Source organism: Nannospalax galili, unplaced genomic scaffold (genome assembly GCF_000622305.1).
Source record: "Nannospalax galili isolate Female #2095 unplaced genomic scaffold, S.galili_v1.0 scaffold679, whole genome shotgun sequence".
Taxonomy (NCBI): Eukaryota; Metazoa; Chordata; class Mammalia; order Rodentia; family Spalacidae; genus Nannospalax; species Nannospalax galili.
The window spans coordinates 450,255-592,178 of record NW_008343462.1 but is presented as its reverse complement, the minus strand read 5'-3'; the positions used below and the strand labels follow the sequence as shown (position 1 = coordinate 592,178).

General features: G+C 48.4%; 5 protein-coding genes across 10 annotated transcripts in view; 3 read left to right on the top strand and 2 right to left on the bottom strand.

Annotated features, from left to right (window-relative positions):
- Nucleotides 1-22,555, top strand: part of Foxk2 (forkhead box K2) — a 62,308-nt gene extending 39,753 nt beyond the window's left edge. Inside the window, exons 4-9 of one of the 3 annotated variants that reach the window (XM_008839656.3) lie at nt 3,077-3,223; nt 9,159-9,352; nt 10,020-10,195; nt 11,679-11,975; nt 12,522-12,731; nt 19,540-22,555. In XM_008839656.3, the coding sequence (XP_008837878.1) occupies nt 3,077-3,223; nt 9,159-9,352; nt 10,020-10,195; nt 11,679-11,975; nt 12,522-12,731; nt 19,540-19,736 (1,221 nt within the window). In that variant the 3' untranslated portion in view covers nt 19,737-22,555. Of the gene's footprint in view, nt 1-3,076; nt 3,224-9,158; nt 9,353-10,019; nt 10,196-11,675; nt 11,976-12,521; nt 12,732-19,539 lie in introns of all 3 variants that reach the window. The other 2 variants (XM_017799788.2, XM_017799787.2) reach the window with 2 other exon arrangements.
- Nucleotides 22,556-35,416: 12,861 nt separating this feature from the next.
- Wdr45b (WD repeat domain 45B) lies at nt 35,417-61,914 on the bottom strand. Of its 2 annotated transcripts, none has more exons than XM_017799789.2 (10): nt 61,732-61,914; nt 56,777-56,851; nt 48,119-48,220; nt 45,636-45,723; nt 44,172-44,266; nt 42,200-42,390; nt 38,533-38,618; nt 37,611-37,712; nt 36,993-37,114; nt 35,417-35,616 (listed from the first exon to the last, which is right to left on the bottom strand). In XM_017799789.2, the coding sequence occupies exons 1-10, from the start codon at nt 61,796-61,798 to the stop codon at nt 35,603-35,605; spliced, it is 942 nt and encodes a 313-aa protein (XP_017655278.1). In that variant the 5' UTR covers nt 61,799-61,914; the 3' UTR covers nt 35,417-35,602. The 2 variants fall into 2 exon arrangements, with proteins under 2 accessions (XP_017655278.1, XP_008837877.1); XM_008839655.3 differs by having other exon boundaries at nt 35,419-36,675.
- A 4,024-nt stretch (nt 61,915-65,938) lies between these two features.
- Nucleotides 65,939-103,539, bottom strand: Rab40b (RAB40B, member RAS oncogene family). 2 transcript variants are annotated; one of them, XM_008839654.3, is made up of 6 exons: nt 103,303-103,539; nt 72,149-72,209; nt 69,641-69,701; nt 69,003-69,080; nt 67,846-68,068; nt 65,939-66,118 (listed from the first exon to the last, which is right to left on the bottom strand). In XM_008839654.3, the coding sequence occupies exons 1-6, from the start codon at nt 103,442-103,444 to the stop codon at nt 66,000-66,002; spliced, it is 684 nt and encodes a 227-aa protein (XP_008837876.1). In that variant the 5' UTR covers nt 103,445-103,539; the 3' UTR covers nt 65,939-65,999. The 2 variants fall into 2 exon arrangements, with proteins under 2 accessions (XP_008837876.1, XP_008837875.1); XM_008839653.3 differs by having other exon boundaries at nt 66,001-67,189; nt 103,303-103,535.
- A 23,844-nt stretch (nt 103,540-127,383) lies between these two features.
- Fn3krp (fructosamine 3 kinase related protein) lies at nt 127,384-137,675 on the top strand. Its single transcript, XM_008839652.3, has 6 exons — nt 127,384-127,595; nt 130,972-131,123; nt 131,958-132,049; nt 133,287-133,369; nt 136,147-136,269; nt 136,502-137,675. Exons 1-6 carry the CDS (start codon nt 127,455-127,457, stop codon nt 136,838-136,840), a joined length of 930 nt encoding a protein of 309 aa, XP_008837874.1. The 5' UTR covers nt 127,384-127,454; the 3' UTR covers nt 136,841-137,675.
- A 3,208-nt stretch (nt 137,676-140,883) lies between these two features.
- Fn3k (fructosamine 3 kinase) overlaps nt 140,884-141,924 on the top strand; it is a 10,343-nt gene continuing 9,302 nt past the window's right edge. The window contains exon 1 of one of the 2 annotated variants that reach the window (XM_008839650.2): nt 140,884-141,243. In XM_008839650.2, coding sequence (XP_008837872.1) covers nt 141,103-141,243 — 141 coding nt within the window. In that variant the 5' untranslated portion in view covers nt 140,884-141,102. The remainder of the gene's footprint in view (nt 141,244-141,924) is intronic. The other variant, XM_008839651.1, reaches the window with a different exon arrangement.

The following is a 141,924-nucleotide window of genomic DNA, read 5'->3' as shown; positions in this document are numbered from 1 at the left end:
GTCCCAGTGCTGAGAGCTGAGCAGGCAGCAGGAGACAGAGAAGACGTTGGTCTTTGTGGAGCTTTTCCGAAACATGCGTTTGTGTTCCAGGAAAGTGATGTGGGAAGTTCACTCACTATCCCAAAGTCTGAAAGTTACTTATACACAAACCTTGGAGGGGGCCCTGTCCTTCTTTGGGCAGTGGTGACACTGTGATCCTGGGTGTTCTTTCCTGGGACCTTGTGTGAAGTAATGGACAAAAGTTCATAGAAGACACAAAATTGAAAGCAGCGGTGATTGATTATGGTGGCCGGCAAGGAAATAGATGAAATACTTGCTGTTGATGTAGGTGCCATGAAAGAAAGATCGATAAGAAAATCTGTACATATTTTTTCAGTTGGGTATCTGTAGATGTAACATTCACAGAGAACACAACAGAGCCGTGTGAATGAGTGAATCACAGCTACATACCTTGTGCACAGGATGCTTCTTAGGTGCTGGCATGGAGCAGGTCACAGCAGAAGGACATAGTTACAGAGCTGGGACTGATGGTGGCCTCTGCCAGGCAGAAGCTGTGGCCTGCAGAGGCGGTGCAGGTGCTGACCTGCTGGGTGCTGGCTGTTTTTCTCTCCACCTAGTGTTGGCTGTACTGATGTTCACTTTGCAAAACTACATTCTGAGCCTTTTCTGGGTTAAATTTTTTTCAATAAAAACATTTTATGTGGGGCTAGAGAGGTGGCTTAGTCGTTAAGAGCACTGATTGTTCTTCCAGAGGACCTAGGTTTGATTCCCAGCACCCACATAGTTGCTAACAACCGCCCATAACTCCAGTTCCAGGGGAGCCAATGCTCTTTTCTCACTGCCAGAAGTACTGTACGCATGACATGCATGCACTTACATGTATGCAGGCAGTACATTCATACACACAAAATTTAAAAATAATAAATATACTTTTTTTTTAGCCAGATGTGGTGGCACACGCCTTTAGTCCCAGCACTCGGGAGACAGAGGCTGGCAGATCTTTGTGAGTTCAAGGCCACCATGCCTGGCTTTAAAAATATCTATTTTTAAAAGCATTTTATGCCCAGCATGGTAACATGCCTTTAATTCCAGCACTCAGGAGACAGAGACAGGTGGATCTTGGTGCCAGCCTGGTCTATCCAGTGAGTTCCAAGCTATCCAGGGCTGCACAGTGAGACCAAAACAAACAAACCCCACATTTTTAGGTTTAGGGTCGGCAAGATAGTTCAGTGGGTAAAGGCACTTGCCTGCCAAACTTGATGACCTTAGTTTGATCCCTGGCATGCACATGGTGAAAGGAGAGAACCAACTCTCCCAGAGTAAACAAAATGTCTTTAGAAACATGCAAGAAAAAAGCCATAGAAACACAGTGGCCATCTGAGCAGGGGTAGAGGCTTTGCCCTCCAAGCAGCCGTGGGGTAAAGGACTGTAGCTCAGCCACATCTCAGGCTCAGGTATTCACTATTTTGGTTCTTTGAGACTGTTGTGGCCTAAATGCTGGAAAAAGTTAGTCATTTAAAGAGGGTCATGGTGGTCTTGTGGATGTTGGTGTTAGAGATGGTTGAGTTTTTCTGCATAGAATGACCATGATCCCTGGACCATCAGCTTCTAGGACAAAGCCAAGGCCGTCTCAGTCCTCATCAGCCTTGTTCCTGCCTGTAGCTTCATCCCTCTGATTTTGCATCTGTCCCTTAAGTGTGTCTGTAGTGGAGTGCTATTCTTTTCTTGTTTTGTTCTGTTCTGTTTTGTTTTGTTTGAGACAGAGTTTTCCTGTAGCCTCAGCTGTCCTAGAACTCCATATGTAGACTAGGCTGGCCTGGATCTCACAGAGATCCACCTGCGTCTGCCTCCTGAAGACTGGGATTAAAGGCGTGTGCCATCATGCGTGTGTATTATAATTTTTATGTGTATGTTTTGCCTGCATGATGTAAGTATACTTATATTGTGCAATGCCCTCAGAGGCCAGAAAAGGGCGCCAGATTCCCTGGAACTAGAGTTACTGATGGTCGTCAGTCCCTATGTGGGTGTTGGGAGCTAAACCTGAGTCCTCTGCAAGATCAGCCAGTGCTCCTAACCACTGAGCCAACTCTCCAGCCCCTAGAGCATTGTTCTTACTCGTTTGTTTTTTGCGATAGGGTGGTCTCTGTAGTTAACTTGAAACTATGTAGCACAGTAATAGTTTATTTATTTTTTTTAGAGAACTTTTAAAATTTATGTGTATGAGTGCTTTGCCTACTTGTAAGTGTCTCCCTACATCTCAGATGCCCACAAGAGGCCAGAAGAGAGCATTGGATCCCCAGGAACTAGAGTCACAGGTGATAATGAAGTGGGTGCTGGGAATCGAATTTAGGTTCTCTACAGAGTATTAATTGCTCTTAACTGGTGAGCTACTTCTCAAGCTCCTAATGTTTTTTTAAAAAACTTTATTATAAACGGCACCTATCTCCTTACAGTGCTGACAGCCAAACCACGGTCTTGTGATTTCTCTGTTCCGAATGCCCTCCACCTCCACCCCGGCCCTTGAGTGTGATTGATCAGCTCAGGTGTCTTTTGCAGGCTTCTCCATTCATGTTGTTTAGCTGTTTACCGGTGCTGCTGTACATTTTCTAGAAGTTCATACAAGAACTGGGAGCTCTGTCCAGAGGCTAGAGCTGGTGTATGTGGGATTTTGAGATGTCTCAAACTGAGAGCTCCCAGTGCTGCAACAAGTAGTCAGGCTGTATCTGGCTCCTTTACAGTCACAGCTGTAGACATGGCATGTGCGGAACCTGCGGTGGGCGGGCATTTGGACAGTTTTGCTCCACTCCTTTCCACACCTGGACATGATGGTTCCCCCTCACAGGCTGGCTGTGTAGTGCCCTGGACTCCACTGAGGTCTGTGGCCTTGTTCAGTTCCACTGTTTTGTTCTTGGCATTTAGATTTTCCCGTGTGACTTTTTAATCTTTTTCTATGTTATTCTACATTTTTCCCATGTATTTGTCTAACTTTTCAAGATCATACTACTTTCACAATGTAAAACATTGGTAAAACACTTATAAACATTGTAAATTTTCATTCACTTTTTTCCTAACACAGGACGATTCAAAGCCACCTTACTCCTATGCACAGTTGATAGTACAAGCAATTACAATGGCTCCTGACAAACAGCTCACCCTCAATGGAATCTATACACATATCACGAAAAATTACCCGTACTACAGGACTGCAGACAAGGGCTGGCAGGTAAGTCCATCTCGGCTTGCCGTCGAGTGTTGAGGTGGTCAGAGGAAGTGTGCTGCTCTTCCGGACAGAAGAGAGCAGCGGCAGTTCTCTAGAAAATTGAAACCTGGGCTTTCACTCTCTGAGAAAACAGATGGTTCTCTCTGGGTTGCATAAAGCCCGTGTTGCTGGAGTTGTTCTCTTGGACCAGGGTAGTTCATTTTTTCTGTGTCTGATGTAGAATTTCAAAGTGAAACCCATTCTTTTCTCTGGCATTTTCCTACATCCTCATCCACTTCTGCATCATGGGGTACAGAAGCTTTGAGCTTCATACAGAAACAATTTTCAGAAGACAATTTTCCAGTTGGTCCATATATAACACAGATGAGCAGAGCATACCCAGTTTAATTTGGGGAGCCCACCATCTCATGTTCTTGTACCTCTAGCCACTTCCTAGACAACACTTGGAGTCAGTGCACAGAGCTGCGAGACTGTGGCTTGTGGACCAGTGAGTTTTAACTGTGCATTGCACATGTCTCACACTGTTCTGTGAGGCCATTTACTGGACATGTAGGAAACTTCCCAAATCGAGGTATTTGGGAAAGGCTAAGTTTAGAATGCAGAATATTAAAAGATATACAGAAGTGTTCCCATGGCTTTTAGTTCATGAAATAAGTGGCTGCAACATTGCTTTGATGCTTTGGTTTGATGAGTAAAGATCCTTTTAAAAGATGTTGCTGTCAGCCAGGCATGTGGGCACACACCTTTAGTTCCTGCACTAGCACAGGCGGGGAGATCTCTGTGAGTTGAAGGCCAGCCTGGTCTACATAGTGAGTTCCAGGCCAGCAGGGGCTACAGGGAGACCCTGTCTCAAAAAAATGTTGCTGTTGAACCATGTGACATAGTAATGTGGTTGGGGAAGAGGTAACTTTTCTGTTGATGGAAAGGAAAACATCTTTTTAAGTGAAGATGCTAAATGTTATAATAAAAAAAAACAAAACCTTCCAAATAAATTCCCGGGTATTCCCGCTTAAGAGACTCAGGATCTTTAATCATGGAAGGTGAAAGTGATACTCCATCTCCTCTGGTGCTGAGCTCTTCCTGGGGCATGTAAGCCTGTGCTTCTTCATTGACAGGAAGACACTGGATTTAGAGAATTGCTATATTCTGCTACTGTCAGAGCCCTTAACATAATGTATAATAAATTCCAGTTTGCTACACTTAAACCTGCAAGAGCACAGCTGTGGACATTTGTGCAGCTCAGTGGTAGAGAATTGCCTGCCATGTCCTAGATCTCAGTGCACCACCACTCCCTCCAAAAAAGTTTTTGCTTTAAGCAAACAATATGGTAATTAAACCCCAAAGAAAAATATAGCAGTAGACTTCATGCACCATGCTCCGTGACCATGACAGAAGCTCCCTGGAGTACAGTCACAGTGTGAACATGATGGGGTGGGTTGGATCCAAGCATTTTTTACATTCAAAACTTTTGATAATGTAAAGTACTGGTTCCCTGAGCTTCTGGAGTGGTATCTCTGAAAGCTCAAGTAGACTGTGCTGTGGTTGGTCATGTCAGTGTTTCTAGCATGTACTGCTTTGAGAAACCCTGAGTACCACAAAGTTTTCTTGCTAAAAAGAGTGGAAAGGTAAGGCCAGTTTGAATGTTTAGGGTAGGCTGCTCCTGCCACAGGTGTCGGGACATGACCCTAGAGCAGCGCACCAATTCCCACTGGCTCCTGGGAGTGACTTCATAATGCACTGAGGGTAGGGAAGCACCATGTGATGCAGGCTGCACACGCTGCACTGTTGAATTGCCGTTAACTCTTGATTTTACTCAGACATGTTCTTTTCTGTCTAGATCAAGGCTCGTAAGGATGACTGCGTCTCTCCCCTGAGTGAGGCTGCTCCTGGGATGTTTCATGCCTCCTGGCTCCAGATGACTTAGTGGGAGAGGGACTGCCTGCTCCAGAGCCCGTTTGATGCATGGGCATATACGTTAACCCAATTTCTGTCCTCAGTTGTGTCATTGGCTTTGAATTACTGACTTTTGTGTGCTCTTTTATAGTTCAGAGCTCAGCTGCTCTTCCAAAAAGTTAAGATCACTTCGAACCTATGTCAGCCTTATTCTAACTTCTTGTGAGAGAAAAAAGCTCAACAAGCAGCCCATCTAAGAAACTTGGGTTTCAGGGACTGGGAAATAGCTCAGTAAAGTACGTGCTATGCAAGCATGAGGACCCGAGTTCTGTCTTCTCAACCCGTGTAGAAAAGCTGAGTGCTGGGCTCGTCAAACCCTAGCTCAGAAAGCAAGGTGTTTGGCCTCTGAGGAACGGTACTTGATTATTCTCTGGAGATCGTGTGCACACACACACACACACACACACAGGCACGCACGCATACATGCAAGTTCACACACACACACGTGTGCGCATATTTTCAGCTTGAGTCTTGTTCTCTAGCAGCATGGTGCTTTTTTCCAGCCTTGACATGTGAGTGCTGCTCTACCCACTGCAAACTCCCATGTCCACCACGCCTCTTAGTCTTGCCCTTAGGAGTCTATGGGTTTTTGTGGTGGTGGTGGTGGTTTTTTTGGTCTTTTTGAGACAGGGTCTCCCCTGTAGCCCTAGCTGGCCTGGAACTCACTGTGTAGACCTGGCCGAACTTGAAATCACAGAGATCCGCCCACCTCTGCCTCCCGAGTGTTGGGATTGCAGGCATGCACCACCATACCCGCAATTCTACAGTATTTACCCTTGGAACAACTTCTTTGATAATCTGCCTAGGAAACTCCAGCGTAGAATGAGATAGAATGATTGTATAGAAAACATCTTTCTTTCTTTCAGTTACATTTTTCTGCCACGGTCTCTCCCCAGCACATACACACACACACACACACGCACGCACGCACGCACGCACGCACACGCACCAGCCCCTCCCCACCTACCCAGCCTCTCTGTGTTGCCTCAGCTGGCCTCAAACTTGTGATATTCCTCCCCCAGTCTTCCCGACAGCTGGGATTACAAATGCAGTTCACTATACCTGCTTCAAAATGATTTCTTAGAGAACTGGGCATGGTAGTACACACACCTGTAATCCCAGCAGAGGCGGGTGGATCTCTGAGTTTGAGGCCAGCCTGGTCTGCATAGTGAGTTCTGGGCCAGCTGGGGCTGCAGGGAGACCCGTCCCAAAAAGAAATCCCCCACAAAAAAAATATTACTAGAATTTTATAACTTTTCCCAGCCCAGAATAAAGCTGTTTGTTGTAACTTCAAAAAAATGTATGAAAAGACTGGACTACTGGTCTATGAAGGGACCAATGCTAGTAGAGCCTTCAGCCCTGGAATTCTGGAAGCACACTTATACTACAGTGCTCAGTACTAGGTAGAACTGAACAGGGACAAACTCCATTCAAGAGGTGTAGGGCTGCCGGGCATGGCGGTGCACACCTTTAATCCCAGTACTTGGGAGGAAGAGGCAGGTGGATCTCTTTGAGATTGAGGCCAGCCTGGTCTACATAGTGAGTGCCAGGCCAGCTGGGGCTTCAGGGAGACCTTGTCTCAAAAAGACCAAAATAGGTAAATATTTTTTTTAAAGGGGGAGGGCTGGAGAAATGGCCCAGCAGTTAAGAGCACTGGCTGTTCCCACAGAGGATCCGGGTTCAATTACCCCTACGTGGTGGCTGACAGGTGTCTGTAACTCCAGTACCAGGGGAATCTGACGCTCTCTTCTGACCTCCATGGGTGCACTTACACACATGCAGGCAATATACTCATATACATAAAACAATAATAAAATTTTTCTAAAAATCAACTCTCCCTCACCCCGCAGTGATCAGCTGCCAATAGTTCTTCAACTAAGGTTGGGGCCTGCTGCCCATTTCCCCAGTTCTGTGCTGGGTTTTTGTCTGGTTGAGTTTGCGTGGATCTTGTGCCTGCTGACACCATTGCTATAAGATCCTATGAAGAAGTTCATACCCACAGGCCTAGAAGACTCTTGTTTCCTTATGGTCATGCACCAACCCTGGCTCTTATAATCTTTCCGCCCCTTCTTCTGCAGTGGTTCCTGAGCCCCTAGGTGGGTGGGGTTCAATATAGGGGTCCTGTCCCAGGACACACTCTGCACTCTTATTCTCTACAGTTGTGGTCTTCTGTGTGCATTGCCCTTGGTTTTATGAGGACGCATCACTGGTGAGAATTGAAAACTATTAGTATTCTCTACCCTGTTCAGGGTTGGGTCTTAGACAGCAGCCCATTAGTAATGGCTCTGGGCTGACAGTTGCTTGGTGGTTCAGGTCGTCTCTCCATATTTAACATTGATGGATTAGTACTCATTCTTTCTCTGAGTCCAGTAGTTGCTGTTTTCATACATGTAAGACTAGAATGAAGAACTCATCTGGGCTTGACCACCTTATATAGGCCATAAATTACATTGAAAATGGGTACCTTGCTGCTTGTGCCTAAACTAAATAAATGTTTGGTCACTTCCTCCTATTTCTAGTGTGTTGATTGCAAAACCGCAGGTGACTATGAATCTGACCTTGTATTGTCTGCAAGTCAGTAGAAGGGGTGGTCAGGGAGAAGCTGGCCTCTTGTGACTTAGGCTGTTACATCTTCAGAACTGAAAGTAGCAGCTCCCTATTGTGAGCATCTCTGAGTCTCAGAAGCACTAGTGACCGCAGAGCGGCAGCCTTCCCGCCCGTGGTCCTGTTCTGGGTCTCGTCCCATGGGTAGAAAGCCTGGCTCCTGCTTCTGCATTCTCTGCTAGTCACATACCATCTAAGTGGCTTCACGTGGGCCAGTGTAGCTGGGCTGTGGAGCATCTCACACTGTGACTTTGTGCTATGAGTGTGGGGCTGGAGTCCTGAGCGCCGCCGAGGGCAGTGTAGCAAAGGGACCTGCAGGCAGCTGTGAAGACTGCCCTTTGCAGGTAGTGTCTTTTTTGGGTTGACAACTCCCTATCTGTTTCAGAGTTCACATTGAACAAAGATTAGTTATTAGCAACACATATATTTGGTCATTAAGATATTCTAAATCTCAGTGAGCCAGGTGCAGCCAGGCCTCTTCACGCTGCCCATGATATAACTCAGGTCCACAGAGCAGTCAGAGGCCTTGCTTGCTACCTGCAACTAGTTGATTGTAAAGTAATACTGAGCATGTGTTTGATTTCTTAGCCGCCAGTGACAGTTCAGAGCTTTAGACCATGACTAGTTCTGAGCGGTCAATGGTGAATTTAGAAAATTGGGGCTTTTTGGATAGCCTCAGATTTCATTTTGAGATACTACCATTTTGAAACTTTGATTTTAAAAATACTCAGTAATGTAAGGCGGTGAGATGTAGCTATTCATCCTGCTTGTGCCTCAGTAGTGATCACACTCAGACTCTAAAAATCCTGTAGTTGTGGTTTTGGAAGTAGAGAGAATGGTGGAGTTTCTTTTCTCTGCTTACCCAGTGGGATGATTCTTGAGCTTCAGGTAATAAGCATGTGGTGGTACTTTGTGAATATAGAAGCCACGTGTGTGAGAGGAAGGCGGTGTTAGTTGTAATTCCTGGTCTTTGTGGACTTGAAAAATACTTAATTTTCTTTAAATGGCATGGCAGATTCTGTCAGCTAATCCTGTGCAAGACGTAAGTTTTAAAGGAGTGGCTCATGTCAGCTGTTGGCGGTTAGTCAAGGACGGCCTCTTTCCTACCTTGAAAGGAGAAATGGTGGTCCTTACCTGTTCTCCTGCCCAGGTTCCCTGCACCACCAGGGTTCCCTGGGCTGTGACCACCGAGGGCTCTGACCCAGAGCCACTCACCAAGGAGAGATGAACTGTTCCCTCCCCACAGCACTGCCTTGAAACCTCAAGTCAGGTCTGCAGTTGAGCATTAGGTTTCTGCTTCACAAGACACTAAGGTTTGGGCACATTTTTATTTCTCAGGAAAGAATTATATGAATTCTGCATATTTTTTTATGTTTCATAGAATTCAATTCGCCACAATCTGTCTCTGAATCGTTATTTCATCAAAGTGCCGCGTTCCCAGGAAGAACCAGGCAAAGGCTCCTTCTGGAGGATAGATCCTGCCTCCGAGAGCAAGCTGGTAGAGCAGGCTTTTAGGAAGAGACGGCCTAGGGGCGTGCCTTGCTTTAGAACCCCCCTGGGACCGCTCTCCTCTAGGTAAGGACCCAGGAACCGCAAACCACACCCATGGTTGGTAATGTCGTCTGTGCTGGCAGAGCTTCCTTTTAGTAATGAAAGCCTGCGATGCCTTTGGTGTTGGGTTGGGGAGCTGGTAAAGGTATCAGTTGTGTTTTTGTTTCATATTGTAACGTGTAACTTAATCCACCTTGAACTGCTTGCTGCCTCCTTGAACTTGATGCACTTGTTGAGTCATTAGACTCAAGTTGGCACGGTCATGAGGCCAGTTTTCCTTTCTGTTGGCGTATAAACAGTTCTTTAAAGCTCCATCATCTAAAGATTGTTCATTTGCCTCATTTAAATTCAGACCCTTTTTCTTCATTGATTCTGTTTTTAATCAAAAAAGAGATGAACTTAGCAGAACCCTTAAGCAAGCCGCCAGTCTGCCCACTGCTGGCTCCTGCTCTGTGGCTACACAGGAGCTGCTCGGAGAAGGCACTGGCCCTTCCACACAGCTGAGCACCCTCTGGCCACTTGAGCCCCGCTGAGTGTCCAGCTCAGCCCACAAACCAACACAGAGAAAAGTTAGACTCAGAACTGCAGTCTGTGGCAGGAGGCAGAGGACTCCCTTTTGCAAAGTGAGATTGAAACAAGTTCTTTCCAGCGCATCACTGTGAAAATCCACTGTCTTCTTTTGGTGACCCAGGAGTGCCCCGGCTTCTCCCAACCATGCAGGAGTGCTGTCTGCTCACTCCAGTGGCGCCCAGACCCCTGAGAGTCTGTCAAGGGAAGGTTCCCCGGCCCCCTTGGAGCCTGAGCCTGGCGCCTCACAGCCCAAACTTGCCGTCATCCAGGAGGCACGGTTTGCCCAGAGTGCACCAGGTGAGATAACAGCAGGAGAAGGTCAGGCACGGGCTGGGTGTAGATGTGTTCGGTTGGCAGAGAAGTGGTGGCTGAAGCTTTAAGAAGCCCTCATGCCTTCCACCTGGTGCTTTGGTGGGCTTGGGAAAACTAGTGTTCAAAAAAAAAAAAAATCAGCTGCTGGGCATGGTGGGATACGCCTTTAATTCCAGCAAAGGCAGGCAGATCTCTGTGAGTTCAAGGACAGACTGGTCTACATAGTAAGTGCCAGGCTAGCTGGGGCTACAGGGAGACCTTTTCTCAAAAACACCCCCCCCCCAAAAAGAAAATCAGCTGGACATGGTAGCACATGCCTTTAATCCCAGCACTCTGGAGGCAGAAGCAGGCAGATCTCTTGTGAGATCAAGGCCAACTTGCTCTACATAGTGAGTTCCAGGATAGTTGGGGCTGGAGGGAGACCCTCTCAAAAAGATCCCCCTCCCCCCCCAAAAAAATCAGCGGCCAGGTATTGATGATGCAAGGCTGTAATTCCAGCACCCAGGAGGTTGAGGCAAGATCACTGTGAGTTCAAGGCCAAACTGGGATACATAGTGAAGCCCTGTTTCTAAAAACAAAACGAAAAAATAATTCAGAATTAATCTCTCAGTTGTGTAATTAAAAACAAAAAGTTTCCTGAAAAAGATGGCCCTTTCTCCAGCAGAATAAATTAGACAAACTAAACATCGATTAGAGCAAAGTGACAGAAGCACGTTTGTGTTCACTTGCAAAGCCACGATACAGAATTAAAAAATGTGTGTCCTGAGGGATTTTTTTAAATGTTGTGTGAAAATGTGTCCAAACTAGTACTCAGGTGGTTGGGAAAATGTGCATGTGACCACTGAACACACTGGCCCAGAGAGGCCCTGCCGGCAGCTGGTCTTCAGCTGCTGACGTCTGAGTCTGCCTCTCACTGAGAACCGAAAGGACAGAGGCTCTGACAGCCCAGGTCTGCTCTTGAGTGCCGTGCTTCTGCCTACCAAGATGAAGGTATTGCTCCTGAGTGAGAACGGCCCTGTCTTTAGGTCCTCAAGCGTGGTTTCTTCCTGTATGTCACAGTGGCATTTTCAGGAAGGAGGAAAACTTGGAAGGGGTGTTACCCGGAATCAAGACAAAGCGGAGATTGCATTTGTTAGTAATGAGAGGTGGGACTCATCGTCTCTGTTAAGACAGCACATGTCTCTCATTGTTAGTACCATCCTGGATTTTTTTATTTTATTTTATTTTTTTGGTCTTCTTGAGACAGGGTCTCCCTACAGCCCCAGCTTACCTGGCACCTTGGCACTTGCTATGTAGCTCAGGCTGGCCTTGATCTCACAGAGATCTGCCTGCCTCTGCCTCCCAAGTGCTGGGACTAAAGGCGTGCGCCATTAAGCATTAAAGTGTAACATTCGTGTCGGTGCTCTATGGGGACTGTAGAGCCAGCGGCATGCGAGCCTCAGAACTGCTCATGTCTTCTTCCCAGCAGGGTCACCTCTCTCTAGTCAGCCCGTCTTAATCACTGTCCAGCGGCAGCTACCCCCAGCGATTAAGCCTGTCACCTACACTGTTGCAGCCCCAGTGACCACCTCCACCTCTCAGCCACCCGTCGTGCAGACGGTACATGTTGTCCACCAGATACCAGCAGTATCAGTCACCAGTGTGGCTGGACTGGCCCCAGCAAACACATACACAGTTGCTGGACAAGCTGTGGTCGCTCAGGCTGCGGTGCTGGCCCCACCTAAGGCAGAACCCCAAGAGAATGGTGACCACAAAGAAGTCAAAGGTGAGCAGGAAAGATGTGTCCGTCAGCTTTTCTGTTTTTTTTTTTTTTTAAGAGAGCTACAAGGTCATTTGTCCGACAAGTTTAATGCATACTTTGGATTTTGTTTCTTCATAGTGCCTTTGAGGGGTTGGGGATAGCAGGGCTAAATGTTGAGGCCAGGACCTGGTACCTCTTAGAAAAGCCTTTATCACTAGGCTGTGTCCTCAACCCACTGTTACTTGGTTTTAGGCATTGAGATCAAACCCAAAGCCTGTGTATGTTGGGCAAGCACTCTCCTACTAAGCTATGTTCCAGCCTTTATTTATTTTTTTAATTTTACTCTTTGAGACACAGATTTAAGTTGCCCAGACTAATCGTGAACTTACTCTCTAACCCGGACTGGCCCTAAACCTGAAACTCTCCTGCCCAGTCTTTGACAGTGGTTGCAGTGATAGGCCTCTGCCACCCATTTTGGAATGACAGACCTGCACCCGTGCGTGACTTGGTTTTTACACCGATGAGGTTAGTCTTAGTTGTGTCACCTCTTTTCCTTTTCTTTGATTTCAGTGAAAGTAGAGCCTGTTCCTGCAATTAGCCAAGCCACACTAGGCGCTGCCAGCCGAATCATCCAGACATCACAGGGCACCCCTGTCCAGACAGTCACCATAGTACAGCAGGCGCCTCTAGGTCAACACCAGCTTCCTATAAAAACTGTAACACAAAATGGGACTCACGTGGTGCCAGTTCCCACAGCGGTGCACAGCCAGGTGAACAATGGTAAGAAGCCCTCATCCATCCCATCCGCGTCCTGCACTGGCTGACCAGGAGCTGCGAACAGGAGCAGAGGTCCTTGATACATGGAAGGAGGCGTTCAGTGTTTGGTTCTGTCTTGACTTGGGTGTTTTGTGTGCAGTGCAGTGATGCTACAGGAGAGTGGGGGCTGATGAGGGAGCTGGCCATCCAGGGCTTCCGGTAGAGTGGGCTTCAGCTTTCCATTGCCACCCCCTCACCCCATACATTTTCATAGCACCCCAGGAGTACAGAGACACAAATCAAATAGGTGTGCAGATTATTAGTCAAAATTATTAGTCACTCTTGTTGCTGTGGCACACCTGAGAAGAAGCTACTTGAGGAGGGAGGAGGATGTATCTTGATGCACAGGTTGAAGGTCCAGTCCATCACGGTGGCAGGAGCTTGCGGTGGCAGGAGCGGGTGGCCATTCACATTACATCAGTGGTCAGAAGGCAGACAGTCTTGGATGCTGGGGCTCAGCCCACTTGCTCCTTTTCCTTCTGAGGGCAGTTAGAATGGATCTTCCCAACCCAGTGAGCCTAGTCCAGAAAGTCCCTTACAGACATGCCCAGGGGTTTGTTTCCAGAGTGACTAAGGCACCAGTTGACCATCAAGTAATCACAACACTTAAGATTCTTTAGTGTACATACAATCGTGCTAGGTTTTTGCTGTTGTTATTTTGGGTTTTTTGTGTGTGTGGTATGTTTGATTTTTGTTGTTTTTTTGTTTGTTTGTTTGTTTGTTTTGTTTGAGGCAGAATCTCTGTAGCCCCAGTGGACTTGGAGCTTGCCTTGTAGACCAGGCTGGCCTCAGTCTCACAGAGATCCGCCTGCCTGTACTGAGAGTAAAAGGCATGTGCCACCATGCCCGGCAGGTTTTTAAATTTTATTATTACTGCGTTTATGTTTGTGTGTGTACTGTGGCACACACGTGGAGTTCAGGGGACACCTTTGTGGAGTTGTTTTTTTTTTTCCACCTTTAAGTGAATTCTGGGAATTGAGCTCAGGTCATCAGGCTTGCATGGCAAGCACTTAACCCACTAAGCCATTTCACTGCCCCAGTTTTGCTGTTTATTAAAATCAAAATCAGGGGCTGGAGAGATGGCTCAGCGGTTAAGACCACTGATTGCTCTTGCAGAGGACCCGGGTTCGATTCCCAGCACCCACATGGTGGCTAACAACTGTCCATAACTTTAGTTCCAGGGGATCCAACACCCTCTTCTGACCACAGGCATTGCACCACATAAGTGCACTTAAACACACATGCAGGGAATATACTCACACACATAAAATAAAAATAATAAATAAAATATATTTAAAAAGACAAAATCAACTTTGTATACTAATGAGATGTATGTGCTTGTTTATTTTTCATAAAGAATTAAATCTGGCTTAATATTTGGTACATGGAAGCCTTAAAACATTTTCACATTTTTCAGAGTTGATCTGTACTTGGGTTTTTATTTTATTTATTTATTTTTAATTTTTTGGTCTTTCTTTTTTTGAGACAGCGTCTCCCAGTAGCCCCAGCTCACTCTGTAGACCAGGCTGGCCTTGAACTCACAGAGATCTGCCTGCCTCTGCCTCCCTAGTGCTGGGATTAAAGGCGTGCACCACCACGCCTGGCTGTACTTAATTATTGTAGTCAGGCTCCTGTCTGGAGTCCAGCTCTTATCTGGATCCAGGTTCTGGCCAGGGGCCTGACTTTATAAGAGTACTTCAAATGCAAGAAATGAACAAATAAAAAGTTTGGCTCATTAAAGAAAGAAAGAAATTGTTGTGGGTGTATGCATGATACGTGGGTGGGTGCTTATACTTCAGCATGAGGAGGTCAGGACAACTTTGTGGAGTCCATTCTGTCTTGCCCCCTTTACATGGGCTTTTATCGGCAGGTGGCAAGCACCTTTACTTGCTGGGTCATCAGCACCTCCCATGTACATAGAACAGAACAGGTCATTTCAGAAACTTGGACATGCTGCCTTAATGCCAATCCAAGATTCATTAAATGATTTTTAAATACTTATTTTTAGGCCAGGTGTGGTGGCACATGCTTTTAATTCTGGCATTTGGAAGCAGAGGCAGGTGGATCTCTATGAGATTGAGGCCAGTCTGGGGCTACATATTTTTTAAAAAATTAACAGTACAATCGAAAGATACATTAATTTGATTTCTGAATGTTGAGAAATGATAATGGTAGGGAAGTATGTGTGTTTTCCATAATTAAACCACTTTGTTACTATAATGGCATAAAAGGATGTAGGTGTAGTAAAAACACTACATATCATAACATACAAGAGTCATGAGTCTGAGCTGGGGTATCCGGCAGCTTTTGTTGGCATTGGCTGGTGGGGAAGGGGTGAGCTCCGCAGAGTGCTCGTGTGTCCTCAGAACAGAGGCTGCAGCGAGGCTGTGAGGTTACAGCATAGGCATGAGCAGCTGGAGACACCTCAGTCAGTGATTTTTGGGTCACTACATATTGACAACATACATGTTGAGTGTTGTGACCCACAGTTTAAGAAGCCATGTATTAGAGATGCATCACACAGAGAAGAGCTTCTCACCCCTTAGGATGAACATACCTTACTTTGTACAGATGGCCAGGGAAAGCCTCAGAGCAGCCCAAAGGTTGGCTGGTGGAGCACCCCCTCTTAAGCACCCTGGGATGGCGTTTCTCCCATGGAGATATTGAAGACATGAAGAAAGGGAGCAGCTGTCTCATAGAGACGAGGGGGATCAGAATGTCTTTAATTTTATTATTTTTATTTCCCGTATATGAGTGCCTACATGTATGTAAGTGCACCCATGTGTAATGACCACAGAGGTCAGAAGAATGTCATATGCCCCTGGAACTGGACAGTTGTTAGCTGCCATGTGGGTGCTGTAACTCGAACCCAGGTTCTCTGAAAGAGTGATCAGTGCTCTTAACTGCTGAGCCATCTCTGCTCCCCCCACACACGCTTTTTTAAGACTTTTTTTTTGCCTTGTGTATATGTGCCTGTGTGCCATGCCACATGTGTGCGAGTGCTTTTGGAGACCAGAAGAGGGTGTCTGATCCCTTGAAACTGGAGTCACAAGCAGTTGTGAGCTGCTGGAAATGGGTGCTAGGAACCAAATCCATGTCCTCTGGAAGAGCAGCAGCTGCTCTCACCGCTGAGCTATCCCCAGACCCCCACCTGCCCCAGCAGAGCTCTTAAGGAGTCTAGTTGTGCCTCATTCTTTGTTCAGTGAGGACTGCAGAATCATTGGGGCTAGTGCTTTAAAAGCACTGGGGTGTGGTTCTGTGACTGATTTCGTGTCTGTCATGTTCTAGTCCTTGGGTCTTAATCTTGGTCTCCTAGGCAACTGGGACTTTCATGCCTGGCTACTATCCTATTTGGATGCTTCAAGCCAAGTGAGAACCCTTGCCTCAAAATGAAGAGATGAGGACATCCATCACTGGCCTGTACACACTCAAAAATTCAAGTTCTTGTATCAGAAAGTTTGGTATGACCCCTGGTTCCTGAACCAGGGCAGAGTCATGTCTTCCTGAGTAGCTGGGGCAGTGTTAACACTCATAACACCCGAGAGGTGGGACAGGGCTTGTGTAGCTGGCGCCTGGGACTTCCTGTGCTTGGGAGACAGTCGAGCTTTTAGGGATGACCTGGCCATCTTCTCATGGGGCTCAAGGGTTATTTCTGCCCAGTCCCTCAGGGTCCTCTTTGCAAATTAGAGCCTTATGCATTTTTTGTTTTTCTAGTAGTACTGAGGATTGGGCCATCAAGATGGTTCAGCAGATAAAGGCACTTGGTGCCAAACCCAAGGACTTGAGTTCAATCCCAGGAACCCACATGGTAGAAGGAGAGAACTGACTCCTGCAAATTCCGACTTCCACACAGCAAACTGGCACATGCACCCACACAGTAAAGGTGTTGTTTTTTTTTTTAAAGTACATGGGGCCTGAAGATATGACTCCGTACTTGAAAAGCAGCACCTGCTGGTCTTGCAGAGCACCTGAGTTCAGCTCCCAGCATCACGACTGCCTGGAGCTCCGTTTCCTCACTGTCCCAATGGGTCACCCCACAGCAGGCTAGCACTGGGTCGATGTCTGACATGCTAGAGCTCAGCCCTCAATAGCTCTGACTACCTGCTCTAGCCTGTGTGCTCAGTGCCCATGTCCTCCAGCCTGCACACGTGCACTCTGCTGCCCTCTGTGGCTAGGTGGAGTAATGCACGTAGGGTTCGTGGCTGGCTGATTCCCTCAGTTTTTCTCAGCCTCTCATTTCAGTCTCCAAATTGACAGTTGCACTACCCTAAATTCTTGGAGGTCAAGTTTCACCATTAGGTCTCTGTTTTATTTATGCTACTGTGACCATATCCAGTACTAGATTCATAATGAACAGAAATTTACTGGTTGAGGGTTAGAGGCCAGGGAGACCACTATAAGGCACTGGCTGTGTCATGTGACAGGAGGTATGGGTGCCGTGTGAGTTCTTTTATAATGACCCCCTCCCCCACTTGTAATGGGCCTAGTCCCATGAGAACAGCTTTTCTGCCAGGATTCCACCCCCACCCAAACAGTGGCAGTGTGTTGAAGCCATGGTGGTGACGTGTCCCACGCTGGTGCTCAGATGCTCTCAGGTGTGTGCATCTTCCTCTGGGTGAGCCTCCTGCGGTCTTTCTGCTGTCTGCGAACCTTCAGGGGGTTGAGGACCAGCACAGCAGCTTCCCTTGACATCCCAGTCTCATGGCCCTGCTAGGTAGGGATTTAGTTGAGGCTTCTTTCTTAGCCCTGGGCTCATGTGTGAGCTCATCCCCTGCCTGCCCTCCCATAGCTCAGTGGTGGCAGTGCAGGACCTCTGTGGAGGCATCAGTTGTAGGCCAAGTGCATAGGCTGGGGCTGTGGGAAAGCACCTCTCACATGAGGCAGGGGAATTGAATCTTAAGTTCCATGGGAGAACTAGATTGATGGCTTGCGCCTTCAGCCTTATTCCCAGCATCTCAGCCCTTCTGTCCTGAGAACCCATTCTAGGGACAACCAGGTACTCAGCCAAACTCAGCATCTTCCACATCAGGAAGACCTAAGGTGAGTGGCTGTGGCTTTGTCCAGATGGACCCAGTAACACCACTGCCACCAGTGACAGGACATGTCCCTCCCAGACTTGAGTGAGTTTTCCCAGTCCCCAGGGCAGCTCACAGTACATGTCCATGGGGTAGGAGTGTAGCTCAGTGAGAGAGTACCTGGCTAGCATGCAAAAGACCCTTGACCCCTCCAGCACTGCAAAAAGAGAAGCTGCATGTGGACGGGAGCAGGGTTTTGACTGCCTCTGCAAGCAATATTCATGTTTAACTGGTGCCAAGAGGGTGTGTGGGCTCCATCTGTAGCTTGGCTAGAGGACAGAGTTTTTTTCCTTCCCTAGGCAGTGACCTGATCCATGGGCTGTGAACAAGGTCTGTGAGGGTCTGGGGTTAGGCTCTCAGTGGTCATTGTGCTCTCTGGGGGATATTCAGCTTACGTCTCACTGCCCCTTGACAGCTTACATGTCTCAAGCTCAATAAGGGCAGTGGCAGCCTCCTGTTCACACTGTGCATTGGGGCTTTCCAGAGAAACAGAGCCAGCCAGGGTTTCATAGTCACAAGTGTGTGCTTACGTATGAGAAGAGTGACTGGGGCGGGGGTAGTGGCACGTACTGATATGGTAAGCTGAAGGGGCTAAGGCAGGAAGATCACCAGTTTTAAAAGAGACCCTGGCCCGGCATGGTAGCACACGCCTTTAATCCCAGCACATGGAGGTAGAGGCAGGCGGATCTCTGTGAGTTCAAGGCCAGCCTGGTCTACATAGTGAGTTCCAGGACAGCTGGGGCTACAGGGAGACCCTGTCTCAAAAAGACCAAAAAAAAAAGAGAGACCCTGCTGGGCAGGCCATAACTAGAAAAGATTTAGCGTTGCTGCAGAGGGAGCTGGGTGAGGCGGCACTCTCCCTCCACCGGGTCTTTGAGGTAGTGAGGCCCATCTCTGGGCAGGAAGTGTACTTTGCGCAGCATTTATCTCATCTGTTACAGTAGCATCATAGACACCCCGAGGATCGTTCTGCTCTGCCTCAGGCAGGTAGCCTGCAAGATGGCCCCATGTCTCAGCTGGAGGCTCAGCTCTAAAGTCCTAAGTGTCTTTTTTGGGGGGGGTCTCCTTGTAGCCCCAGCTGTCCTGAACTCACTGTGTAGACCAGCATGGCCTTGAACTTAACAGAGCTCCGCCTGCCTCTGCCTCAGTGCTGGGATTAAAGGCGTGCACCACCGCGCCAGCAGGCATCTTTTTTTAAAGACATTTTTTATTATGTGAGGCGGGGCGGGGGGGGGTGTCAGAGGACAACTTGTGGGAGTCAGTTCTCTCCTTCCATAGTGTATGTTCTGGGTATCCAACTCAAGTCCTCAGACCTGGTGACAAGTTCCTCTACCCACTGAGTCAAGGGTGTTGTCTTTCTAGAGAAATGCTTTTTGGACTGATGGAATGAACAGATGAGAGAGGGCTCTTTAGAGCCAGAACAACCCTGTTCTCTCTTCATAGGGAATGCGCTAGGTCGGCAGAGGCCTCCCTGTCTGTCTTGACAATACTGATCTCTTGAGTACTGCATGCTTTCTAGGAACGCCTTGGCCTGTTGTAGATTTCCAGGTCCCCTTTGCCTAGGACATTCTGCCTTTGGGCCTATGGGCCATCCCTGAGGTTCTCTGTAAGGCCCCGTGGGTCTAGAGTGTTGGGATGGCCCTTGGGATCAAGGGTTTGTGCAAGAGTCATGGATCTGATTCACTGTCTCTCTTCAGCAGTGGCGAGTCCTCTCCATATGTTGGCAACCCATGCATCAGCATCAGCGTCCCTACCCACAAAGCGCCAGAATGGTGACCAAGCAGAGCAGCCAGAGCTCAAGCGGATCAAAGGGGAGGAGAGAGAGAGCATTGTCATCGCCCTGAGCGTAGATGCGCCACCAGCAGTCGTGAGAGAGAAGGGCATCCAGAACTAGCTGCCAGGAGATCTTTTCTTATGTCAGACATCAATTTCGTGGTGCCAAAAGGAGACGCTGCCTCTCACCCAGGCGGGAGCGCATCCTCTCAGTGGGTCAAGGGCCCTGCGGTTGGACTTCCCTTCTCAGCACTGAAACATGAACCCAGGTGGCCTTAGAACTCCTTAAAGACAGAAGCTACACTTGAACAGACCCACAGAGCGCTGGTTCCAGAGGTGGCGTCTCCCACAGAGCGCTGGCTGGGCTCATCTTTTATTACACGCAAGAACTCCAGGCCCTGAAGGACCACCAAGCCTCCTGAAGATGCAGCACATGCTGCAGGCAGATCTTACTGGGCTGGCTCTTCTCTAGGGGACAGCCAGAGCCACCCGCTGCCCTCCCAGGACCCACTGGCTGCGGCTGAGAGACAGGACAGTATTTTGTTGTCACACGTGGAATTAGAATACTTTGAGGTGTACTTCCTTTACAAAATAATGGGGTCTTTGACATTTCACATCACTCCATTTCTACTCTGGAAATGTTAGATTCATTTGGGGGGAAGAGCGTCATTCTGTTTGTTTCTGTGGTTTGTTTTCAGCCCATGGAATGGTTGCTCTTGACTGTCCTGCCGGCGTGGAGGTGGCACTCCTTTAGGACCTCTGCCCATTGCTGTTTAGAGCAGTTACCTGATGAATTTGACCCACCCTGTGCCAGTATGTAGGCTGCACGGACCTGCTCTTACTCGGGGCCTTTGTCTGTTTCTTTCTGTTAACTTTGTCCCTGGCATAACTTCCCACTCTAGTAAAACCAGTCTCCTATGTATTGTGTATGCTTGAAGTGACAGAGCCAGGCTTTCGTTACATACCCTTCCAGACCAAGGTCATAGATCTCTCCTGGGGTCTATTATGTCCTAGGAGTCTTAGGGGTCGGCACTGGCTTCTAGTGTCTTGACCTGCTGTCTGCATAGCATACCCGTGGCCAGAGCTGTGGGGGAGAAGTTGCCAGTTAACTGGAGGGTCTTGGAAGTGTCAGAAGCCTCCAGGCCATTTTCTGATTCTCAGTAGGTGTTTCTGGCCTTCCAGAATGAAGCCCCAAGGCTGACTTCTGTCCTATAGTAAAGAAAACTGAGAGGGACGGGTGAGGAGAGGTGGGAGGCGGGCAACCCCTCCACTCAGCAGTACCACCCACTTTTCCAGAGTGTTGTGGGATTAGAGCTGAGCAGCAGACAGAGCACATTAGCCTCATTGTGAGTTTTTTAATGTCATCATCATAACGTTATTTATTTAAATGTAGTTATTTTGGTATTTAATTTTTTTTTAAAGAGAGGGGAAAACCCTGTATTTTTCCTGGTAGAATGAAATGGCTCAGAATGGTATGGCTCAGAATGGTATATTTAGGCAATTTAAGAAACATTTATTATTTACATAAAGACCAAATATGATAAGTCTGTTCTAAGTATTGCGTGTCACCCACAGTATGGAGCTGTCACAATGTTACTGCAGATGATGCGTGTTGAAATTATGGAGTTACCGCACACTAGCTGGATTTATAACTCAGCCACTTACAATAAAGGTGAGACGTCACGTGAGTGAGACAATGTGTGTGCCCGGAGCAGGGTCTGATTTTGGACTGTAGTCTGGGGACGACAGCCTGGTGGGGCCAGAGCCCCTCCGAACGGCAGGCTGCCTCCTCCCTCGCTTTGCAGGTACCGTGAATGTGTATTTCTTATTGTAGAGGTTTGCAATTTGCAAAGTACTTTAGGTTGTGCTGTGCCCTGCACATGGGTCCTGACTCTGGGCCTCTGCTAACATGCGCTGGAGGGGGACCACCCTGGCGGGGAACTGGGCTGAGGCTGTACCAGCTGGACATGCTATGCTGTGCATCTAGAGACTTGAATGTGTAGCATGCTTGCCCAGGACTTGGGGCAGATGTTCCCCGTGTGAGGGGAGCCAGCAGACTGATCGCCTCTGAGCTCCAGACAGACCATATGGGTCTGGAAGGGTTTCTTTGGGACCGTAGATAATAGCCAACTCTCCAGTCTTGAGGATGGAGGGCATCCTTGTCTCTGAAGGCTGCATTTGTGGTCTCAGTGAAGTATGTCCTTGCGGCCACAGGCACACGCTCGGCCTCTGGCTGTCTGGTGGGCTCGCTGCTGTGTTGCTACATAGGAGTAGAAAGTGTGGAGGGGAGGCCTGAAGCTACGCAGGTGATGGCACACTGCAGGTTTGCTTCCCAGTCTGCATTGTTGCTGTGTGCAGCTGAGTCCCTGGGAGTCTCCATGCACCAGACTGCTGGACTTTTGTGCTGCTGCCCACAGGGCCGTTGTGGAGACATCCAGCCCTGACACCACAGGTAGCATACAGCCGCGCCCACTGCACTGTGGCCCCTCAGTGTTGAAATGCTCAAGGAGTCTCAGTTTAACCTTTACCAAACTTCTAAGCTCCCTCAGGGACTAGACAACTTGAGCAGCTTTACCCTGAACCAGTGAACACAAGGGGAAACCCAGCCTGTGTCCCCGCTCCAGTGCATTCCAGGACATGTGCTGTGACTGGACAGGTCATCCCCACACTACAGAATGTGTGCTCACAGACAGCTGGCCTTGGTAGACACCCCACCCCACTTCTCATCCTCTGCTGGAGTCACAGAATAGCCGTAGTAGCTCAGAAGGGGTTGGGGAACGTCAGGACTTGGAATTTTCTACACTTCTCGACACAAGGAGAGAAGTGACAATCTCGAGGTCCAAGTGTCTGCTGTTGTAGAGAAACAGGTGATCTGTGTGCAAAGATTTGGAATTTTTAAAAGTACCAAGTTCCTGAAATTCAATAAAATATTTTTATTCATTTTACTTGAAAAGAGTATCGTTCTTTTGATAAGCAGATATGTCTATCTTAATTTTTAGCCTGTGCTAAAAAGAGGTTTGATGTGCTAGGAAGTCTTCACCAGAGCATAGATGGGCAGCAGCAGAGGTGAGGGCTGGCCACGGCTCATCAGGCATGGTCAGGGCTGACCCAGGGTACAGAAGGAAGGAGTCCCGGAGACTGTATGGAGCACTGTTGAGCTAAGCAATCCCTGGGAATCGGTGTCTGTGGCTAGAGCCCCAGCATCGAGTTCGTCCCTCCTGCACCAATCCTGGCCTCAAGACTGCCCGTGTTAGTGTAGAACAGTCAGCTGTCCCTTGTCTCTCTTTTACCCAAGAAAGCCACTGTCAGTAATTTTCCGGGTGTGTTGTCTGCTTGGAATAGTCAGTGCTTTCAGAGCTTTGTGCTCCACGCTTTCCTCCTTGGCAGGTTTTTCAGTGAGTTCCTAGGTTCAGTGTTGAAGTTAAACTTGCCAAAGGAGGAAGTGGCCATCTTGGCTCTGACCCAGACACGCTAAAGAGGCACCTCCTGTTAGGACAGTGCAGCAGCTCTGAGCAGATTCCCTGGGCAGCCAGAGTACTGTTGCTTATCTGCACTTGCACGTGTGTCTACCAGGTCATGAACCAGCAGACAGTTACCACAGTAAGTCCAGACCTCACTGCTGCTCGCTCAGCAGGACTCATGGTTTTCTGTAGACGTGTTAGAGCCGCAGAGAGCTGTGGCTGCATTCCGTGCTTATGTCCATAGAACCAAAGTTGGCTAGAGTAGGTCGCTGATGACAGGGCACACCTGTAGCTATACATCTTGCAAGGCCCCAGGCCATCCAAATAACTAATACTGAATGTACATAAACAAACAGACAGGGGAAGGGAGATCAAAGCCAGGGTAACCTATGGTGATGTACATTGGCGTGAAATCCCCCACTCACGGGCAGCATCCTGGGAAAGTGCCCCCAAACAGGTGACAGATGGGAGATGCCCATCACACTGACTGGCAAGCAGTAGCAGTGGGGACACAGGACATGGGTCTTGATCCATATGAGATTGGGAGGACTAGAGAGGCAGCTCACTTGGTACAGTGCTTGCCGCAAATGCACACGTCTCTGGTTTTGATTCCTAGAACTGCATAAAATAGGTTAGGAGGTAGACACAGGAGAATCAGAAACTAAAGGTTATCCTTGGTTACGTAGAAAGTTAGGCCAGCTTGAGCTACGCTAAGCCCTTCTTCCAGAACAAGTGAGAGATGGGGTGGGGGAGGTCATTTCTGTTCCTGGTTGCCCTTTTCTCCTTCCGGCCCCCAAACTGGACCACTTGTAGGAGTGGAAATGCAGCACAGGGAATCCAAAACCTGAGCCTTCTCACAAACAGCACAAACAAGGTGCCTGGGAGACAGGATCTAGAGATACTAAGATGCAGAGGAAATTAGAAATCCCCATATAATACTGTACCCCATGTCCACCTGCAGCCAATGAGGCAAAGCTGACCTGAGGGAGCTGTGGCCCGAGCTGAGCAGTCATATAGGGTGTGATGAGAGCAGCTCTGAACAGACTAGAAAACCTTCTACACAAACACATTTACACACACAAGTTGGGTGGGCTGTGGAGTCAGCAGAGCAGGGTATTTCCAGAGAGCAAGCAAATGTCCAGTGTCCAAACAGCCAAAGAAAGCTCCATTTTTTAAAAATGCTTTTTATTATTTTTTATGTGTATGAATGTACTGCCTGCATGTAAGTGCACCTGTGTCTTGCTAAGTCCACAAAAGTCAGAAGGCTTCAAATCTCCTGGAACTAGGGTTATGGACAGTAGTTAGCCACCATGTGGGTGCTGGGAATTGAACCCAGGTCCTCTGTAAGAGGAGAGTCATCTCTCCAGCCCCAGAAAGCTCAATCTAAAGAAAAAAGATGTTACTAACTTTCAACATGACTCAATGTAAAATTCAGAAAACATCAGAGAAGAATTAGCCAAGCTCTTTGAAATAAAACAGATGCTCTTGAAGTGAGTCAAGTTATAGACCTTCAAAATAAGTGATTCAGTAGATGGACAGAACATTTGATAACAAAAAAAGCTTCAGGTCCAGGCATGGTGGCACACACTTTTGGTCCCAACAGAGGCAGGTGGAGCTCTGAGTTCCAGGAAAGCTAGAGCTTTGGGGAGAAAAAGAAAAAGCTTCAGGGATGTGTGTGGCCCTGGATTCCCAGCAAAAGGAGGAAGTTGGGATTTAATTTCTAATTTTTTAAAAAATTTAGTTGCTGGATGTCCTTCCTGGGTCCATGGATGGAGGCTACAGTCATCCTGGGTCCATGATGGAGACTACAGTCATCCTGGGTCCATGGATGGAGGCTACAGTCATCCTAGGTCCATGATGCAGACTCTACAGTCATCCTGGGTCCATGGATGGAGACTACAGTCATCCTGGGTCCATAGATGCAGACTACAGTCATCCTAGGTCCATGATGCAGACTACAGTCATCGTAGGTCCATGGATGGAGACTACAGTCATCCTGGGTCCATGGATGTAGATAACAGTCATCCTAGGTCCATGGATGGAGACTATAGTCATCCTAGGTTGATGGATGGAGACTACAGTCATCCTGGGTCCATGATGCAGACTACAGTCATCCTAGGTCCATGGATGGAGACTACAGTCATCCTGGGTCCATGGATGGAGGCTACAGTCATCCTGGGTCCATGATGCAGACTACAGTCATCCTAGGTCCATGGATGGAGACTACAGTCATCCTGGGTCCATGGATGGAGGCTACAGTCATCCTGGGTCCATGATGCAGACTACAGTCATCCTAGGTCCATGGATGGAGACTACAGTCATCCTGGGTCCATGGATGGAGGCTACAGTCATCCTGGGTCCATGATGCAGACTACAGTCATCCTAGGTCCATGGATGGAGACTACAGTCATCCTGGGTCCATGGATGGAGACTACAGTCATCCTGGGTCCATGGATGGAGGCTACAGTCATCCTGGGTCCATGATGCAGACTACAGTCATCCTGGGTCCATGGATGTAGATAACAGTCATCCTGGGTCCATGGATGGAGACTACAGTCATCCTGGGTCCATGGATGGAGGCTACAGTCATCCTGGGTCCATGATGCAGACTACAGTCATCCTAGGTCCATGGATGGAGGCTACAGCCATCCTAGGTCCATGGATGGAGACTACAGTCATCCTGGGTCCATGGATGTAGATAACAGTCATCCTGGGTCCATGGATGGAGACTACAGTCATCCTAGGTCCGTGATGCAGACTACAGTCATCCTAGGTCCATGATGCAGACTACAGTCATCCTAGGTCCATGGATGGAGGCTACAGTCATCCTAGGTCCATGGATGTAGATAAGAGTCACCCTAGGTCCATGGCTTAGATAACAGTCACCGTAGGTCCATGGATGGAGGCTACAGCCATCCTAGGTCCATGGATGTAGATAACAGTCATCCTGGGTCCATGGATGCAGACTACAGTCATCTTAGGTCTGTGATGCAGACTAGAGTCATCCTAGAGCCATAGATGGAGACTATAGTCATCCTAGGTCCATGGGTGGACGCTACAGTCATCTTAGGTCCATGGATACAGACTACTATCATTTTATGTCCATGAATGGAGAGTACACTCATCCTAGGTCTGTGGATGGAGAGTACAGGGAGAACTTCACTAAAAAAATGCTGTTGGGGCTGGAGAGATGGCTCAGCAGTTAAGAGCACTGACTGCTTTTGCAGAGGACCCGGGTTCGATTCCCAGGACCCACATGGCGGCTACGAACCGTCCTTAACTCCAGTTCCAGGGGAATCTGACCTCTTCTGACCTCCACGGCATTGCACGACACAGGTGCACTCACATGCAGGCAGTACACTCATACACGTGGAATGGGAATAATAATTTTTTTTTTTTTAATGGTTGGAAGCTCGACATTGTGGTGCACGCCTTTAATTCCAGTGCTCAGGAGGCAGAGGCAGGCGGATCTCTGTGAGTTCCAGGCCAGCTTGGTTTACATAGTGAGTTCCAGGACAGCTGGGGCTACAGGGAGACCCTGTCTCAAAAAGGTCCTCCCCCCAAAAAATATGGTTGGATGGTTGGGGGTGGGGGAAATGCTTGCCTTATACATGTGACTCCATGTGTTCAATTCCTAGTACTTCAAAATCAAACAAAAGGGCTGGCAAGATGGCTCAACAGGTAAAGCCTTGCCACCCAAACTTAGTTCCTGAGTTCAAGACTCACATGGTGAAAGAAGAGAGCCTGCAAATTGTCTTCTGCCCTCCATACCTGTGCCATGGTGTTCCCTGTACCCCCACCACAAATGCTTAAAAAAAAAAAAAAGGGCTGGGCGTGGTGGTGCATACCTTTAATCTCAGCACTTAGGAGGCAGAGGCAGGCAGATCTCTGAGTTCAAGGACAGCTGGGGCTACAGGGAGACCCTGTCTCAAAAAAGACCCCCCCCAAAAAAACCCAGAAAATAGTCATATTGGATTAAAAAAATGTAATGATATAGATTAAAAGTAACCAGTGAGGGGTGAGAGAGATGGCTCAGCTATTTAAGAGAACTTACTGCTCTTTCAGAGGACCCAAGTTCAGTTCCCAGCACCTACATGCAGCCAACATCCATCCTTAACCCCAGTTCCAGGGGATCTGTCACCCACTTTTGGCATCCATAGGCACCAGGCACACATGGTGCACTTACATACATGCACACAAAACACACAAAAACTTTAAAAAATATAACTTATAAAAGTAACCCATCTGGGAGCTTTTCCAGAGCAACCCTTTGAGAAGCACCCTTAAACAGCAGATAGTGATTAATACGAGACCCACTACTGGCCAGTGTGCAGAGAAAAAGAGGCTGCAGACTGCTCATCCCTGAACAGGACACCTCTGTGAAACTTCTGCCTCCCAAGGCTCAGGGATCATTGCAGAAAAGGAGGCAGAAAGATTGTAAGAGCCAGAGGTGGTGGACGACCATAAGGAAAGAGTTTTCCAGACAGCTGGTCATATGAACTCACAGTAATGGACAAGTCCCATATAAACTCAAGCCAGGCAAAAATCCCAGCACAGATGTGGAGAAGTTGGTAAGAAACCCCAACCCTACCTGAGTATTGACCAGGCTCCAGTGGACGAACTGACATCAAAGGGCATTTGAGGACACAAACCTGATTCTATCCAAGTTCAAAATTTGGTGAGGTGAAGGTCAGTAAGGGGGAGTACAGTTAGGGGAGGGGATCTAAATATTATCAAAATACGTTGTATGAAATTTTCAAGAATTCAATAAAAGTTTTAAGTAACCAATAAATAATCCATTTATAAGAACACCTAGGGACTGGAGAGATGGCTCAGCAGTTAAGAGCACTGACTGCTCTTGCAGAGGACCTGGGTTCGATTCCCAGCATCCACATGGCGGCTACGAACCATCCTTAATTCCAGTTCCAGGGGAATCTGAAGCTCTTGTCTGACCTCTGCGGCATTGTACGACGTGTGTGCACTCACATACATGCAGGCAATACACTCATACACATAAATATTTTTTTTTAAAAAAAGAACACCTAAAAAGAATTCTAGGAAAATAGTTCAACCAAAGAGGGGAAAGGTTTATACTTAAAATCTACAAACTGGTATGCTGGGGAGAGGCCATGGTGGGAAAAAGGAAAGTCTGGGCAAGGGTCTGCATGCCTTTAATCCCGGCAGTTGGGGACAGAGGCAGGCAGACCCATGGGTTCCAAGCCAGTCTGGTCTCTGGTGAGTTCCAAGCCAGTTAGGGCTACACAGTGAAGCCCTGGCTGAGAACAGGAACAACTACAAGGCACTGCTGACAGTCCTAAGCAAACAGCCAGGCTCAAGAGTGGACACCTGGATGCTGTGGAGATGGCTGTGCTCCCTGGAGTGACCTGCAGCCACAGGCTCAACAGGACCACAGAATCCCAGTGCTCTTTCTGGCCCAAGTTAAAGGCCAATCCTTCAACTCCTGGGGGTCCTGGATAACTGCTGGAGTCACACTTCCTAACTTCAACCTACTCTAGAAGTCCAGTAATCAAAACTGTGGAATTGTGTAGGAGAAACACCAGTGAAAAGGATTGAGTCAAGAAATAAAACGGGTACGCAAAGGACAGAGATGGGGAGATGCCTCTGGGAAAGTTCAGATCCCCAGCATGCATGTGAAAACCAGGCAGGTGTGGGCCACGTATAATCCCAGCACTTGGGCAACTGAAAGGGGAATCCTGGAGCATGCTGGCCACAGAAACTGCAATCAGTGAGTCTTGAGTTCATTGAGAACACATCTCAGTAAGACATTCGACATCAACTTTGGGTGCACGCACACCACATCCACAGGCCACTGGATACATGCGAAGTTGTTCTGTGTGCTCCTCAGGGAAATGCAAACTGGGCAGCAAGGAAACTCTTAATAACTGGCATGCATCTAAGTTTGGAATCTGACCCCCTCTTTATTTGACTTTTTGAGAAAGGGTCTCCCTGTGTGGCCTAGGCTGGCTTCAAATTCAGGATCCTCCTGCCTCAGCCTCCTGAATATCAGGGTTATATATACGAATGCCACCACATCCATCTTGGCTTTAAGTTTTGTTAACTAAAGTAAGTTACTGAGGACATGGGTAAACACTGCTGGGAGTGTAAAATGGTGCTACTGCTGTGGAGAAAAGCTTGGTGGTTTGTAAAAAGCTAAAACAATTATCCCCGTGGCCCATGATTTCACTCCTAGTGTCCACTCAGAGATGTCAATCCACACAGAAATTGGTATACATACAACAGCCATATTAAGTACGACCCAAAACGGCACGGTGGGGGGGGGGGGTATTAACACACACCTGCAGATGAACGGGTGAGCAGGCCTGGTCCTTCTACATGGTGAAGGAACGAGACAATGTCACACCTCAGATGAATTCGGAAACATCATGACAGGTGCAAGCATTCACACAGTGCACAATTTCCTTCATGTGCTATTACCCAGGTAGGCAAATTTGTAGAGAAAGCAACCAGACTAGTTCCGGAAGTCTTGGAGCACAGGCTAGGGAGGGGTTCTTAACCAGTCCAAAGCACTTTTTTGAGCCTCTGAAGGACTCATACCCTAGGCCAGAGAAAACAAAGGTGTCCCTGAGACAAGAGTCCAGCCAGAGCAATACATAATTAAGACATCGGGTGTGGTGGTGCACACCTTTAATCCCTGCACTTGGGAGGCAGAGGCAGGTGGATCTTTATGAGTTCAAGGCCAGCCTGGTCTACATAGTGAGTTCCAGGACAGCTGGAGTTACAGGGAGACTCTGTCTCAAAAAAGACCAAATAAATAATAATAATAAAAAAAAGGTGGGCATAGTGGCACATGCCTTTAATCCCAGCACTTGAGAGGCAGAGGCAGGTGGACCTCTGTGAGATGAGTTTCAGGTCAGCTGGGGCTATAAGGAGACCCTGTCTCAGAAAACAAAAATCTTAAAAAAAAAAGCATTTGGGGGCTGGAAGGATGGCTCACCATCTGTCTGTAACTCTGGTTGCAGGAGATCTGACACCTTCTCACCTCCTCGGGCACTGCATACACAGGTGCACTTGCAGGCATGCAGGCAATACACTCATACACATATAAAAATATGTTTGTGGAGCTGGAGAGATGACTCAGTAGTTAAGAGCACTGACTGCTCTTGTAGAGGGCCCAGGTTCGATTTCCATCACCCACAAGGCGGCTATGAACCGTCCTTAACTCCAGTTCCAGGGGAATCCAAAAGCCCTCTTCTGACCTTCGTGGCATTGCACAACACGGGTGCACTCACATATATGCAGGCAATATACTCATACACATAAAATTTTAAAAAAAGTTTATTAGCTGCTATGTGGGTGCTGGGAATCAAACCTGGGTCAGTGCTCTTAACCACTGAGCCATCTCTCCAGCCCCCAAACAAAAGTCTTAAAAAATTTTTATTTTAAATTTTGAAATTTAAGAAAAAGAGTAAAGGGGTTAGTTAGGAAGACGACTCAGTGACTTGAGCTCAACGCCCAGAGTCCACAAGGTGGAGGGACAGACCAGACTCCTGCAGATTGTTCTCTGACTTTCATATGCACTCAAATGTAATTAAAACCTTTTTAAGAGTAAGAAATGAATGTGATCATCTCTATAAATGCAAAAAAGGTCATCTTACAAACACCTATCTGGTGGTATGCAGACACCTTCCCAGTCCTCCAAAGCCTGCTCAAGACCCTGTGTGGCTCCATGTCTTCAGTACTGCCTGGCCCACTAGTGTGGATTCAAACAGTGACTATAACTAGACATACAGCATCAACACTGGATGGTCTGCAGTGTCCACAGTCTAACCCAGGCATGCAAACTGTGAGGCAGCAATGTGTGTGCTCAAGGCAGAGTCCATTGTGTTCACTCTAAGCCTCATATATGAACGAGGGGACAATGCTGTAAATAAACTATAAGTTAGCACAAAGATAGAAGAAACACATTTGAAGGAGCAAATTAAAGGGCTGGGGCTCCCTGTAGCCCCAGCTGTCCTGGAACTCCCTATGTAGACCAGGCTGGCCTCGAACTCACAAAGAGTCACCTGCCTCTGCCTCCCGAGTGCTGGGATTACAGGCGTGCGCCACCACGCCCGGCCTGACCTGGAACTTTGTAGCCCAGGCTGGCCTCCAGCTCACAGAGATCCGCCCACCTCTGCCTCCCAGTGCTGGGACCACAGGTGTGCGCCACCTCGCCCAGCTGACTATGATACTTTAAGTCTCAGCCCCTGGACACTGCTGCTCTTCTCAGCTTTGCTCACACACGGTTTATTCTTTGCAGCAAATTAAGCTGTAAGAAGCCTGGGAATAAAGTTGGGAAAAAGTTAATAAAATTATTTGCCTAGTAAAAAAAAAAAAGACAAAAATAAAATAAAATAAAATCCCTGCCAAGAATGAGAAACTAACTTTGACGCTGACAAACACACCTGGAGTTAAAAACACACGGTACAGCCCAGAATTTCAGCACTTGGGAGGCAGAGGCAGGCGGGTCTGTGAGATCAAGGCAGAAAGACAAAGTGCGCATCTTGAAGAAAAGTACTTTAACAAATATTGTTATAACAAATATACGAGTTGCCTCAATGAACAGGAGAGTAAAAGGTGTTACCTGATCATGCTGGTTAGTTTTGTCAACTTGACACAAACTAGTCACTGGGAAGAGGGAGCCTGCACTGAGGAATCTCCTCTATCAGACTGGCCTGTGGGCTTGTCTGTGAGGCACTGATACCTGATGTTCCAGTGTGGGTGGTGGGAGCCAGGTGTGATGGCACACGCCTTCAATCCCAGCACCAGAGGCAGTGGTGGGCAGGTGCTGCTCTGAGTTCCCTCACTGCTGGACTGTCACCTGAAGTGTAAGCTCAATAACTCTAAGTTGGTTTTGGTCAGTGCTTTCTCACACCAAGAGAAAACAAAATCGGACAACTTCCTAAAGGAAAAACTACAATGACCAAAAGAAAAAAATAATTTCCAGACTGGACAAAACCCACAAATTTAGATAAATACAAAGAAAATCACGTTATCAGCATTCCAAACTGTAATTCTGTGAAATATGGTTTTGAAAAAAAGAACCCAGAAATGTTTCCACACAAGCAGAATCCCCACTGTCATTTAAAAACAGGGCAGTATGGGGGCGGAGACGGCTCGGAAGGGAAGAGCGTTTGCTGCTCTTATAGCAGATCCAGTTCCCAGCTTGACCCCTCCTTGTCCTTTATGGACAGTGGTGCTCTGCTCACTAATAGCTAACAGGCTTCTGTCCCTGGCTCACCAAGTTACCAGACTTCTCTGGACTTCATTGATGTAGAGGCTTGAGGAGGGGGCATTCTGCTCTCTGGATGCTGGGGAGACGACTGGACAGCTGCCCCTGGGATGCCAGGGTAGGTGCAGCCTCACTTCTACAGACATCAGAGGTCCGTCATCCGGCCAGTCTCCATGGCCTTGGGTGCGCTGTGCATCCCATCGCCGTTATGATGGGAAAATTCCTGTTTTGCACTGCTTGAGCACTTACCGTACGTAAACTGTGTGAACTTCAAACACAGAGCTTCCTAAAGCTCTCAAGAGGGCAATGAAAATGTTCTTGGGTGGACGAATGCCGAGGGTCCCCTGGTCTAATCTCAAGTTTTTGGCATTGGTCAAGCAGGGGGGCTACAGCTATAGATCAAGACCCTGTCACAAGAGCCCAGGGGACAGGAAGCTGGGAACGGCAGCACTTCTGAGGCAGAAGCAGGATCAGGAGTTCAGGGTCATCCTTTGCTGTCACTGCTGACACAGCTCAGTGGTTAAGATCACTGGCTGATCTTACAGAGGACTGAGATTCCTAACCCAGCACCCATATAGTGGCTCACAACCATCTATAACTCCAGTTCCATGGGATCCCATACCTTCTTCTGGCCTTCATGGGCAGTGCAGGACACAGATACCCTTACATATGTGAAGGCAACACACTCAAAAATTTTTATAAACCCACAAAACTGAACACTCTGGCCAGGCGTGGTGACACATGCCTTTAGTCCCAACACTCAGGGGACAGAGTCAGGCAGATCTATGTGAGAATGAGGCCAGCCTGGTCTATACAGTGAATTCTAGGCCAGCCAGGGCTACAGTGAACCACCCTGTCTCAAAAAATCAGAACAAAGGAAATACTGAAAACTCTCTGGAGCCTGGTATACTGGCACACACCTTTAATCCCAGCACCAGGGAGGTAGAGGTACAGGCAGGTGGATCTCTGAGTTCAAGGCCAACCTGGTCTACATAGCTAGTGCCAGGCCAGCCAGAGTTACATGGTGCAACACTGTTTAAAAAAAAAAAAAAAAAAAAAAAAGGGCCGGGGCTGGTGGGCCACGCCTTTAATCCCAGTGCTCGGGAGGCAGAGGCAGGCGGATCTCTGGGAGTTCAAGGCCAGCCTGGTCTACACAGTGAGTTCCAGGACAGCTGGGGCTACTGGGAGACCCTGTCTCAAAAAGACCAAAAACAAAAAACAACAAAAAAATCCAGGTGTGGTGGCATACACCTTTAATCCTAGCACTGAGGCAGAGGCAGGTGGAGCTCTGTCCAGCCTGGTCTACATAGTGAGTTCCAGGCCAGCTGAGGCTATAGAGAGACCCTGTGTCAAAAAAGAACCCCCCCACCAAAGTTGAGACCCCATGGTCTAGCAATTACAGCTTCTTTACCACATTCAGACAAGCTTGTAAACGTTCACAGTATTTCTGTTCATAGTTTTTCCCTTCTTTAAAGCAGCATCTGGGGGCTGAAGAGATGGCTCAGCGGTTAAGAGCACTGGCTGTTCTTGCAGAAGACCCGGGTTCGAATCCCAGCACCCACATGGCGGCTACCAACTGTCCGTAACTCCGGTCCCAGGGGATCCGACAGCCTCTTCTGTCCTCCGTGGGCACTGCACGACACGGGTACACTTACCCGCATGCAGACGATACACATATACACATAAAACAGTAAGGTATAATAAAGCAACATCTGGAATCTGGAGACTATAGACAATCAGGAGTTCAAAGTCATCCTCAGCTACCTCACAAGTTTGATCAAGGCCAATCTGAGCTACATGAGACCCTGCCTGGAGAAAAAAAAAAAAAATCAACCAACTGCTGGGCCTGGTGGCACACGCCTCTAACTCCAGCACTAGGGAGGCAAATGATGCAGGTGGATCGGAGTTCAAGGCCAGTATGGTCTACACAGTGTCCCAGACCAGTCAATGCTGCAGAGTGAGCCATCACAAACAAAAAACCCCCAAAATCCATCAACCAACCAAAATATAAAACTCCTAAAAAAGCTAAAGAGCGGTGCCTCTAGGATCTAAAGGCAGGTGTGTTCTCTGGTGGTACAGCGTGAGGTGTGTGCCAGAACTTTGTCTTTTTCTCTGTTCTCTAGGCAAGTCCATTTTGAAGAGAAAATCTGTGACATACCAGTTCCAAAACGTGGGAGAGTCAATCAAATACGTTGACAACTGCTAAGAGCTGAGGGCCAGCTACAGCCCGTGCTGGCACCGGAGGTGTGGAAGAAAACACAAATGCAAAGACCTTTCGTCTCACAGTGATGCTGGCCCAACAGGCAGGAGGTATGCCAGGGTCCATCCCAGGCCACCGTCACACATGGGGGATGCCCTTAGCTATGTGGGTTTCTGAGCAGGGTGAATAGAGGCGAAGGACTTGGTTGCTCCTGCTGCAGGGGAAGAGCTGACACTCAGCTAAGAGGGCTGGGCAGGGCAGAAGCAGGCTGCAGTTTCCACATCCAGTCTAGGGGATGAAAGATTTGAAGGCCTGTGAAAACCACCCATCAGGGGATTCCAGAGGAGCCCTTGTGAGGCAGACCTGAGCTGAGGCATGAGGGAAGGCAAGGGCTGCCCAAAGAGACTGTCCAACAACGTCCAGCTTCGACCTGGGAACTGTAGAGTGGGGCCTCTCGTCACCAAAGCCATGTCCACGGTGCACATCCCCGTGTACAGCCTGCTGCATCCGGAGGGAAGAGTGTGAAGGTTCCTCCCCTGCCTGCACCGGAAGCTGCAGAGATCAGACAGACCAGTGCGACAGCATCGTCGGTGTCTCCCTAAAGGGTGGAATGTGGGCACCTCTGCTGGCACCTGAGGCCAGGCAGACCAAAGCTGGCCCAGTGTGGGACAGTGACAACAAGATGAGTAAAGAGAGCTACTCGAACCCACTCTCCAGGCTGGCCTCAAACCTCACAGACCAGGTGGGTTATCCTCTCAGAGGCCGCGCTGGGGAGGCACCCACACGACACCCCCAGGCCCATCTCACGGCAGGCAGTCCTGGACCCCTCCATCCCACCAGCCAGGAGGACAGGTGGCTTCAACACACACCACTCAGCTCTTCACAGGTACAGAGTACAACAAAATTAGTCACTTTTATTTAAAAGAAACAGTACAAATAAGTGTGCAAAATTAAGTTTCATGATTAAATACACATAAAGGCAACATGCATACTTGACATCAAATCCACATACAAATTAGTCGATTACAGGAGTAAGGGCACTGGCAGAACTGAGACCTGCTGCTGTGCAGAATTTAAATGCTGCAACCTGAAATCAAAGACGCAAAACTGAGCTTCTTAGAAGGGATGTAAGAAAACTAAGCACACACCTCAAGTGCCGGCACCAAAGCCTTGTCAGTACTGGACGTGCTGCCACCCCCAGTGTCAGGATGCACTTCCGGACATGGGGCAATGAGAGGGTGGATGCCTCAGGTCAAGGCAGTTCCCTCCACACCAACAGGTCACAAGGGGACACATGGGCATGGCCCTGAGAAGGCCCCTAAGTGACTTTCTTCTGTGACTCATCTTTAAAGTCTGTATTACTTCGTTTCCTACAGTAATGGAAAACTGTTTTAACCCAAACTAAACCAGGAGACCCCGCTCTTTGCAGCCTGAGCACTGGGCCTCAGGAGGGTGCCACACGCATTCTACTTGCTGGTGGGTCTGGGGTGTGGTCCTAACAAGGTCAGGACACCTAGAGACCACACCACAGTGCATCTGAACAGGGCTCCTCGTGTGCAGCAGAGGGAGCTCCGTCCCTGTTCTGGACAAGCTGCTCTTACTCTACTGGAACCAGTCTAGGATCTGAGTCCTGCACGCTCATCCCTCCCACTGAAGAAGGGAAAACTGACGGCCTCTACTGCAAAACAAGCTCCCACACGTGTGCTGCTCTTGGATGGTCCACAGGTCGGCAGGGAGCCTCTCAGCATGAAGATACAGTGCGGCCACTAATGCTAACATCAAAGTTGAACTAAAGGAAAAGAGGCCAGTGGGGGGCACAAGATGCCCAGAGCCACAGAGCATCTGTGGAACTGTGATGATGATTCTCTTTAATGTGGCAACGGGAAGCCTTGCTCAGGAAGGCAGACAACCACGTATGGCTTCAAGACCAAGGTCCCGGGAGTCCTTGAGCCCCTCACCCACAGGCCTGGGGCACTGGCACCAGCCCCAGGAGTCCACAGGGCACTGGGTGGTGGCATCAGCTGCACTCAAGGGCAGAGTCACAGCTTGTCATCAGTCATCTCCAGGAATTGTGCACACACGTCCCGGACACACTCCCCCTTGGGGCTGAACAGGAACTTGTAGTAGCTGCCGTCGGCACAGATGGCTGGGGCAGAAGGAGACCCTGTCAGCATACACTTACTCTCCCAGAGTCAAAGCAAACAGGCCTCACTGGGCAAAGGGAAAACAGCCTCAGGAAACCTGAGCACAGCTGGCCGGGAGTCACAGGCTGCCCGGGGGATAATCATCCAAGGGCCAGATACGGGAAAAGAGTCTGAAGTCATCTGCGCAAGACCGTATCTGCCCCAAAGCTTTCCTGGGAAACCAGGAAGGCAGGTCTTGATGGCACCCTCCCCAGCCATAGGAGGTGGACAGGGGGCAATGGGGCGGCTGAACCCTGACCGCACGGGACGGACCACTTACCAATGACTGCGTTGGGCTCTGTTCCAAAGGCACAGATGCATGGAGAGCCTGAGGGGACCTGAAACTTGGAGAAACTCCACTTGGAGCTGAAGTACTTTGGAAGGAAGCTAGCGGATGCCAAGCTGTGAGGGCAAGAAGAGAAAAGACTGCTGCACTCAGGGGCCCAGACACAGAGAACACTGAGACTCCCTTTGGTTCAGACTGAGTGATCTTATTTCTTAAATATAAACGGCCAGGCATGGTGGTGCAGGCCTTCAAGGCAAAGGCAGGCCGATCTCGGAGTTCCAGGCCAGCCAGGGCTACAAAGTGAGACCCTGTGTCAAAAACCAGAACACATATGCACTCAGGGTTTTGCAATGAAACAGTGTGGCTTTCGGCACGAAAGGGCACAGGCTCTCCTGCCATCACTTAACCCAGAGCACGAAAACCAGAGGGCCTTCCGTTCAGGACTGAGTTCCAACCACCTGATGTGCAATGTCAATCCACGTTTGCGTTCAAACCCCATGAAGATCAAATTAACGACAAGAGTTCAACCTCAACTGTGGGTTGGTTCAGGTGGAAGCACCAGGAAACCATCAAACTCGGGGTGCTCCCTACCACAGCTTCCCTGAAACCTACCTAGACTGTTTATTCCTTTTTGGATCTTCAGCTGCAAAAATGTGCACAGTGCCGTGGTCACTGGACACACAGATGAGGGAAGCGTCCTGATTGAAGTTGATGCTGCAGAGAAACCAGACAGGGCTTGTCTGTATGGACACAGAGGACCAGACCCAACTCACACACCGCACTAGCCCATACCCAACATTATCAGACTAAAGGCAGCAACTTTACGTAGCACCCTGCCCCTTTACTAGCCAACAGCACCCACTGTGGCACCAGGATCAAAGCCAAAAAAGCACAATCTGCGCACCACGGCTCTGTCCTTGGGTGTTCCACAGGCAGGGCTGCTGACAGCTGTGTACCAGAGACGGGCACTGGGGCTTCCTGAGATGACCTCACATCATCTTCAGAAGGCCCAGGGAAGAATGGCACAGGCTGTGCTGGAGAGGCAACTATTAAGTATGTCAGTGTAGGCACTGGCCACGCGCAGTCTGTGCCCGAGAGCAGACAGGCAGGAGAGTGCGCTGCATCCCAGGGCCAGGACCTACAGGTTAAATCTGCTAAGTCTGACTCAACACCTGCAGGCCACAGATGGCAGCCATGTCATGAAACCCTGCCTGGCTGGCTTCAGCACTACAGACCTCATGGCATCTGGCAGAGAATGAACTCAATATTATAGACAAACTCTCAAGGCCTGTACCATAAAATGACACAGGGAAGTAAGCTGGGATGGAGGGAGGGACACAGATGAGCCTGGCAAACAGACTCGTGCTGCAGCAGGAAGGTGAGGGACCACGCTGGTCCGCCTTGTGCATACTTCCCATGAGAAAGAGTTAAATCGGCAATAACAGAAAGAGCGAAAACCCAGCACTCTATAAGAGCCCAGCCACACTACACTGTGTGGTCGTGCAGGCCATGCACCCCAGGGTGAAGTCCTTACCAATAGATATTAGCTGCTTGAGATCCTCTTCGTAGCTCCTGGATTAAATGCCCTGATGAAGTATCAAATATTCTTATAAGGGTCCCCTTTGAAAAACAGTGAAGTGTTTCATTATCAACAATTCACAACTCTTTCATTAGTTTGAAATGATTTTTATATATTTTTATTTATTTTTGAGACAGGGTCTCCCTGTAGCCCCAGCTGGCCTGGAACTCACTACGTAGACCAGCCAGGCTGGCCTTGAACTCAGAGAGATCCACCTGCCTCTGCCTCCTGAGTGCTGGGATTAAAGGCATGCGCCACCATGCCTGGCTTGAAACGATTTATATTTAAGACCCACTGGTCCCAACAGCCCTTTCTAAACTTGCCCGTACTGTCTAAGGGTCTCCCTGTAGCCCCAGCTGGCCTGGAACTCACTACGTAGACCAGCCAGGCTGGCCTTGAACTCAGAGAGATCCACCTGCCTCTGCCTCCTGAGTGCTGGGATTAAAGGCATGCGCCACCATGCCTGGCTTGAAACGATTTATATTTAAGACCCACTGGTCCCAACAGCCCTTTCTAAACTTGCCCGTACTGTCTAAAACTCAGCATGTTCCTCGTCTCCCAGCTCAGGCCACAGCATGGAAGGAGCAGGAAGACCATCTGCTAGTGGGGGCCGTGGCCCTGGCACTTTCCTCTTCCCCACAGGCGACAGGAGGAGCATGAACTGCCCTCAGAAACACAGGGCAGCACCGAGTGAGGCCAGAGCACCTCCACCAACTACACAACCACCCTGAGAAAGCAGAGGTGCTCCAAGACTCAAGACCACTAACATGCCCTTAAGAGACGGTTCCTAGTTGATCTGATGCTGGGATGAACATGAGTGGTCACAGCTCTGGTGGAAGGTGACCCAGTAACCTCTAAAAATAAGTCCATCTTCCTGTCTCACTCATGGCAATGCAGCAGGGTAACCAGGAGGGGGCGCCCTACAGCCAACAGAGCTGCCCGCTGATAGCTAGCACTCCACACACTTCCCAAATACCCTGCTCAGCACAGGGACAAAGATGAGGCTATGAGAATCTAGCAAGAGCCAGGCGTAATGGAGCACACTTTTAATCGCAGCACTGGGAGGCAGAGGCAAGTGGATCTGTCTGAGATCAAGGCCAGCCTGGTCTACACAGTGAGTTCCAGACCTTGTCTCAAAAAAACCCCCACCAAACCCCAAAAACAAAACAAAACAAAACAAAAAAACAAACAAAAACCTACCATCAACAAAATCCTATACAACAAACCACAGAATCTAGCAAGAGTTTAACTACATGATGGCCAAGTAAACTCTGGGGAGGAAAACAATTACTGCAGAAACCAGTAAAACAGCAATTACTCGTTTTTCCTTTTTTTTGGTCTTTTTGAGACAGGGTCTCCCTGTAGCCCCAGCTGACCTTGAACTCACAGAGATCCACCTGCCTCTGCCTCCTGAGTTCTGGGATTAAAGGCGTGCGCCACTATGCCCGGCTCGGTTTTCCTTTTAAAATTATTTTTATTTGGGGCTGGAGAGATGGCTCAGCGGTTAAGAACACTGGTTGTTCTTGCAGAAGTCCCAGGTTCGAATCCAGCACCCACATGACAGCTAACGACTATCCGTAACTCCAGTTCCAGGGGATCCAACGGCCTCTTCTGTCCTCCGTGGGCACTGCACGACATGGGTGCAGTTACATGCAGGCAATACACTCATAAAATAAAAATAATAAAATATATTTCTAAAAATTATTTTAATTTTATATGTGTTTTCCTGGCACGTATGTGCACCTGTGCATGCAATGCCCAAAGAGGCAAGAAGGCATCAGATCCCCTGGAACTGGAGTTATGGACGGTTGTTAGCCTCCACGTAGATGCTGAGAACCAAACCTGGGTCCTCTGCAAGAGTAGCCAGTGCTCTTAACTGCTGAGCCATCTCTCCAGTCCCTCTTTTTGGTTCTGAGACAGTCTCACGCTGTAGCCCAGGCTGGTCTCAAACCCGAGGCAATTCTGCCTCAGCTTCCCAAGTGCTGGGATTCCCGGCTGCAGTTCCTAGTTTTGTAACATGAGTATTAGATTAAATGAGTGACAGAATGGAATATAAAAGGTCTGTAATTGACAAAAACCAAACAGCCTGACACTGGAAAAAATCCTTGTACCAAAGCCTATTTTGTAACAAATAGCTGAATATCTCATGTAGTTTACTGAATACTCACATCTAAAAGTGTTGGAGTGTGCATGATGGCACAGACTTATAAACCCAGCTACGCAGGAGGCTAAGGAGGGACATCAAGTTCACGGACTGCCTGGGCACAGAAAGTCTTCACTCAAGGCCAGTGGGGGCTACACTTAGCAAGACCCTCTTTTTAAAAAAAAAATTGGTTTCTGAGACAGAGTCAGGCATACCAGGCAGGCCTGGAACTGACCTCCTGAGTGCTGGGATTACAGGTGTATATCATCACGTGGATCAAACACAGAGCTTCATGTATGTTAGGTAAGAATTTTATCAACTAAACTACATCCCCAGCTCAAAAGAGTTTTATTTCTAAATTTACACGAATGTGACTTGTTTAGTAAGCACAGTGAAATGTAGGTAATCTCAGTGCTCAGGAGGCTGAGCAGGAGAATCATAAGTTCTGGGCCAGCCTGGGCTACATCTAGTGACACTAGTCTCAAAACCCAAATGTACACCCCACTGCACAGCAGTACCTAGTTAGATCTCCCGGTGGCTGGGGCAGGATGGAGCAGGACTCATCACCTCTGCTACTTGTTCGCACACACTGACCACTGCTGTCCCCCAGTAGCAACCCAGGCACCAACTACACTGGCAGAGCACAGCTGCTCCCCGGCACCAGCAGGCTGCACCCACTGACAGATACTTCAAGGGCTTGTGGTCTCACCCCAGTTGACAATTGATAATTTCCTACAAAGCGATCCTGAGCTTACAGCTGTAAGTGGAAATCATAGTATAAAGATACTGATTTTTGGAGGCCTGCAAGATGGTTGAGCGGGTAAAGGTGCTGCCAAGCCTGGCAATCTGTGTTCAATCTCTATGTGGAAAGAACCAGATCAACAAAGTTGTCCTCTGACATACATGTGTGTTGTGGCATGCTCTCCCCCAATCTTGTGTGTGCATGTTCACATACACACATACGAATAATTATAAAATAAAAATAATAGGTATCAGACCATGCATGGTGGTGCATGACTTTAATCTCAGCACTCGGGAGGCAAAGGCAGGCAGATCTCAGTGAGTTCGAGGCCAGCCTGGTCTACACAGCAAGTGTTCCAGGCCATTGAGAACACAGTGAGACTTTTAGTCTCAAAAAGAAAAAAAATAAATAAACCACAATTTTCTTTTTCCACTTCAGGCAAACTACAGGGAATGTATCACCAGTAATGCAGAGAGGGAATACTCCTAGACAGGTTTGAAAGGCACTTCTGAAGTGTCACTGGGCAACCACAGCACAAGGGTATCACTCTTGTAGTCCAGGATGGCCTTCAACTTATGATCTCTGCCAGTGGCCCAGGGCTGGTATCACAGACACTATCATACCCAGTCAGTATTTGCCCTTATTACAGTCTACAACACACTGGGTTTCCAAAGAACAGGAAATAAACAGCATGAAGGCCTCGATCCTTCCCAAAATGTGATCACCCCGGCACTTACTTTTTCAGATGCAGTTGCAATTCTTGTTCCCTGCAGGTTGAGAGCAATGCAGCTCAGGACGCCCTCGTGAGCGGGAATGTCTACTGGTGGCTTCTCAGTGCTGGCCAGGTCCACGAGCTGCACGTGGCCCGTGTGGGTGCCAGGGAAGGCGAGAAGAGAATTATTACTGTTGGGACACAGGACGCAGAGACCTGAGCAGAGACAGAGAACCAGTTGGGAACTGACAACGGCCAACACCTGATTCTTCTTCTTTTTTAAGTTTTTTGTTGTTTTTTTTTTGGTGTTTTTAAGACAGGGTCTCCCTGTAATGGGGGCTGTCCTGGAACGCACTATGTAGACCAGGCTGGCCTTGAACTCAGAGATCCACCTGCCTCTGACTCCCGAGTGCTGGGACTACAGGTGTGCGCCACCAAGCCCGGCCCTTTTTAAAAATATTTTATTATTTTTATTTTATGTGTATGAGTGTTGCCTGCATGTGTGTAAGTGCACCCGTGTCATGCAATGCCTGCAGAGGTCAGAAGAGGGTGTCGGATCCCCTGGAACTGGAGCTATGGACAATTGTTAGTCATCATGTGGGTGCTGGGAATTGAACTCAGGTTCTCTGCAAGAGCAGACAGTACTCTTAACCACCGAGCCATCTTTCCAGCCCCCAAAGTCTGATTCTTTACAACCCAAACCTACTTCCTGCCCTCAAGTCCTCAGACACAAGTAACTATTTGTGGAGTATGTTTACCTCAGAATGGTGTATCAGGGCCAAAATTGCTGCCCATAAGACCTGCTCATAACCGGGAAAAATGGCTGAGCTTCCGCTGAATGTCACTCACGGCGCCAGCTACAGAGACTACAATGAAAACTATGGCATCTAAGAACTCCGAAAGCAGAAACATAAAAACCCCTCAGACACTTAGGAGTGCAACTGGCAACAGATGCACCCCACTATGCAGGAGACCTGTACACACTGCCCGTCCACAGCCATCAGTTGGGAGACCCAGCTTTGCCTGTATCTAACCCGTCGTCTACAGTCTGTGTAGACACAGCTAAAACCTCAGCAGATGAGTTCAAAGAGTTAAGAGGTAGAAGAAAGCCCCTAAAAGGCCAACAAGTTTTGGTGACCTGTGACTGAAAGATCACTGTCACCTAATTTCAAGACTTAACTTCGAAGTCTCAGCAATCCGGGAAGGATGACATTGTAAAGGCTGAAGCAGGGACTACCAGAAAAGAACAGGGAACTAGGGAAGACGGGGACCAAAGTACCGTAACACAGAAAAACAGCACTGAAAACCATTGGACTCAGCAGGGTACAATGGAGCACACCACCTGTAAGAACCCAGCACTCAAGAGGCTGAAGCAGGAGGACTGTGAGTTCAAGGCCAGGCTAGGCTATACGAGATTATGTCTCAATAAATGAGTAAGTAAATAAATAATAAAAATACTCAAAAAGTTGACATGTGCTGCCTGGCTGGCATCTCAGCTGATGCAGGATCACCTGAGCCTAGAAGTTCAAGACTGGCCTGAGCTGCACAGCATGACTCCGTTCAAAAGAAAAACGGAATGGGCGGGAGGGGGGAGAATTAAAGAGAAAAAAAGGTGAGCTAATACAACATCCAGTTAGACATAACTGAGGGAAACTCACAATTTTTAACACAGCACAGAAATGACAATGAACAGATGAGTCACTCACAGAGAGGAAAAATGCTGAGGTTAGAGGTCAGGTGCCCAGTGTGGGAAAGGAACAGCTGCGTGGCTCAAACTGCTGGGGAGGGGATGTGGGAAGACCCTCCCCCACCCCCACAATGCCGAGGGAGTTCAGGCAGGGAGGGAGGAAAATCTGGCAGCCTGCAGAGCGCTGCGGGTGTGCACGACTACGCACAAGACCCGGTGCAGCCCCACTGCTCAGACGAGGCCCCCCGGGGAGAGGGCACCCAAGCCTCCTCGCCACTGCGCCCACAGCTGTGCTTCCTGTCCGTCTCACCTTTAGGGTTACAGCAGGTTTCAAAGACGTGCAGCTGATGGGGGTTGTGTGTGAACGTGAACACCTTGATCATGGAGTCCAAAGCCACCACAATTCTGAAAGAAAACTGCCATCAGAGCTCCTCTCAAGAAAGCGAGATTCTGTTATCTTCTGAAGCTCACACAAAAAAGACTGGGCATTTTGCTTTTTTGTTTTTGGTCTTTTTGAGACAGGGTCTCCCTGTAGCCCCAACTGTCCTGGAACTCACTGTGTAGACCAGGCTGGCCTTGAACTCACAGAGACCCGCCTGCCTTTGCCTCCCGAGTGCTGGGACTAAAGGCGTGCGCCACCATGCCCGGCTGGCATTTTGCTTTTTTGAGACAGGGTCTCACTCTGTAGCTCGGCTGGCCTTGAACTTCAGTGGTCCTGTCTCTGACTCCCAAGGGCTGGCATTAGCAGTGTGCCAGCATGTCTGGCATTGCTTTAGTTTTGAGACAGGGTCTCACATAGTACATGTTGGTCTTAAACTCGATATGCAGATGAGGCTCGCCTTGAACTCCTGATCCTCCTGCCTTTACGTCCCAAAAGTTAGGACTACAGGTGTGTGCCACCGTTCTATTGGAAGCAGGTCCAAATGTGGCCAAGGGAGCAGAGCACAAACGCTGAGTGGGCTCCCGGCCGCAGTGCAGCCTTCGAGCACCTCCTGAGCTCAAGTAGACATCCTGTCTAGAGCCATCAACAACCCAACATTGACTCTCCTCCTCCCACAGGTGCCTTCCTAACTAAGGGGTGTGATGAGTGGACAACATGCCTGAATCCAGCTCTTGGGAAGCTCAGGCAGGGTGAGGAGATTTCAAGGCCAGCTTAAGCTGCCCAGGAAGACCGTCTCAACAAACTCCACCACAGTTCTCAAATAGAAGGCTCTTGGTCTGGATCAAGCTGTTGCACTACTTAGACCACTAGTGCTAACTTGGCAGGGCCAGCCCCTATCTACACTCCATTCCTTAGCACCTGGTGCTCCTGTAACAGACAGAACCTGACTTCTTAAGAGCTTGAGATGGAAATCACATCAAATTAGAACCCAAGTGAAGAAGCTCTGCTCTCCCTGGTCAGCACACCAGGGCAGGGCAAGCCTCCAGAGAGCGATGCTGGGCAGAGCCTGCTGCTCGAGCAGTGCGCGTCAATGGCATTACCAGCTTCCAAGTTCTCCCTTCTCAACATGAACTACCCAATAAAGGCAGCGTCTGACAAGGCCTGCCTGACACTGGGGTGGTGGCTCCTCACTGCAGACCTGGGACATCTCCATGCCCACCCAGCACTCCCCTCTAAAGAGTCCAGAGGCCAGTCAAGTTCCCAGCCTTCCCCTTGGCACAAGTGTGGGCCACAACTACAGGTACTGCTATCTTAATACACTGCTACACAGAAAAGAACTGCATCTATTTTTAAAGAAATGAAACTCCACCTAGGAAAGCAACACAAACCCACCTATCTCGCCGCAACTTGACAGCCTTGACCTCTGTGGAGAACTCTATCTCGATAACAGTCTTCTTCTTCAGGTCATCCCAGATCATCACTGAAACACAAAGGGATGTACATGGTGTCACAGGCAGCCCAGGGCTGGTCTGCAAACGCCACTTAACACATGAGGCTGGGGAGGGCTTCCCCTTAGAATCTTCCTGCCCACTTGCTCCCACCCCTTTCCAATGTAGCACACACAAGTACAACCAAAGGCTCACACAACCAACCTCTTACACACTCAAGCACACACAACCGTGCTTAATTCCAAAGCCTGACTGCAGTTACTAAGTGTTTAAAAAGTGCCCGAGAGAAGCCCGAGTCAAAATGTGAAAGGAAAGGGGCTGGAGAGGTGGCTCAGGGGTTAACAGCACTGGCTACTCTTGCAGAGGACCCAAGTTCAATTCCCAGCACCCACATGGCCACTAACAACCATCCACTAATTCCAGTTCTAGGGGATCCACTGCCCTCTTCTGACCTCAGCAGTCACTGCATGACACGGGTGCACTTACATACATGCAGGTAATACACTCATACACATAAAAAAAAATACAATATTTTTTAAAACTGTGAAAGGTAGGCTAGGTGTGGTACTACCCAACTTAATTCTAGCACTCAGGAGGCAGGTGGATCTCTGTGGGTTTAAGGCCAGCCAGGTCTACATAGCAAGTTCCAGGCTACTCAGGGCTATAAGGCGAGTCTTGCCTCAAACAACGGGGCACTCAGAACTAGCAGGACCTAGGTTCAATTCCCAGCATCACAAAGAAAGAGGAGGCGGGAGAGTGCAGCAGAGAGAGCTGAACGGGTGAAGGTGCCCTGCTGCCTGCTCAGCCTGGTAGACTGTGTTTGATCCCTATACACACATGGGGTGGAAGGACAGAGCTAACCTCCACCACTTTTTCTGACCTACACACATAATAAAAAAATTTTTTCGACAAAAGGAAGACTAGTGGGGCATGGTGGCACCCACCTTTAATCCCAGCACTTAGGAGGCCAGCAGATCTCTGTGAGATCAAGGCCAGCCTGGTCTACATAGACCAGCTAGGGCTACAGGGAGACCCTGTCTCAAAAAGACAAAAAAAAAAAAAAAAGATTACTAAATCCTTTAGCTGCTACAAAAACCTGTTGGAAATTTCCAAGATCTTTTCATTCTTCAACAATTTAAATTTTGTAGTAAGATTTCACAGGTGAGAGCTGCAAGATGGCTGAGTGAGTAAAGACACTTGCCACCAAGCTGGATGCTCGGAATCCACACGGTAGAGGAGAACCAACTCCACCACTCCAGCACAAGTGCACCCATACACATACGTGCATACATGCACAAAATAAATGTTGGAACAGTGAACAAGACCTGGTTTGGTAAAAATACCTTCGCTCCCTGTCCTTTCCCATGATTTGATTATGAATCAAATCAAATTACTCATAACCAGAAAAAGATGGGGTGTTCTCACCTCACTGGAAAGCCTGCTGGTGCTGTGAGGAAGCGGCCACTTCACACTCTGCTCTAGGCCAGTAAAGACCATCTTGGACCTTGGAGCCTGTGGCTCTACCCAAAGGCGAAATGTCAACAAGACTCATTCCTGCACTGTTCTACAGTCTCTGCTCCTGATTCCAAAACAAAGGCAGAGCTGCAGGCCAAGCTCCCCTGTATGCAGACTCCACTTTGCAGGCTCATGGAGCTGCGCTGAGAACTCTACACCAAGAAGCACTCTCTACATGGCCCTTTCTTCTCTTTCTGGGTGTTGGGTGATAGGAACAGGGCCTCGAGAACACCAGGCAGGCACACACCTGAGCTACTGGCCCATGCCCACCATCTCTTCCTCTGTTCTTGCATCAGGCCTGGCCTATCCCCAAAGGCATGGTCTCCACCAGATGCCAATCCCTCCCAGCAACTGGCACCTGAGGCCCAGGTCTGCCCCGTCCCTGCCCCTTTCCACCTTCCCTATGCTTGGCCTTCTTTCTAGGTCTCTTTCCTCTCAAGCTTTGAGGAAAGATTAGATGAGATAGGACAAGCTTCCTTCTTTCAAACAAAAGATAGATTAAGCTCATTTTCTGGCCAGTAAAGCTCCCCATGCCTCACTTTAAGAGCCACACCTCTCAACTGTAGTCCCTTTCACCATATAGAGAAACACACCCAGAGGCAGCCTGGCTTCTTGTTCTGGACAGTCAATGGCTATCAGCAGGGGGAAGCTTTCCCTCTACTTTGCTTTACTCTGAATTCACGACCTCCACCACAGCAACCCAGAGGTGGGGCACACTCCCACCGGCCAACAAAAGCTGACACTGAGCCTCCACATCCATCCACTTCCAGGAAGCTTCTTCTGCAGTGGCCAGTCCTCCACACTTCATAGGACAACTAGAGACTTTCACAGGGACACAGATATAGGATGTTCTAGAAAGTTCAGGACAGCACTACACATGCAACAGGGTTCTTAAAGACAGGACTGATCTACCTTTGTTGGGAGGGTATTTCGGCTTCTTTCCACCACCAACCAGAGCTAAATAGTTGCAGCGAAATAACATTTCCACATGGCCAACTCCTCCTTCTAAAAACTCTGAAACGATAGTTTAAAAAGACAATTTTAACAAGTTAACAGGTGTATTTTTAAAAACTATATTATTTTTATATTTTTATGTGTACGCGTGTATTGCCTGCATGTCGTGCAATGCCCTCGGAGGACAGATGAGGCTGTCGGATCCCCTGGAACTGGAGTCACGGACAGTTGTTAGCTGCCATGTGGGTGCTGGGACTGGAACCCATGTCTTCTGTAAGAACATCCAGTGTTCTTAACCGCTGAGCCATCTCTCCAGCCCAGCAGGTGTACTTTACACAGAGAAAAAGTGAAGACATAGAACACTCAGCATTCCTTCTTTCCTCCAGACAGGGCCTCACACTGTGAATCCCTGGCTGGCCTGGACTCCTGTGAACCAGACCAGACTCAAACTCACAGATATCCTCCTGCCTCTGCCTCCCAGATGGTGCTGGGATTAATGGCGTGTACCACTACACCTGGCCACCATTTCATTTTTTAAAACAATTTATTATTTTTATGTGTCTAAGTGTATTGCCTGCATATGTGTAAGTGCACCCATGCTGTGCAATGCCCATGGTCAGAAGAGGGAGTCGGATCCTCTGGAACTGAAGTTAGGGATAGTTGTTAGCCACCATGTGGGTGCTGGGAACTGAACCCAGGTCCTCTGCCAAAGCAGCCAGTGCTCTTAACTACTGAGTCACCTCTCCAGGCCCCACTATCAGAAGTAGACGTGTGACTGGAGCACTCCTGTTTCTTTCTGCACTGTGTCTGAGAACTGAGACACACTCCCCGAGAAACCAACTCAGAAAATGTGGAAAATACTCAAATTCATATTCTAAGTGCAGCAGGATCTATATAGAAGCTGCAAAGCAAGGAGTGATGGTGCGAGTCTGCAATCCTAGTGCCCAGGAGGCTGAGGCACGATGATTAAGAGCCCAATGCTGGGGCTGGTGAGACGCTCAGCAGGTAAAGCACTTGCCCTGCAAGCCCGAAGACCTGAGTTTGATTCCCAGAATCCACGGAAAGGTAGGAGAACAGACTATTTATTGCCAGTAAATAAATTAATAATCTGCCTAACGTGGTGGTGTAGGCCTTTAATCCCAGCACTCGGGAAACAGAGGCAGGTGGCTCTCTTTGAGTTCAAGGCCAGCCTGGTCGACAGTGAGTTCCAGGACAGCTGGGGCTACAGGGAGACCCAGTCTCAAAAAGACCAAAATAAGTAAATAAATAACCTATAAATGGAGAAAGTATACTAAAAGCTTCAGTGAAAAGATGAGTCAGTTGTGATGATTCTCTCTTGATTATTTAGACATTTGTCCCACTAAGTCTGAAATACTCAGAATGTTCCAGGGCTGGATGCAGCTCAGGGGAAGAATGGCTGCTTTGCAGACACAAAGCCCTAGAGTTCTATGCGACCCAATGCCCTCTTCTGGCCCCTGCAGGCACTAGGCACTTATGTGGTACAAATACATACATACATACATACATACATACATACATACATACATGCAGGAAAATACTCATACAGATGAAATAAATCTTCAACAATAAAAAAAGGAAGTTCACAAATTATGTCAGCAAAAAAAAAAAAAAAAAAAAAAAAGGCCAAAGATTATTCATGTTCTCTGTGACAAGAGGATGCCCATGTTCTCAAGTGAGTCCCAGGAAGAAACTTCCATGTTCTGTGGGGCTCATGGAACTCAGCAGGACCACCAGCTCAAGTCTCTGCTCTGTAAGGACAGGGATGGAGCGCCTGAGACAGAAGGGAGCACACTGCCAACAAGCCAGGAAGCAAAGCTTCTGGAAACCAGGACTTCACTACAGACAGACTCTGACCTCTGTGAACCAAGAGTCCACCAGCTCCCTCAAGGTCTGGTAGCAATCCCAGAAAGGACTTAGAGTTAACATTACCCACAAGGAAACACAGGTCTTCTCAAAGGTAGCACTGCCAGATGGCCACAGTGGGGCTCTGGCCTCTGGGTTAGGTGCATGGCTTCAAACTCTATCAGCACACAGGTTCTTTACTCTGGCAGCACATGAGGCACTATTCATGTCCTTAAACCCACTCACCCTGCAGCAGGACACACAGCGGCCAGTGACACTCTTCACCTTAGCACTCATTAAGCAGAGTGGACAACCACCACAGCTTAGGAAAACCAAAAACTGAGCACACACCAAACGGTCGGGGAGGACAGGACAGTCTCCTCAACAAACGGCTTGAGGATACTCAATGTCCACGTTTGAAAAATGAAGCTGAACCTTAACCTATGCCACATACAAAAAGCAACCCAAAATGTATTAGAGACCCACAAATCAGACTCTAACTGTAAATTCCTGGAAGAAAATGGGAAACGTTCATGACCCCAGATTCAGAAATAACTTCTTGCCTCGGACACCAGAAGCACAGGCAGTAAAAGCCAAACAAGAGGCAATAACAAATTTAAGAACTGACTGGACCATAGGGAATGGTATTAGTGTAAAAACCTGAAAAATTACATATACGCTATCTCTACGTGAGTCCATGTGCTTAGCTGGACTACATAACAAGAAACAGTGCCAGCCAGGAGAAACCTCCCTGAGTTGTTGGTCAGGGTGGTGTAAGAGACTCCCAAAATTACACAGGCTATTGCCACAGTCCTTGATTCCCTCCCAGAACTTGAAGGTAAGACCCTATTGCTGAAGACAGGCACACTGTGGACACAGGATTTAGAGCAATGGAATTGGAACTGACCAGGAAGCCACCTCCCCTGAAGGCTAGCTCTCATAGCGTTGAAGAGCACCATGCAAGCTGCTAAGGGAGACCATCAATTGATGGTCCAACCCCAGCTTCAAGGCCTAAAAACCACATCAATGACCAGCACAGCAAATGACATTGGTGCAGTAGTGGCACTTTTTTGTCTTTTTGAGACAGGGTCTCCCTGTAGCCTTGGCTGTGTTTACCAGGCTGGCCTTGAACTCACAGAGATCCACCTGCCTCTGCCTCCCAAGTGCTGGGACTAAAGGCATGTGCCACCACATCCAGCTAGCAGTGGCACTTTTATCTTGTGGGTAATCAACAGCTACCTAATTGGACTTAAAGTCCACTGAATGGGAGGAAATTCATGTATGGTACCGTAAACCAAGCCAAATACACAGTTGGAGAGGTCATAGATCTTAGAGAAAAATCCCAAGGCTGTCACATCCCTAGACCAATGTAATATGGTATTCCAATCACCACCCATCAAAGAAGCTTCTTTTTCAAGACACAGTCACAGAGTTCCACAACTGGTCACATACAGAGACTGTCTGTGAACTTCCCAAGCCTAAGTGGCACATCTAGGCAACCTCTACACCTAAGGCTCACGAAATATAGAACAGGGGATGAAGAGAACACTAATGCATCTTTATCTATCTATCTATATATGTATACTTTTTTAAAATTGTTAGTTTTTATTTTCTGTGTATGAGTGTGTTCCTGCACATATGTGAGTGCACCTGTGTCATGCAATGCCACAGAGAACAGAAGAGGGCTTCGGATTCCCCTGGAACGGAAGTTAAGAATGGTTCGTATTTCGTAGCCACCATGTAGGTACTGGGAATCAAATCCAGGTCCTCTGCAAGAGCAGTCAGTGCTCTTAACCACTGAGCCATCTCTCCGGCCCCACTAATACACCTTTCAATTCTCATCAATGAAGCTCCCTCATGCAACAGAGGGTCAGGAACACAAAAGGTCACAAATGGCCAAAACGCAGAAAATAAGAGTTCTTAAACAGGACTCCTATATTAAAACCCACCCACCCAGAGCTCAGGGATCATTGCAGAAGATGGGGTGGAAAGATTTTAAGAGCCAGAGAGGAGGTGCACAAAATGGTATGAAATGGTACAGAGGTACGGAAATAGTCCTACCAACTCCTAGGATTTTGTAGGACTTCTAATATGAACCTACAGCAATGGTGTCAGCATACACAAGACCCGTGCAGACTTAAGCAAGACAAAAACCCAGCACCAAACTGTGGAAATGAACAGCGGGTACCAATCTTAGTCAAAGAATTATTGGCAGCTGATTACTGCTAGGTGAGGAAGGCTGATCTTAAAGGGAGGGACTCTAGATAAGTTGACTAGACCCCAGTGGATGAACTTTGACCGCGAGACATCTGGGAAGCTAACTTGATGTTGTAGGCCGTAATGCAAATGACAGAAGGTATGACCTCCGGTGGGGGGAGGGGCTATGGAAGGTGCCGTAGTGGAAGGAGGTATTAAGATGATTTTCTGTATGAAATACACAAAAATTCAAGAAAAAGTTTAAAAAAAAAAAAACAAAAAACTTGACTGAGTCCATGGAGATGGCTCAGTGGTAAGAGCATTTGCTGCATAGTACAATGGTCTGTGTTCAATCCCTGAAACCCACAGTAGCAGAGAAAGTTATCTTGACCTCCACCTGCACACTGTGGAACACACAGAGAAATTAATTTAAAATGTAAGCCCATTATATGCCAAAGATAAAGAGTGAAAGGAATCTATGGAATGACAGCATCTCTGAGAGCTGAGGAGACGGCTCATCTGGTAAAGGGCTTGCCACTCAAGCATGAGACCCGGAGGACATGGGCATGGCTGTAAAGGCTGGGCATGGTGGGGCATGGCTGTAATCCCAGTGTTTGGAGAGTAGAGACAGAAGGATCCCTGGGCCTTACTGGACAGCCAGCCTCACCTAACCAGTGAGCCAAGGCCAATAAGAGACCCTATCCTAAACAACAAGGTGGGGGGGGGGGCTGGAGAGACGGCTCAGTGGTTAAGAGCACTGGCTGCTCTTGCAGAGAACCCGGGTTCACTTCTCAACTTCCACATGGAAGCTAACACCATCTGTAACTCTAGTTCCAGAGGCTCCAACGCCCTCTTCTGACCTCCATGGGCATTGCATGACATAGGTGCAATTACATTCATGCAGGCAAAACACATATAAAGTAAAAATAATAAATAACAGCTGGGCGTGGTGGCACATACCTTTAGTCCCAGCACTCGGGAGGCAGAGGCAGGTGGATCTCTTGTGAATTTGAGGCCAGCCTGTTCTACACAGTGAGTTCAGGTCAGCTGGGACTACAGGGAGACCCTGTCTCAAAAAGACAAAAATAATAATAACAAATAAAATACTAAAAAAAGGTGTGTACTTAAAAAAATCAATACAGATGGCTTCTATGAAGACACCAAGGTTGACCCCTGGCCCCCACATGCATCTGCACAAACAAGCACACACTGGCACACACACGGCAGAGAGTACCTGCAAAGCAAGCATTTGGTAACAGAGTGATAGCAGAATACATGAACTCTCACAACTCCACAACGAAAAGAATCCAACAATCTTGTTACTAAAAATATTAGACATTTGGGGACTGGAGAGATGGCTCAGCAGTTAAGAGCACCAGCTTGCTCTTGCAGAGAGAGGACCTGGGTTTGATTCCCAGCACTCACATGACAACTAACAACCATTCATAACTCCAGTTCCAGGGGATCTGATGCCCTCTTCTGACCTTCACAGGCATTGTACGACAGAGGTGCACTTGCATGCATGTAGGCAATACACACATATACATAAAATAAAAATAATAAAATATCAAAAAAATAAAAACTTTTAAAAATTATACATTTCTCCAAAGATGATCTCCAAAGCACACAAGGGCCTCAAACTTGCACTTTAAAAGGAGACACCCCCCCACCTCCCACCCATCAAGCACACAACCACCAGGAAAACAGGAGCTGTGAGTGTTGGTGAAGCAGGTGCAGAGCACCACAGGGTCCAGCAGCCCTAGCTCTGGGTGTCTATAAAAAGCCCAAGCAGGGTCTCGGTGAGGTGTCTGAACACCCGAGTTCACAGCAGCACCATTCACAAAGCCAGAAAGTCAAAGCGATTCAAGTTTGCCCACCAACAGATGAGCAAGTACTCATGAAGCTTTGGTGAGGAGGACACCAAACCCTCCAGAAGTTCCAATGCAATGCTGAAGCCTGGTTCCTCACAGCTGCACAGGGGCTGCAGGGATACAAAGGCCCCTCAAGGCCATTCTAAAACTCTTGGCCACCACACCAGTTCTAGAGCCGGATTATTTGTCTTCTCAGCCGCTCTTCCAAATGGGAAGAAAGGTCCACCTGTGCTGTCTGCCCGAGTCACACAAGATCCAAGGGCCACGACAACTGTGAACTGGAGACCAAATTTTGCCAACTCTTGTGCTCTGAATGTGATTTATCTGGGCCTGGACTCTGAGCTCAGGAGCACCATGTAATTTTAAAAGGATGAGGGCTGAGAACAGAAGAAAATGTGGGCACCAAGATGGCCAGTGTACCCAGAATCATGAGAATACACACCACAGTGAGATCCCCACAGCAGCCACGATGGCCGAGCACCAGGTGTTACCGGCATGCCTGAACTGCCTCTGTTGGGCCCGATCCGTCTCACACCCATTCTATTCAGCTTTGGAATTAAGAGCTGGTTCTTTATAGAAACTCCTCCACATTTCTACAGCTACAGGGTAGAGAGCTAAAATCAAAGTGTATCATCCTTGAGCATTTCTGTAATGTTGTAGAAGTGAATGTGGCCCTAATACACCACTGTGAGACCAGGACAGGATCCCTTATCAACGCCAGGCAGCCCTCTCCTTGTGTCTCAGCCTTCCAGAAGAGCCATGCTGTTCAAGTGGCGCAGCTGGAGTGCAAACTCACTACAGGATGCGGAAGACACAAGACTGAGACCTTGGAGTAATGTGGAAGAGTGCCATCCAACTGCAGGAGCAGGCATCCCCAGGCAAGGGCTTCTCTGGCTCCCCTGAAGAGGCAGCTGCTCATTGGTGGCCCACCTTGCAGTCTTCTCACTAGGACACTAAGAGACAAGGCCCAGAGACCACAGAGAGGACAGAGTGCTGCACAAGGGCCCCATTCCCTCCTCACCATTCAGGACAGTGAGCCACTGAGAGAACAAAGGAGTAAGAAGTCTGTGGCTCAGTTTAGATTCAAGTTGCTGCTTGGCTGTGGTGGTGCATGCCATTGATCCTAGTGCTCAGGAGGCAGAGGCAGGTGGATCTCTGTGAGAGTGAGGCCAGCCTGGTCTACATAGAGTTCTAAGGCCAGCTGAGGCAACAGGGAGACCCTCCTCTCAAAAAAAAGATGTAAACTGCCAGTAATGTTAACTGCAAATGAGCCTAAAGGTGGTCACACAGGAACTGAAAACATGGCTCAGGTCAGGAGCACTGGCTGCTCTTGCAGAGGACCTGGGTTCGGTTCCCAGCACCCAAAGCGGCTCACAATATAATTTGTGCAATTTGTGTGTTTGTAATTTGTTTCAGAGAATCTGATACCCTCTTGTGGCTTCCACAGGTATCGGGCATACATGGGGTACACATACATACATACATGCAAACACTCAAACACGTAAAATAAAAATAATCAAAAGAATAACTTCACAGAATAGAAAAAAAGTACATATAAATTTCTTATAATGTGTTGTTCCTACTGTGGCTTTTTTTTCCCAAGACAGGGTCTTCCTGTTTCCCCCCACCCCCAGCTGGCCTGGAACTTACTATGTACAGCAGGCTGGCCTCAACTCACAGAGTGATCTGCCTGCTTCTGCCTTCCAAGTGCTGGGATGAAAGGCATGTACCACTATGCCCAGCTACCGTGACTTTTTTGTGTGTGTTTTTGAGACAGGGTCTCCCTGTAGTCCCAGCTGGCCTGGAACTTACTATATAGACCAGGCTGGCCTTGAACTCAGAGATCTGCCTGCCTCAAGCACTGAAAAAATTCTACTTATTTACCAGCTCCAGCTTTTTAAACTTTTATTTTATGGAAACACAGATTCAGACACTGAAATAAAAAAAAAGGAATTGCAATTTATCATTATGAATAAAATGTGGTCTTCTGGGGCTGGAGAGATGGCTCAGCAGTTAAGGGCACTGACTGCTCTTGCAGAGGACCCAGGTTCGATTCCCAGCACCCACATGGCGGCTATGAACCGTCCTTAACTCCAGTTCCAGGGGAATCCGAAGCCCTCTTCTGACCTCCACGGCATTGCACGACATGGGTGCACTCACATACATGCAGGCAATACACTCATACACATAAAATAAAAATAATATTTTTTTTAAAAAGTGGGGTCTTTTTTGAGGCAGTGTTTTGCTCAGCCTCCCAAAGCTGAGGCGAGAATGCTGGGATTGAGACATGAAGCACAGCGACCAGCTATGAGCACTAAGTGCTGGTTGGCTGAGGAGTTGGGCCCTGAGAGCTGGATTAAACCCACTGCCGACCTTCTCTCACTTTCCCTTCAGTAAGGGGGAGTGCAAATGTTCAGCATTACCCACCCCTGGTTCTCCCGAGTGGAGCTAGCCAGGACTAAGACGTAGGGAGGGAGGAGCAGTTTGCAGGGTCTGAAGTTCATTAGAAAACACAGCTTGGTCACACTTGTGTCAACACGGCCAGTGCACGGCCATGTGCGCATGCAAAGAAAGGTGGCTCTGGCTCCGTTTTCAAAGGGCCAGCCTGCTGGCTCTTCCGTTACGGCTGTCCTTCTACACTGAAGAGTGAGACGGAAAACCCCAGAAACAACCATTAAACCCTTACCTTGTTTCTCTTTTTCTTTGAGTGGATCGGTGTTATAGACTCGGAATCCATTTTCCATCCCACACGCGAAGCATCCTGAACAGGAAATGGGAAAGAGACACATGAATCCCCACGCTGAAAGGAGCAGAAGCAGGAGCGGGGGAAGCTGGCACCTGCTAAGATGCTCAACCTGCACACACTGAGTACTGAACCACAGATATTTCCACAAGACACGTTAGGGCTGTAGTTTAGCCATTTTCCCACCACAGGGCCCTTTTTCAGCATCCCTGTGCACCGAGCTTCTGCTTAGTACTGAGCATCCCGCCCCTTACTAAGGCTCAACTGGACTCTCCTTGCAGAACACACTGCACAAGTGCTGTATCAGGTACAGTGCTAGGTCCTGGAGGGGTGCAGACACACGAAAATCACATCTGATGAAAATGGGCTAAAATGGGCAACCTGGCCACTACAGACACCAGGATAGGGCAAGTGCCGGGTGCCGAGACAGGACGCAGGTGTGGACTCCTGAGACAGGGAAGGAGACAAAGAACTACTCTTTTCCACTTACAGAATGGTTCCTAGAAGGCAGACATGAGGACTCCCAAAGTTCCTTTCTACCCATGAACTGTCCAAATTCCTCAAATCCATCATGACCACAAGAGTGATCCAGGACATCCCTGTCACTGTCTCCGAATCACGTATCATGTTGTCAGTGGTCCACATAAAAGGCACAGCTAGGAACTGATAAAGCATCCCAGTCTCAAGATGCCATGCTGGTTCCTAAGACTATTAACCTCCTTCAAATGCCAGGCCGAACCACTGTTCACATGAAGCTTTGGTGAGGAGGACACCAAACCCTCCAGAAGTTCCAATGCAATGCTGAAGCCTGGTTCCTCACAGCTGCACAGGGGCTGCAGGGATACAAAGGCCCCTCAAGGCCATTCTAAAACTCTTGGCCACCACACCAGTTCTAGAGCCGGATTATTTGTCTTCTCAGCCGCTCTTCCAAATGGGAAGAAAGGTCCACCTGTGCTGTCTGCCCGAGTCACACAAGATCCAAGGGCCACGACAACTGTGAACTGGAGACCAAATTTTGCCAACTCTTGTGCTCTGAATGTGATTTATCTGGGCCTGGACTCTGAGCTCAGGAGCACCATGTAATTTTAAAAGGATGAGGGCTGAGAACAGAAGAAAATGTGGGCACCAAGATGGCCAGCATACCCCAAATCACGAGAATACACACCACAGTGAGATTCCCAATAGCAGCGACAATGGCGGAGTACCAGGTGTACTGGGATGCAGAGAACCAAGAGCTGTACAGGGGAGGAAGGCAAACAGAACACCTGCACACGCACCAAAGCAAACAGGTCTAGTAAACACAGTGACACTGCCACACTCATGGAACCAAATACCCATACACATGCCAGCAATGGTAAAATGGCTAAATGCCCCCACAAAGGAACATTACAAATCCATGAAAAAGGTTTACTACCAAATTCATCAATGTGGGAGGAGGGAGCTGGTACCTCACATTAAAAAAAACAAAAATGAGACTGAAGAGATGGCTCAGAGGGCGAAAGTAGTTTCAACAATTTAAAATTATGTGCAAATGCACTTAAAATTTTTTGGTTTTATGTATGTGTATCTGTATGCAGCTGTTTGTCTGAATGTGCACTATGAGGCCAGAGGAGAGTGTTGGATCCCCTGAAGCTGGACTTACAGGTAGCTGTGAGTCACCTGAGAAGCACGCAGATCTTTGTGAGATGGAGGCCAGTCTGGGCTACACAGCAAGTTTCAGGCCAGCTCGGGCTACAAGAAAAACCCTATCTCAAAAAAGCCAAAAAGTGATTCCTGGAGCTACAGTGATGGTTCAGAGGTAAGGGTACTTGCTGTGCAAGCATGAGGGCCTGAGTGAATTCCCAGCATCAACATAAAAGCCAGCATGGCTCTATGTGCCTGCAACCCCAGCACTGAGAGGTGGAGACAGGTGGACCCTGAGAGCTCACATGACAGCCAGCTTAGCTGAAAGGGAGAATTAGAGACCCTGTCAAATGAAGGTAGAGTACCAAACAGACATCCGCTGTCCTCCGTCACACAAACACTTGGGGTGCACCTGCACACATGCACAGTGATCTCTAAGCCTGATTTTATAACAGGCGTTTAGAATACAAAGAGAGAGAGGGTGAAGCAAAAATGGCTCAGTGAGTAGGAAGACTCCCTGCTCTGACGGAGGACCTGAGCTCAGTTCCCAGCAACCAGGTCAGGTGCTTCACAACCACCTGTAACTCCAGCTCTAGGGGTCAGTCACCCTCTGGCCTCCATTAGCACCTACGTACATATGTGCACATATGTACACAGAGAGCTATGCATACACATAATTTTAAAAAGAAATCTTTTTTTTTTTTTTTTGGTCTTTTTGAGACAGGGTCTTCCTGTAGCCCCAGCTGGCCTGGAACTCACTATGTAGACCAGGCTAGCCTTGAACTCAGAGAGATCTACCTGCCTCTGCCTCCCCAGTGCTGGGATTGAAGTCATGCACCAACACACCTGGCTTAAAAATAAATCTTAAAACATTTTGTTTTCATTTTATGTGTATGAGTGTTTTGTCTGCATGTATGGTAGTGCACTACATGCATGTAGTACCCATGGAGGTAAGAAGAGGGTGTTGGGTCCTCTGGAACTGGAGTTAGAGTTGTTAGCTGCCATGTGGGTGCTGGGAACCAAACCCAGTTCCTCTGCAAGAGTAGCTGGTGCTCTCAACTGTGGAGCCTTCTCTCCAGCTCCATAAAAATAAATTTTAAATCAGTATAAGCAAAACCAGGTTTTGAGATTATACTGTAAGGTATTAATCCAACTAGAGCCAGAAGTTTTGTATTAGAGTGTATTTCTTTTTTCTTTAAAGACAGGGTCTCATGAAGCCCAGGACGACTTTGAAATCGTGATCCTCTTGGCTCCACTTTGCTAGTACTGGGACCACAGGCATACGTTACCACTCCCAGAAAGGAAGTACCGGGTTCAAACCAGGAACTCATGCATGCTAGGCATGCACTTCATTAACTGAGCTACATCCCCTCCTTGAAGGAGAATTTCCTTTTTATTTTTGAGACAAGGTCTCACTGTATAGACCAGGCTGGCCCCAAACTCACAGATCCGCCTGCCTCTGCCTCCTGAAAGCTGGGATGAAAGGTGTGCAACACCACACTAGGTTGAAAGATAATTTCTTAAATTATTACTGTCCTTTAATATGTACATGTATTTTGCCTACATGTATGTAAGCACACCATGTATGTTCAATGCCTAAAGAGTGTAGAAGAAGGCATCAGATTCCCTAGAACTGGAGTTATAAGTAGTTGTTAGCTGCCATGTGGGTGCTGGGAACTGAACCTGGGTCCTCTGAAAGAGCAGCCAGTGCTCTTAACTGCTGAGCCATCCAACCCCCTGAAAGAGAATTTAAGTAACTGTATCACTGTTAAATCTATAAAAGGTTCTAAAACCTATTTAAAAACGACTGGAGATGCTCTTGAAAATTCAAATGCGCCCAGCGTGCAACATCTTGCTCCCAACATGCTAAGTGTGCTCCTTCACAGTCCCCACAGTGTGAAGATAAACCACTGCAGTCACCAGAAGGCTACACAATCCATGCCTCATAGGGTCACTACATGTGAGTCTGTCTTTCTTTAAGAACCCACCTGTTCTTTACAGGACAATAGTCTTGCCCTCCTCCAATCTAATGGAAACTTTCTGTGGCTGTCACAGAACATGCACACTGATATACATATTTCTACTGCTTACCTTGGTTTTTCTTAGTATTTTTACTCTCCTATAGGCTTTGATTACATTTAACATATCCCTCCATCCTCTGGTAGTGCCTAGCATCCTAAACCGAAGTAAATATATAGATGAGATACACAATCATTGCATTATTGACTTAAAATTACTTGTTTTGAACCCCAGCATCTTAAAATATGTCATTTTGGGGCTGGAGAGATGGATCAGTGGTTAAGAGCGCTGACTGCTCTTGCAGAGTACCTGGGTTCGATTCCCAGAACCCACAAGGCAGCTAACAACTATCCATAACTCCAGTTCCAGGGGAATCCAACGCCCTCTTCTGACCTCCTCAGCCCTGCGCAGCACGGGTGCACTTACATACATGCAGGCAATACACTTGTACACATAAAATAAAAATATTTAAAAAATAAAATACGTCATTTTAAATCATCTTGAGCAGAGATGGAGATACAGAGGCAGGAGGATCAGCAGAAGTTTGAGGCCAGCCTGGGTCAGAGTGAGTTCTCGACCAGCCCTAGTTTCCACAGTGCGCTCCTGTCTCAAAAAGCCAAACCAACTTTTTTCCTAGCCAGGGCGGTAGCACCGGCCAGTGATCCCGGCGGTTCTGGAAGCAAGAAGGGAAGTTCCCTCGAGCATAGCTCAAGACAAGTTTAAGCAACAGCAAGACCCCGTCTCAACAAATAGTTACGTGCTCTCTCTCAAACTTATTTTTGAAAGCCAAGATGTAAAACACTCTTCGAAGCTCCTGAGTAACAGCCATACCCAGGGGTCCCGCCCCCCTCCGCCAGCAACAGCGAGAACACCTCCTAGACCCCACCCTGGGAAGGACCAGCTGGAGACTAGGACCCGCTGGGGGAAATGAGGGCCCGCCGGGGGAGAACAAGACCCGAGGGGGGAGATGAGGACCCGCACAAAGCGCCCGCGGCTAAGAACCGGAACGAACCGCCGCTCGGTGACGGACAGGACCGGCGGCGACGCAGGGCCCGGGCTTCGGGCGGACAGGAGCCCGAAGGTTCGACCCGGGAAAGGCGGGCCGCGGAGCGGGGCTCGGAGTCCCCGGGGCGCCAGGACCGCTTCCCGAAGGCCCAGGGTCCCGCCCCGGCTGGGTCCGCGTCCTCGGGGCGGGAAGGCCGGGTCTCCCCAAGCGCTCGCCGCGCCTCCCAGGGAGGGGGCCGGGCCGTCCTCACCGTGGTCCTGGTTGAAGCCGGCGTAGAGCAGCCCATTGCCGTGGGGGTTACACGGCAGCAGGTTCATGGCTCTCCTTCGGTCCTCAGCACCGCATACCGCAAACAGCGGACTGTCGGTCCAGTCGCGCGGCGCTAAGGCCGCCGCGGCCGGAAGCTAGGGTCCTGGGGGGAGGGGGAGAGGGTGAGCGTCGTGCGTGCCTGCGTCAGCTCGTGCGGACGTGCGTGCGCGTGCGCGCACCTAGGAAGCCTGGAGCGCTGATTACACCCAACCTCGGCGAAGAAGGGTGGGCAGGGAGCGCGGAGAGCCTTCAAGCTGGGCCTGGAGGGCGGGGCCAGGGTGGGGCGTGGCCTGACGGGGACCGCCTTGGAGCGGGCCTCGGGGCGGGGCCTGGACGGCGGGGCGGGGTGGGGCGGGGCGAGTCGGGGGCGGAGCGGGGTCTGCCGGAGGCCTATGGGGCGGTGCGGTGCGGGCCGGCCGGGCCGGGCGGAGGACTGCTGGGGGCTGTAGGAGCGGGAAGGCTCTGCCAGGACTGCGCACGACGGGGTCCGTGTGGGAGAAGAGACCCCACCAGACACTCCGGCCCGCAACATAGTGTTCTGGAACCCCCGCCACATTCCCACGGGATACACGTTCCCCCCGAAACTGCTCCCTTAGTGCTCCCCGGCACAGGTTCCCCTGGACGCACTTCCTTATGGGACACACGGACACCACACACACACACACACACACACACACGTCCTCCTGGAACCCCCAACGTCTGACCCATGTTCCCAGAGTTCTCCAAAGGACACCTCCCCGGCCCTGTAAGACAAGGGCCTTCGAGGACACAGCCCCACCTGGGGGGCGGTCGTCGGGAGTGTGCTGGTCACAGAAGTTTGGCCCCCGGCTCTGGCCAAACCGAGGCTATGGTTTGCTCCTAGGCCCCTCTCTGTTTCACGTTCCTATTCCTTTCCCGCTGCGTTCTTCTTTGCCTCGCCATCCCAAGTGAAAAAAGCACATCTCAGAAGCAGCCACATAGAGCGTCAAGCCCTTGAACTTCCGGCCTCTAGAACCGTCAGGATCCTATTTCTGTTTTTTATAATTACCCAGTCTTGCGTATTGTCCATATGGTCCAAGATATTGTCATCCGGTGAATGGCACGGTTTGTGACACCCCCCCCACACACACACACCTTGCAGCCTGATTTCAGTCACCCTACTGTAAGCAGCTTTGCTTTTGCTTCGGAAGCCCACATTTAATTTGATGAAACGGTTCTCCAGTAGAGCAAGGCCAGCATCTCCGTATGTTTGAAAAAAAAACATCGTGACACCTATAATTGACGTTTTTCTAGAGTCAGTATTTTGTCTAAATAATTTTAAGATTTATTTTCTGCCAAGCCTGGTGGCACAGGCCTTTAATCCAGCACTTGGGAGGCAGAGGGAGGCAGATTTCTGTGAGTTCAAGGCCAGCCAGATCTACATAGTTCCAGGACAGCTGGGGCTACAGGGAGACCCTGTTTCAAAAAGACCAAAAAAAAAAAAAAAAAGATTTACTTTCTGTGTGTGTATGTGAGAAGCCCACGGAGGCCCAGAAGAGGGTGTCAGATCTGGAGCTGGAGTTACAGGTGGTTATGAACAACCAGATGTGGGTGCTGGGAATGGAAGAATAGCAAGTACTCTTAACCACTGAGCCATGGCTCCACCCCACTGTCTAAATAGTTTCATGTCAAAGTTACAGAGCTTTCTGGCTAGGAAATTTTCTGCATGGTGGAATTTTCTCAAGGCTACTGAAGACATATTGTGTTCTGAATCTCAGTGTTTAAAGCGTGCCCACACTCAGACTTCCCAGTGCGTGCCACAGGGGAAAAATGACAATTTCACTGGAGTCCAGGGAGTATTTCTGTTACGGTAACATTCTGTATGTTAACCACCAAAACATGAATACTCTTATGCAACCTGTTCTGTTTGGGGGTTTTTATTCTACAGAAATGTACTTTGATTTGCTGTAACACTTCCCAGTTCTTTTACTTTACCAGCTTGCCATAACAAATTGTCACAGACTTGGTGGCTTAAAATATTTTGGCCAGTCATGGTGGCACACACCTTTTGTCCCAGCACTTGGGAGGCAGAGGCAGGTGGATCTCTGTGAGTTCAAGGCCAGCCTGGTCTACATAGTGAGTTCCAGGCCAGCTGGGGCTACAGGGAGACCCTGTCTCAAAAAGACTGGGAAAAAAAAAAAAAAAAAAAAAACCACAAGTGTCTAGAAAGCCACATCTGACCAAAATTTAGAGAATAAGAAACTCCCAAGTGCATGTCCCCGGATAGGACTCCTATATCAAATCTCTACCACCCAGAGCTCAGGGATCATTGCAGAAAAGAGGAGACAGTAAGAGCTCAGGCTGGTGAATGACCGCAAGGAAACAGAGTTTTCTAGGTTTCTAGGAACTTGCTCATAAGAACTTACATCAGAGGTGACTGAATGCACAAGACCCATGCAAACTCAAACCAGACAAAAAATAGCACTGAAGTGGGAAAAAGGACAAGAAGCCGCAGCCTTAGCTGAGAAACTATTGGCAACTGATCACTGCTGGGTGAGGGAGAGTTGGTCTTTAAGGGAGTGACTCCAGTGGGTGAACTCACACCGAGGGACAACTGGGATCACAAACCTGACTCGCTATATGTTAGGACATATCTGACAGAATTCATGAAATCCAGCAGGGGGCCATAATAGGGGTGCAGATAGGGGAGGGGGTCTAAATATGATCAATATATATTTTATGAAACACAAATTCAATTAAAGATTTTTGAAAATTAAAATAAAAATAATGTAAGTATTCTCTCACAGTCCTGGAAGGCAGGCAAGTCCAAAATGGCAGTGTGATCAGGGCTGTGTTCACTCCCAAAGGTCCTGGGGTAGAACTCTTCCTGTGTCTTCAGTTATCATGACTCCCTGTGTCAGGGCCTGTGGAGGGCTAAGGACTCCAAGCAGCCAAAGGGCTCCAGGTCACAGGGGCTTAGGGAGATGCATTCTACACAAGTGGACACAAGTGGAAGTCCTTTAGTCAGAAATAAAACAAGTATGGGCATGGTGGTTTATACCTGTAATCCCAGCACTTGGGAGGAAGCTGAGACAGAAGATCCCAAGTTAGAGGGCAGCCAGGTCTACATAGCAAGTTCAAGACCACCTGAGCAACATAGTGGGACCCTGCCTCAAAAAATAAAATAGAATCGGAAGAGCAGGGGAGAGGAAAGAACCCATCTGGCCTGGTTAAGCCTGAGATCCATCCCACACAGCCCTCCATCTGGCCCAGCAGATCTGGGTGAAGAGAAGAGGCTGCAGGGGCTTTAAACTGACCTCCTTTCATCTCCATGGCCACAAACCTGGGACAGAGCTGCTGGGGCATAGCTGTCCCTGCCGTGGCTGCTTTCTCTGTCGGTGGCACATCAAAGGGGAGGCTGCGAAGGCCCGGGCAGGATATCCTCAGAGGATGTCCTCACAGGCTGGCCACTGTCAAGAAGGCCTTGTTTCTTTGGGGTTCACGGACTGTCCACGTTCACGTGCTTCTCTGTAATTGTCTGTCTGCCTCATGTCCATACAGTTGAATGGTTCCTAGCTTCAGGCCTTTGGTGGCCAAGATAACTGTGGTCCATCTTCTCTAAAGACACTGTTGATGTGGACCTAAGATTCTGTGAATAGCTGAAAGTCTGCAAGTTACTAAAAGAAACTGAGGCCATCTGAGCTTTTATTTCGCCTTTCTTGCTGTGTAACCCTCATTATGTCCAGCTTCCACAGAGAAACATGAGGCAGCAGGGCCAGAGAAGAGACCCAGGCTTGAGCCTTTGTAAAACCAGCATGGTGACTGGCATAGTAGCAAAGGTTTCATCCCCTGGGAAACGCAGGGCCACAACTCTGCATTCCTAAGAAGGGACAGCAGACCTCGGACACTTACCAAGGGCACATGTGTGTTCTTTAGACACTTCTACTTTGTCTGGTCGAGACAGGGTTTCGCTCTCCAGCCCTGAAACTCTCTATGTAATTCCAGGTTGGTCTCAAACTCATGACAAAGCCACCTCACCTTTCCAGGTACTGCATGACAGGCACTGCCACCATCCCCAGCACAACTTTGCCTTCTGGCAAACATCATGTCCTGTGATGTCCATGCCAGGCAGGGAGACAAGAGGAGAAAAGAGCCATGAGGTACCTAGAGCTATAAAGAGACACCCCGACTCTCAAGAGAGGAATGTAATACTTTATTGAGAAATATTTTCTTAAATAACAGCGTTTCACTTCATTCTTTTCTGAGATCGTGTTCTCCTTGACACTCTGTTGAAACCACATTGGCTATGTTCAACATCACTGAGACATCTTTGGCATTGTTTTCCCATAGCTCCGTAACTTGTAGAACACCTTGTACAAAAAAACGTAGGTTTACCGAAAAATATGCATATAAATTACTTATTAATCCCAAAATGTGTAAACAACATAGCAAAAACTCTATCAAATCCATTTCATACCAAACAGGACAGATCTGTTGTACAGAATCTATGTGCAGCTGCAGCATTATTAGAAATCGGTGCTTTGACATTAAAAAGGTTTACAAAAAGGACCTCTTGTAATCTCAATGACGCTAGACTATCCGACTGTCACTGCTTCTGAAATTCCCTCGAATATGTACTCACTACACACATTTCGTCAGCCATATAAAAGCAGTTAAGGAAAAGCGGCACAGCAATCATGATAAAGTAACACCCGGGATTTCATGTTATCAAGAGAAGAGCAGAGGACTAATTTCCCTTTGCACACATGTCTAGAACAAAGCTTCATGCACACCCACACAGAAGTGTCGATCACCTGCAGCCTTGGTGGCACAGGCATTCCGACTGAAGCAGGATTGTTACTGTGAGACAGAGGATGTGGTTCTGGCTCCAATGTGTCTTTTGTTAGTGTCTTGCCTAAGACGTTTCTTCTCTTTTTTTCTGGTGCTAAGGATGGAACCCAGAGCTGCACTCATCCCAGGCAAGTGCTCCTCCACCAAGCCTCAGCCCCAGACCGCGTTTTACTTTGAATTTTGAGACGGGGTCTCACTGAGTTGCCCAGGCTGGCCTTGAAGTCACTCTGCAGCTCAGGGAAGCTTTGAACTTGTGATCCCCTGCTTTGACCTCTTGAGTAGCTAGGATGATCAGCCTGTGCTTAGCAGTCCCAGCCCCTAAGAAATTTTACAGCTGTTCCTGGCATAGTTTCTAGGTGGGCTCTGGGGTGGACGGGCGGTCCTGGCTTTGCGGAAGCTGTTCCTCTTGTGGCTGGAGCTGGTGGTGAGGGAGTAGGAGCGGCCATGCATCATTCTGGCATTCAAGCCATTGGCCATGGAGAATGACTTGAGGTGGCTCCTTAAGGCGACAGGGAGAGGGAGCTTGTCCACCAGGTGCACGGGCGTGCAGGACACCACAGCACGGCAGCAGAGGTCCTGCAGGCTCAGTACTTGGAAGAGGAAAGGGAACCATGCTTAGTTTGTGCCTGCCCTGCTAAGGGATGGACACAAGGGAGCCTCCTCTTAGGATCCTCTTAGGATCCCCACATGGCTGCCTCTCTCCTGGGCCTGGGGACCTCAAACCAGAGGCTGTGCTACTCATGAAAGTAGCAGATCCTGCTGTGCCTCCACCTCTGCCCAGGTATGGACCGCAGAAATGCTTTTTGTGAGCGCTCTTCCAAAGCTGTAATGATTATTTCCTCTCAAATTAAATGTATTTTCTTAAAAAAAAACATTTAGTGAGAGAGGAGAGAGGGAGAAAGGGAGGGAGGGAGGGAGGAAGAGAGGGAGAAGGGGAGGGAGGGAGGGAGGGAGGGGGAGGGAGAGAGAGAGGGAGAGAGAGAGAGAGAGAGAGAGAGAGAGAGAGAGAGAGAATGTGCCACAGAGTGCAGGAGTCAGTTCTCTCTCTCTACCATGTGCGTTCTGAGGTGACAAGCACCTTTACCCCTTGAGACATCTCACAAGCTCCTAAATACATTTCATTTTTCAGATTGACCATGGAAGCCTTGAGATGGGTCCAGGGAGGCAGACAGTTGTGCAGGGGGCTGGAGAACTACCTCACATCTGATGGGGAAGAATGGAATTTGGAATGGCCCTCCCAGCCTACCCTTGCTTGGCCTCCAGAGCCGGTCCATCCCATGCCGCAGCAGCACAATCCTGGCCAGCTCCGTGAAGGACTCTGTGATGTTGAAGTTGCACAGAGGGCTAACCTCAAAGAAGGTCACTCCTAGGCGCTCAGCATAGGCCCGGGCCTGCTCGGTGGGTACTTGCCGCTTGAATGCCAGGTGTAGCCGGTTCCCCACCAGGATTTTAGGAACCCCGGGGGCATGCTAGAGTGAGGGAAATGGGTCACTTGAGCAGTGTGCTTCACAAATCCATGTCCAGTTAGACCCTCAGAATGGGACTTTAGTTGGAAATACAGTCTTTTTGGTTTTGGTTTTGCTTTTCTGAGACAGGGTCTCCCTGTAGCCCCAGCTATCCTGGAACTCATTATGTAGACCAGGCTGGCCTTGATCTCACAGAGATCCACCTGCCTCTGCCTCCAGAGTGGTGGGATTAAAGATGTGCGCCACCACGCCCCAATGGAAATATGGTCTTTGCATTTGTAATAACTTAAAATGAAGAATTACTGAATGGGGGGGCTACCCTCCTGACTGGTGTCCTGATAAGGAGAGGGCACAGGGAAATGCCTGGAGTAATACAGCTACAAGCTAGGGCTGCCAAGGAGAGCTTCAACCACTAGACTGGGACATGCAGGAAGGATCCTCCCCTGGAGCTTTTGGAGGGAACATAACTACCAATTTCTGCCCTCTGGAGCTTGAAGAAAATTAATGTTTAAAGATGCACAACTTGTGGCTCTTTGTTATAGAAGCCACAGAACCCTAATCACCAGGCTTACTGCTGACCTACCAAGTCTCTATTGGCAGCTGGACTGGTCAGGAAGCCAACAAGCAGCAGCCCCACCACCACTGTCCACCCACCCACCCAAACCCAACTGGTAGTGGGACAGGAGAACCTGGTGCCTGAGCAGAGGCACAGCCAGAGCCTAGATGGATTCCTGAGCTTTGAGGTCCTCTGGTCACACCATTGGGTCCAGCTATGAGGCGACACGTCCTCCCTATTGTTGAAGTCCTGTCCCACAGGTGCCAACAGCCCCATGGGCCTGGTCAACATAATGAGTTCCAGGCCAGCCAAGGAACTGATCCCTGGTCAAAGTTCTTCCAAGCCTACTTAGAACTTGGGTGGCAGTGTCACGCATCATACCTCATCAATCTCCTTAATCCATCGATTGATGCCATCAAAGGACCAGCGGTTGGCAATGTCATAGACCAGGATGACACCCTGGGGGAGGAGGCACAAAGGTTAGCACACAGAACAGAGAGTCAGTTTGGTCTGGAGACAAAAACTAATTGTGTTTTTTGTTTGTCTGTTTGTTTTGAGACAGGGTCTCACTGTGTAGTCCTGGCTGGCCTGGAACTCACTATGTAGACCAGGCTGGCCTTAAACTCACAGAAATCCACCTACCTCTGAGTGCTGGGATTGAAAGCGTGTGCCACTCTGGCTGGCACTAACTAGTCATGTTATTTACTTTAACAAAAGCCGGTGATTTTGATACCTACTTCTGTAGTGATTACATTATCATTCACAGTGGTGTTTCATGAGCTCACTGACAGATGCTCAACTATCAAGGTGAGATGGGGGCTGGAACTCATGTCCACAAGCTCTCTGGGGACACAGGGTATGGGGCCATCAAAGGCATTGCCACCTTATGCAGAGCCCCCCCCGCCCCCGTAGTACAGTGGACACAGGAATTTGCTCAGGCACACACAAGCAGCTCATGTAAAGACAAGCACTCATGAGAATGCATGCACACACAGGCTTCTACATCGAGGCTGTATTACCTGTGCACCCCGGGAATAGGAGCGGAAGATGGTGCAAAACCTCCCCTGCCCCGAGGTGTCCCTGGAAAAGACGTTGGAGACTGTTAAGAGGAAGTTGCTGCTTCTTCCTGACAACCAGGTTCAAAAACTTTGGAATCACAGCAAGCACATATTACAGTCTTTGTGTTGGTGGCAATCTCCTGCAAAAGCTTGAGACCTTCACGGTGCTATCCTGCATCCTCTGGTGATCTCAGCATCAACATACCCTTCTGGTCACATCCACTTCTTGTTTTTTACATTTTCTGCGTGTGTGTGTGTGTGTGTGAGTGTGTGTGTGTGTGTGTGTGGACAACTTGAGGGAGTCATTTCTCTCCTTCCACCATGTGGGTTCTGAGAATTGAACTCAGGTTGTCAGGCTTGGCAGCAAGTACCTCTCTATCTGCTAAGCCATTTTGAAAGCCCCTATTTTTGTTGTTGTCATTGTTTATTTGTTTTAGACTGAGTCTTATGATGTAATCCTGGCTGGCCTGGAACTCACTCTGTAGACCATACTGGCTGCCTCTGCCTCCTGGGTGCTGGGACTTCATTCTTTCTCTCTTCTGATTGATCATTTGTCATTGTTTTGAGTCGGGGGGGTCTCATTATGTAGCCCAGGCTTGACTCAAATTGTAGTGCTCCTGTCTCAGCCTCCCAAGTGCAGAGATCACAGGTGTGAACCACCACACCCAGCTTCTGATTTTATTTTAAAAATCAAATTAGAAATCTAACAGTGGGTTTTTTAATGAGTCTCACATATTTAAGTAAACATAGGTTTGATTTTTTTTTGTTTTTTTTTTTTTTTGTTTTGGTCTTTTTGAAACAAGAGTCTCTCTGTAGCCCCAGCTGTTCTAGAACTCACTATGTAGACCAGGCTGGCCTTGAACTCACAGAGATCCGCCTGCTTCTGCCTCCTGAGTGCTGGGATTAAAGGCGTGTGCCACCACACCCAGCTTAGTTTTAAAATTTTTAAGGTTGTGAATGTAGCTCAGTGGTAGGACACTTACCTCATATGAACAAGGCACAGGGTTCCATCCCCAGCACAGAACATCAAGAATTTTAGGCAAGATCCTTGACATCCACTTACACCATCAGATACATCCCCAAGTTGATTGGCACAAGGAACTGACCAGGTTTCCACTCTAGATTATGGCACACACCAGGAGTGTGGTACTTAGAATCACCATGCCAAGAAACTACCAGGATACAGAAAGATGCTCCCTGGGCAGGTCCCCGGAGTGGCACACTAACAGCAATGACTTCAGTACAGGATGCACTGCTTCTCAATCTTTTTCTAAAGCTATGTGGATACATATCTGCATGGGATTCACATGCCCACTTCAGCATTATTCTTGGGGATAAAGAATTTCCAGACCTGCACACAAGGTATGTCCTTACAATGTGCAGTGGAACAGGTATGGCCCTGCTACTTTCATTGCACATCGTCTGTAACTGCTGACCAGCCCTGACCTTAGAGGAAATGTAAGGTTCAGGAAGGGTATGAATGGAGGCACTGGCTATTGCCAGACACTGGAAAGCATGTCTCATTTCTGAGAAGTGAGGCGTCAAGGATTTGAGGACCAGCCTCAACGGAACCCATGTGGAAGCCACTAGAAAGTCTGTGGTAAAGACACAGCAGGAAAGAGCTGTATGCTGGCCTGTGTGGTGCTGTCAGACACAAAGGCCATGGTGGTGACAGCCCTGCACAGAGCCACAGCTCCTCTACAAGCATGGGAGGAGAGGTGGGGCTAGAGGCTGGCAGGAGATCTGGCCTTGGACCTCAGGAGGCTGGAGTAGGGGTGTGACTGTATAGAGGGGTCAGTGTGGGCACAGCTGCTGGCACCACACAGGAGAGGTCCAGCAGGGACTGGGGTTGCTTTTGAGCAGGGCGGGAGTCCCTGAGGCCTCTGGAGGAATGCAGCAGGGTGGGCCTGGCTTCCTGAAGAAAGTCTGCAGAAGCTGGGGAACCTTGGGAGAGACTAGCTCCACTATGAATCAGGCAGAAGTTCAGGCTGTGGACATAGCCTCTGAGGGCAGGGCCAGTGGGGCTAGGGGTGGAGCCTCAGATGTGTCTCCCCACAATGCCAGGGACTCTGAAGAGGATGAATGAGCCCCAAATCTCCAGGCTCAGGGCCAGGAAGAGGAAAAGGACAGGGTGGTTTAGCTGTACTTAGAGGACAGGGGTATGGTGCCTGTGGGTGAGGCCAGAGCCAAGGAACCTGGACTGTTCTGGTCACTGCACTTCAGTCCCTGCCTGCACCAGGTGAAGAGAAGCAGGAAGCAGAGGACAGTGAGGTCTCCTCTACCAACAAGGTCCCTTTCCTGAACATACCTCAGCCCTGGGTGCACCCTCCCTTGGATGATGGAGTATGAGCCTCAGTTTGCCCAGGCAACTGGACTAGCACCTTTCTTCAGGAAGCAACAAGTTCAAGCTGGCACTAAGGAGAGTGGCCCTAGGGCCAAAGCATCCCAGCCAGCGTAGCCACAACTCACCAAAGCTGCAGTTTCACCCTCCGGCCGTCCAGCAGAATGGTGGTTGTCTTGTGATCAATTCCTGAAAAGGGGTTGAGGACATCTTAGGTGTGGGGGATTTACCCAGAGTCATCAACTATAGAACTCTGGAGGACATGAAACTCTGGTATTGGGAAAGAAAAAGCTTTCTCATCGTATAGATTCAAGTTTACAGGCAGGTGGGTGGTACCCTGATTATGCATCTCTTCTGATTCCCTCTGACCCCATGCTTACCTCCCAGTGGACAGCCCAATCATCTCCTCTCTCAGAATCAACCACCCTGGCATCTCTGATGGCCCCCATCAGCCCAGCGCCTGGGTATGCTGGGCCTTGGTCTTTCCCCACAGCTACGTGGAGAATAGGCACCGAGCCAGGAGGGCTGGCTTTACCCCAAGATACTGATGTGGACCTTCTACTCCAAAGAACCACAGAGCCATGCATGACCTGGTGGCTGGTGAGTTTGCTGCAGGGCTGTGACCAGCTGGGTGCTGCAGTTCTTATCCCATCACTGCCCCTTGCTTTACCACTGTATACCGAACATGAAAGCTCAACACAGCTACTTCCAAGAGAACAGAGGTAAAATAGCAGGTCTGACAGCAAGAGGGTGTCCCCCAGGTGTCACACCAGGAATGTGAAGGAAACACACAACGTGGGGTCAAACTGGAAGATACCGGTTTGTGCTTGTGTGTGCACCAGAAGGTAGGCCTGGGGAAAGGCCCCCCCGGGTGCCAAATGACCTCTAACGTATGTGTTGGGTTTTTTATTATTGTTATGTGTATGAATGTTATGCCTGCATGTGTGTAAGTGCACCCACGTCGTGCAGTGCCCACAGAAGACAGAAGAGGGCATTGGATCTCCTGGAATTGGAGTTACAAATGGTTGTCAGCCACCATGTGGGTGCTGGGATTTGAACCTAGGTCCTCTGCAAGAACAGCTAGTGCTCTTAACCACTAGCCATCTCTCCAGCCCTTTATGGGTAGTTTTTTTGGGGTTTTTTTTTTAATTTTTTTTTTTTGAGACAGGGTCTCCCTGTAGACCCAACTGGCCTGGAACTTGCTATGTAGACCAGGCTGGCCTCAAACTCACAGAGATCCGCCTGCCTCTGCCTTCCAAGCGCTGGGATTACAGGTATGTGCCACCACGCCTGACTTCTGGGTAATTTTTAATCTTCCTCTCTTTTCAAGTTTTCTATGTATGTGTGTGGGGTGTGTGTGTGTGTGTATGTGTGTGTGTGCATGTGTGCATGTGTGTGTGTGTGTGTGTGTGTGTATGATGTGTGCATCATAGCATGCATGTGGAGATCAGAGGACAATTTTCAGAAGTCAGTTCTCTCCTTCCACTTTATGTGTGAGTCCCAAGGATCCAACTCAGGCCATCACTGTCAACCCCTGGCTCCTTCCCCACTCACTCTCAGGGCTGGGGCTACAGACTACACCTTTATGCCCAGCTTTAATGTGGATGCTGGGGATCTAAACTTAGGCCCTCATGCTTATATGAGCCATTTCTCCAGCCTCTCAGCCTTTTTATTTTTATTACACTCATTTATTTATGTGTGGTAGTGGGGGGAGGAAGCAAGAATGCATGCCACAACATTTGTGGAGGCCAGAGGACAACCTGCAGAAGTCAGTTGTCTCCTTCTACCATGTCTTAGGGGCTGAATTCAGGTCTGCAGGCCTGGTGGCAAATCCTTTACCTGCTAAGCCATCTCGCCTGCCCCTTCAAGCTTTTAGTGAATATACCTTTCTTCTAAAATAAAAGACGCAGCAAATTTGTGTGTGTATGTTTGTGTGTAATGTGTTTGTGTATTTGTATATGTGTGAATGTCTTTATATATGTGTGCGTGTCTGTGCATGCATGTGTGTGTGTGTGTGCATTGCTGAGGATGGAACTCAGAACCCTGTGAATCCTAGACAAGTACCCTACCACAGAGCTGCACCCCAGCTTCCCCCAACAGTTTTGTTTGTTTGAAACAGGGTCTCATGTAGCCTAGGCTGGCCTCAAACTTTCTCTCTAGCCATTGATGACCTTCCTCCTGCTTCCCACCTCCCAAGTGGTGGGATGACAGACATGTGCATCATGCCCAGCCTCCAAAAATATTTTTAAAAACAAAAAGTAGGGTCTGGAGAGATGGCTCAGTGGTTAAGAACACTGGTTGTTCTTGCAGAAGACCGGGGTTCGATTCCCAGCACCCACAGGCAGCTGCGGGCTGTCCTTAGCTCCAGTTCCAGGGGAATCCGAAGCCCTCTTCTGACCTCCATGGCACTGCATGACACGGGTGCACTCACATACATGCAGGCAACACACTCATACACATAAAATAAAAATTAAATATTTTAAAAAAATAATAAAAAAGAAACCATCTCTTGGGGTTGGAGAGATAACTCAGTGGTAAAGAACACTAGCTGCAGAGGACCTAGGTTCGGTTCCCAGCACCCACATGGTGGTTAACAACCATCCTTAACTCCAGTTCCAGGGGGATCTGATGCCTCTTCTGACATCATGGGCAATGAATAACATGGTTGCATTTACATACATGCAGGCAATACAGTCATATACATAAAGTAAAAATAATAAAATATTAAGAAACCTTCTCTCAGCCAGCCATAACAGTACACACCTTTAATCTGACACTTGGGAGGCAGAGGCAGGTGGATCTCTGTGAGATCAAGGCCAGCCTAGTCTGCATAGTAAATTCCAGGCCAGCTGGGGCTACAGGGAGACCCAGTTTAAAAAAAAAAAAAAAAGCACTGGGCGTGGTGGCACACACCTTTAATCCCAGCACTTGGGAGGGAGAAGCAGGCTGATCTCTGTGAGTTCAAGGCCAGCCTGGTCTACATAGTGAGTTCCAGGACAGCTGGGGGCTACAGGGAGACTCTGTCTCAAAAAGACCAAAAAAAGGCCAGGTGTGGTGGTGCACTCCTTTAATCCCAGCACTCAGGAGGCAGAGGCAGAGGAATCTCTGTGAGTTCTAGGCCACCCTGGTCTACATAGCAAATTCCAGGTCAGCTGGGGCTACAGGGAGACCCTGTCTCAAAAAAGACCAAAACAAAAAACCCAACCATCTTTTGGGCTGGAGAGCTGGTTAGCAGTTAAGAACACGCACTGCTCTTCCAGAGGGCCTAAGTTAAATTCCTAGCAGCCATGCCAGATGGCTCACAACTGCCTATAATTCCAGCTCCTTGGAGATCCAATTCCCCTGATTTCTGAGAGCACCTACACACATGTGCACATATCCACACTCAGACACATCCATATAATTAAAAAGGAAAATCAAAAAAATTAATTTTAAAAAAGAAACTATCTCTTGGGCTAGAGAGCTGTGGTTAAGAGCACTTACTACCCTTTTGGAGGCCCCGAGTTCTGTTTCCAACACCCAAATCTGATGGCTCACTATCACCTGTAACTCCAGGTCTACGGAATCCAACTCCCTCCTCGAGCACCCATACTCACACACACAGAGAGACATAATAGACACGTACACATACCTGAAAATAAATCCGAGAGAGAGTGAAAGGCAGAGAGAAGACAGAGACAGAGAGACTATCCCTTGAGCAGGTGTGGTAGCACAGGTCTGTGATCCCAACACTGAGGAGGGAAGTGGAGGCAGGAGGATCAAGACTTCAAAATCATCCTCACCTATATAGCAAATTTGATGCCAGCTTGAGCTACCTGAGACCCTTTCTCAATAAAAAGGAAACAAAAACAAAACAAACAGCTTGGCGTGGTGGCACACGCCTTTAATCCCAGCACTCAGGAGGCAGAGGCAGCCAGTTCTCTGTGAGATTGAGACGAGCCTGGTCTACATAATGAGTTCCAGGCCAGCTGAGGCTACAGGGAGACCCTGTTCAAAAAAGGAAAAAAAAATAAAATAAATAAAAACCACAGAAAGGAGAACAAAACTATCTACACTCCCTTCTGGTACCCATGAATGCCAGACAGGTCTGGAGACCAGGATATGCTGAGGGTTGATGAAAACAGGACCCAGCCACTGAGAGAGCCTGAAGAAAACAGGTGCCATGAAGTTTATAACCACCAGAATCCAAACTGCCAGCCAGTGAGACACACAGGCTTTGTGGCCCTGTGTGCCATGTTCTGTTTTCAGAACTCACACAGGGAACATCTCACTAAGCACTGAATCTGGAGACAAGTAGCCAGGATATAGTCAAGTAAAGATGTCTGAAAACTCGTAATTCCAAAGTGCTGGCTATGAGGCAGGAGGGAAAGTGCTCTTAATTTTTTTTTTTTAACAAAAAAAATTTTTTTGGCCGGGCGTGGTGGTGCACGCCTTTAATCCCAGCACTTGGGAGGCAGAGGCAGGGGGATCTCTGTGAGTTCAAGGCCAGCCTGGTCTACATAGCAAGTTCCAGGACAGCTGGGGCTACAGGGAGACCCTGTCTCAAAAAGACCAAAAAAAATTTTTTCTTTGTAACAGGGTCTAACTACATAGCCCCAGCTGGCCTGAACTTACTAGTAAACGAGTGCAGCCTCCAGCTCACAGAGATCCAGCGTCCTCTGCCTCCTGAGTAGTAGAATTAAAGGTGCATACCACCACACCTGGCCCTACAAGTGGATCTTATATAAGTTGGGTGCACAACTTGGCTAAGCTTCTTCTTCTTATCTACATCACTGAAGAGGAACCACATCCTAGGAGCTCAGTGTGGTCCCTAGAGTTCAGGGCACAGTAAGGCTGGGGAAGCCTATATGCGCAGTCCACGTGGGCAGCTCCTCACCAGGCCTGCAGGTGGACCAGGAACTGAGGTCTCTGCACTCTGGCTTCAAGTCGACAGAGCAGTGAGTGAGGCAGCGCTGAGCTCATGGGACTGTCAGGCTGGCTCTGTCCTCTTTCCACCCCACCATACACTTCCCTGTGTCCAGGCCAGCACTCCTATCCCAGCCTCCCTTCACTTCCTCCCGTTACTCCTGGTCCCACTCCCTGGCTCCAGCCCCTGCCCTCTCAGCTCCGTAAAGGTCAGTGTCTCAGTGTCTCACCCTTCCCAGTCCTGGTGTCTCTCCTGTTAAGCCGTCACTCTATCCATAGGAGACTGTCATGCCATGTGAACAGATGCATCAGTGAAAGAATAAGATCCTGCTCCTTAGAGGGGTGTGCTGGCACACCTCGGAAGAGGGAACCCCACCTGGGGAATTTCCTCTATCAGACTGGCCTGTGGATATGTCTGTGTTTTATTTTATTTATTTTTTTATTTTTGGTCTTTTTGAAACAGGGTCTCCCTGTAGCCCCAACTGGCCTGGAACTCACCATGTAGACCAGGCTGGCCTTGAACTCACAGAGATCCACCTGCCTCTGCCTCCCGAGTTCTGGGATTAAAGGCATGTGTCACCATACCTGGCTATTTTTATTTTTTCATTTTTTGACGGTTTCTGATAATGCTACATTCTGAACATACAAAGGGTACAAAATGATTTTTTTCCAGAATATTTCAAAGGATGGTGCCAGTCTATCATGGTCTGCAAAGCCCCTTCACATACTGTTACTGTAGGTCATTTTGTCTCTTAATTAAAGACACCATATGTCCATAGTTTTGGCCTGTGTGCTGGATAGCTTTAGTGTCAACTTGACACATCTGGGTTAAGGGAGCCTCAGTTGGGAAATTGCCTCCATTGGACTGGCCTGTCGCCATGTCTGTGGGGCATCTTCTTGATTGTTGAGTGATGAGGGGGGCCCAGCACACTGTGGGTGGTGCCACTCCTGGGCAGGTGGGCCTGTGTTGCATAAGAAAGCAGGCTGAGCAGGGGCCAGGGGAGCAAGCCAGTAAGCAGCATTCCTCCATGGTCTGTGCTCCAGCTCCTGCCTCCAGGTTCCTGCCCTGAGTTCCTACCTTGGATTCCCTGATGAACTGTGACCCAGGATAAATAAACCCTTTCCTCCCCAAGTTGGTATTGGTCAGTGTGTTTTGTCACAGCAATGGAGAAAAAAACTAACCAGAACAAACTAACCTGTACTGAAATGGAGGGAAAGAGGGTTCTTAGTCTCATTCATAAGAGAATTGAAGAATGAACCAAACGGCAGAAAGCAGACAGACTTAAAGAAACCTACATGACTGTGGCTGGTCAGAAGTTCTTCAGGAGGCAGGATTCCAGGCAGGAAAATTCGCTGCCTCCTTAACCACCAGGTGTCCCGCCCATCTATTTAGCATAACTTAAGGTGAACCTGCCTTCTGTCACCAGGTTCAATCACTGGTGATTGACCAGTGAGATTGGAAAGGCGGGTCCTCCAAGAGATAGACTAGGGATTTTTATAGCCTTGTCCAGTTAAACTTATGGGGCTTTTTGCTACTCTAACATTCCTCCCTCTGAAGAGGTAACCCCAAAATCTTTTAAGGATTAGATAAGAGCTCCCAAATGCTTTTGACATTTTTGGCCTTTGGAACAGAGCATGTTGCTAAGAGGCCCAAGGACATTTTGACTTTTAGCCAGAAACTGGCTACTTTTCTTTGGGCTTTTTTTTTTCTTGTCTTTTTGAGACAGGGTCTCCCTGTAGTCCCAGCTGACCTGAATTCACTATGTAGACCAGGCTGGCCTTGAACTCACAAAGACCCGCCTGCCTTTGCCTCCCAAGTGCTGGGACTAAAAGCGTGCGCCACCATGCCCAGCCTCTTTGGGGTCTTTTTACCCTAATTGCCTAGCCAATTCTTCCTATTCTTATCACACCATCCTCTGAAGAGGTTACCCAAATTGCCCATAGGGACTAGGGACGCAGACCACTCTGGCTTCTTCCACGCTGAACAGGGACGCAGGGTGAGGCACACTGGGTGTGAAATATTTTCTTGATTGTTGAGTGATGTGAAAGGGTCCAGCCCACTCTGGGTGGTACCATCCCTGGGCAGGTGGTCCTGGGTTGTATATGAAAGCAGGCTGAGCACAGGCCAGGGGACCAGGCCAGTAAGTGGCATTCCTCCATGGTCTGTGCTTCAGTTCCTGCCTCCAAATCTCTGCTCTGAGTTCCTACCCTGCCTTCCCTCAAGGATGAACAGTGATCTGGATGTGTAAGCCAAATAAACTCATTCACACCCCCATGTTGGCTTTGGTCACTGTTCTATCACAGCAACAGAGAACAGACTAGAAGAGGAATGCTTCTGCTGTTCTTTAAGAAACTCAAGGCAAGGCCTGGAGTGACGGCTCAGTGGTTCAGAGCATGTTGCAGAGGAGCTGGGTTTGGTTCCCAGCAACCACATGGCAGCTGACAACCATCCTTAGCTCCAGTTCTGGGGGATCTGATGTCCTCTTTGGGCTTCCGTAGGCACTTCTTGCATGTGGTACTTAAATAAATGCAGGCGAAACACTCATACACATAAAATAAAAATTAAAAATTTAAGAAAGAGACTGAGAAGCAAAAGTGAAGTGTAAACGTGACATCAGGGTCAGGAGTATGCACCTCCTAACCCACCAGCAGAGTCAGGCAGGCCTGACAACTGTGCTGGACACTCCCTGACCCGGCCCCCAACTTCTGTCTGCCTCTGTAACTGTCTGTCCTTCCTAGCCTGATAAGCTGCAGGGCAATTTCAGCTGTTCTCATGCCCACAGTGAGTGGCTACAGCTCCCATTACCCATCTCTATCTCTCTTAAACCAAAAGGTCCTGAAGTGGCTTCCCTATGCATCTAGAGGAAAGAAAAATACTCTCCTGGGTCCCAAGAGGAGCAATTCTGTCAGCCCAGCACTGTGACCTCCTCACAGACCTCCGAATCCATGGCGTGCTCAGGGCTGTCACCCACCTGTGTTCTACAGTCATTAGCACTGAGGCACACACAACAAGCAGAAGATGGATATATTCATTTCAGCAACAGGGTTAACTTTGGAGATGTTTCTTTCCCCTGGAACGCTAAAAGCTTTTCACACTCTCCAGGAGGCAATGAATGAGCACACTTGAGCTCACTTTGAATGTGGACATAGCTCTTTTGGTTCTGTCCTGGCTGTCTCCAGACAGTGAGGTGGAGTGCCCACCCTTCACAGACTAGAGGGCATTGCATGTTAGTCCTTGAGCAGACTGAACCTGCCTAGGCTGGAGCCTTTTGCTCAGTCACACATCACATAACAATATGATGTTTCATCCAAAACATCATAGCAGACTGTGTGAGCAGTGTGATGTTCCCATAGTGATGAAATTGGCTAGCGGTGCATCTTCAGAATGTGCTCCAGTTACTAAATGATACTAGGCTGTGCTTTAACAAACAAACATGGGGTGAGCCTTTTTTTAAAATATTTTATTATTTTTATTTTATGTGTATGAGTGTATTGCCTGCATGTATGTGAGTGCACCCATGTCATGCAATGCCTCTTCTGAGAGGGTATTGGATTCCCCTGGAACTGGGGTTAAGGATGGTTCGTGGCCACCATGCGGGTGCTGGGAATCGAACCCGGGTCCTCTGCAAGAGCAGTCAGTGCTCTTAACCGCTGAGCCCCAAGCCTTTTAAACACAATTTTTGTTTTGTTTTGTTTTGTTTGGTCTTTTTGAGACAGGGTCTCCCTGTAGCCCCAGCTGGCCTGGAACTCACTATGTAGACCAGGCTGGCCTCGAACTCACAAATATCCGCCTGCCTCTGCCTCCCAAGTGCTGGGATTAAAGGCGTGCACCACCACTTTAGGACATTCATTTATTTGTGGGGGGCACTAGTACAGAGGTCAGAAAACAACTTGAGGGTGTGGAGAGATGACTCAGTGGTTAAGAGCACTGACTGCTCTTGCAAAGGACCCAGAACCCACGTGGCAGTTAACAACCATCTATAACTCCAATTCCAGGGGATCTGACATCCTCTTCTGCTCTCCACAGCATTGCATGCATGTGGTGCAATTATATACATGCAGACAAAACACTTATACATATAAAAATAAAAATAAACATTTTTTAAAACGAAGACAATTTAAATCACTGGGTGTGGTGGCGCATGCCTGTGGTCCCAGCACTTGGGAGGCAGAGGCAGGCAGATCTCTGTGAGTTCAAGGCCAGCCTGGTCTACAAAGTGAGTTCCAGGCCAGATGGGACTACAGGGAGACCCTGTTTCAAAAAGACAAAAAAAAAAAACAAATCAACTTGAGAGAGTCTGTTCTCTCTTCCTACCATGTGGTCCCAAGAATGGAACTCAGATCATTAGGCCTGGTAGCAAGCCCCTTGACCCACTGAACCATCTCACTGGTCCACATATGAGTTTTAAAACTTTGTTTTTTGTTTTAATCAAGGTAATGGCTTTTTGGTTTCAAGCCTCAGGTCATCTGAGACAGAGTAGGAACATGGCAAGCCATCCCCACCCCCACCACATCCCACTCCCCATTTAACATTTTTTTTGCTTCCCCCTCCCTCCCAGCAGCCATTAACTGCCCATTTTTTTAAGGGGGGGTGCTTTCTGAGACAGTATGTCATATAGTCCAGGTTGGCCTTGAACTCCTGATCCTCTTGCCTCTACCTCCTGAGTGTTGGGATTAGATTACAGATGTGTATTACCATACCCAGCTAATTGTTTTCTGTTTGTTGAGACAGTCTCATTGTGTAGCCCAGGCTGTCTCAAACCTGTGACAACTCTCCTGCCTCAGCCTCCTGTGATTAGAGGCGTGGGCCACCATGCCTTGGCCCCATTTAAACCTTTACTAGTCATTATTTTGCTATGTACCTCCGAATCTGTGACAGTCTTATGTTCCTGATTTCCGAGTTTCCAGTTTGCAGCAGTAACGGACTTCTCACCATGTTGGTGGACACGTAATTCTCTCTGTGCCGTCAGCTGTGATTCTTTTCTTGTGCACCTGCATGCACACAGTCCCCCTGGAGCAGTTATCTTGCTATTTTAGCTAGACAAGTGTTCATGACCCCACGATAGTGCACTATTTATTTTTCTTCACATATAAACTTTTGGTCTTTAAAAAAATTTTATATTTATGTGTGTGTGTGTGTGTGTGTGTGTGTGTGTGTGTGTGTGTCTTGGTGCACGCAGAGGTGAGAGAAGCAACATGGATCTCCTCAAGCTACAGTTACAGGCATTTGTGAGCAGGGAGTACTTTTCTTCCAGAAGTACGTTGTTTTGTTTCAGAGTTTTTACTGGTGACAGATGTCAAACTGCTTCCCCATCCTCAAACACAACCTCTTCCCTCTCAGCCATCTGCAGAGTGGCTCTCTGGCAACTGGGCAACCTCATGCTTGTACCTTGATGGAAGCTTGTCATGCTGACTGCTCATCAGGTCCTTTCAATCATGGGACACAAATCTTTCTATTTTGAGATGTGTTCTGTTTATGAGTCTTTGTTTTTTGAGACAGGTCTCATGTCACCCTGGCTGGCCTCAAGCTGTGTCGTCAAGGATGATCCTGAACTCCTGATCCCCTGCCTCTGCCTCCCAAGTGCTTAGATTACAGGCGTGTGTCATGTGCAACTCGGGAAGCTTTCTTGAATTCTGTATCTGTTTTCTCCTTCTGAGGCATGGTCACTAAGATGTTAAACCCCGGGAACTTTCTCCACAATTTTATTTTCCTATGCGTCTCTTTTTTTGTTTCATTTTTTTTTCTGTTTTCTGTATCTTTTTCTCACAAATTCTCAATTTTATCTTTTATTCCTCCTTTGAGATTTTGTTTTCAGTTTCCAAGACCTTTCTTGTTTTGATTGGGCTGGTTCTTTCTGAGGTTCTATTCCGGCATGGACAAGCCATCCTGCAGACAGTGGACAGGGGAAAACCAGTGATTTAAGAATGCTGGAAAATGGATGTTGAACAGAGGGGATAGAGTCCTCATCACTGCTTTATGTGACAGCACGCCTGACAACATTCACCCTGCTTAGAAGTCCTGCTGTATAGCTTCAGTAGTCACCTGGACATACCTGGGAAGCGGGGATCTTCAACTGAGGCATTACCTCCATTGGACTGATCTGTGGGCATGTATGTGAGGCATTTTCTTAACTGCTAATTGATGTTGGAGGGCTAAGCCCAAGGCGTGTGGTACCATGCCTGGGCAGATAGTCCTAGCTTGTGTAAGAAAGCATGCTGAAGAGGCAGGTGGAGGAGTTCTGTGAGTTCAAGGCCAGCCAGGTCTACATAGTAAGTTCCAGGTCAGCTGGGACTACAGAGAGACCCTGACTCAAAAAGACAAAAAAAAAAAAAAAAGAAAGAAAAGAAAAAGCAGGCTGAGCACAGTCCAGACGGAGCAAGCCAGTAAGCAGCATTCCTCCATGGTCTCTGTTTCAGTCCCTGCCTCCAGGTTTCTGCCCTGTGTTCTTGCCCTGATTTTCCCCAGTGATGAACTGTGATCAGGATGTACAAGCCAAATAAACCATTTCCTCCCCAAGGTGGCTTTGGTCAGAGTGTTTTATCACAGCAACAGAAAGCAAACTGGGACAGAAGTTGGTACCAGAAGTGGGGTACTGCTGTGATTCACTTGACTGTGCTGTTTTTTGGGAAGACTGGAAGCATTTGGAACTTTGGAATGGAAAAGTCACTGCACACTCAGAGCTTAATAGGGGTGTTGTGGGACCTTGGAAGATAAGACTGTTTAGAGAAACGTGAGCATAGAGGCCTGGCTTGAGAGTTTCAAAGGAAGGTTTGAGTCCCTCAAAGACTACCTGGGCCACTTGTGTGATATTTTGAATGAAGAATCTATGGATGTGAAACATTTTTGTGCCTTACTGGGACAATGGACACTGGTCAGCTGGGGCTGAAAAATCAGCTGTGACTACCAAGAGATCAGCATCACTGAAGTGAACTCTTCTGGGAAGTAGAAGCTCAGGGTCAGTACACAAAAGCTGTGGTCCAGAGGGAGCCAAGGCTGCATCTCAAGCTAGAAGCAGAACTTGGTGATGTGTAAGAAGTCTCCCACGTGTTACTGGTTTGGGGGGCATGAAAGCTGCAGAACTGAAGGGGTCGTGGAGAGAACCTGAAGCTTGGTGCCATTCAAGGCCAGGAGAGGCCATTGATGGAGGTGCAGCCTCGGTTGTAAAGGAAACCCCACGGTATTGGGAAGCCTAGGTCTGTTGTATGTCCACCAAGGGCAGCAGCAGGTATGCAGTGGGGCTGGCCGGCCTGAGCCTACCAGACAAGCTGTGTATGCTGTGGACCACAGAGAAGCAGAGCTGTCCAGGCCTTTTGGGGTCTAGAAGATCGTGAGCGAGTACCTGACATCAGATACTGTGCTAATTACAGTGTTTGATTTTGGTTTTGCTTTGGTGAATTGTGCCCTGGTTCTTCCCTCTTGGAGTAAGAAGCATTTAATTTATTTTTAATTTTTCAATCTTTTTTTGTCTTTTTTATTTTACAGGAGCCCACATTTAGAGTCTTTGGATTATTTTAAAGAGACATTGAACTTTTAATTTTGTTTACTTTTAAGTTTTTGCTTTATTTTTATGTGTATGTATGTGTTGCATGCAAGCGCACCCATGTCGTGCAAATGCCCACGAAGGATCGAAGAGGGCATTGGATCCCCTGGAACTGGAGTTACAGAAGGTTGTTAGCTGCCATGTGGGTGCTGGGATTTGAACCTGGGTCCTCTGCAAGAACAGCCAATGGTCTTAACTGCTTAGTCATCTCTCCAGTCCCTGAACTTAAAAAAATATTTTATTTATTTAATTTATTTATTTTGTGTGTATGAGTGTATTACCTGCATGTAAGTAAGTGCACCCATGTTGTGTAGTGCCCATGGAGGTCAGAAGAGGGCATCAGATCCCCTGGAACTGGAGTTATAGAGGGTTGTTAGCTGTCATGTGGGTACTGGGAATTGAATCTGGAACTTAGTGCTCTTAACCACTAAGTCATCTCTCTCCCCCACTAGACATTGAACTTTTTTCTTTTGGTCTTTTTGAGACAGAGTCTCCCTGTAACCCCAGCTGTCCTGGAACTCACTATGTAGACCAGGTTGGCCCTGAACTCACAGACATCCAGCTGCTTCTGCCTCCTGAGTGCTGGGATTAAAGCCGTGCACCACCATGCCTGGCTGAGATGTTGAACTTTTAAAGTATTGACATTTTTGAGGATTATGGGACTTTTAAAAATTGTACTATGTCTTATTTTGTGATATTAATATTAACATGAGATTTGGGGGACAAGAAATGGAAAGGCTCTGGTCTAGCAGAGATGTGATTGTGTGTCAAGTTGACAAGGGATCAATTGTACTGGACGGCTTCAGTTGTCAACTTGGCACAGCTGGGAAGAGGGACTCTTGAGGTCCTGGGGCCAGTTTCTTCTCTAGGTGGGAAAGAACAAACCCAAAAAGTAGCCTAACACAGGGGCCTGGCCAGGAAGGAGACCTGGGAAGGAAGAGCAACCGAAAAGCCTGACCGCACTGACCAGGCACTGATCCAGCCACTCTTGACACACCACCTGGCCCCACTTGCTGTGTACCTGAGGTGGTAAGCTCCCCTCTGCTTAAACTACTTTTGGGTTCATCTTTTTGTTCACCATAAATGTTCTGTCTGATATGAGGAGATCTTCAAAGCACAGAAGATGCACTTGAAGAGTCCCAAAGTCTGACCTCTATGTCCCAAGGTGATTAAGAACTTAAAATAGCAATAATGATTTAATTAGACTCAGACTTCCTTTTTCAGAGCATCTTGACTGAATAACCTCCTTCTAAACGATCAGTTCTCAAAGCAGAAGGGTCAGCAGGCTGACCCAGACCCCTAAGGACTGTGCCTGGCTGACCCAGCATCTGTGTCCTGACCAACAAGGTCTTGGTCCATGTCCCCGCAGAGTTTTCACTTCCTTCAGGGCAATGATTTGACCTTTCTCCAAAGTCCACTCTGGCCCCACTCCAGGTGCCATTTGTTCTACCCTCCCCACCCCACTCCTCTTACCCTGTAATTGACGATTTGGAGCAGGGTGAGTGAGGTAAGGTGGTTTCTCAAGACTGCTGGGGCTACCCCCCACCCCCTGCTTTTTGGTCTATTAAGCCCTGGCTGGCCTGAAACTTGACATGTAGATCAGGCTAGCCTTCCTCTGCCTCCAGAATGCCGGGATTAAAGGCATGTACCACTACACTCAGCCTGTTGTTGGAGCTCCTCTTAACCAAAATGCTGTAAACAATGCTGCTTCTAAACCACTGGGATTTATTTATCTCAATCCTGGAGCTTGGAGTCTAAGATGAAAAGTCAGCAGACCTGATGTCTGGGAAGTGTAGATTCCTGGCTCCTGGCAAAGCAGTCTCCTTGGGTCCTCAAGGTACAGAGGCCAGGGGGCTCTCTGAGCTCTGTCATAACCCATCTGTGAGACTTCACCCCATTACCTAACCTCCCCCACATCCTAACACCACAATGACTTCAACATATGAATTTGAGGGGCACATTCAGTCTGCTACAGGTAGGAGGTAAAAACTTCACCCTGCTCCCGCTCAATAGGTGGTCACCCAAGCCAGGCAAGCAATGGGCTGAACACACCAGGGCTATAGACCCTGCTGTAGGACTATGAGGCCCCTTTGGGCACAGGTGAGCACAGACCTGACACCTGTAGCTTCTTCAACTCCTCCTGGGTTAGTTTTCTTGGCTGGAATGCAGCACTTCATGGGACACACATGCCACAACACCTCCAAGGCCTTGCCTGTGGTATAGCCATGTCTGCGGAACACAGCTCAGCTCCCAGGTCCCACTCAACAAGATACTGAGCCTTGGTGGCCTCGTCGCTACAGCACCAGCATGGAGTCACGTCCCTTCCAGGCTGCTCATTATCCCCTGTGCTCTGCTGTGCTCTGATGGGGGTCCCTGCCTTGGGCCTATCATCACGTCCATGGCCCTGACAGCTTTCTAATTTTAAAATTAATGTTACTTGGTTTTTTGGTTTTTGTTATTTGGTATTTTTGGTATTTTTGAGACAGGGTCCCCCTATAGCCCCAACTGGCCTGGTACTATGTTGACCCTGCCTTCGAGTGCCTGCCTTCCACGGCTGATACACCAGCCATTCCCTGGGTCAACCATGCATGCATTCTGGATTTCTAGGGACCCTGTGACCCCTCTGCTTAGGGCATTTGCCTCCTTGAGGACCCCAATGCCTACATGGTGCCCCTGCCCTGCTGTGTCTGTCTAGACCCTGCACTTGACCAGGATCTGCAGCCCACTGCCAGGTCCTCCATAGAGCCTGGAGGTCAGGCCCTGAGAGCAGCCACCAGCCCCCTTTCAAACATTTCTCTCTCTCTAAAATAAAAACCAAACCTCTATAGTATGGCCATGCAGCACACGGACACTGGGAGCCAGAGCCTCATGCAGCTAGGTTCAAGTTCACAGGAAGCAAGAATCTTTCATTAACTTTTGTTTGTTTGTTTGTTTGTTTGTTTTGAGACAGGGTCTCCCTGTAGCCCCAGCTGTCCTGGAATTTACTATGTAGACCAGGCTGGCCTTGAACTCACAAAGCTCCGCCTGCCTCTGCCTCCCAAGTGCTGGGATTAAAGGCATGTGCTACCACGTCCAGCTCATACACATACTTTTTTTTTTTTTTTGGTCTTTTTAAGACAGGGTCTCTCTGTAGCCCCAACTGTCCTGGAACTCGCTATGTAGACCAGGTTGGTCTTGAACTCACAGAGATCTACCTGCCTCTGCCTCCCAAGTGCCGGGATTAAAGGCGTGCGCCACCATGCCATCTTTCATAAACTTATTTTCTTAAATAAGGTTTGCTTTAGTCTCTCCAGTGTTTTCTTGAGGTCAGCTTCTTATTTGGTGTCTTTTCATTTCTTTTTCTTTGTTATATTTTGACCCGTGGGAAACTAACACTTCTGACATTAGTACTCTGAATGTTAGGATCAAAGGATGATTCAAGTCCACTGCACTTGACTTATCAGAACATGATAAAAATGGGCCAATGAGATGGCTCAGTGGGTAAAGGTGGTTGCTGTCAAGCCTTAAGACCTGAGTTCAATCCCCAGGACTCACATCGTGGAGAGAACTGACTCTTGCAAGCTGTCCTCCATGTCCATGCTATGGAACATGAAACACACACACACACACATACACAGAGTCAATAAATGTAACCACAAAAAAGAATATGATATAAATACAAGGAAGCTTCTAGAACAAAGCCTGGCAGAATGTTCATTGAGTGAGTTGGAATAACATGGCTATTAAAAGAGAGATCATTTTAACCTTCAAAAATACCTCACATACAAAAAGAGGAAACTTGAACACCAAGCTGTTCTCGGCACACAGCACCAGGAGACATGGTTTAGTAATCTATCTTGATGCTCCACCAGCTGCTTCATTCTATTTTTGGGAGCGAGCTGACAGGAATGTGCCCCGTCATACAAAAAGATCACTTATGGTGCAAATATTGATTAAAGGTAATTTACAAGATGTTTATTTCTTAGCACCTGACTTCTGAGAAATGTGTCAGGTTGAACTAAAATACAAGGAGGCAGATTAGGAGTTTCCAGGGGTAAGGGGAGGCAGCTGATGGTGGGTACAGGATTTCCTTTTGGGAGCGAGAAGAATGTTCTGGAAGCAGGTACTGGTGATGGTTGTACAACATCGTCAATGTACTAAATGACTAAGTGCCACTTCAACAAGGTCAGTCTAAGATGGTTCTCTGACTGGTCGCCTCTCATTGAAAATGTCTGGGGTGTTTTTTTCCTATATCATAAAGAGCAGGCCTGGCCTTCTGCCACCCCAGCACACTGCACTTACATCAGCTCATCAAGCAAGTGTGCTGATGGAACCCAAGCTCTATTTTCAGAGCATCCTGTTCTAAATATACGTAAACACCCACTGTGGTTAGTACGTGTCTTGGGAGTCCCATGCTCTTCCTGAGATCCATTTTTGGAACAGCAGTTGCTGGACAGAACATGCATTATGTGTGCAACAGGAAAGACAGGGCCTCATTGGAACCAAGCTTGCAGGAGGTGAAGGAGGCGCTGGTGCTATCTGTGGCTGCACTCAGCCTGCGGGCAGCGTAGTACTTGTCTGCTCTAGGAGACACTATGGGATGGCCTGGGCAGGGAGCCACCTTTCCCATTAGCCTGCCTGCGGGCAGCGTAGTACTTGTCTGCTCTAGGAGACACTATGGGATGGCCTGGGCAGGGAGCCACCTTTCCCATTAGCCTGGAAGATTCCAGGCTCTGACTTTAGAGGATCCTGATGTCAAGACACTGAACTTCAAAGAAAATGAGACCTGAGATTAGGAAGGGCAGGTGGCTGGACACATGAGGGTCAGCTTTGCCTGATACCTGGAAAACACAAAGGAACTGGTCTTCCAACAAGCAGAAGGAACAGCTCTCCTGGTGCGTGTGAGCCACTGACCCCAATGGGCTAGGAGCTGTGTGTTCCAGGGAGGCCTAGGAGAGATCATCCCAGGGGAGGCATCTCTGCAAGGCATAGACCTGCCAGAGCCCAGTGCCACCTCCATGGTTGGTATGCTACTGGCCCATTGGAACTGTGCTCATCCTGAGGCCAGGTGCCGAATTTGTGGCCATGATTCTGTGGACCAAAGAGAAGAAGGCAGCTAAGTGTGGGCCAAGCCATCCTGCTCAGACACAGAGTTGGTAGCTCACAGTGGGCCACTTTTGATCACTGGGAAAAGCCCTGAGAAAAGGAGCTTAGCGTAGAGAAGACTTATCCTGGTTCTGGGTTGCAGAGGCTCTGAAGTCAGCTGACTCCTTAGTTTGGGCCTAAGGTGAGACAGTACAGCAAGGTGGTAGAGAGAATTGCTCACCTTGTGGCAGCCAAGGAGCAGAGAGAGGAAGGGGCCAAGGACAGTCTGTAGTCCCCGGGGGCAAGCCCCAAACCCACTCCCTTCAACTAGGTCCAGTGCCTAGTCTCCACCACCTTCTAATAATGCATCAAGTAGTGAACCCATTGGGGACTAATCAATCCATGGATGAAGTCTAGTCTCTCATAATCCAATCACCTCCGGAAGTCCATCAGCTGGCAAACAAGCCTTTAACATATGCCCTTTGGGGACATTTTAGATCCAAACCATAGCAAGGACTCGAGCTAGGCCTCATCTAGCATCATGGCCAGCCAGATACCAGCTCTCAGAGCTGAGGTGACTGTGCATGGGGACCTCATGCCTGGGTCTCTCCCAGTATCTACCACAGCCAGGAGAGCAGGTCATGATGATCTCTCCTAACATGTCCCCATCTAGGCCCTGAGCCCCCATATTCAGCAGCACCCCCACTTCTACTGACTAGGGGAGGGATAGAGGGGCTCTGAGGGCTTAGTCGTGCTGGAGAACAGACTGCAAAGTCAATGTCCATGCTTATTCCAACTCTTTGCATGTATTCACAAGTATCTGCCCAGCAAGTGTCTGTCCAGACATTTGTGGGGGAAGAGTCCCCAGAGGCAGCTGCTCCTGGCCCCTAGTCTCTTCTGGAGGTAAAAACAGAATGAATATGAATACCAATGCTGTGGTGCATACCCACAATGCAGTACTTGGGGGGCTGTAGCAGGAGGATCCTGATTTTTGAGGCCAGCTTGGTCTACATGGCAAGTTTCTTCTCTAAATCAAGCAGTATTTTGAAAACAGTGAAATCACCCACAGACAACCACTGTGCCGTTCTGCTGAGTTTCTTTCTCTCTGTGTGTGGTCCCCTCTCCACATCGTAATGCCATAGCAGATGTCATTTTAACATTATTTGTATAAAGCTGATGTAACCTGTCATATTCCTTTAGGAGAATTTCTTGTTCATTTTTGGCACTATTCTCCATTTTTTCAAGGCAACTCTATAACTGTAATTAACAGTATGTGTTTAAATGCATACATGTGATTGTGTATCTATGTATAATTTGAATTTCCTGTAAAGTAGTGAGGGAGAGTGAGTAGGGAATAATGTCAATTATTAGCAATAAAAGGATATTAGACAGTAGATAAAAATTACTTTCATGTTTATTTTTCTTTCCTTGTTTGCAAGTTAGAAAATGTGGCTTGAGAAAATTGGCTGACAAACACTGATTGAATAAGACAGTCAAAACAGCAGACTGGGGTGACCCATGAGAACCCAGCAGGACACTCCAGTGGCAAGGGCCCTAAGCACAAGGCTTGCTTCAGAGGAGGTCCTGGGGGCTGGGAGGGGTCTCTCGATAAGGCCCCAGCCACAGAGGCGAACATGGGCAAAGTGTTAAAACTGCAAGAAGGGTGTGGGGTGGGTCCTGAGTTCCCAGTTCCGTTTTCATTACAAGGTTAACACTGGGCTGGGGATGTAGCTTAACTGGTAGAGTATTTTCCCTAGCATGTAGAAAGCCCTGGTTTTGATGCCCAGTACTGCATGAACCATGCATAGTTGTACGTATTTATAACTCTAGCACTAAAGAGGGGGAGGCAAGATGATCAGAAGTTCAAGGTCATCCTTGGCTACATAGCAAGTCTACAGCCAGTCTAGTAAGATGTGTATCTTACTAGATACATATCTAGTAAGAGAGACCCTGTCTCCTAAAAATGTGGGGGACTGGGGCTGGGGAGATGGCTCAGTGGTTAAAGGCACATGCTGTTCTTCCAGAGGACCTGGGTTCGGTTTCCAACATCCACATGGTGGTTAAAAACCATCTGTAACTCTAGTTCCAGGGGTTCAAATCCCAGACCCACAGGTGGCTAACAACAGTTCATAACTCCAGTTCCAGGGGATCCAAAGCCCTCTTCTGTTCTCTTTGAGCATTCCACAGCACAGGTACACTTACACACATGTGGGCAATACACACGTACACATAAAATAAAAATAATAAATTTTTTTTTGTCTTTTTGAGACAGGGTCTCCTTGTAGCCCCAGCTGGCCTGGAACTCACTGTGTAGACCACACTGGCCTTGAACTACTCCCATAGCTCCACCTGCCTCTGCCTCCCGGGTGCTGGGATTAAAGGCGTTCACCACCACGCCTGGCTCAATAAAATATTTTTTAAAAGGAGGAGGATAATATCCATCTTAGGAGTGTCACCACATGTGTTGAATTGAATAGTGTCGCCCCACTATTCATGTCCACTTAGAATTTCAGAATAGGGCTGTATTCAGAAATAGGAAATAGGGTCTTTTCAAATGTAACCAAGATGAAGTCATAATGAATTTCTGTGCCTGACATCCTTATGAGGATGAGATGTGGAGACATTAACACACAGGGAGGAAGGCCATCGGACAGCACAAGCAGAGACTGCCTTGTACCAAGGAACTGAGGATTTCCGGTACCACAGAAGTGGGCTGGTAAGGAAGGGTCCTCTTCTCCAGGCTTCAGAGGGAACAAGGCCAGATGACACCTAATTCCAGACTCTGCCTCTAGCTCTGGGAGAGAATCATTGCTTCTATTATAAGACCCAGTCTATGTCACTTGTCCAACAGCTCAGGAAGCCTCCCTCTGCTTCAGCACCACCACTCCTTCCTAAGACTCCAGGGACAATCTCCCAGGATGAGGCATTGAGAACCCTCACTTGCAGGTTCTTCCACAGCAGCTAATCGACCCCCAAGTCTGATGGTGCTGGGTTTTGCACCGTGCTAAACTGACTCTGCCAACTCCCTCCCCCCACAGTGAGGCAGTAACCTCGCTCCCAAATACACATAGCATTCTGACTGGAAAAAATAGAGTTCATCTGTGGACAGATATTATTAATCCAAGAGAGAACTGTATATTCTTCACGGTACTCAACGCATGTTGAGGTACATAATCTTTTGTATTAATAATTAATAGTCTACATGGCAGGACCAATTACAGTTTAATATGGATCTTAAACTTATTTTGCTTTTATTTGGACTCAAACAAAATGTCAATCCTACCAGGAGTCACAATATAAATAACACTGTGGATTCAAATGTCATGTTTGGAGGAGGTAATTAGCCATTAGCGGCAGGAAATTGGCATACAGCCCACACAGTAGCAACAGCTTGCGTCCCCTTTTAGCTGAGAAATCTCAGGAGCATTGGTGAGGGCCTAGGTCATTCTTCACCCACAACTTTATGAGGCTCTCTCTCTAAGACAGGACCACTGGAAGCTAGCATTAGGTATACCCTCCTAAGTCCACACACAGTGCCGTGGCTTTTGGTCTGGCTGTCGAGCTCTGGCACTAACACAGAGGGGAGCATCTCCCCACCTGGGCTCCGGATGGTGCAAGAAGTCGATCACTGTCACTCTTTGAAAAATCGTATGGCAGTTTCCCAATTAGCAAAGGGTCCAAGACACAACGGTGCATTGGTGTGTCAGATTCTCAATCACAGAATATGTTAAAAGTTTAAGATCAACCTGGAGCAGCCATGCTGGCAAAGTAATCACCATGCATTTGACTACAGTTTTACTACATCTGTCCTTGGAAGAGAAAAAGAAAACACACAAAACAACAACAACAACAAAAAACCAGTCAGATGGGGCTGGAGCGGTGGCTCAGTGATATTAGTGTTTCTTGCTCTTCCGGAGGACCCAAGTTCAGTTCCTAGCCTCCATATCAGGCAGTTTGTAACTGCCTATTACTTCAGCTCCATTACTTTGACACCCTCTTCTGGCTTCAGTGCACACTTAAACACATGTGTCATACACCCATATAGACAAACACACACACATATAAATAAACATTTTAGAAAAGAAGTGGCTAATTCAAAGTCTAAATTCTTTTTTTTTTTTTTTTTGGTCTTTTTGACACAGGGTCTCCCTGTAGCTCCAGCTGTCCTGGAACTCACTATGCAGACAGAACTCACAGAGATCCGCCTGCCTCTGCCTCCCGAGTGCTGGGATTAAAGGCGTGTGCCACCACACCCGGCTCAAAGTCTAAATTCTTATTTCATGGATGTGAAATGTCCAGGTTGCCACACGACTTCCTGTGTAGGTCACTTCCCGTGTAGGTGGTTCCACAGTGCTGTGCCAGCCTACAGGAAAGAAGCCAGATTTACAGAAGACTGTTCATTTACAGAACAGCAACACCATCTATACAACTTCCTGAATTTGTGCTTTCTCATAGAAAGCCTTAAGTTCACTTACTCTACCAAGACCACTTAATTACCTTTAATTTTATAAGGCATTTCATAATGATCTCTTATTTTGATGTCAAGTTTTCAATAACATTTTAGTAATGGAAAAATTGTTTTAAGATCTGAGCTGAGTGTGGTAGTATGTGCCTTTAATCCCAGTACCCTGGAGGCAGAGGCAGGTGGATCTCTGTGAATTTGAGGCCAGGCCCGGTCTGCATAGTGAATTCTAGGATAGCCTGGTCCAGTTAAACAAATCACACAGCCAAATTCGTTAATGAAAGAAAAAGTATGCTAAGGTAAGGTAAGATGGCTCAGTGGGTTAAAGTGTGGGCTACCAAGAGTGATGACCTGAGTTTGATCCCTAGAATCTACAGAGTGAAGAAGAACCACGAGTTGTCCTTTGACCTCAACACACATGCCATGACACACTCCTGTGTGCACACAAAAATACATGGTACATTTTTTTTAAATGTTGGAGAGACAGCCCAGCAGATGAGAACTTCCTGTCCTTCCAGAGGAGCCGAGTTCAGTTCTTAGCACCATGTTAGGGACTCCCAATTGCGTGTAACTCCAGGTCCAGGAGATCCAACACACTCTTCTATCTCTGGGGGCACTGCGCTCACATGCATGTGCAGATACACACACATATATCCATAATTAAAAAATAACAAAAATAAATCTTTAAAAGTGTTGGAGCTGGAGAGATGGTATTTGCTGCCCTTCCAAGACCCAAGTTTAGTTCCTAGCACTCCATGGCAGTTCACAACCATCTGTAACTCCCGTTCCATGGAATCTGATGCCTTCTAATGACCTCCATGGGCACCAGGTATGCAGGTGGTGCACATACATACATGCAGGGAAAACATTCATACACATAAAATGAAAACAAATAAATCTTTTTAAAATGTTAGGAAGAGCCTGGAGAGATGGCTCAGCAATTAAGAGTATGTACTGCTCTTGCAGAGGACCAGAGTTCAGTTCCCAGTACCCAAATCAGGTAGAGGTCAAGGGCATTGGATCCCTCAGGGTCTGGAGTTGCAGGTGATTGTGAGCACCTGATGTGGTTGCTGGGAACTGAGCTCAGGTCCTCTGGAAGGGCAGTAATTGTTCTTAACTGCTGAGCCATCTCTCCAGCACCAGACCTTGAACTTCGATCCTCCTCCTTCTACCTTCTGAATTCTGGGATGATGGGGTGTACCCCTATGTCCAGTATATGCAGAACTGAGGACTGAACCTAGGACTTCAGGTATGCTAGGCGAGCACTCTACCAACAGCCATGTCCTCAGACTTTAAAAAACTGTATTTGTTTATTTATATATTTTTTATTATTTTTATTTTATGTATATGAATGTATTGCCTGCATGTATGTAAGTGCACCCATGTCATGCAAAGCCCATGGAGGTCAGAAGTGGGCGTTGAATTCTCTGGAACTGGAGTTTGCAGACAGTTGTTAGCCTCCATGTGGGTACTGGAAATTGAACCCGGGTCTACTGTAAGAACAGCCAGTGCTCTTAGCTGCTGAGCTGTCTCTCCAGCCCTGTATTTATTTTTATGTGTGTGTGCTTACATGATTTTATGTATAGCATGTGCATGTAGAAGCCCATGGAAGCCAGAAAAAGGTATCAGACCCCCTGGAACTGGAGTTACAGCTTGTTGTGAACTACTTGATGTGAGTACTGGGAACTGAACTGGGTCCTCTGCAAGAGCAGCAAGGCCTCTTAACCGCTGAGCCACCTCTCCAGCCACCTCTCCATATGAACCCTTTGAAAAATTGTTTTGGGGTCACTGTCCCAACTCTCAAGCCTGCTCGAGTTGCGCCGCTCTGCCAGACATATCAGTGCATCTCTCAACTCTCATCAGAGAAGCTTCTTAAAGCAGACGCCAATTAACGCAGAGACCCGTAACCGATTGGTGCAGAGAATAAGAGACTGCAGAGTGCTCGACCCTAAATGAAATGCCTATATCACACCCTCTCCTCCCAAGGCTCAGGGACTGTTGTGGAAGACAGGGCAGAAAGACTGTAAGAGCCAGAGGAGGTGGATGAATGTAAGAGAACTGTCTTTCTTTCTGGGCACAACAGGGCAGTTGCAAATAAGAACCCACAGCACTTGTGACATCATGCACAAGAGTTGTGCAAGTACAAGCAAACAAAAACCCATCGTGGGTCGGGGAAGTGGGCAAGAAGCCCTGGCCCTAGCTGAGAATCTATTGGCAACTGATAGCTTCTGGGAGAGGAAGAGTCAATTTTGTTTAGAGTGTGATGCCTGGTAGATTGACCAGACTCCAAGGGATTGACCCACACCCAAAAGCATTTGGAGAACACAAATTAGACCGCATAGGCTTTTTTAAAAAGTAAAATAGCCAGGCATGGTGGCACACATCTTTAATTCCAGCATGCTAGAGGCAAAGGCAGGCAGATATCTGTGAGATTGAGGTCAGCCTGGTCTACGTAGAGAGCTACAGGGAAATCCTGTGTGGAAAAACAAAACAAAACAAAGGAAAGGAAAAATAATAGAGGACATGAAGACAGAGGCGGGGGAATGGTGGGGTGGAGATGAGGGAGGGAGTCTGGATGTGATCAGACTACAAGGCATGAAATTCTCAAAGAATCAATAACTGTATTTTTGTAATTGTTTTGGGGCTGGAGTGATGGCTCGGTGGGTAGAGAGAGGTTCCTGCCACCAAGACTGATGTCCTGAGTTTGATCCCTGGGGTTACATGGTGGAAGGAGAGGATTGGCTCCTTGCAAGTTGTCCTCTGATCAAAAAGTGTGCAACCACTCTCTCTCTCTCTCTCTCTCTCTCTCACACACACACACACACACACACACTAATAAAATTTAAAATTTTTAAATGGGCGTTGGAAAGATGACTCAGTGGTTAAGAGTACTGGCTGCTCTTGCAGAGGAACCAGGTTCGGTTCCCAGCACCCACATGGCAGATTCTGACTCCAGTTCCACGGGACCCGATGCCTTCTTCTGGCCTCCAGGGGTATTGCATGCACAGGTGCACTTACATATAGGCATAACACTCATACACATAAAATAATTTTTTTTTGTCTTTTTTGAGACAGGGTCTCCCTGTAGCCCCAGATGTCCTGGAACTCACTATGTAGACCAGGCCGGCCTTGAACTCATAAGATCCACCTGCCTCTGCCTCCCGAGTGCTGGGATTAAAGGCTTAAAGGCACCACCACGCCCGGTAAGATATTTTTCAAAAGATCAAAAGTTTTAAAAGGGCTGCATTTGAGCACTGCCCATCACTCAGGAGGCTCTAGGTTCAGTCCCTGATACCACAAAAATCTGATGCAAATGCAGCTTTATTATTTTCAAACACAGAGAAACATTCGTGAATGTGGTTTTTTAAATTACATCTTAAATGTGTTACTGTGTGGTTCCATAGCCTGTAAAACAGCAGGAAGTAAGCCCCTGCTTAGTTAGTTAGCTTCCCCAGAGGGAGTGGCTCAGGCTAGAACTCTGAGTTCACGCTGGGAAATGATGACTTTATACATCACATTTTTAGTCTTAAAGGGGTTGCCAGGGGAAACCGACAGGGTAGCTGTATAAATCAGCAAATGTACGGTCGCCTGCAGAATAGAAAGGTGTGGGGAACATGTGCACACAGCTATGGGGGAGCATCTGTCACAGGGAAAAAGGCAACTGGGTTACTGCCTGAAGAAGCCTCCATGTTCCTTGTAGGGGAGAAAAGCCATCTCTCTGGAAATGTCTCTGAACGCTGTTCTTAGAGAGACTTCTGAAGGTGGTGCTGATCCAGCACAGCCCCGGAACCAGCCTCCCCATCCACATCCAGGCTCCTCCACACACTGGGCCGTTATTCATTCTCTCGGGGCCTCTTGATGCTGCTTGTCTCCTGAAATGACTGCTTCACACTCTCATTAAATGGGAGTGAAGATTACCTCTTGGTGGAAGTTAAACAGGGGAGGGCAGTGGGGTTTTCCTGAAGAAAAGAAGCTGGAGATGCAGCCAGGAGGGGAAGGAGTCAGAGAACATGGCTTGTCGGTTATGCTGGGAGCACTTGGGAAGCAACAGATGCAGTTTTCAGGGCCTGTTTAATCCACCTCCCTGCCCACTGTTAACGAAATGCACAACATGCAGAAAACTCCTCAGTCAGGTAAAGGAAGGCCGTCAGCTGGGGTGGGAGAAACCAATGGTGGATGTGGATGAGAAGAAAGACGGCCTGGGTGGAGGTGAGGGGCTTGCTCCTCCATACACTCCCACCATGATATGCTGCCTCGCCACAGGCCCAAAGCAACCAGGCAGCTATGAACTGAGCCTCCAAAACTACGAGCCAAATAAACCTTTTCTCTTGAAGAAGTGCATATCTCCGATATTGTTACAGTAATGGGAAGCTGGCTAGACACACTGACCAACTGCTCAAACCCAGATGGTAGCCCAGTGCTAAGAAACAAAGGTGCAGGTAGCCCAGGGAAAGGAAGAGGTCTCTCCAGCTCCAAAACAAAGTGTGGTGACTCTACCTCATACCATATTCCAGCTGGAAGGCAGCTAGCAGCAGCAAAGGTAAACAAAAGAAGCTTTTAGAAGGGAGTATTTTCACTATCTGGCAGCATGAAAAGTTACACAGAACCCAGCTCCAACCACAGATATTGGTAATTTGGATTACATTAAAATTAAGGTATTCTGAGGCTGGAGAGATGGCTCAGTGGTTAAGAGCACTGGTTGTTCTTCTAGAGGACCCAGGTTCAATCCCCAGCACCCACATAGCAGCTAACAACCATCCATGACTCCGGTTCTAGGGGACCCTATGCCCTATTCTGGCCTTGGCAGGCACTTACATACATGCAGACAAAACACTCATACATATAAAAAAATCAATAAAAAAATTAAAATTAAGATCTTCTGTTTGTCCAAAATCATTGCTAAAGAATTTACAAGGTAATGCCCAGATGAGTGTCACTATGCACAGGGCACTTACCCAACACAATTCAGAATGTAATTTTTATTTCTCTTTATGTGTGTGGATGTTTTGTTTGCATGTTTGTAAGTACACCTATGTGTGCAAAGCTACAGAGGACAGAAGAGGACATTGAATACCCTGGAACTGGAGTTAGGGATAGTTGTTAGGCACCATGTGGGTGCTGGGAATCGAATCCAGGTCCTGTGAGAGCAGCCAGTGCTCTTAACCGCTGAGCCATTCTCCAGCCTCATAGAATGTATTTTAAGCACTCCTGCTAATCATTAAAAATACTCTAAATAAAAAAATAGACAAAAGACCTGCATATTTTATCAACTAGGAAATAAAAAATACGTTAGTCACCAGAAAAATAAAAATTCTACACATATACTTTTTTGGTTTGTCTTGGTAAGGCAGAGTCTCATGTAGCTCAGGCTAGCCTTGAACTTTCGAGGTAACCAACCTCCCAAATGCTGGAGTTACAGGTGTTTACAACCACACCTAGTTTTAAAAAATATTTTATTTATTTTTATGTATATGAGTGTTTTGCCTGCAAGTATGTAAGTGTGCCAAATGCATACTGTGCCTGGGAGGCCAGAAGAGGATGCTGGATCCCCTGGAGCAGGAGTTACAGACAGTTGTTAGCCTCCATGTGGGAGCTGGGAACCCAACCCAGGTCCTCTGGAAGAGCAACCAGTGCTCTTAACTGCTGAGCCATCTCTCCAGCCCCCACACCTAGTTTTTTAATGCAGTGCTGGGGATTGAATCCAGGGCTTCATGCATGTTCATGCATGTACCAACTGAGCTACATTCCCAGCCCTTACACTAAGACAAAAGGAAATCACAACTGTTAGTGAGGGTAAAGAAACCACTGCCCTTGAAATTACAGGTAGAGGAACAAATTGGAACGCATTTAAGAGTATGCACAAAAGCTAAATCTATGTGAGTTTTGCATGTCTGTTATTGTGTGTGTGGTTCTGGGGATTGAAGCACTACCACACATATGCTAAACACAGGCTGTACTGCTGAGCTATACCCTCAGCCCCAAACATGTCTCAATCTTAGCGATCAATTCTACATACAGGTATTTTCTAAGAGATAAAGACCTGTGCTACAAATGTGCACAGCAGAATAAATCACAATAATCAGTAATGAAACCACCCAAATTCCTATGACCAGCGAGATAAACAAGCCACAGTATGACCACACAGGGATTTTACTCATCATAAGAATAAACAGCCTAGTCAGGTATGGTGGTACATGCCTTTAATCCCAGCACTGGGGAGGCAGAGGCAGGCGGATCTCTGTGAGTTCAAGGTCAGCCTGGTCTACATAGCGAGTTCCAGGCCAGATGGGGCTACAGGGAGACCCTGTCTAAAAAAGACCAAGAAAAAAAAAGCCAGGTGGGTGGCGCACGCCTTCACTCCCAGCACTCAGAAGGCAGAGGCAGGCAGATCTCTGTGAGATCAAGGCCAGCCTGGTCTACATAGCAAATTCCAGGCTCGGTGGGGCTACAGGAAACCCTGTTTTGTTTTTAAAGTTAAATGGGAAGAAAACAAGACCAAGGACCCAAAGAACATAACAAAGTCCATTCTGACTGCCCAACGCAGCATTAACAAAAACACCGAGATGGTAAACTAGGAAGTCAAAGAAGAGTTTTTTAATGGGACTTAAAAAAAATTGAAAACAGAAAAAATAACCAAGGGGGAAAATGGAGATGAAAACATCATTACTGAATTAACAGCTAAAGTAGGAACAGCTGGGAACAATTTACCAAAATCAAAACTCCCAACAAATAGGAAAGGCAGATAATCAGAGAAAGCAGGCCACTAAGCCAAAATGACTAAAGGGGACAGAAGTGAATGTAGGGAAGACACGGCAGGACACTAAGAAAGGGGCAGGCAGGACTCAGTGATGTCCACATTCAAGGCTCACAATCTGTGAGCATGTCAGAGTACATGGCAAAGATCATTGAAGCTCACACATGGAATTAAGGTTGCTTGTAGATAGCCTTCAGATAGAAATACTGTCCCAGACTATCTAGGTGGACACAGGTGTCACAGCATCCTTTAGGAGGAAGAGAGTCCATGTCAGAATGAATGGAAGTAAGGAAGACCCAACTGGCCACCAGTGGCTCTGAGATCAAGGAAGGGGCCGAGAGCCTGGGGCCAGGGTAGGAAGATTCTGGAAGGCAAGAAGCAAACTCTCCCTAGAGCTCCATGTAGAAGCAATGTCCTGCCCACGACTCGCCTTTAGCTCAGCCTCTGTATGGACTCCTAGACCCCAGCACTGTGAGATAATAAATTTCTGTTGTTTGAAGACAATTTGTGGTAATTTGTCATAGCAGCAAACAAGGAATTAAAACAAAAGGAACAGAAGTCTGAATAATGGTCTGGTTAAGCAAGAAACTACAAGACAAAAAAGTTCTTGAGGGCTGGAGAGATGGCTCAGTGGTTAAGAGCACTGGCTGCTCTTGCAGAAATCCCAGCACCCATGTGATGGCTCACAAGCATCTGTAACTCCAGTTCCAGGAGATCCCACCCCCTCTTCTGGCCTCTGCTCTGCAAGCATGCATATGGTGCAGACACACACTGGCAAGCCGAAACACTCATACACCTAAAATAGAAATAAATAAATCTTAAGACATGTTCCTCAGAAATTCATTAAGAAATGGCAAATCACCTATATAGGAAACGAAACCAGTTGACTTGAAACTTCACCTTGGCAACACTCAATGCCAGGAGACGGTGGAACAAGTCAGCAGGCATTGAGGTAAAAGAGCAGTATTGTCTGAGAACGCTGTATGCATCCAAGGCATCATCCAAAGATAGACAATGGACAAATATTATTGGTGCAAGTGACTCAGGAAAGCTTTAGGTCCTTCTGGAACAACTGGTAACAAAAACCAGCCAGTTAAGAGAGAACAACACGATAAAGACTCAGGAGCAGCTATGGGAAAAGGCTTGGTGAGCACTGAATCCATTTAAATGTGCACTAATACTGGACACTCTTTGGTATTATGGCTACAATTCAGAAATGAGTGTCGTAAAGCTCAGCGCTGTGGGAATTGCAGAGTGGGCTTGGGGATGGGGCAGGTGTTTGAAGCTGCAAATGCCTCACCTTCCAAAGCCAGAGCATTGAGAATTTCACTGTGAAACGTGCTGCTTTTAACAAAATAATGACCCCAGCTCCTTCTGCCCTTCCTCCTTCCTCTGAACTCTCTCCCCTTCCCTTCCTCACAGCTTTTTCCAGACAGGATCTCAGGCTGTAGCCCAGGCTGGCCTCAAGCTCATGGTCATCTTTCTCCCTCAGACTCCTGAGTGCTGGGATACAGGTGTGACCCACCACACCCGGTCTGTTCCTCAAACCCTCTTTTCTTTGCCCCTGCAGGAAACACGCTGTAGATCAAAAGCCCACAAGGGGCACATCCTTGGCACTGGCTTCTCCACAATTTCTCAGGCCAGGTCGAAGTCCACACAGTTTTGTGGAAAGCATCTTTTGAATTTAAATCCTCAGTTCTGCCTGTGACACAAAGGAAAGCAAGAGCAGCACAGCCAGCCTTGCTCAGCCCAGGCAGCAGAGTCTGCCCACATGCCTGCACATCCTTCTCCCTGCCCACACCACTCCTCTGCTGTGGAATCACACACCCTTGCTCCGCTTGCCGAGTGTCTTAGTCCTACCCAGCCCTGTGTTTCCGTGAGCACCAGGACCTGAGGACACAGCTGTGGACACAGGCTCTGCTCCCAGGGCAAGCGCTGTCCAGCAGAACTTTGCCCTAAGGGAAAAAGTCTAAATCTGTGCTGTCCAGGTGGGAGTTACTGGTCACTGCACAGAGTTCAACGGCAGCACTGTGGACAACACAGTTTTAGAGCTTTTTAAAACTTGCCCCTGTGGCATTGCAGGGGGCTGGAGATGCAGGGAGCAACCTGTAGGCCCAGAGGACAGAAGGCAGGCCTCAGGACCCGATCCGTACAGGATGGTGGCTTAAGGCCCCTACAAGGACACCAAAAGACACTCAGAGGTCGGCGCACAGCCACAGTCAGGGGGAGGGGTCTGTACATGACTTCTCGGGACCTCCTGCTCAGCTCTGCCTCGCTCTGGGTGTCATCTTCTGCAGCCCCCTTCCTTTGGGGTACAGAGTCTCAAGCTCGGAGGACACAGTGCTCCCTGCCCTGGGGCACTCCAGGGTCCTGCGGCGCTGCCCGGTTCCTCTGGCCGGGGTCACTTAGATCCCCTCCCCCGGAGACCTGCGCGCTAGAACGCGGCGCCACGGGAAGGGTCTGGCCCTGCGGTTCCCACGCACCGCAGCCGGTGCTCCACGCGTGACGCCCGCCCCGGGCCCCCGCGCCTCCCCAGGCTGCGCACGCGCCCCTCACCCGCCGGGTGGCCGTAGGGGGACTCGGCCGCGCCGTCCTGCAGGCTGGCCAGGATCTCGCCCTTGCCCACGTCGCTGTCGCCCACCAGCAGGAACTTCAGCAGGAAGTCGTAGGCCCGCACCGGGCTGCCCAGGGCGCTCATGCTGCCCGGCTGGCCACCGCGCCCATGCCGGCCGGGGGTGCACACGGCGGCCGGTCCCAGCACCACCGGCGGGGATCGCAGCCCGGGTGCCTGACAGCGCCGCGCCCCGCCCGGGCTCGCCATTGGTGCGCCGCAGTTGCTGGGGTGCACGCGCACGCGGATTGGCCGGCGTGACGGTCCATCTGGGGATGCCGGCCGCCCCCGCGCCCGCCGTTCCTCCGGGGAGGACCCGGCCTCCACCGCCGAGGCAGGTCTGGAGGCGGGGAGGGGCGGGGCCAGAAGAGCCAGGGGGCGGGGAGTCCTCGACACAACCAATGAGGGGCGCGGAGGGGCGGGACGAGGGGCGGGGCCGTTTACTCTCACGCGTGCTCTGGCTCCTGGATGGAGAGGAAGGTGTTCGCATCCTCTTTAAGGAAGCTTGGCCCGAACGACCCAGCAGGTGGCCTGGTGACAAGCATTTGCCCCGGGATACAGCAGAGTCTCCTCGGCCCGAGAGCGAGGCCAGCCCATGCACCTGAGTACTCCTGCATGTATCCCTGTGGGCACGTGCGCCTCCACAGGTGTCTGCGCATGCCTGGCTCTAGGTCCCCACAGGTGTCTGTCCATGCATGTCTCTGAACGTGTTCTGTGGTTGATGGAGCGAGTACTTGGTGAGGACCCACCTGTCTTCGACTCTCTTCCCCCCAAGGAGCAGTAGGCTTTAGGACAAGGCCTGGGATCTGCGCTAGGCAGCTCACCAGTGGGTGCTAGGTACTTAGATCAATCCTGGTTTAGTATCCCAGCTCCATCCTCGCACACCCTGAAGTGGGGGTGTCGTACAGCCTATGCTGTCCGCTCTTGGGGAGCACTTCGTGTTTCCATTCGGATTCCAGGAGGCAGGTAGAAAAGAAACAGTGGATGAAAATTACGAAGGCGTTTGTGGACGCTGTTCTGAGAGGAATGGCTGTGCCCAGCTTTCCAGCATCGGAACAAAGCTGTTTTGACTCAGAACAGACTGGGCTCAGAGCAAGGGCCCTGCTGCCTCTCAGCAGGACCATTATGCTTTCAAAGAGTCGATCATAACAGGTCCTAGCTGCAAAACATGAATGCCAGTCTATGATGGGGGATCGTGCTGAGCCATCTCTGACTCAGAACCAGGCTGCCATTGCCTCAAGGCCAGGCTGTTAACCAGGATAAACCCCAGCTGTAATTATTCCAGGGCACTGTGACATCCCAGCACTACCTGTCTGCCCACACAGCAATGCCTCCTGTGAAGGAGCCCCTAAGAATGCCTGTGCCCAGACAGCTTCCTATACTACCTTTCCCTCTGTAGCTGGACCCTGTGGATCCAATCAACTCTCTACTTTTGTCTCCCAGCCTGTCAATGCTGTTCCCGTGGAATGGCGGCATATAAGTTAAGATTTCAGCCAGGTGTGGTGGCTTGCCTGTAATCTTGTGACTGCTAATCTTGTCAAATTGATGGGATCTGGAATCACCTAGGAAACACACTGCTTGGAATGTCTGTGAAGCTGTTTCCAGAAAAGATTAGTTGAGGGGAAGATCCACCCTGAGAGCGGGTGACACCTTCCAACAGGGTGGCCTAGACATTAACAGGTCTGAGCAGCGAGCAGTGTCACCTGCCTGCCTCCGTTTCCTCCTGAATGAGTGTATTGTTGCTACCCTGACATCCTCCACCAACATCAAACTCCAGCTCCCAGCATGGACTGAATACCAGCTGCTTTCCAGGAATCTTCCAGACCTTCTGTCTTAGATTGGGACTGCTGAGGCATCTAGCTTCACAGACTGAGCCGGTCCCAGCCCCTCCATCACGCAGATGACCACCATTGAACTCCCTGGTACCTACTGTGTAAACCAATTTGATAAATCCCCATTTATTAAACATATATACATTCTATTGGTTTTGAAATTTAGAAAATCTAGCCTAATGCAGACTTCAATACTCAAATTGCTTTTTAACTTTTTAAAATTATGTTTTTGAGACAGGGTGAGGCAGAATTGTTTGAGGCTATCCTGGTCTACCTCGTGATTTTGAAGCCAGCCATGACTACACAATGAGACTCTATATCAACAAACCCAAACCAAGCAACCCCTCCTCCTCCTACACACAAGATTTTTACCTCTGTCACTTGCACTCATTAGATTTCATTTATTATTATTTAAAAATTTTATGTGTATGGGTAGCTGTCGTGTGTGTGTGTGTGTGTGTGTGTGTGTGTGTGTGTGTGTGTATACCTGTAGAAGCCAGAAGAGGGCATCAGATCCCCTGGAGCTTTCTGAGTTACAGGTGGTGATGAGTTGCCTGGGAGCCATCAAACTCGGGTCCTCTGGAAGAACAAGTGCTCATAACCTCTGAGCCATCTCTCCAGCCCCTCATTTGGATTTTCACTTTGTTTTGCAAACTTACTGATTTCTGACTAATCAGCTGATTGAGGTGCTGGTGAAGTCACTATTTTTAAAAAGAAGAGGGATCTAGGGATATGGGTCAGGTAGCAAGTACTTGCTTAACATGCACAAAGTTCTGGGTTTGATCCCTAACACTGAATAAACTGGGCCTGATGACAAACACCTGTAATTCCAGCAGGTGGCTGCAAGGAGGTCAGAAGTTCAAGGTCATCCTTGGGTACCTAGCAAGTTTGAAGCTGGCCTGAGCTATAAAAGACGCTGTCTCAAAACAAAAACAGACGTCGGAAGATGAAAACGTAGATTCTGTCCCCACTCCCACCCCACCTCAGTCCTCACAGGCTGATCAGCTGTGGGTCCCTAGCCACTCCCTCAGGCAGGACACTTTCTTCTCTGAGCTCTTGGCCCTGCATAGCCTCAGGTAGGGGAAAGGTGACCAACCCTCAGTGCACCCTCAGGAATTATACACAACAGTCTATGCAGCCCCTTCCTGCTGCCGGCACAGAGCCTGACCAATTCCTGGAGGGCACGATACATACCACCTGCCTGCTTTTCTCCTGGTGTTTCTCATCATCTCATGGCAGTCACCGCCAAGCTGGTCTTGACTTAGCTAGAACCCAGTTTGTGGTAGATTGAATCCACAGTGCAAATTCCACAGATACAGAGGGCCAGCTGAAAGACCAGAAGAGGCCTACAGCCACATGTAGAGGTCCAGGTTCTGCCCTGAGATAAATATGGGGCCCACCAAACAGCACCCTCACCCAGCATGGATGCTTATTTCATAAGCCAAGAAATACAGGGCTCCCATCCACAGAGCCAAACACTTCCTGAAGGACACCCTCCCAAACCCATGACTTCAATACTTGTGTGATGCCCAGGCAGCATGCAAAGGTACGGCCACCACTAGCACATCTGCTCAACTCAAGGCTGTGCTTCCAGCTCTGCCCACCTCCGGTTACTGGAAAATTCCTCCCTGATCATTTGCCTATGTCCTAGTCTTCTCTGGGAAGCAGGGGTCAGAACAACAGAAGGGGAGACCGCTGCTTCTCATGGATGGAACGTTACAGGGGACAGTCACTGGCCTTTACTGGTCTTGACTGCTGCTCATGTGTCTCATCAGGGCCCTGGTTCACGACACAACCTCATCAGGGCTCAGGAAATCCTAAATAATTCACTAAACAACATTCCTAAAGTTGGCTTGTTAGATTGGGTCTAGGCATCTAGGTTGGGCCTAGGCCTCTATATGCTCTTGAGAGAAACAGTTTTTAGAAGCCAGAGTCTTCCTTTTCTGAAAGCCAGGGAGAATTCCTTCTTCACACACTTGATTCATGTCAAGTAGAGGCGGAGGCAACACCTAGTGGCATCATGAGTCCAGAAAAATGGTACATGCAGGCTGAGCCATCGCTCCAATTTCATTAACTACTTCAAGCTTCCGATATTTTAAAAGAATGCTATTGTTTATCCTGATGCTGAATAGTCCTGTTCAGCCTTGCCTATAACAGTGAAACACTTGGGATGAAGGCTCACTCACCATGTTTAAATGGATCCTCCAAAAAAAATGGTGAAATTCTGACCCTGAGGCTCTGTGAATGTGACCTTATTTATTTATTTATTTATTGAATGTGACCTTATTTAGAAACAGTCTTACATGGGTAATCAAGTCACAAGATGGACTCTAAGTCAATGTAACCATGAGAGGGTCTCGGAGGCCCCTTGTGGTCCATGGACCATGCTAAGATCTAAGCACCAGTCTTCCCGTCCATCCACTGACTGTAACCATAGTGATGAGACCTCAGCATGGGGCACAAGGATTGGAGCTTTACAAGGGCACTGGAATCCAAATCCCTTCTCAAGGTCTGCCACTGTGTCTCCCACAAGCCCTGATCATGTGACACAGCAGCTCCCCCCAGGTTTTCTGTTAGTGCTTCAGAAATCGTGTGTAAATTCACCTCAGTGTTTCCCTAGGAGGGAAAAGGGAAGGGTATTCTTTTTTGTTCTTTCAAATTGCATCTTAAATGATAATGTGTTTTTCATTTTTAAATTAATTAATGTAAACAGCAGAAGTACAAATTGAAATTGTCTTTTTCCATGCTAGCTCAGGGCCTTACACATGCTAGGCAAGCACTCTACCACTGAGTCACATCTCCAACCCAACAAGACCTACTTCTTATAGACACCTAGAATGCTTTCTAATGGAGAAGGCTGAGGGGCACATGGTGGGAATAGCTGGGCACAGCCAGCTTGGGAGTGCCAGGGTCCTGCCTGCTCTTCTGCCCTGGCCTCAGACACCAGCTTCCTCCTGAAAGAGAACACCTGGCTCCTGGTTTTGCCCTCTGGATAGAGAGTGCCTTGATTTGCTTCAAGCTTCAATCCAAAAGTCCCATTAAGGAGTCACTGCGCTAATCGGGATCTATGTGGGCCTCAGGGCCAGTTATCTGGGGGCACTCTGGCAAGAAACCGAAGGGAGGACTTTGTCATGCTTGGGCCCCTGCATCCTCTGAGTACCCGTAAATGAAATTCCTACCCAAAGACATGGGTCAGTGCTGGACTGGCAAGGCCCAGGATAGAAGAGGTCCAGGGTTGGACAAGGCTTGCTCTTGAGTGAGCTACAGAACGAGCAGTCAGAAGTGCTCAGTGATGAGAGGTAGAAGGGAGCAGCATCGTCCCAGGTGAACCAGAACCTAAACTTAAGAACTGCGTGGGACAGATCTGCTTTTACAGTCACACTCCAGACTATGGACTACAGTGCAAGAAAAATTAGAAAGCTGGGCATGGTGCATGCCTTTAGTCAGGATGGAGAAGTAGGTGGGTCTCTGTGAGACTGAATCCAGCACGGTCTACATAGTGAATTCTAGGACAGCTGGGGCTTCAGGGAGACCCTGTCTCAAAAACATAATTTTAAAAAGTTAAAAAGCAATTTTTGGCAGGGTGTGGTGGCGCACACCTTTAATCCCAGCACTTGGGAGGCAGAGGCAGGCGGATCTCTGTGAGTTCAAGGCCAGCCTGGTCTACATAGTGAGTTCCAGGACAGCTGGGGCTACAGGGAGACCCTGTCTCAAAAAGACCAAAAACAAAAATTCTAAAAAAAATTTTTTTAATTAATTAAAAAAAAGACTACTAATCCTGTAGGATTAAATCCCCACTACCATAAGAAGATTTAACCCCAATTTCTTTCCAAAGCTCCCTTGCCAAATACTATTACATTGGGGTTACAGCTTCAACATGATTTTGATGGAACATAAGCACTTAATCCGTGGAGAGTCCCATGAAGGTAAGGGACTATGAAATCCATTGAGAGCAGTTGAAGGTGTGGCATGTGGAGCTCAACCTACCTGTAAGCCTGGACTAGGAGGTAAATGCCACTATTCCCTTAACCAGCCTTTACCAGGGACACTTGTTTGGCCTTTGGGGTTAGCAGAGGGTGTCTAAAGCCCACCCTCATTGACAACTTGGCAGGTGATCCTGGCTGGAGGGGATGACCTATACACTGTGTAGTATTGAGCAGCATTCCTGGCCTCCACATACTGGAGGCTATTAGCTCCCCTCACACCAGTGGTGACCACTGAAAAGTCTATGGAATTGTCAAATGTTGGGTACAAGAACCCCCAATAGTTGAGGACAACTGGTTGTGTGCAGTTTGATTTGCATGTGTCTGTCTGTTAAAGAAGCCATATCAACCCCAAAGGACAGGGCCTTTGTCAGATATTCAGGCCTTCACCCTGGTGGGGGGGGGTAATGTCTATTTTTTATTTTATTTTATTTTATTTGTGTGTGTGTGTGTGTGTGTGTGTGTGTGTGTGTGTGTGTGTGTGAGAGAGAGAGAGAGAGAGAGAGAGAGAGAGAGAGAGAGAGAGAGAGAGAGAGAGAGAGAGAGAGAGAGAGAGAGAGAGAGAGAGAGAGAGAGAGAGAGAGAGAGAGAGAGAGAGAGAGAGAGAGAGAGAGAGAGAGAGAGAGAGAGAGAGAGAGAGAGAGAGAGAGAGAGAGAGAGAGAGAGAGAGAGAGAGAGAGAGAGAGAGAGAGAGAGAGAGAGAGAGAGAGAGAGAGAGAGAGAGAGAGAGAGTGTGTGTGTGTGAGAGAGAGAGAGAGAGAGAGAGAGAGAGAGAGAGAGATGTGGAGGGAGCACTGTGTACCATGGTTTGCAGGTGGAAGTCAGAGGACAGCTTTGTAGAATCAGGTCTCTTGTTCCGCCTTTACATGGGTTCCACAAATTGTACTCATGATCTCAGGTTTGTGCAGCAAGCACTCTGCCCGCTGAGCCATCGCTCCATCCTGAGGGTAGTATTTAATGGGATCAGAGTTTCTGTTTGGGAAAATGGAAACATTTTGGAGATGGATGGTGTTGATGGTTGCACGTCATCAGAATACAAACTGCACAGTCCCCTCCCCAGCTCTGGCAGCCCCATTCCACTGTTCACCTCTGTGAACGTGCTGGCTCCAGGCACTTGTGTCTGGAATATTTCGCTCAGCATGAAGCCCTCAAGGTTTGTCAGCGCATCAGTGTCCTTCTTCTGAGGTGAATATTGTTCTGCTGTGTGGAAACACCACACTGTGTTTGCGATCACGATCAGTGATGCTTAGGTGGTTGTGCGTAGATGCTATGAATTTCTTTTACAGGTTTCTGTGCCAATGTGTTTTCATTTGTCTTGGAGTCTACAGGGAGGGGTGGAATTCCAGATCACACAGTAACTGTTAACTAAAGATCTCCTAGGTTGTGTCTCTGAAGACAGCTTGCTCTCTAGTTTGCAGAGCAGCTGGTATGCTGTGACATATAGTTTGCGGTGGGAGGCCCCTTAATGTGGAGGGTGAAGAAAAGATTCCAGATCCTATTCAAGGAACCTCTTTACATAATACAAGCTTTTATCTCCATTGATTATAAAAAAACAAAACAAAACAAAAAACAAAACAAAACAAAAAAAACAGCATCCCAGGGCTGGAGAGATGGCTCAGAGGTTAAGAGCACTGACTGCTCTTACTTACAGAGGCTCTGGGTTCAAAACCCAGGACCTACATGGCAGCTAATAACCATCTGTAACTCCAGTTCCAGGGAATCCAATGCCCTCTTCTGACCTCTGCAGGCACTGCATGACACGGTGCACTTGCATACATTCAGGCAATACACTCATTCACATAAAATAAAAATAATAAGTTAAGCCAGGCGTGATGGCACATGCCTTTAATTCCAGCACTCAGGAGGCAGAGGCAGGCAGATCTCTGTGAGTTCAAGGCCAGCCTAGTCTACATAGTGAGTTCCAGGCCAGCTGGGGCTACAGGGAGACCCTGTCTCAAAAAAACAAAGTTAAAAAAAGACAACCAGCAACCCTCTCTTAACTTTCTCTGGTGCCCAAATACCAGTAGAGAAGAACTGTAGGCAGGGGATGACCATACTTCTGGAAATGACCAGGCACTTGCATACAGCAACTGATTTTTTTTTTCCCTTTCCTCTGCTGTCGAGAAGTAAATAGGAACTAACAGCTGGGCAGATTTGGTGTGCGTCGGCTGGTGACTCACAGCAACTCACTGCCATGCTCCAGTTGTTCTTCTGCTATAGAAAGAAAACCTATTTTAAGCCAAACTAACCTGTGAATGCCCCAGAAGTACCAGAACACTGTGCACAAGGTCTATTTTAACTACAGGCCGCTGTCAGGGCTCAGCCTCTGACCAGTCCCTGCTACCATGCCTCTCCCTCACACAGGGCCCTGCATCCTACCCCTTGCCTTACCAACTATCTTCTGTCTCATCCACAGCACCCACACCTCCTAGCTTCAAGCTTTCTCTACCTGGCCTCTGCCTGCACCCTACCTACACTTCCAGTCAACCAGTATCAGGTGGGCTCTGCCCAGAGCCCCCCTAAAATTGTTCCCATGCCCCAACTTACCTGGGACCAACATTCCTGCAGCCACTGGACTGGGTCTGCTCCTCTGTGACTCATATAAGATCTTGCTAACATCCTCTGCAGACTCTGTGGGGCTGGATGGGGGCCGGCTGGAGCCCCACTAGAGCAGATTTACAGGTTCCCCATGACTCCCACAGCCATTGTGACATCCCCATGTGGCCCAAGGAATAGAGTGGACACTTGGATCTGACCTCCCTGGTCAGGAAAGAGGCTGTCTCAATGGGATGTATAGTATGGAGCTTGCACAACAAGAACCCAACAGCACTATGTAGCTTCATGGGGTCACACTGTGACTCCTGATGCCTGGGTTTCAGGCTAGGTAGCCTCCAGCTGGCTCCCTGGGATCTAATTGGAGCAGATGCTGTGTACATTTATCCCATGCAAGAAAGGGGAGGCTGCTCACTGGTAAAGGCACTTGCTGCCAAACCTGATGGCCCTCAGAATCCACATGGTAGAAGGAGAGAACTGACTCCCACAGATTGTCCTCTGACCTCCACACACAGGCCTACCCACCCACACCCACACCCAAGCCCACAATAGATAAATAAATGTAAAAAAAAATCTTAAGAAAGTACATTTAGGGGCCTGAGAGATGGCTCAGCAGTTAAGAGCACTGGCTGTTCTTGCAGAGGACCTGGGTTTGGTTCCCAGCACCCATATCGGGGCTAACAACTCCCTGCATCTCCATTTCCAGGGGATCTATTGCCCTCTTCTGATCTCAGTGGGCATTGCATGACATAGGTGCACCTACCTACATTGCAGGCAATACACTCATATACATAAAATAAATTAAAAATATATATATATTGGTCTTTTTAAGACAGGGTCTCCCTGTAGCCCCAGCTGTCCTGGAATTCACTATGTAGACCAGGCTGACCTCGAACGCACAGAAATCTGCCTGCCTCTGCCTCCCGAGTGCTGGGATTAAAGGCGTGTGCCACCATGCCCGGCCATCTCTGTGCTTTTTAAAATTTATTTTTATTTTATGTGGATGTTTTGCCTGCATGTGTATAAGTGCACCCAGATTGTGTGGATCTCCTGGAACTGGAACTACAGACAGTTGTTAACTGCCGTGTGGGTGCTGAGAAACGAACCCAGGTCCTTTGGCAGGTCAGCCAGTGCTCTTAACTGCTGTGCTCTCTTTCCAGTCCCTCTTTGTGTTTCTTGACTGCCAATACAATGCGACCAGCTGCCTTATACCCCTCCCACTATGACTGTCCAACCATGGTGGACTGCATCTTCAAACTGTGAGCCAGGTATTTGGTCACAGCAATGAGGAAATTAATTTATACGTCTTCTATCCACTCCTTACTCTCCAACATTGCTCTTTGATGGGACAAGTGATAAAAGTGATGAGATCATGCTGCATTGGATCTTGTTAACTTTGTTTTTACCCTTTAACTATTGAATTCCAGGATCAATGGGCAATTGTTTGGAATAGGTGGGAGTGGACCTACAGAGATTCTACCTACTCTCTATGAAAATTTCTTTACATGATGTTAACCCTTGATTGTCTTACAGATTGGAAAAATGGTTGAGGGTTTGAATGGTTTTCCCACCTTTTGTGGGTGGGTAAAAAATACCACTCCTAACATTGTGTAGAAATCCCAGTGCCAGAGGAAGGGTACCTCCACATGAGTTGTTGGCCAGGGAGGCCCCACAAATCATCCAGATTATTGCAACTGCCATCAGTTGTATGCCAGAAGTAAGTGACTATTGCTGAAGACACGGTGTGCTTTAGTTGCAGGACACAGAGAAATCAAGCTTGACTGAGCTGGCAGCATCTTCCTGCTGATTGGCTGTCACAAGGCTGGAAGGCACTATGTAGACTGTTGGGGGAGAATTGTTGCCAACAGTGCTGCTCAGTTTTGAACTCTAGATACTACACTACCCCCATGACGGGGAAGATGTGCCCACTAGTGAAATAGTGGCATAAGTGTTATGGGTTCAACCAATTGCTTTCCAGTTGGATTTAAGCCAGCTCCACTGGTGAGGACTCATGTTTGGAATAGTAAGCCAGGGCAAAAACCTGTGGCTGGGGAGGTTGTAGGCTTTAATGGGGAAGCTACCATTATTGCTTTGCTGAATGGGTTTTATAAGTCTGTCAAACTGTCTTCTTAACATTGGGGGTTATGTTTATAAATTACTGTTCTGTCAATCTTGGTCATTAAAGAAAGTTTTTTTTGTAGCAAGGGGTGGTTACTGTGAAGACTCTTAACCAGCAGAACAACTGAAAGTGACTGTTGCTGTGGCATTGTGGCCCCAGTTCTTAGCTGTAATGGCAACAAACAATTGAAAATCTATATCATCCCTCTAAAGCTCAGGGAGCTGGTCCCTCCTGGAAAAGAAGAAAGAGGCTCAGAGGATTCATGAAGCTCAAGAAACTTAAAAGACTCAGGAAGTTCATGAAAGGTACAAGATCACAAGGTCCCCTCCCAAGGTTCTCTAAGCAGTAAGAATTGCTGAGGACTGCGGGTCTCTCCCTGCCCTCATGGGTCCTTGGCCACCGCTCCACGAGAACAAAGGGAGCAGACGCGACGGCCAGTGAGCACTGACGGAAGAAAGCCCTTCCGGGGAGGCAGGTTCAGTGATACAAACAGCTTCAGACTCAGTGAAACAGCTCCATTTATTCAGTGGGGGTCAGGGAAAATATAGTGTGGATGCAGCAGCCAATGCTTCAGCTGATAGGTGCTCATAGTATGCTTTATTTACATGTTGCAGTGGACCCTATCATCCTATGGGGCAATGCCTAATTATCATATAGAAAAAACCTGGGGGTAGTTTTTACTCCAGGTAACTATGCCAAAGGTCATGTTTTAAATGAGGCCAAGCATCTATGCTTGGTGGCACCTTGCAGCTAAGTCAGGCAGGAAGCCCCTCCTGAGAAAGGAGCCAACCTTAACAGCAGGGTTCCCCAACAGAGGACAGAGGACACTACTAAGGGGAGCTGCCTGCATGTTGTGCAGAACATGAGTTTTCATGAGTACCATCCATGTTGGTGTCGTCTGTTTAGCAATGCAGCTGTCTTTGAGTTACCCATGCTCCTCCTGCAAGTAACCCCAACAAACTCATTGGTTCTTTAAGTTAGATGTGTGTGGAATAATTTCTTTGGTCTTTTGCTAGTACCTAATATTGAGTGAACAGACATTTGTTTATATCTCCTGAGAAAAGTCATACAACACAGATCTGGGAATGTTCTGGAGCCCCAGTTGGGCCCAGACCTGCCCAAGGAAACCTGTGGCTGTTCACAGGGCACTAAAGGTGTTCGTTGGGCGTTCACTTTGTGGCTTTTTAAAAAAATATTTATTATTTTTATTTTATGTGTATGAGCACATTGCTTACGTGTGTGAGTGAATCCATGTTGTGCAATGCCATGGAGGTCAGAAGAGGGCATCAGATTTCCCTGGGACTGGAGTTAAGGATGGTTCATAGCTGCCATGTGGGTGCTGGGATTCAAACTGGGGTCTTCTGCAAGAACAGCCAGTGTTCTTAACCGCCGAGCCTTCTCTCCAGCCCCTTAGCTAGTGTTTTTAATGCATAGACCCACCTGGTGAGTGTCATGAGTTGTGTTTTGCAGACTTGGAATTTAGTGGGCATAAGAAATGGGGCTGGAGTGGAATCCTATCCTGCTGTAACCACACACTGTAGCAAAGTCACTTAGGCAGCCACTGTCCTCCCTGGGCCTCAGTTAGAAAATTTCTTGAGTGGGACTAGTTTCTTGAAGGAAGTTGAAGAGTAGCTCAGGGAGTGCAGGAAAGCTGCTGGTATTCTGGAAGAGCTCAGTGATACTGGCAGAGGCTAACTGGAGGGCCTGACTGCTGCGCCCCTCATCTTCCAACATGCACATGGTATACTCCAACAGAGTTCTGTTGAAATTTTGGCTATGAGGACATTTAACCCATCACTTAGGAGGCTGGGACAGGTGGATCTTTATAAGTTTGAGGCCAGCCAGGGCTACATGGTGACCCTGTCTTAATAAGTAAATAAAGAACTTTGGGCACCATACATCATACAACAATGGACCATCTCCGGGAGAGATAACATGAAAAGTGCACTACATGCCGCAGGCCACACCACACTGACCACAACGCACGGCTGATGTATTCTGAGTAGGCGCTGTGCCTGGGCTCTATAGCGCGGTCCTGGGCCTGTGAAGAACGAGTAGGAGGCTTGCCACAAAGGGGTCAGGATACCAGAGTCGGCAGAATGAGACTCAGGCTAAGGGCTGAGTTACTTAGGACACTGAGATCTTCATGAGAAAAAGCCAGAGGAATAGATAACCTGAGAGACAGCAATGGTAGGCTAGACCAAAGCAAGTCTGACCAGAGACCAGAAGCCCGGAGAGAGGGTATGTATGCTCAGAGTTTTCAGAAATGTGTAGAAGTGTTGGGTCAGCAATTCTACAGACTTTCAACCAGCTGGGCATGGCTGAGGCAGGAGGACTGTGATGTCAAGGCCAGCCTGGACTACACAGTGAAACTGTGTCTCAGATTGGGGAGATGAGAGAGCAAGAGAGCGAGTGAGAGGGGAGAGAGAGAGAGAGAGAGGAAGGGGAAGGGAGGAGAGAGAGGAAGGGCTGGGTGTGATGGCAGGGTAGCATTTGCCTGTAATCCCAGCGCTCGGGAAGGTGAAGCAAGAAAATTAAGAATTCAATGCCAGGAGCTAGAAAAATGGCTCAGGGGTTAAGAGCACTTACTGCTTTTGCAGAGGACCTGGGTTCGGTTCCCAGCACTCACATGGCAGCCAACAACCACATGTAATCCTAATTCCAGGGGGATCTGATGTCTTCTTCTCATCTCACTTCTGTGGATATCAAATGCACACAGATTCACATAGGCTTACACATGGAGAGATGGCTCAGCAGTTAAGAACACTGGCTGTTCTTGCAAAAGTCCTAGGTTCGAATCTGAGCACCCATATGGCAGCTAACAACTGTCCGTAACTCCAGTTCTAGGGATTCCAACAGACTCTTCTGTCCTCCACAGGCATTGCGTGACACGGGTGCACTTACCTACATGCAGGTAATACACATATATACATAAAATAAAAATAATAAAATATTTTTAAAAAATAAAAAAATAAATATTTTTTAAAAATTAGGTTCTTGGGGGCTGGAGAAATGGTTCAGTGGTTAAGAGCAGCTTGCTGCTAGCCAGGTGTGGTGGTGCACGCCTGTAGTCCCAGCACTTGAGAGGCAGAGGCAGGGGGGTCTCTTGGGTCAAAGACACCCCGGGCTAAATAGGTAGTTTCAGGAAAGCTGGGGGGACAAGGGGAACCCGCTTCCAAAAAAAAAAAAAAAAAAAAAAAAAGAGTGCTTGCTTACTGCTATATCATGAGGACCAGCACTTGGGATTGCTGTAGATTGAAGCCAACATAGTGAGTTCCAGGCCAACGGAGGCTATAGGCCGATCCTATCTCAACAACCCCCTCCCCCCTCAAAAAAAGTTCCTTTGCTTTTGGTATTTTATAATTTACCTGCTTTTTGTCTAAATATGAACATTTTATTTACTTTAGAATGTTTTCATGGATCTGGAGAGATGGCTCAATGACTAAGAGCACTTACTGTTCTTGCAGAGGACCTGGGTTCAGTACCCAGAATCCACATGGAAGCTTACAACTGCCTGAAACTCCCACTCCCTCTTCTGGCTTCTATGGGCAATAAACATACACATGCTTTGCATACACACATACAGGCAAAACACTCATACACACAAAATAAAAAGACAGTCTTAAAGATTTTACTGTTTTTAACTTCTAAAACCTTTTCATCCTTTGTACAATCTGCCTTGATCACCTTCAATGCTTTCTTCTCCCCTGTAGATGTTTACAAGCTGGGCTTGTTTTTGTTTTAATGTGTATGAGTGTTTTGCCAGCATATATGTAAGGGCACCATGTGTGTTCCATGGTGCCTGAGGAGACCAGAAGAGGGCATTGGATCCCCTGGAACTGGAGTTACAGGAAGTTGGAGCCTCCATGTGGGTGCTGGGAATTGAACCTAGGTTCTTTGCAAGAGCAGCAAGTGCTCCTAACCTGAGCCGTCCTTCCAGCCTGGCTTTTCTTGTTTTATGTAGCAGGCACAAATGCCCCATTACACGTGTTGGGGACCCCTGCTGTTTAGGGTAGCAGTCTCCCCATGTCCGGATAGCTGCAAGCCGGCTCCGCGCAAATGGGGAGACTCCCCTTCTCAGCGGGGCGCCTTCTGCTCTCCTCCCTGACTTACTTTTGAAATGCCCGTCACAGATACATGCCCTCTGGCACAGAAACCACCAGGTTTTAATCAGGCATTGTCTGATAGTCTGATAGAAGCCCACTGCTCTATGTAAATGAAGCATTCCAGGAGCACCTATCAGCTAAGGCTTTTCTACTGTCTCCACACTATAAATAATCCTAGTTTTACCCCAATAAAGCTGGAGCTGAATCACTGAGATCTGAGCTGAGTCACTTGTCTGAAGCTGTAACACTAACTCCTGTGATCCAGTCTAGGGGGGGGGGGCTATCCTTCCGACATCGACTCACGAAGACCCTGCTTTCGCCGTTTCTTGCACCTCCCCTCGTGACCTGGTGGCCAACAGGTCTTGAACCCTAGAGGGAGTGCACGGTGGAAATTGAAACGGAACCCTACCGGGCAGCTGACAGCGGTCCTAGAGCCGCCAGCTCAGGTAGCAGAGACCCTCAGCAACGCGGTGCGAAAATCCGCACACCCCAGTGGCTGAGAGCCAGGGACCCAAACAGCGCGGCTGGGTCCTAGAGCCGCCAGCTCCGGTAGCAGAGACCCTCAGCAATGCGGTGCGTAAAATCCGCACACCCCAGTGGCTGAGAGCCAGGGACCCAAACAGCTTGGCCCGCGGGCGCCACGCCCAGCAGCTGGTGCCCCGAGATCCCCGCACGCCCATAACACGCATCTGATAATGCCAGCACCTGGCTTTCTCCATCACCTGCCACTTCTGGTGCCCTCAAGACACCCTAGACTGTGGCTTCCTTGCTGTCTTAGTTGGGTTGGGATGCCATACCACCACTAGACCGAGTGTTCAAACAACAGAAACTTTTCAGTTCTGGAGACTGGATTTCCAAGATCAGGGTGACAGCTGGGTTAGCTTGGTGGGGGCCCTCCTGTCTCTGGTCTGAGGCTAGCTGGTTTCCTGCTATGTCTTCCACTAGCCTTTCCCTGGTATATGTGACAGGGGGGCAGGGGGCTGCTTTCTGGTAGCTCTACTTATGAGGTCACTCATTTTCTTGGATTAGGGTCCCATGTCTATGAGCTCATTTAATCTTTTTGTTTGTTTTTGTTTTTTGAGACAAGGGCTCACTATGTAACCCTGACTGACCTGTAATTTTCCAGGTAGACCAGGCTGGCTTTACAGAGATTCCCCCTGCCTCTGCCTCCCAAGTGCTGTGGTTAAAGGCATGTACCACCGCTCCTGGTGAACTCATTTAATCATAATTACTTCCTTAAAGACATCATCACCAAACCAGCCGCACTGATATCAGTACCTCCATGTATGAATTTTGAGGGAGCAGAAACTTTTAGCCTATAGCTGCTGGGCAAAGCAGTCTCATAAGTGGTTTTCAACACCCAATTGGCCATTTACGAATGGACTCTGGTCTTGAACACTTTCTAGTCAAGAGCTGAAGAGCACTGAGGGATTGTGCAGGTTCATCACCTTGTATGGGAAAATCTGTTGCAAGCCCAAAGTTGATCCCTTTGTTGTGCTTATCCGTGTGTGTCCCTGGCACCTGGCTAAATCTGATGCTGTGTCTGTCCTCTGCAACGTGGGATCAGAGCTATCTTCCTCCAGTGTGAGAGGCGTGTGCATAGGCCGCTGCCCTGCATTTACTGGGAGGAACCTGCTGGCCATTGGAGACCAGCACATGTTCCTGAAGTTTATTTTTCCCTCCGGTTTCCAGGTAGATGAAGTGTTGCTTTATCTAGTGTTTGGCTATGCTGTCTGTCCTTCATGACTCTGATATCAAGCACAAGTGTTTAGTGTCTTCCTCTGGGACTGAGCACCAACACACAATATTCTGTTTAATAACACTCTAAGTTGGGCATGACAGCACACACCTGTAATCTCAGCACTTGGAGGTAGAGGCAGGAGGCTCAGGAGTTCAGTGTCATCCCTGGCTCCATTAGCATGTCAGAGGCTAGCCTGGAATACATGAGGTCCTAGCTCAAAAAATTAAAAGAACTGGTGGGCTTGGTGGAGCACGCCTTTGATTCCAGTACAAGAAAAGACTAAAAAGGGACACTAAAGGGATAAGGGCCACAACCTCTTTTAGGCAAGTCTTTCTCTAGACTCAGATCTGACCCCAACTAGGATTCTGGTGATTTGTGCCTTCTCTAAAGAATATCTCCTGCAACCAGGACAAGCTATTACAAATATACCCCGCCTCCAAGGTATTTACAGGACCTGGAACAACTGTTCCCTTGTGTATAGACTGAGAATAATGACCCCTCCTCCCCAGGTCTGGCAAGTAAGGAAATTCCTGGGGGCAGTCAGCTGTTGTTGCCTACGATTTTCAGATTTGCTAAAGTAGCAAAACCTCCGTAAACCAGTCTTAAAGGGAACCAACCCCTAGAATGGACTGAGACACAATAAGGAACCTTGTTCTCACCCAGACCTTACCTGGCCATTCCACTTGTTTGCGGATGAGGCCCAGGGCATTGCCAAGGGAGTTCTAACCCAAACCTTGGGCCCATGGAAACAGCTTACAGCCTACCTATCTGTAGCCTGAAAAATACTTATTCCTCCGAGAGGTGTAAACCAGCCAGGGGCAGAGCCCGCTGCGGAGAGTGCAATGTGGCCAGAGATCGGAGGAGGAGGTGGAGGAGGAGGTGTGTGGCTGCCTCAGGAAATGGCCAGGGTGTCCTGCAAGCATGGAAGCAAGGTAGGGCATTTACAGACCTGGGGTGAGACAGGCGCAGGTGAAAGCTAACAGAGAGGAAAGGCCGCCATGGGGTCTCTTTGTAAGTTACCCCACGCTCAGTACTATAAACTGAAACTAAAAATGCCTTAAGTTAGTCTGTGAGGCTGGGGCCTTGGAGGGAGCCTCCCAAGAAGGAAAAAGGATAAAAAAATTAGTGGGCCACTATCATGACTAGATTGTGTATCAGCTGGATGGCCAACTTGTAAAGGAAGCTGATAAGTTACCTTGGGGTAGGAACTTCCCTTAGCCACTCCTCACTCAGTTAAAGCCCCCCCCCATGAGAAGTCCAGAAAGATGGATGTCAAATGCCCCAAATGACTCATTACCAGGACCAACTCTGTATAAGGTTTTACAGGACCCCGACCCTCAACCCAGCAAGCCTGCTGCCCGATGAGGACTCAGAGGAACCCCTATATGACTGCACAGAGGAAACTGACCTGATCCAGTCTACTGGACCAGACTTGACTGATGTCCCGCTGCCAGAGGCAAAGGAAGTCCTGTACATGGATGGAAACAGCTTCCAGAATGACATCAGGTGAGCTGGGGCTGCAGTCCAATGGGGAAAAGACAAAGCCATCCCCGTGTAGACCAACAGCTAGTATGCTTTTGCTATCACTCATGAGCATGGGGCACAGTATCAGGGGAGAGGACTCCTTCCAAAAAGACTCCCTCGAGGCACAAGGAGAAAGGGCAGTGGATCTGGCCGCTTGGGACGTGGCCCTTGAAGCAGCGGGGGCCCCTCCGGGTCCTAGTCACATTGCCAGAACCAAGCCTGCCCCACAAGCCTGCCTACATAACAGAGGAAAAAGAAAACATGGACAACACTCCCCAGCTAGACTACCTCACCAAAACCTACCTGTGCCCAGGTAAACTTTAAAAAAAGTGCCCGAGGGAATACGTGCCCATGGCACCACCCCAAGGAACAATGGGAACTGGACTTTACTGAGATTAAACCAACCATCTTCAGGTACCAGTATCTTTTGGTTTTTATAGACACGGTTTCTGGGTGGATGAAAGCTTATCCCACCCAGACTGAGACAGCCTCCATAGTGACAAAAAAACTACTCCAAGAATTAGTTCCTAGGTTTAGATTGCCCATCACCTTGGGATCTGACAAAGGCCTGGCCTTCACAGCCAAGACCTCTCAAAATTTGGTAAATGCATTAAATATTAACTGGAAGTCACACTGTGCCTATGGGCTACAGAGTTCAGGACAGGCAGAAAAAAGAAACAGGACATTAAAAGAGACCCTAACCAAATTGGTTATAACAGGCAAAAGTTGGGCCAACCTCCCTCCCTTTACCGTACCCAGAGCTAGGTACTCCATTCCAGGAAGGATTCCTAATCACTCCCTTCTTAAGTCATTACAGGCTCTGCAATAGGCCCAGAGGGCCATCTATCAGATGGTCCCAGGAGTTGGTCTCCAGTAACCAGTCCACAAGTTCCAGCCCCAGTGACTTGGTCAGGAGAGTCCCAGCTCAGACTCTGGAACCATCCTGGAAGGGCCTGTATCCTGTGATCCTTACTATATTTACAACAGTGAAAGTAGCCGGGATCTCCTCACCAACCCATCACACTCAGTTTAAAAAACAAAACAAAACTACGAAAGAAATGGAAAAATGGACTGTCATTCCAGTCTCCAGCCCTTTAAGACGGACAGGAACTCCCTGATCATTACAACTGTGCTTTGGCTTCTTTTCCTCTCAGGGGAATTGCTCAGGAAAACGGGATGGGAAAGTCCTTGCAATTGTGACTATTGGAGAATAGTCCCAGTTACCCCGACTCAAAACCCTAAAACAGTCCTAAATGTACACCTCTAACCAGTTTGAAGGTCCAGGAGGAGGGGCCTCTACATACTGGTCCACATTGTTCCTTTATATAGGGTAAGAAGACAGGTAGACGCTAACAAAAATGGTGTTACAAAATCACAGAGGCTTAGAGCTCGTCTTTGTAAAACAAGGAGGCCTTTGTATGGCTTTAGGAAAGACCTGCTGCTTCTATGCACATCAGTTGAAATTATCAGAGAAAACAACACTAGGCTGACAATTGTTATCAGTCTTTATTTTCCTGGTCTCCATGGCTTACTACCCTGCTCTCAGCCTTAGCTAGGCCTCTAGTCCTCCTACTCATGGCCCTGACAGTCGGACCTTGTCCAATCAACTACCTGACTAGCTATATTAGACGAGTAAATACAGTAAAAATCATGGTTCTAAGAGAACAATATATTCCCCTAGATGATCCCCAGGATTTGACTCATGCCCATAGAACCAGTGGAGAATGTGATATGACACATTCTTGACCATAGCTACACCATGTTAAAGTTTAGGCTGACTCTAGCTCTGAAATTATCAGGCAGTTGGTCTAGTGTATGGGAGCACACGTCAGCAGGATCCAGATGTCTTGGGAACAGGTCAGCGTGTTCCGGAGTACACCTGCTAATTGTAGATTTATGGCTTCTGTCGGCTATGCTTAGCTTAGTTCTACAAAATAGTAATTGTTGCCTAATAGAATAAAAATTGTTAAGGGGGTTTTGCACCTGTAAGCTTGGGAACTTAAAATTTTCACCCCTGGTTATGGTTTCTCTGTTTAAAAGTTTACCCTAAAGTCCCGGGGCTGCTGGGTATGGTGATGCATGCTTTTAATCCCAGCACTTGGGAGGCAGAGGCAGGTGGATCTTAGTGAGTTCGAGGCCAGCCTGCTCTACATAGTAAGTTTCAGGCTACCCAGATAGTGAGACCCTGCTTCAAACAAAACAAAACACTCGCCAAAAAGGAAGGCTCGGGCACACACTTGGGTTCTGACTCCCTTGTGTGGTAGCCCTGGCCAGCAACGACTTTCATTCAGCAAAACTTTGTCTGAGTGGTCTTCTCTGGTGAAGCACCACACTACTATTGTTTTGGGTTTTGGGTTATTTATTTATTTATTTTTTGAGACATGTTCCTGCTCTGTGGCTTGAATTGGCCTTCAGGTCAATGCAATCCTCCCAAGTACTGCAATTACAGGAGTGTACCACCATGCCCAGCTGCCCTACCACTTTTGATTCTGGGATGTCCAATATCTTGAAGAATGTAAAGGATTTCCACAATGGTTGAGGGAGGATGTACCACTGCTCAGGAGAGGGCTTGTGTTTGATTTTATCAATCCCTACATTCTTTATTTGCTAAAATTAAAACTTGAGTTTAAAAGAATCTGCCAGGTGTGGTGACTCACAAAGGCAGATCTCTCTGTGTTCAAGGCCAAGCTGATCTATATAGTGAGTTTGAGGCCAGCCAGGGCTACATGGTGAGACCCTGTCTCAAAACAACAAACCCCAAGTAATACGAATTTGGGTTGAAAAATCTACCTCAGAGCAGACTACGAGAAAAGGGCCTCCAATACCACCATCACTTTGCTCAGGGTCAAGGTGGTTCATATTCAGACTGACCTGCACTTTACCTTCTTGCTGAGCACGTAGCCCTTTGGGGGCCCAGACGTACGGAATGTTGCTTGTCTATTCCAGTCCAGTCCTGTACTGTTACTTAAGCCCTACCCCTTTGATTAAACAACAAAATGGCTCTTCTCAAGGCAAAAGGCAGTTACTTTTTATTTTGTTTTTATGTATTGAGTATATTGTCTGCATGTATGTAAGTGCACCTGTGTTGTGCAGTGCCCACAGAGGCCAGAAGAGTGCATTGGATCCCCTGGCACTGCAGTTACAGATGACTGTTAGCTGCCAGGTAGGTGCTGGTTACAGAACCTTTGTCCTCTACAAAAACAGCCAGAGCTCTTGACTGCTGAGCCATCTCTCTAGCCTCTACTTTAGCACATTCTTATTCAAACCCCACAACATAGCTGGCATGGCCTATCATTCTAAGACTGGGAAGCAATGCGGAATACAGTGGTTAATTGCGTCAACTTGACTGGGTCATGATGCTCAGATATTTGGTCAAACATGGGATGGTAGCTGACACCTATAATTCCAGTACTCTGGGAGGTTGAGGCAGGAAGATTATCTTCAGTCTGATGACAACATGTACTGGAACTCACAGTGAGTTCCAGGCCAGTCTGGGTCACAGTGAGGCCCTCTGGGACACATCCTGTATCTCATAAAACCAATGCTCCCACCCACTCCACCACTCAAACAACAAAAACATATTCTGGATAGTTCTGCATATGTATTTTTTGCATGCAATTAACATTTAAGCTGGTTACGCTGGGCATGGTGGTGCACACCCTTAAGCCCAGCACTTGGGAGGTGGAGGTGGACAGCAGATCTCTGTGAGCTCAAGGCCAACCTGATCTACACTGTGAGTTCCTGGCTAGCTGGGGCTACAGGGAAACCCTGTCTCAAAAACAAACAGGGGCTGGAGAGATGGCCTAGCAGTTAAGAGCATTGACTGCTCTTGCAGAAGACCCAGGTTCAATTCCCAGCACCTACATGATGGTTAACAGCCATCCTTAACTCCAGTTCCAGGGGATCCAATGCCTTCTTCTAATCTCTGGGGACATGGGTGCATGACACAGGTGCACATACATGCAATACACTCATACACATAAAATAAAAATAATAAAATATTGAAAACAAACCCTGAACATTGAGCTGGTGGACAGGGAGCATTCACATTTCCCTATACAATGTAGCAGTCTTCATAAAGTATCTGAACAAACTGACCACTAAGAATAAGGAACTTTGCAGGGAGAGAGCGCCTTGGTTAGGACCGCGACTCTTTTCCTCTCCAGCCTGTCACCCATCCTTCTGATTTCAGGTTTGCACAGTTTCTTAAAATAAGTCTCTTTCTTTAAAATTTTTATGACATTTGTGTATGTCACCACAGGGTTATGGAAAAATTCTTCAAATAGCAGAGGCCAAGCACACACTCAGGAGAGAGTTGGAAAGCTCTTTATTCCTTATGCATACATGAGGACCCCAGTAAGTAACAGGTGGCTATTAGATTCTGAGCCCTGATCTGTAGTACAGATGAGGTGCTAATCATTTTATGATTATGATTAGCACCTAGACTATGTTTCTTTTCATGATGAGTCATGTTATCTCAGGAAAGTTCCTTCCTGAGTTCACTCACCAAAGTGGTTTTTAAAGTAGATAATCCAAGTGTGGGTCAGGACATCTGCCATCTTTTGTTGTACTGGGTTAGGCTAACTGGGCTGGAACCTGGTTAATGGTCATTTCAGTTTACAAAATCAGATATCATCAGCAGAAGTTTAGATTTCTTTTAAAAAATATTTTATTATTTTAATTTTATGTGTATGAATGTATTGTCTGCATGTAGGTGCACCCCTGTCATTCAGAACATATGGAGGTCAGAAGAGGGTGTTGGATCCCCCTGGAACTGGAGTTACATATGGTTGTTAGCTATCATATGAATGCTGGGAATTGAACCCAGGTCCTCTGCAAGAGCAGACAGTACTCTTAACTGCTGAGTCATCTCTCCAGCCCCGAAGTTTAGATTCTGACTGATTTGATCTACACTTTTCTTAGAGTAATTGGACCAGGTGCCTTATTAAACCATTTGGTGAACTTTCCATTCCCTTAGCTTACATCCTTGTCAACAGTCAGACATGGTGAGGGCTAAACATCATAAAGCTTCAAGACATTAGTGCACAGTATTAGGGAAATGCGAAACATCACAGGGCAATAAAACATCTCTCGACTACATTTTAAGGTATCTACTCCGTAAGTAAAACAAAGAAAACTGCAAAATAATCGAAACTTAAAAGATTATATAGAAAGTGATAGACTGTAACCTTTCCTCGGCAAGAGGGCAACTTGGAGCGGGTTCTGTCCTTCACCCATGTGGGTCCCAGGGATAGAACTCAGGTCCTGTGACTTGGCAGCAAGCACCTTTACCTGCTGAGCCATCTCACCGAGTGTGTCTATACACACATCCTATTGGTCTGGTTTAGACGAACGAAACAGAGAACAGGACAGACTGCCCTCAAGATGGCCAGGACGCACCCTAATCTCTTAACCACCAGCCAAACCAGACCCAAGGACAGCCGCACGCGCGCACAGCCGGAGAAGGGATCTCTCAGCTGTCACCCGCCCACCGCCGTCCACAACCGAGCCCTGCCGCGCCCTCCGCGGAGCCCGAGCCGCCCTACTGCGTCTCCCGGACGGTTCTCCTCCAGGTCCCGATGGGACAGCCCCGAACCTCCAGAGGACTGCCACCTTCCCCCGCCGCGGGTTACAACTCGGAGGGCGGAGACGCCTAGGCCTCCAGGCCCCTCCCCTTCACGCGAGGCCACGCCCCCACCCAATCCCCGTGAGTCTGTCAGCGTCCTATCCGATAGGCCACGCCCCTCAGAGCGTCATCCTTCCCCTCACCCAATCTCCGCCTGCTTGTCAGCTTCCAATCGGCTAGGCCCAGCCCAGCCATTCCCAATCCCCGCCTGCTTGTCAGCTTCCAATCGGCTAGGCCCAGCCCAGCCAGTGTCGCCCGCCCCACCCCACCAGGTGACTCGCCGATCGCCCTGCCTCTCACTCAATCCACGCGCCCAATTGGACAGGCCCCGCCCCTTAGGGTGTCGCTCCACCCCCTCACCCAATCCCGGAGCGGTCGAAAGCTCCGGGCCGTCTAGGTCCCGCCCCTCCAGCGGACTGGGCTGTCAATCCCCGTGCAGATCCGCCTCTTCCACCTCTGGAGTTAGTCAAGCAATCCTCGAGCTGGGGTTCCCGAGGTCCCGCCCCTTCCTTCCTGCCACCCAATCGCCCCACGGGCCTCCGTCTGCCCCGCCCCTCCGGCGTCGCCCGCAGAGGCTTCAGGCCTGAGGCGGGTTTTCAGTCCCACCGGGAAGATGGAATCACTGCTGAGGCGGGAGCTGGGCTGTCGCTCTGTCCGGGCCACGGGTCACTCCGGAGGCGGATGCATTAGCCAGGGCCAGAGCTACGACACGGACGCGGGGCGCGTGTTCGTGAAGGTGAACCCCAAGGCCGAGGTAGGGCCGCCGGCGCGGCGGGACACACTGGGGTCAGGCTCCATCCTCCTCCCGCCTCCCGGGCTCCGGAGCTTCATCTGCGATCCTGGGCGGGTCGGTGCCCTGGCCCCGGGTACGGGTGGGCAGTCCTGGGGGCCGGGTCTTCAGGATCCGGGTGGGCAATCCTGGGGGCCGGGTCTTCAGGATCCGGGTGGGCAGTCCTGGGGGCCAGGTCTTCAGGATCCGGGTGGGCAGCTCCGGGGACGAGGTCTTCAGGATCCGGGTGGGCAGTCCTGGGGGCCGGGTCTTCAGGATCCGGGTGGGCAGCTCTGGGGGCCGGGCCTTTAGGATCCGGGTGGGCAGTCCTGGGGGCCGGGTCTTCAGGATCCGGGTGGGCAGCTCTGGGGGCCGGATTTCTGTTGCTTTCTTCTCATAGTCCATCTTTTCTTTAAAAGTGTCTATTTTTATTTTATGTGTATGAGTGTATTGCCTACATGTATGTCAGTGAACCGATGTTGTGCGAGGTCAGTTGTTAACCGCCATGTGGGTGCTGGGAATAGATCCCGAGTCCTCTGTGGGAGCAGCCAGTGCCCTTAACTGCTGAGCCACTTCTCCAGCCCCTCACAGTCCATCTTTTGGATCTTTTCCGAGATCTTTTGTTGCACATTCCAACTGATGCTTAGCCTATTCATGAGTAGCCACTTGTTTAACTTAAAAATTTGAGGCCACACAGCAGTAAATTGTTTCTGTGAAGATGTTATGGGAGTATTCTTGGAACAGCTAAGAGATCAATATCCAGGAAAGAGTTGGAAAGCTTGATTACTCTCTTCTGATACATGAGGTCCCAGAATCAGCAACTAAGGCTTTTAGACTTTCTGGGCCTGGAACAGAAGTATAGATGGGGATTGCGTGGACATTTTTACATCATCATCTTATGGCTGGCCCCTGGGCTATGTTATCTCAGGAGAGTTCCTTCCTGAGTTCATGCTGTCATCATAGCTTACAAAGTAGATCTCCCAGGCATGGGCTCTGCTGTCTTTTGGTCCATAGCTGGGCCAGGATACCTTGGCTAGGAATTGGTCAAACAGTCAATATAGTTTACAAAAATAGATATCACCAGCAGAAGTTTAGATAGTTTAGATAACTTTTCTTGGACTAATTGGACAGGTCCCTCATTAAACCATTTGGTGAACTTTCCATTCTCTTAGTTTTACATCTTTATCAACAGCCAGACATAGTGAGTGGAAAACACCCCAAAGCTTCAAGTTACTAGAGTAACAAAACATCTCAGAGTAGTGAAAACATCGCAGAGATTAAAACAGTAAAATATCCCAGGGTTACATTTCAAGGTATCTACCTAGTAAGTAAATCAAAGGAAGCGTCAAAATAGTCTAAGCCTAGAAGAAGATTATACATGAATACAGAAAGTTATAAGAATATAGCTTTGGTGTGGTGTCGCACACCTTTAATCCTAGCATGCAGAGGCAGGTGGATCTCTGTGAGTTCAAGGCCAGCCTGGTCTGCATAGTGAGTTCCAGGACAGCTGGGGCTACAGGGAGATCCTGTCTCAGAAAGACAAAAAAAAAAGAATATGATGTCTCCTTATCGAAGGTGACTTCACCAACCCTCTTTATGCCTCTCCTGCATTTCCCACAATTCTTAATGTAGTATCTGTTCCCAGTACCTTTTGCAGAAGTTTAGCCAGGGTTCTGCTGCTTCTGCACATTCTAAAGAGAGCGCTATGAGGTTCTGTCTTATCTCCCCTCTCAGCAACCATGGCCCTCTCTGGGAGTAAGGATAATGTTTATAAAGTATTTAGAACGGACTTTGTGCTGATATCTTGACTGTTGATCTGGGTGGTTGTTATGCTGCAAGAATTCACTGAGTTGGAAGCTGATAAGTTGTGCACTTTTCTGCATGTACTTTAGTGAGAGTTTCCCTGTAAAGGGGAGTATTTTAAGGGGTAGGAATTACCTACTATAGAAAGTTAGAGAAGATTTCTTTGCTGTTATGTTGAAATCTGAAGGATGACTGAGTTGTTTGTTGAAACATGGGGAGTAGATGGTACTAGATGTGTAATGTGTGACTTTGAGGCTGCAGGGACAGGAGATCTTTGAGGAATTAAAGGATGGAAGGAATACAGGACAGTGTGTGTGTGTGTGTGTGTGTGTGTGTGTACGCTCATGTGTGTAGGGTGGAGCCAGGACAGTAGCCCTAGATGAGCAGGACAGGAGCAAGGCCATCATTGTACAGGAAACAGGAAGGGTTGCAGGTTCAGGTATATGCAGGGTCAGATCCCATTCCAGAGGGAACACTGCATGCAGTATGTGGGCAGGAGAGTCTTGATGGAGGATAGTCACTGTAGCCAGGGAACTGGGATGGAAGTGGTGGTTGAGATGAAGTGGTTTCTAGTACCAGGCAGGAGGTGGAGGAAGCATAGAACTAGTTTCATGGCAGATGCAGATAGATGGCTCCCTGCTTCTGAGGTACAGCAGCCTTCATTCGAGGTCTCTGAGAGCATGGAGGGAGAACCTGTATCACAGCCCAGCTCTGTGGGGGAACCTGTATCATGGTCCAGCTCTGTGGGAAAACCTGTACCACAGTTCAGCTCTGTGGGGGAACCTGTACCACAGTATAGCTCTGTGGGAGAACCTGTACCAGGGTTCAGCTCTGTGGGAGAACCTGTATCACAGCCCAGTTCTGTGGGAGAACCTGTATCACACAGTGCAGCTCTGTGGGAGAACCTGTATCACAGTCAAATTCTGTGGGAGAACCTGTATCACAGTCCAGCTCTGTGGGAGAACCTGTACCACAGTCCAGCTCTGTGGGAGAACCTGTACCACAGTCCAGCTCTGTGGGGGAACCTGTACCACAGTCCAGCTCTGTGGGGGAACCTGTATCACAGTCCAGCTCTGTGGGAGAACCTGTACCACAGTCCAGCTCTGTGGGAGAACCTGTACCACAGTCTAGCTCTGTGGGGGAACCTGTCCCAGGGTCCAGCTCTGTGGGAGAACCTGTATCACAGTCCAGCTCTGTGGGGGAACCTGTATCACAGTCCAGTTCTGTGGGAGAACCTGTATCACAGCCCAGCTCTGTGGGCAACACTTAGGGAAATATGGGGAGCCTTTGAATTCAGCCACAGCATGGAAATGTGGTCCAACACAGGACCATAGCTTTTGTATGCCTGTGTGACTTCCGTACTCATAGCCTGCTCTTCTGACAAGTAGCCTGGGGGTGTGTGTGTGAAAAACTGTCCATGTTTGTTGAGTCCCCAGTGTAGCATAACTGTGGTTTGAAATTGTATTGCCAGAAGAAAACATGTCTAAGTAGTCTTTTTCCCCAGTGACCTTGGTGTCCTCTTCCTCTCCCTCCTCTTCCTCCATCATTTCACTGACAGGCCAGAAGAATGTTTGAAGGTGAGATGGCAAGTCTAGCTGCCATTCTGAAGACAGGCACAGTAAAAGTGCCCAAGCCCATCAAGGTTCTTGACGCCCCCGGAGGCGGGAGCATGCTAGTGATGGAGCATTTGGACATGCGGTATCTGAGCAGGTCTGTCTGCACACCCTCCCTTCTGCTTAAAAGCAAAGGCTTTAATTTTCCACTGTGCAGTTCTTTCATTCTGGAATCTTGTCCTTGGAGGCATGATTTTGAGCTGTGTATAAGGAGCCCGTGCCTGCATACAAGACGACTCTGCAAAATGAGTGGCATGTGCTTTCTGCCAGCTAATAGCCAGAGAGAGGACTTGCTCAAAGAGGTGATCACAAAGGACCCAATTACAAAGTCCAGTGAGGCCAAGAAAGGAGTCAAATAAAGGGGACCTCTTGTTTTGTTTCTTGAGATGGGGTTTCCCCATAATGCTGCCCCCATGGCTTGAAATTCACTGTGTAGACCAGGCTGGCCTCAATCTCTCAGAGATCTTCCTGCCACTACCTCCCAAGTGCTGGGATTAAAGACGTGTACCTCCATGCCCAGCTCTTTTTTTTTTTTTTTTTTCTTTTTGAGACAGGGGCTCCCTGTAGCCCCAGCTGTCCTGAACTCACTATGTAGACCAGGCTGGCCTTGAACTCACAGAGATCCGCCTGCCTCTGCCTCCCACGTGCTGGGATTATAGGTGTGTGCCACCATGCCCAGCTCATTTGTTTTTTTTTTTTTGAGACAGGGTCTCATATAGCTAAAACTAGCCTTGAACTCCTTGATCCTCCTGCCTCCACCTCCCAGGTGCTAGGGTTACTGTTGTGTGCCAACACACCTGGTTTTCCTTTTTGTTTCAATAGAATGGACTTTCTGTGGTCAGAATGTTTGGCTTGCTTTGTGTGCCTGGGGACCTTTCAGGTGGATTTGCCATTAGTGTGTCATCCAGTTAGTTGTCGCCTTTGGTTTCAGTCATGCTGCCAAGCTCGGAGCCCAGCTTGCAGATCTACACCTGGAGAACAAGAAGCTTGGGGAGATCCTCCTGAAGGAGGCTGGCACAGTGGGTAAGGGGCTGCTTAGAGGGAGGATGGGGTAATGCTGCAGCCTGTGTTGGTGCCAAAGCCAGCAAGGGTCACCCCAAGGCTACATGTTCACAGTGCAGTGAGCACTGTGTTGCTGCACAATGTCTCCTAGACCAACTGAAGAACAGAAAATGTCTCTGGACTTGAAAATCCTGCAGTGTTATGGTTGCTTTGCTTCTTCCTCTCCCGAAGAGAGATTTTTAGATTTCTATACAAAGTGAGCCCTTGGGACTAGAGAGGTGACTCAGTGGTTGAGAGCCCTTGCTGGTCTTCCAGAGGACTCAGGTTCAGTTCCCAACATCCAGGTCAAGCAGCTCACAACTGCCTGTAATTCCAGCTCCAAGGAAATCCTGTACCCTCCTTTGGCCTCCACAGGTGCTACACTCATGTTCACATCCCCCACCCCACAGATACACATAAATAAAAAATCTAAAACAAAACAAACAAGTGACCCTTTCAACACATTGTCTTGCCCCCAAGTACACATCATTCTTGAGGCTCAGAATGACAGCCCTCATGCCTGACCTATGTAGAACTTAGTGTGGTGTTAGCATTGAGGGAGTTTTCTGACATTTTCAGTCTCTGGCAGTTGATACTATGTACAGCCCACTGCTGACTCTGCTAGACAGATTGGCTGACAGTCAGGAAGCAGGTAATCCAGAATCTACTGTGTAAAGGGTCTGCTGATGGGTCCCAGCCTGCCCGCCGTCCTCCGAGGGTCTACTGGCGAGCCCTGTCAAGTTGGCTTTCCTATTGCTTCCAAGCTGCCTGGAGTTCAGTCAGTTGGGATTTTCTCGAGTTTGGGGAGACACATAGGGTTGAGACCATTTCAGAGTATAATAGTTCATCTGTCAAAAATGCTATTACATTGCCCACTGAGAAATACCCCTTCCTGATGGCCTATGGGGTAGGTGTTTTCCTCTGTAAAGAACTTCACATTTTATTTTTTGACAGTGTTCTCTGCCCTTCTGTGTCCGTGTATCCTCTGATACTGCTTCTTGGATAGCCAGTGTCCTTGGCTACTAAATCTGCTGAAATAGTCACTGTTCTGAGTGGCCTGAGGGTTAGAAAGGACTAGGGCCCTTGCTTGTGTCTGGGTGAGGACACGAGGTAGTGAGGATACGCTGACTGCAAGACAAAGGCTCTGAGCATCAACAGTGGGCCTCTTGGAACAAGGGGATGAGCTAGTTACTTTACTGTTTTTCCTTTTGTATGCAAGGGAGAGGAGGTGGGCAGGCAGAGCGGCATTTTGTGGACCAGTTTGGGTTTGATGTGGTGACATGCTGTGGATACCTCCCCCAGGTAAGTGGCTCCACACCTTCTTCCTTTTCTGTGAGAGTCTTTCAGTCTTATGACTCCTTTTTTTGTTTGTTTGTTTTTTTGAGACAGGATCTCCCTGTAGCCCTAGCTGTCCTGGAACTCACTATGTAGACCAGGCTGGCCTTGAACTCAGAGATCCGCCTGCCTCTGCCTCTGCCTCCCAAGTGCTGGGATCAAAGGTGTGGCCACCACGCCCGGCTTCAGTCTTAGTATTCTAGTTTCCCTGATAATTTTTAAGAAGTTGACACAGGGCTGGAGAGATGACTCAGCAGTTAAGAACACTGGTTGTTCTTGCAGAGGACCTGGGTTCGAATCCCAGCACCCACATGGCACCTAACAACTGTCCGTAACTCCAGTTTCAGGGGATCCGACAGCCTCTTCTGTCCTCCATAGGCTTTGTACAACACGGGTGCACTTACCTACACGCAGGCAATACACGCATACACATAAAATAAAAATAATAAAATAAAAATTAAAAACATATCTGATAAGTCAGATTCAAAGGTCATATCTAGTTCCTTAAAATATTTCAGTTGTCCAGAAAATGGATGGCTTGGTTTCTTGGCAAATTGGGTATGAACATAGTTCTGTTTAAAGGGGAGTTCTTCAAACATAATTTCTGTTAAATAAGTTTTCCTGGTATTGTGCAGTGTTTAGCTCATTAACTCTCAAGTTGAACCGCCTGGTTCATACACATAAAATAAAAATAATAAATATTTTTTAAAAAAAAGTTAACACAAGGTATACTAACCCTACATGTTAGATAAAGATAGAGAAATAGACCAAAGGAACAGCAGTTTAGAAAATTTATGTGTTTTTTTATTTATTTATTTTATTTTTATTTTTTGTCTTTTTGAGCAGTCTCCCTGCAACCCCAGCTGGCCTGGAACTCACTATGTAGACCAGGTTGGCCTTGAACTCAGAGATCCGCCTGCCTCTGCCTCCCGAGTGCTGGGATTAAAGGCGTGCACCACCATGCCCAGCTTATTATTTATTTTTAAAATATTTATTTTTATTTTAGATGTATGAGTGTTTTTTCTCACATGTATGTATGTGTATCATGTGCATGCCTAGTGCCCACAGAAAGTGTTGGATCCCTTGGAGCTGGAGTGGTTGTGGGTGTTGGGAACTGAACTCTGGTCCTCTACAAGAGCAGCAAGTGCTCTTAACCACTGAGCCATCTCTCCAGCTCCATATACATCATCAGCCTTCCACATACATTTGCATTTATGAATTTAACCAATGAATTGAAAATTTTCAGAACAAAATTGTGTCAACCCTGACCCCAGATAGACTTTTCCCCATCATTCCATCAACAGTACAGCATGACAACTATTTATATAGTATTTATATTGTATTCGATATTATGTAGAGCCTGGAGATGATTTAAGTGTGGCAGGAGGTGTGTGTGTAGGTTTCATGGAGAGTCTGCACTGCTTTATATAAGGACTTGACCATCTGAGGACTTTCCTGAGGGCAGAAGTCTTGGATCTCCTTCCATGTGGATACCAAGGAACTCTTGAAGACAGCACAATGACAGGGCATTGTCTCTGTCAGGTTTATGGTGTTAAAGTCTGTTCACCTGGAGTTTTTGCCTTGGGAGTTCTGCCTGGTGCCCAGCAAATAAGTAGACAGGACGACCATTGTAGTGATTAGCTGGAATTGTCGACCTGTCAGTTGACCTGGAAAGAGAGTGTCAATGAGGAATTACCTAGATTGGTTTGGCCTGTGGGCATGCCTAGACAGGATTTCTTAGTTGGGTTAATTGAAGTGGGAAGACCTGCCCTGACTGTAGGTGGCACCATTCCCTGGGTTTGGGTCCTGGCCTGTGTAAGAGTGGAGGTGGTGGGCTGAGTAGTGAGCCTGCATGCTTTCATCTCTGCTCTCAGTGGAGGGTGTGACTCGATGCTCCAACTCCTTGCCTTGACTTCCTAGAATGGTGGGCTGTCACCTGGAAATGTAAGCCAAAACCCAAAGCACCCTCTCCCCCAAGTTGCTATAATATGTGTCATAGTAACAGAGGGAAGCAGGCAGCAGCCTTAGCCAGGAGGGTTAGTGGGGAATGCAGAAACCTCCGGGGTTTCCTGGTGGGCACAGGGACCACAGATTTGGAAGTGTTGTATGAGGTTGTCTGAAAATCTCCCTTGAGGCCTTGAGTGGTGCTTTCCTTTTTAAATTTTTATTTTTATTTTATGTGTATGGCTATTTTGTCTGCATGTGTAAAGTGTATCACATGCATGCAGTGACTGTGAAGGCCAGAAGGGGGCGTCGGATCCCCTGGACCTGGAGTTACGGACAGTTGTCAGCTGCCACGTGGGTGCTGGGAGCTGAACCCAGGTCTTCTGCAAGAGCAATCAGTGCTCTTAACTGCTGAGCCATCTCTGCAGCCCCCTTGGGACTTTTTTTTGAATGAGATTTCACATGACTTTTCTTGTTAGGATTCTAGACAGGTTCAGTTGTGGCTGGGCAGGTGGTTAGAAATGAGCCAAGGGATCAGGAAGGACAGTGAGCTCTGCTGTGTTCCTGAGTTTTCTAATTAGAATGTCTGGTGTTATTCAGGAAGCTTGGCTTCCCACTAGGCAAGGTTTGTTCAATTCTCCATGCTGCCTGGTCATTCCTCATTCTCAGCCTCTGTGGCTACTACTGCCCTCCTCAGGCTTCCTACAGCCTTTCTACTTTGGGACTTCTGGGTATTGGAGCCTCCTTCAGTTCTGGCATTCTGATGAGCTCTGCTCTCTCCTGTGCTGTCACCTGTGCAGGTGAATGACTGGCAGAAGGACTGGGTCACGTTCTATGCCAGGCAGCGCATTCAGCCCCAGATGGACATGGTGGAGAAGGAGTCTGGGGACAGGGAAGCTCTTGAGCTGTGGTCTGCTCTACAGGTGAGCAGGGCCAACAACATGCCCCACTGAGTACTGATGAGGGGAGGCACCAAGGTGGGAGGGGTCATCTGAGTCTATTCTAGTCAGGAAGAGATACTTGCCCATGCTGCATCTGCCCCACCTGAGCCAAGCACAAATGAGTGCCTGTGCAGATATGCAGGGCAACTCAGGAAAACATCTATGTCCCCAAAAGCACTGACCACTTTCCTCAGGCTCCATTTCTTCTCTGCAGCTGAAGATTCCTGACCTGTTCCGTGATCTGGAAATTGTGCCTTCTCTCCTCCATGGAGACCTCTGGGGAGGGAATGTAGCGGAAGATTCCTCCGGGCCCATCATTTTCGACCCAGCTTCCTTCTATGGCCACTCAGAGTATGAGCTGGCTATAGCTGGCATGTTTGGGGGCTTCAGTGGCTCCTTTTACTCTGCCTACCACAGCAAAATTCCCAAAGCCCCTGGATTTGAGAAGCGCCTGCAGTTGTATCAGCTCTTTCACTACCTGAACCACTGGAATCATTTTGGATCAGGATACAGAGGATCCTCTCTAAACATCATGAGGAATCTCAGCAAATGAGCTGGCTTCACACCAGAGGGCTGAGTATCTGAAGATTGTGCTAGGCTTCAAGGTCAGGTGCCCAGATTCCAACCAGTCTGGCTAGGAACCTTACATCTTTCCACAGTCCCTTTCCTCATTAATTCTTCCCAGTTACTCCATGGATGAATTTGCCTAAGATCCCTGAGTGACTTATTTCCAAGCCTGATAAGAGTGTGGGTTAGCTCAGAGGAAAGGTCCTGTGGTCCCAAAGTTGTGTACGTTGTAAGACTTCCTGGCTGGATTAGGCCAGCCACACTGTAATACAAACAGATCTGTGAAGTATAGGGATAGTGAGCCATACGCCGCTCCAAAGGTAGAGATGTGAGCGACTGGGTGTGTGGAGGGCGTCCAGTGTGCAAGGAAGTGGCCAGTGCCACCATCTCCTCCTGATCTGCACCAGGAACATCTCTGAGCTGTTGACAGTGATACTTTATGATGGTACAACTTGATCTGGATATGGAGTCATCTTACTAGAAGCTTCGAGTAATGACCAGTTCTAAAGTCAACTACATTCCCTTTTTTTGTGCAACACCTCTGAACCCTGTTCCAAGCTGAGCTGGTCAGGAGATTGATTTGGGGACTGACCAAGCTACCAGACTTAGGGTAAATTGGCTCTTTAGGAGCCTTGAGTTACTCCTGTTACCCCAACTTTGTGCTTTTTTCTAAGGTTGCCATTCCTTTGCAGCTTATGAACATCAGACTAATATTTTTTCTGTCTTCCAACATTGTAGAAATGAGAAATTTCATGAATGGTATTGTTGCTAATAAATGTTTCTGCCTAAGAATTTGAATAAAATTTCAGCTGTTCCAATGATGCCTCAGTCTGGTATATTCTAACATTTATATACTCAGCATTTACCTTAGCTCTTTGTCAGGAGCCACTGTAATGCATGTGTTGCTAAAACTCCTTCTCTGGGGGAGTTATAAACGACTTCCACCCCCGCTCCTTCCAAGGTCCCAATGACAAACTGAGGTAGGATTCCACTGAATTCCATTCACCCTGGGGAACCAATGAGATTATTGTACTTAGTTACAGAGCCCGGGTGAGGGGGTGATACTCAGGTGATGGTCCTGTCACTCTCCCTGCCCTTCCTGTGCAAGATTGTCAACAGGCAATAGCCCAGCTGTGATCATCTTTAGCAAGCAGGCACAGCTTAGCTCAGGAAGATGGCGTCTGCCTGACTCAGGACAGCCCTGTATACTTTGTAATAAGCTATGACAACAGGTACAGCTGTCATTTCTTTCTCTTTTGAGACAGGGTCTCATGTAGCTTGGGCTGGCCTTGAACTCCTGATCCTCCTCTGCTCTCTTTGCTTCCCCTCTGGTTTGCCCTTTGTGTTATCTTTCTAAGATACATCATTTTTTTTACAGTTTGTCATTCACACACCATAAAATGGGCTCTTGACTTTTTTTTTTTTTTTTGGTCTTTTTGAGACAGGGTCTCCCTGTAGCTCCAGCTGTCCTGGAACTCACTATGTAGACAAGGCTGGCCTTGAACTCACAGAGATCTGTCTGCCTCTGCCTCCCGAGTGCTGGGATCAAAGGCGTGGCTGACTCTGATATTTTAAGAGATTCAGTATCTCAGCTGTCTTGCCTCTGAATTGCCAATGGCTCTTGTTAGCCCCCAGATAAACTTCTTCCTATCCGATGTCCCCTGTTCTCACAGCTTCTCCCTGAAAGCCCTTCATTTTAATTGTGGACTTTCCTCTTCGGATGACCCATCTTTCTAGAGATTGATAACAGACTTGCCCCAAACACAACCCTGGGATTTTCAGACACCAGTGACACAGAGAACAGCTTGGAAGTGTCCAGAAAGAGGACAGTTTCTACACAGAATCTTCAAAATGCTGGGCTGGAGAGATGGCTCAGTGGTTAAGAGCATGTGCTGCTCTTGCACAGGTCCTGAGTTCGTTTCCCAGCACCCATGTCAGACAGTTCACAACCACTTGTATCTCCATTGCTTCTGGCCTCCAGAGGTACCTGCACTCACATGCATATACCCCCACACAGACAGATACGTATACATAATTAAAAATAAAGACTCAAAGTGCTCAAACCAACACCTAAAGGAGCCAGTGAGCAGTGGTGCCTTAGTCTGAAGAGCATGGTCTGAGAAACCCGAGAGTCCATACATGCTCAAACAGCCAACAACGGGTTTCCAGATCAACTGTCGTCAGTGCTTTGTCAGGGTGCAGTGGCAGCATGGGTCTCAAATGGAGACATGAGATGTCCTTTCCACGGACAGCTGTCCTACCTGGTCTTTCGGGGGCCTTGCCACACTGTTATTTAGTTGGTGTCCTAGTTAGCTTTCTCTATTGCTGTGACAGACACCATGAACCAAGCTCTGTGGGATGGAGAGGGTTTATCTGGCTTACAGCTCACTGTCCATCAAGGGAAGCTAAGGCAGGAGCTCAAGTAGAGACCATGGAGGAACACTGCTTACTGGCTTGCACCTCTGGCCTGTGCACAGCCTGCTTTCTTATAAAACCCAGGACCACCATGCACAGTGGACTGTACCCTCCTACATCACTCAACAGTCAAGAAAATGCCTCACAGACATGCCCACAGGCCAGTCTGGTAGAGGAAATTCCCCAATTGAGGGTCCCTCTTCCCAGGTGTTTTGACAACTGGAGCTATTCAGCACAGTTGGTATGACCTTGGAGACTCATAGCCCCTAGGAGGAGGTGGAAAAGGTGCTTGGCTTTTGAGCCAGGTCAGAAAAGGCCTTTGTGCTAGAATCCTGGCTCTGGAGATGCTTACCCTGGCCTCCATGGGTGGGGATAAGCAGGCCATATCAGGAGGTCATATGGATGTGCCCTGCTCAATAGTAACTGCCAAGCCCAATTTCCATCATCCCACCTAGGTGCCAGATTCAGGAGTTACCAAAGAGCCTCCAGGGGACCCAGACTCAAATTTTGAGCCTGAGATGGGCCACATGGACCACAGAACTCACCAACTTCGGCAGGCTTTGCCGTAGAAAAGGATGATTGGAGGAGCTCCTAAGAGTAGAGGTGATGATTACAACCTCACACATTACAACATCCTGGGGAGAGTCTGGTCCCATTAGGGACCCAAGAACAGCGTGGAAAGGATAGAGCCCTGAGCCAGAAAGATGCAGTTTCAAATTCTCTGTGCTGTGTCCCAGCACTGGGACTTGGGCAGGTTAGGTCCTCTGTTCCTGTTTTCTTACAGAGAAGGGACCTGGTGGAATGATCCTTGCATAGGATGGCTGTGAGCTTAGCTGGCATCAAGTTAGGCCCTAGCACACAGTGAAAGCTCAACAGTGGCATCATTAGCCCAACTAATCCTCCTAGGCCCTCTATAGTTAGCTGGAGACAGCACAGTACTTGGGAGGGGCACCAGAAGTTCATGGTGCGCGAAGGTGAGATTTGCAATAACCTCCCAAAGCACTTTAGGTTTACCACAGCAGAGACTTGCCTATGTGTTCTAGTATGCATGGGTGTGTGTACCTGTAGATACAGGGAATGTACGTCTTGTTGCTCCTTTCCTATGGTGGCTGTCTGAGATCAGGCGTTCCACCCTGGGTGGGGTAGACCTTTGCTATCACCACCCTCAGTGTAGCCTCTATCACCCATGGACACACATTAAAGGTGCCAGTGGGGCCTGGTGAGAACCTCCTAGGCTAGGCTCCACCTTTGTCTTGACAGTGAGAACCTAGCTAGGCCTGTGTCCCACCCTCCACAGGTTAGCTGGGTCTCTAGGCTATGCCTGTGTTCCTGGATGAGAAACCGTGGCCCAAATCTTCCTTAGGGGACCCCTGGCCCCCAGCTGTGCAGGGAGCATAGGTCCTGGGGGGGCTCAGTGGGTGCAGATGTGCTGGGACTGCCAGGAATGCTGTGTGGACACAGAGACACTCCTTTTTGTCCCCCTGACTTTCCACATCACCCAAGATCAGGTCTGGGGTCCTGCTCCCCTGGCATGAGCCGGACTGGGGCAGGAGTTCTGGACTGAGGCCAGTAGGAAGGCATGGGGAGCTTCCCCACCCCCAAACCCTGGGTGGAGAGTGCCTTGGCTACAGCGATACAGCTAGAGCTGCCCGGTCCAATTCCTCTCATCCCGTGGCCAGGGTGCACCCGGAGCAGGCACCGAGAGCGCGCACCGAGTGGCCGCTGGAGCCTGCGGGCCGGGCCACTGGTCCAGTCGCTGCTGCGGCCTCGTGTCCGGTGTTCCGGTCCGGTGTCCTCGGCGCGGAGTCTGCGTCATCTCGCATCCCGGACCCCATGGAGCAGCTGCTGCGCACCGAACTGCGCACCGCGACCCTGCGGGCCTTCGGGAGCCCCGGGGCGGGCTGCATCAGCGAGGGCCGAGCCTACGACACGGATTCCGGCCAGGTGTTCGTCAAGGTCAACCGCAGGACGCAGGTGTGCAGCGGCCGAAGCCTGCGGGGCGGTGTTGGGGGAGGGGCAGGCGGGGGTTGAGGTGGGGGAGGGGCTAGCCTGGTCGCCCTGCCCGGTGCCCAGCGGTCATTTTACAGTCTTTGCTCTAGCACCTGCAGTCAGAGGGCCGGAGGATTCGTCTTGGCTGTGAGCACTTGCTTTCGCCTGCAGACACAGGCTCTTAGAGTCTTGAACTCACTGGGCATAGGCAGAGGTGAGGCCCAGCCCTAGGCTGCTTCTACCCACTGGGCTCCATTACCTCTCCTGCATCCTCCCCAGCAGGCGGAGCAAGGCCTGTCCCAGGACCAGGCCAGCGCTATCCTCACAGGCTATCTTGGTCACTATGGCCCTTAAAGCGGTCCTGTTTAAGAATGTTTAGAGCAGGCATGGTAACAACATACCTTTAATCCCATCCTTAGCAAGACGGTGAATTTAAGGGCAGCACCGCCTGGGCTACATGGGGAGCCCCTCCCTCAAAACAGGCCAACAACAAAAGAATGCATAGAAAACCCTAACAAACGCAGAAAGTTAACTGTAGGCCCTGAGAGCAGGCAAGCTGTAGATGGTGCAGCTGGGTGCTCCCTCTGCCCTGGATGGGTGCCAGAGGTCCTGTGCTCTGTGGACAGTGGTTCTGGGCGGTGTTCTGGTGGGCATGCTGGCCTGAGG

Coding starts and splice junctions, on each gene's coding strand:
- Wdr45b (XM_008839655.3), bottom strand. CDS start 61,798: ATGAACCTGCTGCCGTGTAACCCCCACGGCAATGGGCTGCTCTACGCC. Junction 48,221..56,776: donor CAAAGAAAAAGAGAAACAAG/GTAAGGGTTTAA, acceptor CTATCGTTTCAG/AGTTTTTAGAAGGAGGAGTT. Junction 45,724..48,118: donor GAAATACCCTCCCAACAAAG/GTAGATCAGTCC, acceptor TTTGTGTTTCAG/TGATGATCTGGGATGACCTG.
- Rab40b (XM_008839653.3), bottom strand. CDS start 103,444: ATGAGCGCCCTGGGCAGCCCGGTGCGGGCCTACGACTTCCTGCTGAAG. Junction 68,069..69,002: donor GGATTAAGGAGATTGATGAG/GTATGATGCGTG, acceptor CCCTCACTCTAG/CATGCCCCCGGGGTTCCTAA. Junction 67,190..67,845: donor GCTCTGGAGGCCAAGCAAGG/GTAGGCTGGGAG, acceptor TCCTCTTCCAAG/TACTGAGCCTGCAGGACCTC.
- Fn3krp (XM_008839652.3), top strand. CDS start 127,455: ATGGAATCACTGCTGAGGCGGGAGCTGGGCTGTCGCTCTGTCCGGGCC. Junction 131,124..131,957: donor GACATGCGGTATCTGAGCAG/GTCTGTCTGCAC, acceptor CTTTGGTTTCAG/TCATGCTGCCAAGCTCGGAG. Junction 133,370..136,146: donor GCTGTGGATACCTCCCCCAG/GTAAGTGGCTCC, acceptor TCACCTGTGCAG/GTGAATGACTGGCAGAAGGA.